Source organism: Cervus canadensis, chromosome 21, assembly GCF_019320065.1.
Source record: "Cervus canadensis isolate Bull #8, Minnesota chromosome 21, ASM1932006v1, whole genome shotgun sequence".
NCBI lineage: Eukaryota > Metazoa > Chordata > Mammalia > Artiodactyla > Cervidae > Cervus > Cervus canadensis.
In genome coordinates, this window is record NC_057406.1 from 131,126 (window position 1) to 268,865 (window position 137,740).

At 50.8% G+C, this 137,740-nt stretch overlaps 9 protein-coding genes across 18 annotated transcripts; 6 read left to right on the forward strand and 3 right to left on the reverse strand.

The window, feature by feature from the left end:
• Nucleotides 1-14,049: 14,049 nt before the first annotated feature.
• On the forward strand, nt 14,050-17,336 carry ARSA (arylsulfatase A). The gene is made up of 9 exons (XM_043441590.1): nt 14,050-14,192; nt 14,573-14,810; nt 15,002-15,242; nt 15,323-15,541; nt 15,616-15,785; nt 16,104-16,228; nt 16,321-16,448; nt 16,712-16,814; nt 16,904-17,336. The coding sequence occupies exons 2-9, from the start codon at nt 14,593-14,595 to the stop codon at nt 17,221-17,223; spliced, it is 1,524 nt and encodes a 507-aa protein (XP_043297525.1). The 5' UTR covers nt 14,050-14,192; nt 14,573-14,592; the 3' UTR covers nt 17,224-17,336.
• A 12,206-nt stretch (nt 17,337-29,542) lies between these two features.
• On the reverse strand, nt 29,543-39,552 carry MAPK8IP2 (mitogen-activated protein kinase 8 interacting protein 2). The gene is made up of 12 exons (XM_043440539.1): nt 39,259-39,552; nt 38,219-38,324; nt 36,626-36,907; nt 36,399-36,492; nt 35,099-36,313; nt 34,724-34,799; nt 34,424-34,596; nt 34,233-34,342; nt 33,381-33,485; nt 33,194-33,264; nt 30,579-30,677; nt 29,543-30,243 (listed from the first exon to the last, which is right to left on the reverse strand). Exons 1-12 carry the CDS (start codon nt 39,321-39,323, stop codon nt 30,171-30,173), a joined length of 2,469 nt encoding a protein of 822 aa, XP_043296474.1. The 5' UTR covers nt 39,324-39,552; the 3' UTR covers nt 29,543-30,170.
• A 15,891-nt stretch (nt 39,553-55,443) lies between these two features.
• CHKB (choline kinase beta) lies at nt 55,444-59,018 on the forward strand. Of its 5 annotated transcripts, none has more exons than XM_043440542.1 (11): nt 55,444-55,922; nt 56,101-56,209; nt 56,491-56,604; nt 56,796-56,929; nt 57,200-57,295; nt 57,496-57,554; nt 57,642-57,723; nt 57,852-57,960; nt 58,105-58,208; nt 58,482-58,576; nt 58,722-59,018. In XM_043440542.1, the coding sequence occupies exons 1-11, from the start codon at nt 55,699-55,701 to the stop codon at nt 58,895-58,897; spliced, it is 1,302 nt and encodes a 433-aa protein (XP_043296477.1). In that variant the 5' UTR covers nt 55,444-55,698; the 3' UTR covers nt 58,898-59,018. The 5 variants fall into 5 exon arrangements, with proteins under 5 accessions (XP_043296477.1, XP_043296478.1, XP_043296479.1 ...); XM_043440543.1 differs by having other exon boundaries at nt 58,482-58,563; XM_043440545.1 differs by having other exon boundaries at nt 55,790-55,929; nt 56,491-56,692.
• A 122-nt stretch (nt 59,019-59,140) lies between these two features.
• On the forward strand, nt 59,141-67,815 carry CPT1B (carnitine palmitoyltransferase 1B). Its single transcript, XM_043440540.1, has 19 exons — nt 59,141-59,659; nt 60,129-60,288; nt 60,626-60,765; nt 61,072-61,246; nt 61,459-61,560; nt 61,749-61,886; nt 61,984-62,061; nt 62,927-63,034; nt 63,109-63,193; nt 63,808-64,003; nt 64,290-64,475; nt 64,556-64,661; nt 64,751-64,867; nt 65,291-65,455; nt 65,532-65,666; nt 65,757-65,909; nt 66,421-66,534; nt 67,066-67,158; nt 67,288-67,815. Exons 2-19 carry the CDS (start codon nt 60,148-60,150, stop codon nt 67,369-67,371), a joined length of 2,316 nt encoding a protein of 771 aa, XP_043296475.1. The 5' UTR covers nt 59,141-59,659; nt 60,129-60,147; the 3' UTR covers nt 67,372-67,815.
• Nucleotides 67,816-72,651: 4,836 nt separating this feature from the next.
• SYCE3 (synaptonemal complex central element protein 3) lies at nt 72,652-101,900 on the forward strand. Of its 2 annotated transcripts, none has more exons than XM_043440547.1 (3): nt 72,652-72,766; nt 82,451-82,559; nt 101,664-101,900. In XM_043440547.1, exons 2-3 carry the CDS (start codon nt 82,451-82,453, stop codon nt 101,819-101,821), a joined length of 267 nt encoding a protein of 88 aa, XP_043296482.1. In that variant the 5' UTR covers nt 72,652-72,766; the 3' UTR covers nt 101,822-101,900. The 2 variants fall into 2 exon arrangements, with proteins under 2 accessions (XP_043296482.1, XP_043296483.1); XM_043440548.1 differs by having other exon boundaries at nt 72,703-72,729.
• Nucleotides 101,901-102,921: 1,021 nt separating this feature from the next.
• On the reverse strand, nt 102,922-104,900 carry KLHDC7B (kelch domain containing 7B). The gene has a single exon (XM_043439859.1). The coding sequence runs from the start codon at nt 104,710-104,712 to the stop codon at nt 102,922-102,924; it is 1,791 nt and encodes a 596-aa protein (XP_043295794.1). The 5' UTR covers nt 104,713-104,900.
• Nucleotides 104,901-119,757: 14,857 nt separating this feature from the next.
• On the forward strand, nt 119,758-121,758 carry ODF3B (outer dense fiber of sperm tails 3B). The gene is made up of 7 exons (XM_043440309.1): nt 119,758-119,869; nt 120,237-120,377; nt 120,467-120,670; nt 120,941-121,045; nt 121,131-121,252; nt 121,344-121,484; nt 121,627-121,758. Exons 1-7 carry the CDS (start codon nt 119,788-119,790, stop codon nt 121,741-121,743), a joined length of 912 nt encoding a protein of 303 aa, XP_043296244.1. The 5' UTR covers nt 119,758-119,787; the 3' UTR covers nt 121,744-121,758.
• Nucleotides 121,759-125,779: 4,021 nt separating this feature from the next.
• On the forward strand, nt 125,780-127,487 carry LOC122423355 (protein SCO2 homolog, mitochondrial). Of its 2 annotated transcripts, none has more exons than XM_043440310.1 (2): nt 125,780-125,918; nt 126,647-127,487. In XM_043440310.1, exon 2 carries the CDS (start codon nt 126,660-126,662, stop codon nt 127,458-127,460), a length of 801 nt encoding a protein of 266 aa, XP_043296245.1. In that variant the 5' UTR covers nt 125,780-125,918; nt 126,647-126,659; the 3' UTR covers nt 127,461-127,487. The 2 variants fall into 2 exon arrangements, with proteins under 2 accessions (XP_043296245.1, XP_043296246.1); XM_043440311.1 differs by having other exon boundaries at nt 125,781-125,918; nt 126,650-127,487.
• A 131-nt stretch (nt 127,488-127,618) lies between these two features.
• NCAPH2 (non-SMC condensin II complex subunit H2) lies at nt 127,619-137,731 on the reverse strand. Of its 4 annotated transcripts, none has more exons than XM_043440307.1 (20): nt 137,495-137,729; nt 134,477-134,578; nt 132,202-132,257; nt 132,029-132,113; nt 131,886-131,954; nt 131,712-131,788; nt 131,505-131,638; nt 131,196-131,279; nt 130,686-130,825; nt 129,742-129,813; nt 129,484-129,550; nt 129,232-129,339; nt 129,107-129,160; nt 128,893-128,963; nt 128,721-128,814; nt 128,564-128,635; nt 128,422-128,477; nt 128,209-128,340; nt 127,969-128,118; nt 127,619-127,902 (listed from the first exon to the last, which is right to left on the reverse strand). In XM_043440307.1, the coding sequence occupies exons 1-20, from the start codon at nt 137,600-137,602 to the stop codon at nt 127,762-127,764; spliced, it is 1,872 nt and encodes a 623-aa protein (XP_043296242.1). In that variant the 5' UTR covers nt 137,603-137,729; the 3' UTR covers nt 127,619-127,761. The 4 variants fall into 4 exon arrangements, with proteins under 4 accessions (XP_043296242.1, XP_043296243.1, XP_043296240.1 ...); XM_043440308.1 differs by having other exon boundaries at nt 128,564-128,632; nt 137,495-137,728; XM_043440305.1 differs by having other exon boundaries at nt 129,232-129,550; nt 137,495-137,731.
• Between the last annotated feature and the right edge of the window lie 9 nt (nt 137,732-137,740).

Sequence of the window (137,740 nt, forward strand, 5' to 3'; positions counted from 1 at the left end):
CACATTCACCAGAGTCCCCAAGTCGTGATGGGACTGAAGAAGGAGGCTGCATCTCCCCACAACCAGCCTCAGAGCAGCCCCAGGCCTCTGGGCTCTGCCTACAACCCTGCCCTTGACCTGAGTGGCCAGACACCCACCTGTCCACAGAGACGACCTCATGGGGACCCCTTCAGCCTCCCCAGGGGCCCACTGTACTTGGTACACCCAGCACCATGAATGCTGCGCTTTCAGGAGAAAACCTCACGTCTGAGAAGCAACCAACACCCTGGTCTCCAGGCTCAACTGGGCCTGCCCTGCCAGGGCCAGGTCTACGGAGCACCCAGCCCAAAGAATGGGCACATGAGGAACAAATTTCAAGCTGGCACCACTCCGCAACCCACCACCACTCTGGCAAACGGCAAAAATCCCAACCCCCAGAAGCACCTTTCCCACAGAATGTCCTCCTGGCCCTGCAGCCTGATGGGTTGATGGAGCAGGAAGCCCAGGGACAGGCTATTTTGTTGAGAATAAAAGACACCAGGCTCCTCAGCACCTCCTAGCCCAGCCCTGCCTCTCTGCCCTCCTGTCTTAGTCCTTGAAGGCAAGGAGTCCCCAGACCCCACGGCCCTTCCATCAGGGCTAAGATTCCAGAAAGACCCATGGTTCTCCTATCCCTACTTCCTCCCAACACAGGTTCGAAAGCCCAGGGCCTGTGGAAGCTCATGTGGGCAAAGCATCCGGAACGTGCCTGGCACAGGGTCAGACCTCTCCGGTGGAACACTGCCCACCACTCCGTGGCCCCCCAGGCCCCCCAGCCACTGCAGAGGCCGATTGTGCCCGCACCCTCAAGGTCCTAAGCACCCCCCGCCCCGCAGCCAGCAGAGCACCCCCACCTGCAGCATCCTGGCGGCCCTTCCTGGTGAGGCTGCATCCCCCTCCCGCACCACGCCCTCCTTTCACACTCCTGGGCCACTTCCTCACCCACATCCCAGCCTTTCCCTCCCTCTCGAAGTCAGCCTACAGAGGCCTGGCCCACAGCCCCCCTCTTACTGCAAACCCCGCAGGCCTGCTGTGTCTCCTGCCGAGCCTCACGCCCTGGTTTCCATGACGGGGTGGGGTGGGGGGGCAGGGGGCGTCCTGCTGTCTGACCCTCCCCCGGGGCCCCCGCTCTCCCGCCGGTACTATTCCTCTGCCCCGACTCTGCTCTTTCCTCCACAGCACCCTGGTGTCTGCCTGCCCTGAAATCACTTGTTGCTTATTGTCTAGGACCTGTCTTTCCCCCCAGGATGCAGGCTCCCCATGGGGAGGAAGCTTTCCTGATTTGGTTCAGTGCTATGTCCAAGGCCCCAGGCTTAAGTCCATGCTCAGTGGACATTTGCTGAAGTTTCATCTACAAACTGTTCACACCCAACTTTCTCTGTTCAGGGCAGACCCTCTCCAAACTCAGAGCAGCTTGTAGGGGCAGAATACCTGAGTATTCTGACTGTCTAGGCCTGGTGCAATTTTTCTGGGTAGGGTTTTGTTTTGTTTTGTTTGCTTCTAGTTATTTAACATCTATCAGTGTTTTTAGGTTCAATTTCATCCTAAGACTGATATGTTAAGTTTTATTTTTCTAGGAATACAAATCTTTTTCTAAAGAATCAACTTTTCATTCTGCTAATCTATTTTTATTTTGTTTTTTTCTGTTTAATTCTTTCTACTGCTTTGATTGTTGTTAGGATCCTTTTTCTAATTTCTTCAGCTGGGTACTGAATTCAATTTTTAGTCTTTCTTTTCTCTGACAATGAGTGTTTAAGGTTATACATTTTCAAGTTCCACTTTAGTTATGTCCGTTAAGTCGGGTCTTAGTTGTGGCATGTGGAATCTAGCTCCCTGAAGGGATTGAACCCAGGCCCCTACATTGGGAACTCGGGGTCTTGGCCAAAGGACCACCAGGGAAGTCCCCCATTAAGTCTTAATAATAGTATTTTTAATTTCACCTTGTTGATTTTCTGATATCCATTGTATTGTTTGCTTTAGGGATTACTGAAAAGTATGCTTACTTTAAGCTTTCAAATGTATACTAGGTTTCTTTCTTTGTATTTATTTATTTATTTTTGAGGAAGGACTCACCCTTAGCTACTGATTTCTTTATTATTTTGTTATGGTCAGAGAAGATGATCTGCATAATACTGATCTTTGAGTATATTTGAGTACAAATACAAATATAATTTATTTGTAAAAAATAAATATAAAAAATACAAATATAAATACATTTGAGTATATTTGAATAATATTGATTTAATAAAGACTTTCTGGTTGCCATGTATGTGGTTCAATAGGAATTATTGGATACAAGGAGATATGTATGTGTGTGTGTATATATATACACACACACACACATATATATATACACATATATATATATACACACATATATATATATCCAACAATGTACACACATGCATAAGATCATACCTCCATTGTATCAAGTTTGTTAATTGTGTTATTCAAATATTCTGTCTTTTCTAATGTTCCCTTTGCTTGATTTATAAGTTACTAAAAGAAGTGGGATAAAATTCCCCTTTAGCAGCCTCTCCATGAAATTTTGCCAATTTGGGATTTATATGTCTTTTCAGGCTTTATTTTTAATGCTAACAGATTTAGAATTATTATAGCTTTCTGATAAATTATTCCTTGTATCATTATATGGTACCTTATTTATTCTTAATGATGCTTTTTGCCTTAATTTTTTTCAATGTTTAGTCTAGGCATAGCACTATTTTGTGAGTATTGACCTCATATATCTTTTCCCCTCATTCTCCTTTTATTCTTTCTACATTTTATATTGTTAGGTGTGCTTCTGGTAAATAGTCTGTGTAGCCGTTTTTAGATTAGTCTTTGATGGTGTTTTGTTGCGAGTACTGAAGTGCTTTACCTGATTTTCGCCTCTCACTCTGGTTGTCAGTCAGTATTGTTTTGTTTTTTTGTCTAGCTGCTTTTTTCTCCCTTTGGGCTATTCCTCTGATTGATCATGTTATCTTTACTCCTCTTTCCCTCAACTCCCTTTGTTTTTGGAGTTAAACATTCTTTCTATCATTTTCATAAATAGACTTAAATTTGTAACATGTGAGATTAACACAGCCTAAAGTAAAACTGCCCCGCCCGCCCGCCGCCCTTCCCTGCACTAACGGGAGTTCAGCTTTAGCCTCAGGCCTGTGTCCACATTGTTCTCACCTCCAGTCTGTGTGGTTGCTCGTGGAGTCACATGTCAACCCACCCTTCACTCACTTTCCTTCTGACTTGAATTTTCTTCTCCCGAAAGTAGTGACAAAGTAGTGACTTTGAAATGTCTTATTTCACCCTTATTTTGAGTGATAATTTAGCCAGTGTAGAATGCTAAATTGACAAAATATTTTTTTCTCAATACTTTGAAGATTTTTCTCTCTGTGTGCTGTATTCTGGGTAATTTTTCCACTTCTGGCTTCCATCTCACTGATTCTGTTTGAGTTTAATCTACTATTAACCTCATCCGTAGGTTTTATTCCCCCCCCCACCCCCTGTAGAGGTTTTTTTTTCTTTTTTTTCTTTTTTTTTTACTTCTTTCTTTTTTTCATTTCTTTTTATTAGTTGGAGGCTAATTACTTTACAATATTGTAGTGGTTTTTGTCATACATTGACATGAATCAGCCATGGATTTACATGTATTCCCCATCCCAATCCCCCCTCCCACCTCCCTCTCCACCCAATTCCTCTGGGTCTTCCCAGTGCACCAGTCCCGAGCACTTGTCTCATGCATCCAGCCTGGGCTGGTGATCTGTTTCACCCTAGATAATATACATGTTTCAATGCTGTTCTCTAGAAACATCCCACCCTCGCCTTCTCCCACAGAGTCCAAAATTCTGTTCTGTACATCTGTGTCTCTTTTTCTGTTTTGCATATAGGGTTATCGTTACCATCTTTCTAAATTCCATATATATGCGTTAGTATACTGTATTGGTCTTTATCTTTCTGGCTTACTTCACTCTGTATAATGAGCTCCAGTTTCATCCATCTCATTAGAATGGATTCAAATGAATCCCTTTTTAATGGCTGAGTGATATTCCATGGTGTATATGTACCATAGCTTCCTTATCCATTCATCTGCTGATGGGCATCTAGGTTGCTTCCATGTCCTAGCTATTATAAATAGTGCTTCGATGAACATTGGAGTGCACGTGTCTCTTTCAGATCTGGTTTCCTCAGTGTGTATGCCCAGAAGTGGGATTGCTGGGTCAGATGGCAGTTCTATTTCCAGTTTTTTAAGAAATCTCCACACTGTTCTCCATAGTGGCTGTACTAGTTTGCATTCCCACCAACAGTGTAAGAGGGTTCCCTTTTCTCCACACCCTCTCCAGCATTTATTGCTTGTAGACTTTTGGATAGCAGCCATCCTGACTGGCGTGTAATGGTACCTCATTGAGGTTTTGATTTGCATTTCTCTGATAATGAGTGATGTTGAGCATCTTTTCCCGTGTTTGTTAGCCATCTGTATGTCTTCTTTGGAGAAATGTCTGTTTAGTTCTTTGGCCCATTTTTTGATTGGGTCATTTACTTTTCTGGAATTGAGCTGCAGGAGTTGCTTGTATATTTTTGAGATTAATCCTTTGTCTGTTTCTTCATTTGCTATTATTTTCTCCCAATCTGAGGGCTGTCTTTTCACCTTGCTTATAGTTTCCTTTGTTGTGCAAAAGCTTTTAAGTTTCATTAGGTCCCATTTGTTTATTTTTGCTTTTATTTCCAATATTCTGGGAGGTGGGTCATAGAGGATCCTGCTGTGATTTATGTCGGAGAGTGTTTTGCCTATGTTCTCCTCTAGGAGTCTTATAGTTTCTGGTCTTACATTTGGATCTTTAATCCATTTTGAGTTTATTTTTGTGTATGGTGTTAGAAAGTGTTCTAGTTTCATTCTTTTACAAGTGGTTGACCAGTTTTCCCAGCACCACTTGTTAAAGAGGTTGTCTTTCTTCCATTGTATATTCTTGCCTCCTTTGTCGAAGATAAGGTGTCCATAGGTTCGTGGATTTATCTCTGGGCTTTCTATTCTGTTCCATTGATCTATATTTCTGTCTTTGTGCCAGTACCATACTGCCTTGATGACTGTGGCTTTGTAGTAGAGTCTGAAGTCAGGCAGGTTGATTCCTCCAGTTCCATTCTTCTTTCTCAAGATTACTTTGGCTATTCGAGGTTTTTTGTATTTCCATACAAATTGTGAAATTATTTGTTCTAGTTCTGTGGAAAATACCATTGGTAGCTTGATAGGGATTAACACACAGAAATCCCTTGCATTCCTATACACTAACAATGAGAAAATAGAAAGAGAAATTAAGGAAACAATACCATTCACCATTGCAACAAAAAGAATAAAATACTTAGGAGTATATCTACCTAAAGAAACAAAAGACCTATACATAGAAAACTATAAAACACTGATGAAAGAAATCAAAGAGGACACAAACAGATGGGGAAATATACCGTGTTCATGGATTGGAAGAATCAATATTGTCAAAATGGCTACACTACCCAAAGCAATCTATAGATTTAATGCAATCCCATAGAGTTTTAAATTTCAGTGACCATAAATTTTATTTCTGCAAGCTGTATTTGGTACATTAGCAAATCTGCTTGTTCTTTCTTTATATTGACTCTTTCTTTTTATTTAATGCAATGTTTAGATTTCTTTTGTCTTTAATTATTTTTAAAACATTTACTTTAAAGTTCTAGTCAATAGTTCACATATGTGAACTTTTGGTGGTCTAATCCCATTTGTAGTATCTACCAACTCACTCACTGTAGGGGGACTGTAGGTTCTTTCTGTGACAGTTTTGTGACTTGGGGTTATGAACTCAGCTGGGCCTGGGAAACCTAGATATGTCCCTCAGAGGAGTATAACTAGCCCAGGAATTGTTTTATGTTAATTTCTTGGCTTGGTGGTCCTGGGGACTACAAAGAGTAATATAATTAAGACTCCAAACTTTGGGGGACCAACAGTGGTTACAACTTCATATGGAGACTTCTTCAGAGAGACCACCACAGAGCTTTATGAAAATTGCTTAAATAAAAGATAAATATATAGTAATAATTAAGAAAATAGATTACTCCCCAGATTTTTGAGCACTACATGTCATCCCAAGTGTATGAGGTGTATTAACTCATTCAGTCATCACTAAATCACTGAGCCAGCCCATTACTGTCCTCATGTAACAGACAAGGAAACAGAGCAAATTAGAGCAAACAAGCAACTCACCTTGTCCGAAGTTGCTTGTGGTGAGTCAGTGGAGAAACCAGCACTTGGAACACCATAGTGGGCATGTGACCCAAACAGGGCCAATGAGAATCCTGTTCTGGAGTGTAAGGCTCGTAACTGAGGGAAGAAACCCTTTCTCCAGGCTTGGGACACACAGGAGAAATGAAGCTTGATAGATACCAGTGACCAAGATCACAGTCTTGGGAAGAAAGCAACCCTGGGAGGAATATAGATACAGGAGACAAGGAAGGTTCTGAAGAGGCTTTGAATCTCCAAACTTAGTCCCTGAAATCTGCTTTTCTTTCTTTTGGCTTCAAGAGCCAAGGGTACCTGAAAGTCCACACAAAGGAGAGGGGAAAGGCCTCTCTAAAAGGGAATGTGACTGTAAGAGAGGTGGAAGGGCTGGCCTTAGGGCAGGGCCTGAGCTGGCATCCCAGCTCAGCCACCAGGATATCTGGTGGCCTGAGAAAACTTCCTGGCTTCACTCTGCCTCCCTGTGAGCTCTGGTATGTTAGGGACAATGGTAGGATTTTCTTCATTCCCTCCCTCATTCAGGCCACATGCCAGGCACCTGCTTTTGGGCTGACGAGGTGGCTCCGGCTCCCCCTGGGCCCTGGTGAAGGTTAGGAGAGCGCGTGGGTGTGACATGCTCACCATGTACCTGGTACCTAGTGAACACATTCTAATATAACCATAGAGCTAGTTCTACGGAGACCCCCAAGACCTTCTAGAACTAACACCAAAAAAAGAAGTCCTTTTCATCACGGGGGATGGGAATGCAAAAGTAGGAAGTCAAGAGATATCTGGATGGAGGAGGGCGTGGCAACCCACTCCCATATTCTTGCCTGGGAAATCCCATGGACAGAGGAGCCTGGCGGGCTTCAGTCCACGGGGTCACAAAGAGCTGGACATGACTGAATGACTACATAACAGCAATATATGCATACATATATATATGTGTACGTATGTATGTATTATAACTGAATCAATCTGCTGTATACCTAAAGCATTGTGAATTAACTATACTTGAATAAAAGATAATTTTTAAAAGAAAAAAAAAGAGATACCTGGAATAACAGGCAAGTTTGGCCTTTCAGTACAAAACAAAGCAGGGCAAAGGCTGACAGTTTTGCCAAGAGAATGCACTGGTCATAGCATGCTGGTCTGCCAACAAAAGAGAGGACTGTACACATGGACATCATCAGATGGTCAATACTGAAATCAGATTGTTTATATTTTTTGCAGCCAAAAATGGAGAAGCTCTATATGGTCAGCATAAACAAGACCTGGAGCTAACTGTGGCTCAAATCATGAACTCCTTATTGCAATTTCACATGCTATCAAGGAAATACTCAAAATCCTTCAAGGTTCAAACTTGAATCCTTCAAGTTCTTGATGTGAATCAAGAATTTCCAATGTACACACTGGATTTAGACAAGGCAGAGGAACCAGAAATCAAATTGCCAACATCCATTGGATCATACAAAAAGCAAGAGAGTTCCAGAAAAACATCTACTTCTGCTTCATTGACTGTGCTGAAGCCTTTGAGTGTGTAGATCGAGACACCCTGGAAAATTCTTGAAGAGCTGGGAACACCAGACCACCTCACCTGCCTCCTGAGAAACCTGTGTGCAGGTCAAGAAGCAACAGTTAGAACTGGACATGGAACAACATACTGGTTCCAAACTGGGAAAGGAGACCGTCAAGGCTGTATGTGGTCACCCTGCTTATTTAACTTCTATGCAGAGTACATCATTCGGAATACCCGGCTGGATGAGCCACAAGCTGGAATCAAGATTGCTGGGAGAAATATCAACAACCTCAGATATGCAAATGATACCACCCTAACGGCAGAAAGCAAAGAGGAACTAAAGAGCCTCTTGATGACGGTGAAAGAGAAGAGTGAAAAAGCTGGCTTGATATTCAACATTCAGAAAACTAAGATCATGGCATCCCTTTCCATCACTTCATGACAAATAGATGGGGAAAAAATGGAAACAATGACAGATTTTATTTTTGTTGGGCTCCAAAATCATGTCAGATGGTGACTGCAGCCATGAAGTTAAAGATGCTTGCTCCTTGGGTCAAAAGCTATGACAAACCTAGACAGAGTATTAAAAAGCAGTGAAAGTGAAAGTATTAATCACTCAGTCGTGTCCAACTCTTTGCAACACCATGAACTGGAGCCCGCCAGGCTTCTCTGTCCATGAAATTCTTCAAGCAAGAATACTCGAGTGGGTTACCATTCCCTTCTCCAGGGGATCTTCCCCACCCATGGATCAAACCTGGGTCTCCTGCATTGCAGTCAGATTCTTTACTGTCTGAACCACTGGGGGAAGCCTAAAAAAAAAACAAAAAGTAGAGACATCACTTTGCTGACAAAGGTCCATAGAGTCAGAGCTATGGTTTTTCCAGTGTACAGGTGTAAGAGTTGGACCATAAAGAAGGCTGAGAACCAAAGAATAGATGTTTTCGAACTGTGGTGCTGGAGAAGAGAGTCCCTTGGACAGCAAGGATATCAAACCAGTTAATCCTAAAGGAAATCAACCCTGAGTACTCATTGGAAGGACTGATGCTGAAGTTGAAGCTCCAATATTTCGGCCACCTAATGCGTAGAGCTGACTCACTGGAGAAGACCCTGATGCCGGGAAAGATTGAGGGCAGGAGGAGAAGGAGGAGTCAGAGGATGAGATGGTTGGATGGCATCACCGACTCAATGGACATGAGTTTGCGCAAACTCTGGGAGACAGCAAAGGACAGGGAAGCCTGGCGTGCTGCAGTCCATGGGGTCGCAAACAGTCGGACACGACTTAGCGACTGAACAACAAGGGCAGCATTTCCAAGTGTTTTACAACAGGCGTTTCAGATTGTGTTGTTGGAAATCTGTTTTTTGTATTCAGTCACAGCAGTCAGCACATAGAAATGCTTAATGATGGTTGGATGGATATTAATGAATGAATAAATGAAAAAAAGGACATCCTGCATTTGAAATGTTTATTACTCACAAACATACACACCAAAGTATGAGGGTGAGGCACTAGGAACATAGCAGTGGTCAAACAGTCCTCCTTGGCTAACCACGTCTTCTCACTCACCAAGAACCTTGGTGACAGGCTGTCTGCTCACCCCGAGTTCTGACATCATCCGTGTCTCTCCAAGGGATCCCTCACACTGTGACCTCCCAGTTCCTCAACCTCTCATCTCACTAACTGTAAAAGTCAGGGTTTAGGTATAGATTATGGACCCATGTATAACTGCTTTGAGCTGAAAGGGATTTGATACATGGAGTTAGTGCCTGCAGAGTCATCGGAAGTACTGAAAGAAGCATCCAGCCTGAGCTCCTAGAGATACACTCTCCCTCAGCAGTGCCACAGAACTAGTCCCCAGGGATTTACTTGTTCCCACATTCAGCAAACTGAGATGTCCGAAAGCTGATATCCCACCTGCTGACTCCAACACACCACGCTTCTGAGCCTGTATTTCCCAACCCCTTTTGCATCTAGGTAGGGCATGGCAGTGTCAGACTTTATCTTTTGGGGGCTCCAAAATCACTGCAGATGGTGATTGCAGCCATGAAATTAAAAGACGCTTACTCCTTGGAAGGAAAGTTATGATCAACCTAGATAGCATATTAAAAAGCAGAGACATTACTTTGCCAACAAAGGTCCGTCTAGTCGAGGCTATGGTTTTTCCAGTGGTCATGTATGGATGTGAGAGTTGGACTGTGAAGAAAGCTGAGCACCGAAGAATTGATGCTTTTGAACTGTGGTGTTGGAGAAGACTCTTGAGAGTCCCTTGGACTGCAAGGAGATCCAACCAGTCCATCCTAAAGGAGATAAGTTCTGGGTGTTCATTGGAAGGACTGATGCTGAAGCTGAAACTCCAGTACTTTGGCCACCTGATGCAAAGAGTTGACTCATTGGAAAAGACTCTGATGCTGGGAGGGATTGGGGGCAGGAGGAGAAGGCAACGACAGGGGATGAGATGGCTGGATGGCATCACCGACTTGATGGACATGAGTTTGAGTAAACTCTGGGAGTTGGTGATGGACAGGGAGGCCTGATGTGCTGTGATTCATGGGGTCGCAAAGAGCCAGACATGACTAAGCGACTGAACTGAACTGAACTGAGGGCCAAGTCAAGAGTTCTGGAATCGCGGCCACTCCTAGGCCTAATCAGTAAATACCTCCTTCTTATCCTGCCTGCTCTCTATTCAGTCTTCTGCATCCAGGATGACCTTAAATCCATGAGTCAAAAATGGCAGCACTTCCTTAGCTACCAGGGAAGCCCCTACTTCCTCTTCTATGGTTCCCTACATGCCTACATGGAGCAGAGGCTCACCCACCGCTATTTCCGCTTATATTGCAAACTGGATTTTCTGTGAGCAAGGAGTAAATATCTGTTGTGTTAAGTCACTGAGATTTGGGGGTTTATCTGTTAAGGTAGCTAGTGTTTCCTCAACTGTTCTAGGAGGGGAACCCTAGGAGCCTCGCTTTGGGCTTACTACCTTGAGTCCTTGTCTAGGTCAGCAGGTAGTGTTGCATTGGCCTGCTGCTCAATACATCTATTAGAATGATATGCTTAAGAACCAGGGAAATTAATACAAAATAAATTCACATAATCACTGTATCCACGGTGAGATGGACTGTAGCCCCATACACTTGTCTTGTGTGACCTCCAAAGCCTTCTCTGATCAGTGGACTATGGGGGCATGAAAATGTCTGGGAAGTGGTATGTCTGGTAACTCTCTCAGAGTTAGTGGCCAACAACCCCTGAGAACCCTGACTGTCCCTTCCCCTAGAGCATGGCCATCCTGGCTGAAGGCCATACCTCCCTCAAGGGAGGCCAGGAAGAAGAGTTAGTACAGCCTTGGGTGTTTCCGCCAGGTCTTTCCCTCTGGCAGCTCCAGGTCCGTGAGTGACTCATGTCCAGGAATTGGAAGAGGAGCTGCATTGTGAGTCAAGTCTGGGCCACGATCCCAAAGCCTAGGGTCTTTCCAGCACCACCCCCACTGCCACTAGTGCTACCTCTGTTGTTGTGCTGGAGGATGACTCTATGGCCAGGGATCCAAAAATCTCTGAGGCCATGCCATTCCGCCTGGCCCTGAGGCCTCTGCTGCCCTACAGTAGCCAGCTCCCCAGAGTCTTAAGTGTGTCGCTACTCCCCTCTCTACTCCAGAGTACAGCTCGCTGTCTCAAAGAGGGCATCCTCCAGACCCTCACCAAGGACAGTTGGGGGGCAACTGACCAGGTCAAGCACAATACACTTCTATCTCTCTCTGTCTTTGGGTGCCTTTTTCTCTATTAAACCAAAGAGGTTTCCAGCAGCTTAGCTTCATTCACTTGGGCTGTTGTGAACCCTGGTTTTAAAAGCCAGAGCACAGTCAGCACCATCCAAGCCCCTGGATCTGAATCCAGAACCTGTGCTCCCTGTTAGATCTGACTGATTTAGGATCTTTTGCCTCCGATATCCTGGGGTTAGGAATGATGGTTGTTGAGGCCAAAGAGGAGGGAGCAGACCCAAGGGGGGAAATGGAGGCCTGCACACAGGGCCCTTAGTGTCCTGGATCCCTGACATCAGCTGTTCCCAGGAACCACCACAGAATACCTTCAAATGGGCCACGTACTGCATGCAGTTCACCCACCCACCAGCCCCAGGCAGGCCCAGGAAATGGAGGCCCCTCCCTTGTTCGAGGTGTAGAAAGACCAGACCGGCACCGCTCACAAGGCCCCTCTCCTAACTGTGGGTGTTAGTTCCAAATTAGCAGTGTCCAGAGCCACTTCCCGCACCCTGGCAGGCTGCCTCCCACCGGGGCTCTGTCCCAAGTTGACCCTCCTGCCGGCTCCCACAGCAATGCCAAGAAAGGCTCACAATCGCGGAAAGACTCTGATGCCCGCAGAGCTCAGCTTTGAACAAACATAGATGGAGGCACACGCACCCTCTCCCCACCCAGAGGTCAGGGCTGCCTGCCGTGGGCACACACCTGAGCAACCTCCAGAGTCTGCAGGGGAAAGTGTCGGCCATTTGCATAACATTACAGCCTCAGGCCGGCTCTCCTGGAGAATAAGGGTAGTTCCCAGCTTGCAGCTGAAAGGGAAGAAAGGGCCTTTGGCTGATTCCTTTTAAACTCCAATTCACAGCGCCAACCAGCTGTGATAGTTCCAATTACAGGTTCAAAGATTTCTGGGCCATGGAAAAACTTTCTGTCCTGGCCACCCACCCCATACTGCTCCCACGCACAGGCACAGAAGCGGTACTGGAGTGTGACACCACGGGGCTGGTTCACAGGAGCCCCTTCCATTCCCGATGAGGCCGGCAGCAGCCTGGGGCCCAGCCCCGTCTCAGGGAGTCCCTGCCCTTCAAATTCTGCTCCTTCCTACTGCCTCTAGTCGTAGCTTTCATCTTTCACCAGGAAAATGCCAGATCCACAGCTGGGCTTCAGTGGGAGCTCTGTCTTGGCCGCACCCCAGTGACCAGAGGCCTTTCAAGGACTCTGTCCACGCTCCCACTGGCTCCAGGGGCAGGAAATATGAGAAGCCCTCCGCAACAGCAGCCCACATCCTGCTGGTCCTGAGGTCCGACCCCGTTGGGGAGCCTGAGGCCAGAGAGCTGCCCTGGGGAGGGTTCCAAGGAAGAGATGTCCTAGGGGAGCTGCTGTGGGGAGGCACTCTCAGGGAGGCACTGATCTTGGGGTGTTTAGTTGCACTGAGTAAGATACCCACCTAACCGCCTCCTGGGGCGCTCTCTTACTTTGAAACAGATAAACAATCTGGGGACCAAAACCGTGAAGTCATTCGTACAAGGCTGTCCAGTGATGGAGCCACCGCCGTCATCTCTTTGGATGAGCCCTTCCCATTGGTGTGACCCGGATGCAGAGAAGATACCACCCTCCAGATGCCCCACCACACCCCCCCAACACACACACAACACACACTACACCTCCACCCCACACACACCCCACACACACCCCCCCCACACACACCACACCGCACACACACACCACAAACACACCACAAACACACCACACACACACACCCCGCACACACACACACCCTGCGCACACACACACACCACAAACACACCACACACATACCCCGCACACACACACCACACCCCCACACACACACACCCCGCACACACACCCCGCGCACATACACACACCACAAACACACCACACACACACCCCGCACACACACACACCCCGCGCACACACACACACCACAAACACACCACACACACACCACAAACACACCACACACACACCCCGCACACACACATCACAAACAACACCACACACACCACAAACACACACACACACACCACAAACACACACCACACACACAAACACACGGCCCACCACACCCCCACCACACACACACGAATGGAGGGGGAAAAGTTGGAAAGAATTTTTGATCTGTCTTAAGAAAACACCAAACATAGCGTTGAAGGAAAAGCCAGCAGCCCGCGGACTCCACGGTTTCCGTTTCGATTTGCTCATTCGACACTCTCCAGGCTCAGGGCCTTTAAGGAACACTAACGCGCCGAGCCCCAGCACTAGGATCCGTCCTGCGCGCACCTCACGCGCGCGCCCGCCTCTAGCGCCAAAGGCCTCGGGGCGCAAACTCGGGCGCAGCCGCCACCTGCCGCCCAGCCGAGACCCCGCGTCGCTCCAGGTCGGAACAGGCCCCGCCCCCCCAGCGCCGTGCCCCTCCCCTTCCGCGCGGCCCGCCCTCTCAACCTCGTGCTCCGCCCCTTCCGCGCGGCCCGCCCCTCCCAGCGCCGTGCCCCGCCCCGGGGCGGGCCGCGCGGGAGTCACGGGTCAGGGGGCGGGGCGGGGCCGGGCCGGGCCGAGGCGGAAGCGCCCTAGGAGGGCCCGGCTGCCTGGTGTCCCGCACTTGCCTCCTCCTCGGTCCTGAACTGCTTTTGTTCCGCTTCTTGGGCCCCCGCGGGTCAGTGTGCTGAGATTTCTGCCCCCTGACCACGAGCCTAGGCGGGACCTTTAGCAGAAGAGGGTCAGATCTCCGCCTGAGAGTCTGAAGGTGTCCTGGCCCTTGAGGGTCTCCAGGGAGTTAGATCCCAGGCTACAGGCTCCTGGGGAGCCTGTTTTGTTGGGGTCGAGGGTCTCCGGGTGCCGAGTCAGCTGGAAAGGAGTTGTCTCCGTCGAGGGAGTATTTGGGTCTGGGGTTTCAGCGGAGGGTGGTGCCTGAGCCTGGTTTCTTCGGGGAGGTTAATGTTCGGGTCTGGGGGTGGGTAGTGCTCGGATCTGGGGTCTCGGGGTTAGAGCTTGCGGGAGCCAGTTTGCCTTCTCTCCCAAGGGTCTCTGTTACAGGCCTGTCTGTGCGGTGAGCCATGGAGGCTCTGTGGACCCTCACTCTGGCCTTGGCCGCAGGCCTGGCTGCTGCCAGCCCACCTAACATCCTGCTGATCTTTGCTGATGACCTAGGCTACGGGGACCTGGGTTCCTATGGGCACCCCAGTTCCACCACCCCCAATCTGGACCAGTTGGCCGCAGGGGGTCTTCGGTTCACCGACTTCTATGTGCCTGTGTCTCTGTGCACACCCTCCCGGTGAGGAAGGAAACCGGCAGCCCTCACCCCTGACCATTTGGTTCTTCCCAGATTCACTCTGGAGTGCAGAGGGAGGAGCAGGGTCTCTGTCTCTATGGAGAAATTCATATCTCTCTGTTTTTTCTCCTCTCTCCCCTTCTTGTATGCATCTCGGTTTTGCTCTGCCGCACGGACTCTGACTTGCCCTGTAGGGCTGCCCTCCTGACCGGCCGACTCCCAGTTCGGATGGGCTTGTACCCTGGAGTTCTGGAGCCCAGCTCCCGAGGGGGCCTGCCCCTGGAGGAGGTGACCTTGGCTGAGGTCCTGGCTGCCCAAGGCTACCTCACAGGGATAGCTGGCAAGTGGCACCTTGGGGTGGGGCCTGAGGGGGCCTTTCTGCCCCCCCACCACGGCTTCCATCGATTCCTGGGCATCCCGTACTCCCATGACCAGGTAGGAACCACCAGGATCCTTCCCCTTGACCCCAGAGCCCCACCCCACAGTCTAGACCACTAAAGGAGCTGCTCCCTCAGGGCCCTTGCCAGAACCTGACCTGTTTCCCGCCGGCCACCCCCTGCGATGGCACCTGTGACCAGGGCCTGGTCCCTGTCCCACTGTTGGCCAACCTGTCGGTGGAGGCACAGCCCCCTTGGCTGCCTGGACTCGAGGCCCGCTACGTGGCTTTTGCCCGTGACCTCATGACTGATGCCCAACGCCAAGGCCGCCCATTCTTCCTGTACTACGCCTCCCATGTGAGTGACTGTGGCCCCTCCGCCTGGGCTCCCCATGAACCCTACCTGGTGCTAACTCCAGTCTCCATCCCCAGCACACCCACTACCCCCAGTTCAGTGGGCAGAGCTTTCCAGGGCACTCAGGCCGAGGGCCATTTGGGGACTCCCTGATGGAGCTGGATGCGGCTGTGGGGGCCCTGATGACAGCTGTGGGGGACCTGGGGCTGCTCGGAGAGACGCTGGTCTTCTTCACTGCGGACAACGGGTACTCGGCAGAGGCAGAGGGGTGCTGGTCGACCCCCCACAGGGCCCTGGGTCTTCCCATGTTGACGCTGGCCAAGAACCTAGTGGGCTAAGGGGGTCTCGGGAGTTGTTGGCCATATATGGTGACACCCACGTGCATGTGGGAGGCTGGCGGCTGTGAGTACATGGAGGTGCTGGTCTTGGGAGGACAGGGAGTGGACAGGCACATGCTGGCCATTTCTGGGCAAAATGTGTGACTTATCAGTCTGGGGCTGGGGTCCCCGAGGCAAGCTGGAAACCCTGGGCTTCTCATTGCTGACATCCTCCCTGTGTGTCCCAGACCTGAGACGATGCGGATGTCCCACGGTGGCTGCTCTGGCCTCCTGCGATGCGGAAAGGGAACCACTTTCGAAGGGGGCGTCCGAGAGCCTGCCTTGGCCTTCTGGCCAGGTCACATCGCTCCCGGTCAGTTTTCAGGCCTTCTGCTCCTGGACTCTTGGTCTCATCTTCCCGGCCCTAATCACAAATGGAGTGACTGTACAGCCCTCTACTCCCAGGTGTGACCCATGAGCTGGCCAGCTCCCTGGACCTGCTGCCTACCCTGGCCGCCCTGGCGGGGGCCCCGCTACCCAATATCACCTTGGATGGCGTTGACCTCAGCCCTCTGCTGTTGGGCACCGGCAAGGTAGGGCCCGTGAGCACATAGCCACAGCTCCCTGACCCCCATCCTGACCTCCCTTCCCCCCACCCCCACCAACCACTCACCCTCCCCAGGAGTGAGTGTGGGCAGCCCCTGAAGTCCCTGGGGCCAGGTGAACCCTCTGTCGAACTGCATCCTAGTGATGCCGGCCAGGGGCTTCTGGGTGGGCAGGGAGCCAGTGCACGCCCAGGGCCCAGCACGGAGCAGACAGTGCTGGGCACGTGCAGACCCCCTGACTCTGCCCCCAGAGCCCCCGGCACACCCTCTTCTTCTACTCGGCCTACCCGGATGAGGTCCGAGGGGTCTATGCTGTGCGGAGCGGGAAGTACAAGGCACACTTCTTTACCCAGGGTAACCTCCTCTGCCCCGGCCCCGCCCACCCCTCCCAGCCCCCGAGCCCAGCCCCCCTGCCCGGTGCACAGGTGTGTGCCCCTCCCCAGGCTCTGTCCACAGCGACACCACCGCGGACCCTGCCTGCCACGCCTCTAGTCCTCTGACTGCCCATGAGCCCCCGCTGCTCTTTGACCTCTCTGAGGACCCTGGTGAGAACTACAACCTTCTGGGGGGTGTGGATGAGGTCGCCCCAGAGGCGCTGCAGGCACTGAAGCAACTTCAGCTGCTCAAGGCCCAGTTTGATGCTGCCATGACCTTTGGGCCCAGCCAGATGGCCCGGGGCGAGGACCCCGCCCTGCAGGTGTGCTGTCAGCCCAGCTGCACCCCCCGGCCGTCCTGCTGCCACTGCCCCGAGTTCCAGCCCTGAGGGCGCAGACGGAGGCCAGCTGGGGCACTGATGGTTCCTGGCTGTGCTGTGGGAGTGTGGAGGTGGTTTGTACCTGAGAACGCTAATAACACCAGCTGACACTTGTATGATAATTCATGTGATCCTTGTGATAGCCCTGAGCTGGGTGTTTCTCTCCCTGTCACAAATGAGGAACCTGAGGCATGGGGAGACTTGCCTGAAGTCACCCAGCCCGAGAGAAAGCCACCTTCCTCCCCCTGATGATTGCTTGTGTCAGTGTAGACAAGCGTGGTGGCAAGTGTGGGCACAGCATTCACGGGAGCAGCACTAGGGGCTTCGTGTGCCAGGAGAGGGTGGGGAGGGGGCGAGAGAGTGGCGGAGAGCAGACCCTGAGAACACAGCACCCACAAGAGCCAGGTTTTCCCTGGCAGAGAAGCACAGGAACCAGACCTGCCTGGCTCTTAGAAGGCTGTCTGAAGTTGGGTGAGGAGCTGCACATCCCACATGGTGGAGCGGTCAGCCGGCGTGGTGACGTGGGCTGGGGGTCCGCACTCGGAAGGCGCAGCGGCAGCTCCGGAGACTTGCCCTCGGCCCCCAGTGTCTCCTCCACAGCTCCGTGTTCCCACCTGCACACACGTTTCCAATCTCCCGGCCTCACCTCTGCCCTCACAGGAGCCATTCTCCACCAGGGTAATCTCTTAAGAGACGTGCTGGTTTGGCTCCATCTGCTTACAACTGCAGGCTTCCCATTGTGCTCAGAACCCAGACTCCTTGGGTGCCCGGCCATGTCTCACCCATGCCCTCATCCCTTAGCCCTGGCAGCTGGCCAAGATGCCCATCTTTGACACTGTCTGGCACCTTCTCTGAAGAAAGCGCCCCCTGACTGCCCACTGCACGCATCTGCACAGTGGTGTGTAGCCCACATGGGTCACCTGTGTGTGTACTGATGTCAGGCCCCCCCGCTCCCTCATGGTTGAGTGAGAAGAGGACCGTGCTCAGGACCCTGAAGTGGGTGTCCTGTCTTCATGGTAGACCAAACAGCCATCCCCTTTCTACTGAGGGATTCCACCCTCTTGTTGGTGGGCTGAGACCCCTTGACCTCTCAGGTGCAACCTCTCCTAGTCCCAGGAGAGTAGTAGCCAGTCTTAGCCACTCACAATCCAGTGATTGGCCCGAGAAGGGTGTGTAACCGAGGATCCTTGTCAGAGAAAGCTCAGGGCATCTGCTGGAGCCCAGGGTCTTGTTCAGCATCATCCTCGGAGATGGTGAGGACAATGCTGTGTCATCGCTGTCCCTGACCAGACACTGTGCAGCCGCTAATCAGCGTCCCCAGCTGTGTACCTCTGGAGCTCATGGTATGAGAAGACAAACCAGCCTCCTAAACCACAGTTACTGGCTTGTCTGTTGCTTGCAGCCAGTAGCAGTCTTTCTGGTTGGACATGTGAATGGGACGTGTGAACATGTATCTAGGTGCAGGGGCCCCTTCTGTGTTCTCCATGTGACCCATCACTTCTCGTCTCACCTGGGCACTGCACTAACCATGCCCAAATCCCACTGCATCCTGGAACTGCCCCTCTGAGGCTGGCATAGGGAGGACCCACGTGCACAAGTGCTCTGGACGTGCCCAACCCCTGCAGCCTGCAACCTCTCCTCCAGGGGGCCTGCAGTCACCTCAGGGTGCCTTGGTTTCAGGATGAGGACGGAGAGGAATGGAAGCAGGTGCACGATCTCTGTATCACATCCAAACTCCAGCAAGACTGAACGAATGCCAATGCTCAGGCACAACCTGCAGGCACCTTGTTGCCCAGCTGGGTTTTGAGCATCACTTCATTAGTTCCACAAACCTTTACTGGCATAGGGCTGGGGTATGGATCAATAGAAGGGACTCACCCCTGCTCCTGTGGGTTTTTTTTTTTTTTTTTTAATTAAACATATATTTATTTGGCTGCACTGGATCATAGTTGCAGCACACAGGATTTTCATTTTGGTATGTGGGATCTTTATGTCATTTGAATTTTTAGTTGTACCATGCAGATGTAGTTCCTGCACCAGGGATCGAACCCAGGACCCCTGCATTGGGAGTGTGAAGTCTTAGCCACTGGACCACCAGGGAAGTCCCCCTCCTGTGGTGCTTAATGTCTCACAAAGGAGATGAGCATCTATCCTGAGCACCCAGGCAGAGTGGAGTTCAGTGCAAAGAAACCTAGACTCCCCAGGTTTTGGTGTGTGGGAATTGACTGGATACAACAGGAGGGAACCATCAGATGCTACTGAAGTTCCCCTCCTTGACTAAGGGCTAGAAACGTGGTGTGTACACATGCATAAAGCACTGAGGCTACACACTTGAGATTTGTGTCCTTATGACACCACCCTTATGGCAGAAAGCGAAAAGGAACTAAAGAGCATCTTGATGAAAGTGAAAGAGGAGGATGAAAAAGCTGGCTTAAAAACATTAAAAAAAAAAAAAAAAAAAAAAGATCATAGCATCCAGTTCCATCACTTCATGGCAAAGAAATGGGGAAACGATGGAAACAGTGACAGACTTTTTATATTCTTGGGCTCCAAAATCACTTCAGATGGTGACTGCAGCCATGAAATTAAAAGACGCTTGCTCCTTGGAAGAGCAGCTATGACCAACCTAGACAGCATATTAAAAAGTAGAGACATTACTGAAAAAGGTCCATCTAGTCAAAGCTATGGTTTTTCCAGTAGTCATGCATGGATGTGAGAGTTGGACCACAAAGAAAGCTGAACGTCAAAGAATTGATGCTTTTGAACTGTGATGTTGGAGAAGACTCTTGAGAGTCCCTTGGATAGCAAGGAGATCAAACCAGCCAATCCTAAAGGAAATCAGTCCTGATTATTCATTGGAAGGACTGATGCTGAAGCTGAAGCTCCAATCCACCTGATGTGAAGAGCTGACTCATTTGAAAAGACCCCGATGCTGGGAAAGATTGAAGGCAGGAGGACAAGAGGATGACAGAGGATGAGAGGGTTGGATGGCATCACGGGCTCAATGGACGTGAGTTTGTGCAGGCTCCTGGAGTTGGTGATGGACAGGGAAGCCTGTCGTGCTGCAGTCTGTGGGGTTGCAAAGAGTCGGACACAACTGAGCGGCTGAACTGAACTGATAACGTTGCAGCTGAAGATGGAGAAACTCTATACAGTCAGCAAAAACCAGACCAGGAGCTAACTGTGGCTCAGATCATGAACTTCTTATTGCAAAATTCAGACTTAAATTGAAGAAAGTAGGGAAAACCACTAGACCATTCAGGTATGAAAGTGAAAATTGCTCAGTCTTGTCTGATTCTTTGCAATCCCATGGACTATACAGTCCATGGAATTCTCCAGGACAGACTACTGGAGTGGGTAACTGTTCCCTTCTCCAGGGAATCTTCCCAACCCAGGGATCAAACCCAGGTCTCCTGCATTGCAGGCAGATTCTTTACCAGCTGAGCCACCAGGGAAGCCCAAGAATATTGGAGTGGGTAGCCTATCCCTTCTCCAGCAGATCTTCCCAACCCAGGAATTGAACCGGGGTCTCCTGCATTGCAGGCGGATGATTCTTTACTAGTTGTGTAAATCAAATCCCTTATGATTATACAGTAGAAGTGACAAATACATCCAAGAGATTAGATCTGATACAGTGCCTGAAGAACTATGGATAGAGGTTATAATATTGTACAGGAGGTGTTGATCAAAACCATCCCCTAGAGGGGGAAAAATGCAAAAAGGCAAAATAGTTGTCTGAGGAGGCCTTAAAAATAGGTGAGAAAAGAAGAGAAGCGAAAGGCAAAGGGGAAAAGGAAAGATATACCCATTTGAATGCAGAGTTCCAAAGAACAGCAAGGAGAGATAAGAAAGCCTTCCTAAGTGAACAATGGAAAAAAGACTAGAGACCTCTTCAAGAAAATTAGAGCTACCAAGGGAACATTTCATGCAAAGATGGGCACAATAATGAACAGAAACAGTATGGACCTAACAGAAGCAGACGATATTAAGAAGTAGCAAGAATACACTAAAGAACTATACAAAACAGATCTTAGTGACCCAGATAACCACGATGGTGTGATCACTCACCTAGAGCCAGACATCTTAGAGTGCAGTCAAGTGGGCCTTATGAAGCATCACTACAAACAAAGCTAGTGGAGGTGATGGAATTCCCGTTGAGATATTTCAAATCCTAAAAGATGATGCTGTGAAAGTGCTGCATTCAATATGCCATTAAATTTGGAAAACTCAGCAGTGGCCACAGGACTAGAAAAGATCGGTTTTCATTCTAATTCCAATGAAGGACAATGCCAAAGAATGTTCAAACTACCCCACGATTGCATTCATCTCACATGCTAGCAAAGTAATGCTCAAAATTTGCCAGGCTAGGCTTCAACAGTACCTGAACTGAGAACTTCCAGATGTTCAAGCAAGATTTAGAAAAAGCAGAGGAACCAGAGATCAAATTGCCAACATCCGTTGGATCATAAAAAAAAGCATAGAAAAGAATTCCAGAAAAACATCTACTTCTGTTTCATTGAGTACACTAAAGCCTTTGACTGTGTGGATCACAACAAACTGTGTAAAATTCTTAAAGAGTTGGAAATACCAGACCACCTTACCTGCCTCCTGAGAAATCTGTATGCAGGTCAAGAAGCAACAGTTAGAACTGAACATGGAACAACAGACTGGTTCCAAATTGAGAAAGGAGTGCATCAAGGCTGTATATTATCACCCTACATATTTAACTTCTATGCAGAGTACATCATGTGAAATGCCGGGCTGGATGAAGCATAAGCTGGAGTCAAGAATTGGGGAGAAATATCAGTAACCTCAGATATGCAGATGACACCACCCTATGTCAGAAAGAGGAACTAAAGAGCCTCTTGATGAAAGTGAAAGAGGAGAGTGAAAAAGTTGGCTGAAGACTCAGCATTCAAAAAAAGAAGATCATGGCCTCTCGTCCCATCACTTCTTGGCAAATAGCTGGGGAAACAATGGAAACAGTGACAGACTTTATTTTGTTGGGCTCCAAAATCACTTCAGATGGTGACTGCAGCCATGAAATTAAGACAGTTGTTCCTTGGAAGAAAAGCTATGACAAACCTAGTCAGCATATTAAAAAGCAGAGACAGTACTTTGCTGGCAAAGGTTCATATAATCAAAGCTATGATTTCGCCAGTAGTCATGTATGGATGTGAGTGTCGGACCATAAAGAAGGTTGAGCATCAAAGAATTGATGCTTTTGAAGTGTGGTGTTGGAGAAGATTCTTGAGAGTCCCTTGGATAGCAAGGAGATCCAACCAGTCCATCCTAAAGGAAATCAGTCCTGAATATTCATTGGAAGGACTAATGCTGAAGCTGAAACTCCAGTTCTTTGGCCACCTGATGCGAAGAGCTGACCCATCAGAAAAGACCCTGATGCTGGGAAAGACTGAAGACAGGAGAAGGGGATGACAGAGGACGAGATGGTTGGATGGCATCACCAACTCAATGGACATGAGTTTGAGCAAACTTCAGGAGTCGGTGACGGACAGGGAGGCCTGGTGTGCTGCAGTCCATGGGGCTACAGAGTCGGACACGACTGAGCGACTGAACAAAACAAAAGATTTTATAGTTCAATGGAAACGAAAATGTAATCATGACTGTCAGTTATATCAATAAAAAAATTACCCATTATAAATGCCACAAAGGAAGAGTCCTTGATCCCATGGAAGCATAACTTTGGGCTGAGGTAGTAACTGAAGCAATCAGGGCTGCCTCCCTGTCTGCCGAGATCTGAGGCAGGGCACTCACGCGTGTGAGCGAGGCTCTCCTCTCCCCTCCCCTCCCCTCCCCTCCACGCTGGGTTTGCTGTGATGCTTTGAGAGCAGAAAACCTTGTTTCTCATCATTGTAGCTGTGTTAGTGCGATGCACCCTTTTCATACAGGCACCGGTATGCGGACATGCACCCACAAACAGGCATGCATACCCGACATAGACACACACTCACACATTATACATGCATTTAACGGACCCAGATGCTGTCCAAAATGTCCCCGCTCTGCTGCTGTTGATTTGAAAAGCAGCTCTGGGCTTCCTTGGTGGCTAAATGGTAAAGAATTCACCAGGCAATGCAGGAGACGTGGGTTCAATCCCTGGTCTGGGAAGATCCCGCATGCCACGGGGCAGCTGAGCCACGACTACTGAGACTGTGCCCTACTGCCTGCGCTCTGCAGCAGGAGAAGCCGCAGCAACAAGAAATCGCACACCACAGCAACAGAGGAGCCCCCACTTGCCACAACTAGAGAAAAAACCTTCGGAGCAACAAGGACTCAACACTGTCAAAAACTAAAAATAATTTTTTTTAAAAAAAAAAAAGCAACAGCCCTTTCCCTGTGAGCCTAAGACCATCCACGCCCCTTAAGCAGCTTCCTCAGGGAGCCCAGGCCCCTCTGCAAGGAGCTACTTGTGTTGGGATGAACAGAACAGGCTGTGGGTGCCACGGTGGGAAGGAAAGGAGGGGTCCCGACATCACCAAGTCTCCCCCCACCCCCTGACCTTGACCTTGACCGCAGGGAGACCACCCTCCCATGGCCTTCCCATTGCTCCTCTTTGCTCAGGTGCTTGCTTGTCCCCCAAGTGGCCAGAAGGGGAAGCAAAAGGGGGCATCTCCATGGAATAGAATGAATTCCACCTCTTCTCTGAATGTTTTGTCCCAGAAGTCATGCGTCCTGGTTAGGGTGGCCAGCCAGGGCCTGCAGCTCATTCTGAGGGGGGCCTGACGACCAGGTGGGTGTGCCTGCCCCCCGCCGGGGTCTGTACTCACTGTGCCTCCTGCATCCGACCCTGACCTTCGTCACACCTGCACACCGCCCGGGACGTCTGGAGAGTCCTGCCAACCCCCCGACCACTGGCCTGCCGAAGGGGCAGCAGTAGCAGAGGGAGGAGGCATGCATTTGTGCCCCCAGCCTCCTGGGCTCCTCTGCGTGGAGACCCCCCTCAGGTGGTCACAGCCCCGGGGGCCAAGGCACAAGCCTGCCCCGCCGCCCCCCACCTACCCCGCCAGGAGGACGAGTGGAGTCCCTCTGCTCAGAGGAACAGACCCAGGGAGGGGGAGCAGAGGGCAGAGGGGACACGGGGTTGGGTGACAGGGCCCTGGGGCGGGGGGGAGTCTGGCTGGGCCCAGGTTCCTCAGCAAGGGTGCAAGCTCCCCCTGTCTTGCAGACCCTACAAGACTGTGGCGTGAGCAGCCTCACCAACTGGATCTCCAGAGCCTGCCCTCCCCAGGGGGCACCCGGGTCTCTGGGGACCACAGCCCCCTCCAGCCTGGAGGGACCATCAGTCTAGCCCCCTGTCTCGCCCAGAAGTGGATCTCCAGGTGGTTGGGGCCCAGAGAGCAAGGGAAGGGGTCAGCTCACCACCAGCAGAGCCAGCCCGGGGCTGGGGGCCCAGGGGAGCACAGGGGCTCCTGCTTTTGGGGTTCGGGTTCTCTGCGGGCAGCGGAGTGCGAGTGTGGTGAGCTGCTTCTGCTGAGGGTGGGAGTCTACACAGGGTGGGAGCCAGGCCCCTTCCTGCCAGGCAGATGCCAGGAGCTGGCTGCTCTTGTCTGCTCTAAATTTGCACAAAGGAAATAAATAAAATCAAAGTTGTCTTGTCATCAACCCCAGTGATGGCTGAGGCAGCTTTTAGGGCTAAATTGCTCTGTTTTCCTCCCTGCAAAGCTGCACTTCACTCACGGGGAGAGGGCGTGGGACTCGGTGCCGCTGACTGTGGACTCTGGATGCTGCCACAGGGCAGGAGCCAAGGCGGGAGACAGGCCTGTGTGCCGGGTCCTGTGCTGATTCCGGAGCACAAGACCCAGGCCAGAGCAGGGACACATCGGAGGAGAGACCTATGCTGGGCACCAACTCCCGTCTCACACGCACCTGTGCTCACACCTGCACACCAGGTGAGGCCAGCTCAGGGCACTGTCTCAGGAATGGGGGGCCTGGTACCACTGCTCTGCTCAACACCAAGGCCGTGCTCCTTAGTGGCCTGTCTTTAGGGGTGCCATTCACCTCTCAGTCACCCTCAGCCTGGGGGGAAGGTGGACCTGGAGACCCCTCAGCAGGCTTTGCTCTCTGTGCTTCTTTTGACAATGTCAGGATGGCTACTCAGCTGTAAAGGATAAGAAGCCCAGGCAGGGGTCCTGAGCAGGTGGTCCCGAGGGGACTTGCTTCTTCATTCCGCTCTCAGCCCTCGCGTGAGACGCTCTGAAGGGCAAGGGGTGAGCCTTCCTGGGGTGGCCCTCAACCAGCTAGGGCCCGGAGCCAGCAGGTCAATGTTCTAGCTTCCCACCTTTGGGAGATGCATCAGGGAAGGGCACCCAGCCTTAAGGATGGACCTTATGCTGCTTTTGCTCCCTCTCTGCCTCACTCTTGCCCACTCCTCACTACAGCACACAGTGGGGCTTTTACCAAGCCAGCTGCCTGCCCTTCTGCCTTTGCATGTCCTCCTGCCTGGAACTGAGCACAGTGAGCACAGACACAGCAGCCTCAGGGAGCCATGAGGACCAAGACCACACACTAGGGACGCAGGACCAAGAGGTGCCCGATGCCCTCCACGTCAGCCTCCAGACCTCCTGTGGCACAAGAAATGCCCTGACTTATTAGTCTTCCTGGGGTTTTCTCTTAGAGCTCAATACTTTGCATCACACCTAACCCCCTGTTGAAATATTCCCATTAACATCCAAAAAGAATGTTGCTAGTGACATGAAGAATATAAAGTCCCAGTTGTGCATGTATTTTTTTCTTTACCTTATAGATTGTATTTTTAGATCTTATTATGTTTTTCTCCTTTTCTTAACACTTTGAATCATGAACTTCTTGGCCAGTATTTCATAACTAGACTCTGAGCTGAGACCACCGTTCTTTACTTTATAATGGTCCTGGCTACTCTGCCTTAATTTTTTTGCTTTAAATTATACCTTGATTGTCCCAATCTCCTTCTAGCCTCAAGCAAAAGAAAATAAAACTCACATATATGGAGGAAACTGGGGAAAGAAAAAAACCAAAATTTTAGCAATCGTTTTTAAGTTGGAAAGACATAAGGATTTTTTAATATTCCTTTTATTTTCTACAGTATCCACATGTTCTATAATAATCATGTACTACTCTTTATAATGGAAAAATACTGCTTAAAAAATAAAATAGAAAAATCCCACTCCATACGGTGTTGATAAACGGGACTAGCTCTGCTTGCTGAGTGCTGCTGTCAGGCACCTGGCCGAGCTCACCGAATCCTCCACGATGGGTACTTTCATTGTGGCCAAAATAGCTTTTTATATTAGAGTTTATCTTTTTTATTTTTAGTTTTTGCGTGAGTGTTTCTGTTTGCATTTGGGAGTCCCTAATAGCAACATATAATGCTTGAAACAACTAGGACATGTTCACTGCAGGGAGAAAAGAACAGAAGCCATCCGCCTCACCTCCGGTGGCGACTGCAACCTTCATGTCTCCTTTGTCTTTTTCAATGTAGTTTCTAGCATAGATTCTGCATATTTGTTTTTCCTTAACAACATAACGAATATTTTCCGTATTATCTGTAAGCAGACTTTTTTTCAAATCAGCCCAATATTCCAATTATTTATTTATAGCCTAAATCAGTTAACCCTGTTGGTCAATATTTAGATTATTTTTATGCTTTCAACTTTTTAAAAATTTACTTATTTCTGGCCGCACTAGGTCTTGGTTGCTGCGTGCAGGCTTTCTTAGTTGTGGGGAGCGGGGCTCCCCCTGGGGTGCACAGCCATCTCACGGTGGCCTCTCCTGTTGTGAGCACAGACCCTAGAGCCTGTGGCCTCAGGAGCTGTGGCACACGGGCTTAATTGCTCCACGGCACGTGGGATCTTCCTGGACCAGGGATCAATCCTGTGTCCCCTGCATCGGCAGGCGGATTCTTAACCACTGGACCACTGGGAAGTCCCTGCTTCCCACATTTTAAACAGGAACGTGTATAAAGCTTTTCATGTAGGACGTTATCCTTGGCTGGATTTCCAGAAGGCAGAGTCCTGGCAGGGGAGGCTTACTCACTCCCCGCTCGGGGCTCTGAAGGTCCCCCAGCATGTGTGCCAGGCGCTGCCCCAGGCTCTGGGAGGACAGGGAGCATTAGCCATGTCCTGCTCTCTGGCTTCCCAGGTGGCGCTAGTGGTAAAGAACCTGCCTGCCAATGTAGGAGACATAAAAGACGTGGGTTTGATCCCTGGGTCGGGAAGCTCCCCTGGAGAAGGGCACGGCAACCCACTCCAGTACTCTTGCCTGGAGAGTCCCATGGACTGAGGAGCCTGGCGGGCTGCAGTCCACGGGGTTGCAGAATCGGACACGGCTGAGGCGACTTGGCATGCACGCATGCTCTTAGACTCACGGTTGGCATCCTCTGCCAGGGGAGGGCAGGGCCCAGAGCCCAGGGCTCCCGCATCCGGGAGGGTAGGAGATCACCCAGCCACATGCAGAGGACAGCAGATGCCCACAGAAAGCTGTTTCCAAGGGCGGAAGTGGGGTGGAGGGAAGAGGGGCTGGAGGGGGGCAGCTACAGGGCAGGTGGAGGTTCAGCTGAGAGCCACCAGAATTATGGCCACAGAATTAGGAGGGCAAGCGGCTTGCTCAGGTTTCTGTTTAAAGACTCTGCTCTGGTTGCAGGCTCTGGCGGACCTGCAGTGGCAGGTGGGGGCTGGGAGCCTGCAGGGAGCTGCTTGATGCCCAGAGACCCAGGTGGTTTGATCCAGGCAGAGGTGGGAGGTGAGGGGGCAGAGTTAGGGGTGATGGGCGGGGGCGAAGCTGACAGCAGGGGAGTCTAGGCTGGTTCCAGCTCAGGAAACTGGAAAGAACAATAAAGCACAGAATCTATTGGGACGGCTACAGAGTTTGTTCTGGTTTTCCGAACCAGCTTATGAAACACCCGAACGAACCTTTCGGCCAACCCGAGGATGCGGGCACGTGGGGGGAAAGCTCATGTGAGTTCCGAGTGTCTGCGGCAGCCACCAGGCACGTGTTCCTGTGCACCTCCGAGCCCTACTCAGGGTCCCGGTGACAGAATGCCTCGAGGCCGCTGCCCAGGGGCCGGCAGAGGGCGCTCCCGGAGGACAGCTGGGCCGGTGCCCAGCTCAGGGAGGGCGCCGCTGAGAGGGAGCGCGGCGGAACCGGAGATGGTGAGCCCGCGGAGGGAACCAGGGCTGAGAAGCCCCGGAAGCTGGGGGGTGGGGGTGACGGAAGGTGACTGAGGGGTCAGGAAAGGAGGCCAGGAGCGGAGAGCCGGGCGGGCGTGGGAAGGGCCCCCACAGGAAGCTGCTCCCCGTGAAGGACACCCGAGCACGTCTGGCTGCTGTCCCAAAAGCCGGCAGGTAGAGAGCCTCAGAGACAGAGAGGTGCGGAGGTGAGCTGGAGGAGGACGGAGCCCAGTGGCAGGGGGTGGGGTTGCTGGGTAAACGGAGCCTCCCTGGTGTGGAGAGGGGCGGTGGCTCAAGTTCCCACCCGGCTGAGAGCGGAGGGAAGGGCACGCCTGAGCCCGGCGGCAGATGGCCGCTCAGGGCTCCGCCTCTTTCAGCTTCACTTGGTAAGAAGCTTGCTCACAGGTGCTCCGCTGGGTCTCCTGGTTCTGCGGGGTCAGGGGCCCTGGCCTGCGCGGCCGTTACCCAGATGCCGAGGGGTCACTCACTGACGCCTAACGCTGTGACTGTGTCCTCTGTGGGTTGGTTGCCCTTAATTGGAGTAGAGGCGCACGGTTTCTACAGACGGGTGTCTTTGACTTTCACATGTGACTCTATCTCCCTGGCCCTCCTCCTTGCATCCCCTGCACCTGTGGTCTTCCTTGTGCTGCTCTTGTCCTGGGGTTGGGGGGGGGGGCAGGCCCACCCTCGGGAAGGCACTGAACACCACGCTGACCTCAGCGCCTGAGAGCGGGTGCTCCCAGAGCCAGAAGCAATGGAAGCCCTTTCCCCAGGAGGCAGAGCATGAGACAAAGAGTCACCTCTTGCCTTCTGGCTCTGTGTGGAGAATTTTTAAAACACCAGTCTTAAGACATAAGCAGAGTGACACCTGCTCCGTGTCACACACGCATTCACAAGCATGCGGGCACACTCATGAGCCTGCACACACTCCCAGCCTGGCACTCCAGCGCAGGCGGAAAGCACACGCATCTCATGACCTTCTCTCGGGCCTCAGCTTCCTCACTGACCGAGTGAGTGGAGGTGGAGGGCAGCCGCCACGCGCCGCACCGGGAGCCCAGCGGGGCTTCAGACGGCAGTTCCTGCACCCTGGCACCTTGCCCCCCGCCCCCGTGGGCTGGTCCCCAGCCCCATATCTGCTTCCCTCACCCCAGAAATAGCCAGGGTCACACCAAGCAGAGAGTTTATTGAGGTGCTGGACTGCGGGGAGCGTTTGCAGCGGCAAAGCAGATGCTGGTGTGGCTGGGGCCCGGGCCAGGGCCCCCTCCTCCTAGCAGCGTCTGGGTCTCGGGGTGAGCATCAGGGGCGACTCCTAGTCCCCACCAAGGCCCTCCTGGGGAACCCCTCCCTGTGTCCCCCGAGCGCCAAGTGGGGTAGTGTGGGGGCCCTCTCTTTGTCCCCATGATGAGGACAGGACGATCCCTTGATATTCACTATAAAAATTAAAACTCCTTTATAAATCACGGGGGACGAGCAAGAAGGGTCACCTGGCAGCTTCCTCCCCACGCCCCTCCCAGTTCTGGCCCCACAGTGAAGAGCAGAGGGTGAGTTCGAAGCACAGAGGAGCAGAGACAGACGGGGGGGGGGGGGGTGCGGGCAGCCCCGGGCGGCAGGGGGACGCGAGGGGGTCAGAGGCGCAGGGCCCCCCCGGACAAAGACGCCCGATCCCACACGGCCCCACAGCCCCCCAGGCGTCAGGCCCCACGGGCCCCCAGTGCAGTCCTTGCCGAAGCTGAGGCGGCCTCCCAAGGCGGCCCCAGCCCTGGCTGCTCCCAGCGCAGGAGAGCGGGGCGGCTACTCCAGGTAGATGTCCTCTGTGGGGCAGGCGTACTCCAGGTGCTGCTGGTAGTACTCCAGGAAGGCGCGGCTTCGGGGGGAGAGTGTCCTCAGGCCTGCGGCCACGCTCCCCACACCTGGGCCCACCACACTGCCCCAGCTTCACCCCTCAGCCTCCTGGCCCAGACCTGGCTTCAATGCAGCCTTCCCGTACCCCCACGGGATGCTGCTTCCACACTCAGGACCACCCCCCACCCCCACGCCCCTCGACACCCTCCACTATCATCTGACCCTCCCCCATCCTGCCCCCATGCCCCCCAAACCTCATCCCCACCCTCCCCCAGCTGCGCACCCCAGGGCACCAGGTCAGCACGCCGCCCCAGTCCGGCCATCGTGTGCACTGGCCCACCCTCCAGACCCACTTACCCCACACTCTGGGCCACGGGCCTCATCGACTCCTGGGAGACAAAGACGTGGCAGGCAAAGCGGCTCAGCAGTGGGTGTTTGGTGATGAAGCCAAAATAGCTGCGGGGGGGCGGGCAGCGAGCACACAGGGACATCAGGGCATGGCGCCCCAGCCCCGGGGGTCAGAGCGCGGGGGGGCGGGCAGCACTGGGGAGTGTGGGGGTCACATGACTTCAAGAATCAGGCCCCTTTTGGGTCTCTGTCCAGCAGCTCAGGGCTGGGCACCCGTGAGGAGTTACTGATCTTTGTTAATCTGTCCACAAGGGCATCCAGCTGCATCTTCCTCCTCCAGAGCCAGTGCCCGGAGCCTGCCTCCAGGCCGCAGGGCAAGGCAGTCCCTTCTGGCTCTGCTGGGCGTCCCGGTGGCCTCTCCCCATTCTTCCCCTGACACTCGGAGCCTGCCTGGCTCCACCTCCAGTCCTGCACACCCACAGTATTTTTCAGGCTCCGATGTGGGCTTGACATGGGCCCTGATGTGCAAAAGCATTTTCCTGAAGGAGAAGCTTATACCCCAGCTCCGTGGCCCCAGCCCTGTTCCCTGTGTGGCTTTCCTGAACCTGCCCTTCTTCTTAGCAAGACATTAATAAAAATTATTGTCCAGAAGGAAGACCTGTCCGAGTCCTGCAGCAGGAGGGACCCTCACCCAGCTGCGGTCTGTCCAGTCCACCCCAGGGGGTCAGGGTTTGGGGGCTCCACCAGATGGGAATCCACAGGACGGCACCATCACCACAGCACGCACATGTTGACCACAAACACGTCACGGCCTTGTCTCAAGTGTCACGTTCCGATGACTGCATTCAGAGCAAGTGCCAGGCACCCTCCTAAGCAAGCTCTTTAATAACTGGCAAGCCTGCAGTGCCCTGGGCGCGCTCTCTGCCACCTGTGATCTCAATTACCACTCACTCCCACCTTGTCCAGACCCCGGGCACCCAGCAGAGGCTGACCCCACCCCTGCTTCCCCTGAGCTGCCTGGCACCGTCTCCCTGTGCCTCCTCCCTGAGGGGCCTGGGTTGGGTTCTGGAGCAGCAAATTTCGGGAAGCTCTGGGCCGGGACAGCAGCTGCTCGGTCCCCTCCCGGCCGCCGAACCTCACAGCTGCATGTGGCCAGAGTCTGGCCTGGAGGCCTGAGCCTGTGGCGCCCTGCCTCCCTCTGCTGTCCTTCTCTCATGAGTGCCACACTTGAGGCCACTGTCCACGTGGCTGCCGTGCACTCCAGTCCTCTTGGTACAGTCCACCCCGCAGCCTGGTCTGAGCCCTGGCCCCCTACCCAGATCTCCAGCCCATCAAACCATCTCCCTCTCAATGGAGAAGTGGCCAAACGAGGCTCTGCCCTGCTGAGGGTGGAAACTGTCGCCCAGCCCTCAGGCAGAGCACCCCCAGTCCCACCACAAGCGTGTAAACGGCGCACACCCGGCCTCCGCTGCGGCAACAGAGTGTGCTGCTCACGCTCGGCCTCCCTTGAGGACCTGTGGCCTCAAATACCACCGGCGCCTCCGTGCCCCTGCTGGGCTCCATGTGCCTTGAGGGTCAGCCCCCATCGCCTCATCTGGGGCACACAGCACTGTGCCACGCGGTGTGCCTCACTGGCACCGCGTGCAGAGTCCAGCTGGGCAGGATGGCCGGCCTCCACCCGCCAGTACACGCTGCTCGCTCATTCCCACCTCCTCCCTCTCTGCCTGGCCATCTCGTCTGCCTCATGTCCAAAGTTATCTGCCTGCTCCAAAACATCCCTGCCCCGAAGTCTGTCTTCCACACTACAGACCCCCAGTAACAACAGACACCGCAACCTCACCACGTCTGCAACTGAAGGCTGCACGGCCGGCCTGTCGGGCCCGTTCACGCCATGCCCCTTCTTCTCTTGGTGTGTGGGTTACCAACCGCTCAATGCCCAGATCACCCCTGATTCTCCCTCCAGATTGGCCTCTACATCCAATCAACTCAGTCCTGGCTGCCCCACCTCTCGGACACTGCCCGGACACGGCACCCAGAGGCCCCCGCGCCTCCTGGCTCTGGCCAGCAGCACTTGGGTCCTTCCACTTGCACAGTAGGCAGAGCCAGCTGGTCAGCCTGACAGCATCACCCACGGCCCCACTGCCAATGGGATTAACTACAAGCTCCTTGGCACAGTCAGAAGGGCACAGTCACTCTGTGTCCCTCCAGCCTCATCTGGCTCCCCTAAAGACCCCCTGGTGCCTCTCACCCACGGCCCTGGCTCAGCTGGCTCCATGCCAAGAAGACCCACCCTGTCACCCACTTGTCTTTCAAGGTTTATAGAGTGGTCTTCGATTGCCCCCCAAGTCCCAGGAGAATTCAGCCACGTCTCTGCTCACTGGAGCCCCAGAGAGATGTCCACCAGATCCCCACAGGTGCTTCAAGTACTTACTTGTCTGTGTGTGTGTCTCCCCACCCAGACCAGATGGGAGCCTGTCTGACCCATGTCTCCTGAGCCCAGAACAGAGTGGGTGCCATGTGGGGGCTCACCTCATGGAGCCACGTGGGTGGGGCTGCTGGACAGTGGGGCTGCGTGTGGGCGGCCCTCGGGTTTGCGGGGCCCACAGGGAGGGGCAGTCTCTTACCAGCTGTTGCGGGGGTGGCAGCCGCAGAACGAGATGTTCTTCATCTGGAAGAAGTGGCTGCAGTGCTGGAACTAGGAGAGACGGCAGAAGAGCGCCAAGCTGACAGAGGCGGCCCAGCCTGCCAGACACACCTCGTCCAATCCACCTGCTCCGCCCTTCCCAGCCTCCTCGGGGCCCACACCCCCACCTCAGGTCCTCCGCTGAGGCTCAGCTTGACACCCCGGAGAGAGATCTCAAGGTCACAAGAGGCAGGAGGACGCAGGTGGACGGTCAGTTTTCGGGCCGTGGCAATCTGCAGAGTCAAGAAGAAGGTCTCAGGGGCCTACAAGCATCAACTTCCCTCCTGGGGGAATATTCTCGATTAGGTCTGAAGAGCCCTGGCCCTGATTCGGGAAGATGTGAGCACGGTCTTGGCCGCTCCTTGGTCTCAGGATGGCCTGCCCCATCTTCTTCCCGGCCCTTTCCAAGACTACAGCCCCGGGCTCCTCACCACCCGTCCCGTGAGAGGACGGGGGCAGGGCTGCCCTGCCCCTGCTGTTCTCCAGCTCCATCTCAGGACCAGCAGACAGGCAGGCCCTCCTGAGTGTCCACCGAGGGAATAATGAGCAAGCAAATTGTATTCTTGGTGGCTCAGATGGTAAAGAATCCACCTGCAGTGCAGAAGACCTGGGTTCTATCCCTGGATCAGGTAGATCCCCTGGAGAAGGAAATGGCAACCCACTCCAGTATTCTTGCCTGGAGAATTACATGGGCAGAGGAGTCAGACGGGCTACAGTCCATGGGGTCACAAAGAGTCGGATACAATTGAGCAACTATCAAATGAGACCCCAAAGAGGGCTCTGAGAGAGCTGGTCTTGATTTCCAGACACAACTAGGATGGGCTGCGGGGGGAGGTCAGTGGGATGGTGCCGGGGAACAGCCACTGCGCTGCCCTCAGCCTGTCTGCCAGGCCCCTCCGTCAGCGCTGGGGGTCCCAGGCTCGAGGCCTCCGAGGGCTGAGCCAGCCTGCAGGGCTCCCCCCACCCCCAACCTGACTGACCTTCTGCATGGCTGCACACAGGATGCCATTGCCCTGGTGACAAGGCACCTCCACGGAGCCCAGGAACTGGACGTCAAAGCGCTCCACCCAGCAGGGACCCCGCTTGCTCCCTAAAGGGTCACAAGGGGCCTGGGTTAGGTGAGCAAGAGAGGGTCTGGGTGACAAAATGCCCCTTAGGGAAGGGGCCTCACCCAGCAGGTCCTTGGCAGGCCCGGGCACCGCGTGGGCATAGAAGGCGGGGAAGACCCCACGCTCGCCCGTGCGCATGTTGAAGCCACGGAACCAAAAGTCATCCTCCTCAGCTTCCACCAGCACCGGGTCGTCCACGTCCAGCTCCAGCTCATCGGGATGGCGGGGAATGAACCTGAGGTCGGGTCAGAGGTGGGAGGTCACTAGGGCAGGGGCAGGAGGGCAGGACTGTGTCCACCAGGGTCCCGGAGGGTCTGAGACTCGGGTGGAGGGTCAGCGCCAGCAAGGGGGGGCGGCTGTACCTGAAAACAGCCCTATGCGTTTGCTCTCTCTCCTCCCCATTGACCAGGCACGAAAAGAGGCCGAAAGACTCGGTGCCTGAGAGACGGAAACAGAGAGGAAGACTTGGGAGTTGCTGGAAGCCCGGCTGCAGCCCCCTCCCCGTGGCCCGCTGGTGTGTCTGGGGCTGGAGACAGAGCAGCCTCCCCTCACCACTCCCCGCCCCTGGGGGAGCCCGGGAAAGCCCCCACCCAGGTGCTGGGTAAGAGGGCAGTGCCCAGCACTGACCACCCGCAGACCCTCAGGCTGTCCTGGCCCTTGGGGATTGATCTACGTGCGGCAGGCGGAGTAGCCAGCCTGCTCCCCTGGAACCACCCCCTTCCCCCCTTCTCACTCACTGGAAGATCGAGAGGTGCTGTTGACAAACACGTTGAGAAACTTCTTGGAGAAGGTGAGGTCCGGGCTGTCTGGGGAGGCGTCCCCGGGGCCCTGATCACGGCCCAGCAGCACGGCTCCCGCCTCCTCCTCGCTGGCCTCGCCGCTGTCCTCCTCGCTGTCCTCACCCAGGCCGGCGCAGCGCCGCAGGCTCACCAGCTCCAACTGCGTGTGCTCGTCCACCACCAGCGTGTACTTGACCGCGTCGTACACCAGTGAGGCGTCCAGCGCCGCGGGGCCCGCTCCCCGGCCCCCGGGGGGCGCCGCCTTGGCCTCAGCTTCATCCTCTTCTTCTTCGTCCTCGTCCTCCTCCTCATCCGAGCAGGCGGCGGAGCAGGCGCGGCCCGGGCGGGCGGGGCGACCCGGGGCGGCCCACAGCGGGGTGATGGTGTCGCGCGTGGGGTTGCTGAGGAAAAGGCAGGGCCCGGGCTGCGCGGGGCCGGGCCGAGGGGCGGGGGGCGCGGGCGGCGGTGGCCCACACAGCGTCTCCATGTCCACCAGCTCCACGCCGCCCGGCGCCGGCACCGCTGCCCCCGGGGCCTCGCCGGGGGGCGAAGCAGGCTCCCCGGCAGGGCGCGGCGAGGGGGACAGGCACTGGCCGGGGCAGCGGATGGGCGAGGAACCCTCGGAGATCATGCGGCTCACGAGGTTGCTGAGCAGCCAGGGCGAGTCGGCGTCCTCGCTGAGGTCCGGCTCCGACTCGGACCCGGACTCGTACTCGCTGTTGGTGTCCTCAGGGCCCACCGGCAGGAAGGCGGGGCGGCGCGGGGGCTCGCGCTCCGGCTCGGGCTCCGGCTCGGGCTCCGAGGCCGGTGACGAGGCCTCCTCGATGGAATTGGTGAGGTGCGAGGAGCGGCCGCTGCTGCTGCTGCCGTCGTCGCTGCTCCGCTCCAGCTCGGTCTCCGAGATGGACGAGATCATGCGCCCCAGGCGCGCGCCCCCCACGTCCTCGTAGTCGGAGCCCGGGGACGACAGGTCCTGGCTGCCGCGCCGGCCCCCGTGGCCTCCGCTGGAGCCGCTGCCCAGGTCAGCCTCGATACCCGGATCCGAGGAGGGGGAGGCCCCACCGGGCACCAGGGGCCCTGCGGGTTGGTTTCCTTCGGAGTCGCAGCCTGGGCGCACGGGTGGCTGCGCCCCGCAGGGGCCCGTGTCGGTGGGCGGGAGGGGGGCGGGCGGCTCTGCAGGGCAGAGGCTCAGGTCAGCCCCCCCTGCCCTCCCCCGCCTCCTGTGCCGCTCCCCCACCCCCACCGCGGCCCTGCTCACCTCGGACAGGCTCCTGTGCTGCTGGGCCCAGCGCTGTTTCCTGCCTGCAGGCCGGAGGCCCAGGAGCAAACCCTCCATTGTTGTTCAGCGAGTCCTGGGGTGGGGGAGGGGCGGGGGGAGAGCGGAGCTGAGCGCCCCGTCCTCGGGAGCAGGAGGGGGCAGGTGGCTGTGGGCACCAGAGCCCCCCACGCCGGGAAACAGGGGGAGCTCTGGGCCTGGGAGCTCACCTGGGCTCCCAGCGTTGTCAGGTGGAGTGTGGTGGGCCGATGCTTGTGAGGTTCCTCTAGGGAAGGGGAAGGGATCAGGGGCTCCTGGGCGGGGGTCTCTGAGCCAGGGCCTCCTCCCTCCTTGCCCTCCCCCTCTCCTTCCTCCTCTTCCTCCTCGTCCTCATCCTCGTCCTCCTCTTCGTCCTCCTCTTCATTGTCATCAATCATCTCGAACTCCTGGAAGTCATCCTGGAAGGAGCAGATGGGGTGCGGCTGCTCCGAACGCCCCAGGGCAAGGCTGTCCTGCAGGAAGAAGGACAAGGCAGAGCTGGGCCGCAGCGGGACAGCGACCTGGGGTGCCAGGTGCCAGGAAAGGTGAAAGCAGGAAGCCACAAGTCAAGGGAGGAAACCTCCCTCCAGACCACTCTGCTTTCCACCAACAGAGCAGTTTTTGGTTTTTGCTTTATTTAAAATCAGCTTAAGATGAGGACCTTAGTAAATAAGAACCCAAACTCCTAAGTCTTGGTGACAGATTCTCAAAGTGGCTCCAACCCACCTGCCAGCCTTATCCCACCCTCAAACCCCATCACATTTAACACCACTACTTTTTCCTTCAAAGCATTTTAACACAACTCATAATTACGGGAGAGTTTGCATCTGTCTCCCCAGCAAGCTGCAAGCCCCACCAGGACAGGGCCATGTCCATATTGTACACTGGGGTACCCCGACTCCCACCAAGAACAGGACCTGGCCCACATAGAAGCTCAGTAAATATGAAATGAATGCGTGAAGCAAAGAGCACCAGAACCAGGCTTCACCAAACCTGCACCAGCCTCAGGACCTGCGGCCCACTACATCCCTCGCCAGCAATGCCTCTGCGCCAGCCCCTCTGGTACAGCGCCCTCATCTGCCAGCTCCTGCTAGTCTTCCCTAAGGGCATGGCCGTGTGTTTCCACTGGAAAATCTCCCTAATGGCCTCAGTCCTGGATGGGTACCCCTCATCGCACCATGTGTCCCCTCACTGGAATCCAGATGCTGAGACTCAGGCAGCCATTGTCTCTCACCTGTCTTCCTCCCCTACTAGGTTATAAACTCCCAAGGGCAAGAGCCACACCTGTCCTGCTGTCTTCCCAGGCACCTGGAAGCCTCTAGCACTTGCCACATGGGAGTTGTTCAGAAATGTTCTTGAATGAAAACAAAAACGTGAAGAGACAGGGAGGAGGAGATGGGGGGAGGGGAACTTCAGGGGAGGAGACAGGAGGCTAAGATAGGCTAGAGAGGTGGGGACAGGGCTGAGAAGGAGATGAGATGGCAGCTGGAAGGGGGTAGATCTGAGGCCAGAGGCCCCAGAGCAGAGGCACATCTTCCCTCCCCCAGTCCAGCCCATGGAGGAGGCCAGGCAGGGACTGCTGGGGAAGGTCCTCAGTGGGCCGCTCTTAGGCAAAGAGGTGTCAGGTATCAAAGGGCCCACAAGTCTAGAGGCTGAGAGAGCACCCCCCCCCCCCAGAGGATGCTGTCTCAAGGCTGAGCTAAGACCCGCCCAAGAGACTGCTGAGCAGAAGCTAAGCGAGGCTCTCCTGTGAGAGGGCTCTCTGCCTCCAGCCCTCTCCCCACCTTCTCGCAGTGGTCCGAGTCATAGCTGAGGCCCAGACCGCAGTCATCAGTGATCTCAGACAGATCTTCATCGTCAAATTCCTCCAGGCTTATGTCCTGTGGAGGCCTGGAGAGGAGAGCAAGGACAGGGCTCCTGAGAGAGCTGTCAGTCCTGGACTCCCTGCCTGAGAACTGGTCCTAAGGAGGGGCCAAGGGAGGCCCCCACCCCAGCTCCTGGGCCCCACGATCACAGAGCCCCCAACTCCCACACCCGCATCCTGCCATTATCCTGAAGCTTAAGCCCTGCTCTCCAGGGTATGTCCCCCACAATCGGAGCCACCACCGGCCCAGAGGAAGCACTCGCCCCCAGCCCTCCTCCCAGTCGTCTCCTCAGAGCCGGCAGCCTCTCCTCCCACTGCGCTCAGCTCCAGGCCCCTCTGGGTCACAGCTTCAGCCTCGGGGGAGTCAGGCTGAGCCGCGAAGGGGGAGGGGGGCTGAAGCTGCAGCAGCCGGAGGAGGGGGAGGGGTCGAGCCTGCTCCGGGGCGGAATTCAGCCCCTCGGTCCGCTCTTCCAGCCCGAGACCGGCCTACATCCCAAGGTCCAGCCCTCTCCCCACCCTAGTCCCTTCCCCCAGGCTCCCCCTGCAGACCAGGCCAGGCCTCCACCACAGAGGCCCAGCAAGGCCAAAAGGACACTGCCAGGCACAGAGTGTGCTCAGCACCCCGCCAGGCAGGCCGCCCCTCAGGCTCGGCCCACGACCTCCGCCTCCGGAGGAGGTGTTCAGGTTGGCTGCAGCACCGGATCCCGGGAGGAACCTGGGATGGGGGTGGGGGGCGGTCATTGGGGCTGGAGGAGGGTCGTAAGGGGAGGACAAAGTGGAGAGACCTGGAACCAGGGGTGGGGGATGGGGAGCAAGTGGGCCTCGGGACCAGAGAGGGTCTGGGGCTGTGGCCCCCAAAGGCGGCGGGGGTGGGGTGGCAGGGTCGGGCCGGCGGAGTCTGGGGACGGGGTCGCAAGGAGAGCGGTGGGCAGGGAAGGGCCCGGGCGCCCGAGTGCGTACCTGCAGCCTGGCGGCGACAGCGAGTGAAAGGTGGAAAGAGAAAACATCTCCGCCCGATCCGCCATCTTCTCCGGGGAAAGGCCTGCCGACCGCGGCGGGGGAGGGGTGCCCGGAGCGCCAGCCCCGCGCGCCCTCCGTCGCTCCCGCCCGCCCGTCCTCAGCCCGCCCCCGGTCACCTCGCGACACGCCCTGCGACACCCCGCCGCCAGCACACCTCGACGCCAGGACACCGCGGCAGCGCGAGCCGGGGGCGGGGGACCAGGAGCAGGGCGGGCCGGGGGAGGGGAGGAGGGCGGGCCGGGGGAGGGCGGAGGGGACGGCGGGGAAGCTGGTTGGAGGAGGCGAGATGGTTTGACTGAGGCTCGGGTTGGAGAGGCGCGTGTGTGGCTTGGTTCTTTGGGGTGGGGGCAGGTGGGAAGCAGATTGGTGGGGATGGGGCATCAATTCGCGTGGTGAGAGCTTCAGCGAGGAACTGGCGATGGGAACGTCGATTTGCAGACCCCTGGTTAGCTGGTGTGGGGGCCGGAGGAACGGGGCCTCGTGGAGGGGTGGGTGCGGCCCCGGGAGCTGCGCTGACTCCCAGGATATCAGAGCAGAAGCCTGGGGTTCCCAAGCCCGGATCCGAGTGGTTCAGACTGAGAGTGTGGGCTGTGCGCGAACGGGGCTGGAGGAGCTATCCACGTCTGGGTGCTGACCAGAGCTGGTCGGAGCTGTCCCACAAGGGGTGCTGATTGGCCCACGGAGATGTCTCCCTAAAACGTGCGGACTGGGGCTGCAGGAGCTGTTTCCCCGCCGAGTGCTGATCAGAGCTGGAGGAGCTGTTCCCCCAGAGGGTGCTGAGCAGTGCTGGACAAGGGCATCTGCCCAAGGGGCGCTGATCCACTCTGGACAGAGTTTATCACACAGAGGATGTTGACTGGGGCCCACACGGAATTTCAGTACACAGTACAGATTGCGCAGGCTGGATACAGGTATTGATGAGCATTAGGTGAAGTTATAACCCTGAGGCTCTCTTCATTCAATTAGGAAAACTTTCTTGAGCACCAACTAGGCAACTGGCACTCTTTAGGGTACCAGCAGGTTCTGGCTTTTGTGGAGCTGTGTGTGGAGAGAAATGGTTGACAATCAGCTCAAGGGTTGAGGATCAGATGGTGTTGCAATGGGGGAAGGACAGGTCAGAGTTGTGAATATGGTTATTAAAGACAGGTTGAAGGACCAGGTTAGGGAGACTTTACGGAGAAGATTTGGCTATAGAAAGAGGCTGGAGTTTCAACAACGTTGCGATGAATTCATTCTTCTTTTCCTTGATGGAAATTATGTGTTCTGACATTCTTTGTCTAAATTTTTTCTGGGGAAAATTATTTCTGAGGAAAGGACTAGCCACTTGAGTGACTGATGCCTGCAAACCACAGGGCAAAGGAGCTCATGCAAGGTGGGAAAGGTGACATTGTCCTTTGGGTGGCAATCATTCCAGCCCAGAGCGAAGAGACAGATGGTGCCCTCATTTGTGGCCCAACCACAATTTATATTTTACCTCAATTACAGTGTTTTTCTAAGAAAGGCATTTATAAGTTTTTCCCTCCCCAATGGCTGAGAGCTACAGGAGAGCAGAGACACTATTTTATCTCTCTTTGAACCTCTTAGCTTCAAGCACAGTGCCTGGCACACAGTAAGTGCTCAGCAAATATGTGAATGAATGAATGAGGGCTCTTGGACTCTACCACATCTGGGGTACTAAATCCTTGTCATCATGCTGTCTTTTCAACTTTAGGAGCACTAAGAACATTCCCCATTTCTGAAGTTCAAGGACTCTGGATGCAATAACTACTCTGCTTTCCCCAGGGAACTCCAGATCTCTTCTCAGAATTCTCAAAGAACTTTGACCTAAGCTTCCCAGATTCCCTTTTGATCTTGAGTCTTGTCATTGAACTGACGAACTTTGACATCCATATAAATGACCCATCTAACACCCTTGACTTCTGATCAAGTCTAATGGTGTATGATCTACTAATGGTAAACCTAGTACAAAACACAAAATTGACTGGACTTTTATGGAAAAATGGAATAGCAACACAGTCTCAGCAATCCTAATCACAGATGAATCCTAAAAAGTCAGAGAATACTTTCTGACAATTTTCTCATAGACTAGAAAATTAATAAAGTCAAACCTTCTGTCTTTTGCTCTACTCACATAGCATGGGTATCACAAACACAAAATAAAAACACCAGTAGTAAAACCGAAAAATGAAAAGCTTAAGAGCTGTACCTTGTTGGGAATACTCTCATAACCTATCACCTCACTTCTTGAATCTTGATTTCAAGCCCCTAATTCTCTGACCGTTGCCTATTTTTCTCACTTTCTTATGGTATTACCATGACACAATTCTTTGACCCCATAAAAACTTACTCCAGGGAATTCCCTGGCAGTCCAGGGGTGGGGCTCCATGCTTTTACTATCAAGGGCCAGGGTTCCATCCCTGATCAGGGAACTAAGATCTCACAAGCCATGCAACATGGCCAAAGGGCGGAGGGGTGGGGGGCTGTGTGGAGAAACTTATTCCAGGTACTATTGCTGTGTAGCAAACTACCATCAAATTTAGAGGACTGAAACAACCACTTTATTCTGCTTACAGTCTGGGGGTTGTAAACGCAGGCAGGACTCCAGTGGGAAGCTCTTGCCTGGCGTTTCTCAAGCAGTTTGGTTATAGCTGGGGGTAAACTGAGCTGGGTTTTGAAGATGGTTCACTCTCAAGATTACAGTTGATGCTGTTGACTGGGAGCTCAGCTGAGGCTATCAACCAGCACCCACACCTGGCCTCTCTGCATGGAAGTCTCAGGGTAGTTGAACTTCTGATACAGTGGTGAGCTTCTCCCAGAGTGACTGTCCTTGGAGGGCCAGAGACAGCTTGCATGACCTCTTCTGATTTAGCTTTGGAAGTCATATGGCTCCCCATTGGTCAAAGCAGTCACAGTCCCATCCAAATTCAAGAGAGCAGTCACAGACCTGGCTTCTCAATGGTAGGAATGTCAAAAAACTGGAGTGGGGGGGGGGGGCATGTTAGAAACCAGCACAGATCTCCAGTCCCTTGAGGCTCCTACTTTCTTCACTGCCAACTCAAGTTCTTTGCTTGAAATCAGCCCCCTTAATGGAACTGTCAACTTCTCCTCAGGATCATTCCATCAGCAAACAAGCATAATCTAGTGTTAAAAATAAATGATATATTCTCATCTCTATACATATAAAGGATCCAGTGCAATGGGGTTTTCAATACTGTTACACCTTAAAGGAAAGGACAGTAAAAGTGTCCTTTTGGTTTAAGAGAGCATCGTCACAAATAGTTATGCCTTTCAGCAAATAGATTTCTACCAATGAGGAAATTATGACAGTGAATCATAGCGAAATCGTACACAACTGAGCGACTGAACTGAAGTCTCCGAAATCTAAACGTCTAGTTTCAGCCAAGAAAGCAAGATGGGTCACCCGCAGCTCAACTGGGGCCATCTAAGAAAATTCAGCTAGGATTCTCACTCTCGCTATATCTGCTCAGACTGGCACAGTCTGACCCAGAATACAGCCTCAATGTGTGCCGCCAGTGTTTCTGCTAGTATGTGAAGGATGCTGAATTTAAAATTTAGTTAAAATTAAAATTCAAGTAAAATTTTTACTAAATTAAAAACTTTTGTTTTAGAACTTCCATTTGGAAGTTCTTTTCAAATTGCTTGATTATTCATTATAGTTTTTTAGTTTCTGCACATATTTCCAAATTTGCCTTTTATTACTTTAATTATACTGAACACAGGCATTTTATAAATCTGTTTGATAACTTCATTATCTGAAACATGCTGTCTGTGCTTACTGCTGGCTAGCTGCCATGATTTCTCATTATCTTTCTGTTTAATTACCTTTTTTTAAACTTAGAGGTATTTGCTAGCCTTGGCATTGTATTTATGGAAAACTCTGAGGCCTAGAAAGAGAGTATGTGCAGAAAGAACTTGTGTTTGCTTCTACCAGGCACCTATAGAATTACCAACCTGATTTCAGGTTGGTATTTAATGACCACTGAGGTTTCCTAGACTACCTCGACCATAAGAATTTGAGCTGCAACCCATGTGAGGGCCAGCTTCTTGTTCTAAATTTTCAGCACCTCTTTTTTCTCTGTCTCTCTCTCTTTCTCAAACACACATACACTTTGCCCCCAAATTTGAAACTGTCAATTTTCTTTTTTTTAAATATTTACTTATTTGAATAATACTAAATATTATTAGTTGAGGCTCATGGTATTTTTATATCTTCATTGCAGCATGTGAACTCTTAATTATAGCATGTGGAGATCTAGTTCCCTGATCAGGGATCGAATCAGGGCCCCCTGCTTTGAGAGCATGGAACCTTAGCCACTGGACCACCAGGGAAGTCCCTGAAACTGTCAATTTTCTTCTCAATCCTCGAAGGGCAGGATTCACCCTACTCAGGGGGTTTAACCTTTTGATGTCTAGCTTTGTAGAGGGTTGGCCTTATATTAGGCGTCTCCTCTTGAGCAGGCTCTGTGCTTTATCTCTGCTCTCTATATCCCAAAGGTTACATATTAATTTCCTATTATTGTTGTTGTTTAGTCACTAAGTTATGTCTGACTCTTTGCAACCCCAAGAACTGTAGCTTGCCAGGCTCCTCTATCCCTGGGATTTCCCAGGCAAGAATACTGGAATGGGTTTCCATTTCCTTCTTCAGGGGATATTCCTGACCCAGGAATCCAACCCACATCTCTATTGGCAGGCAGATTCTCTACTGCTGAGCCATCAGGGCTGCCATAAAAAATACCACAAACTTGGTGGCTTAAAACAACAGAAGTTTATTCTCTCACAATTCTGGAGGTCTAGAAGCTCAAAACCAGGCAGACTGGTCCCTTAACAGCCAGCAATCCATGCTCTTTCAAAAGATGCTAGGAAAGGGTTTTCTCTTGCCTCTTCCTGCCATCCGGTGGTTGCTGGGACTCCTTGGCTTGTGGAGGCATCACTTTAGTGTCTGCTTGCATTGTCACATGACCTTCTCTCCTATGTTTCTGTGTTTGTATCCAAATTTCCCTCTTCTTTTAAGGACACCAGTCATTGGATTAAGAAGTGAAAGTGTTAGTCACTCAGTGGTGTCTGACTCTTTGCAACCCCAAGAGCTGTAGCCCACCAGGCTCCTCAGTCCATGCAATTATCTAGGCAGAAATACTGGAGTGGATAGCCATTTCCTCCTCCAAGGGATCTTCCCAACCCAGGGATGGAACCCAAGTCTCTGGCATCTCCTGCATTGTCAGGCAAATTCGTTACCACTGAGCCACCTGGGAAGCCCAATCGAGTATGACCTTGTTGTTGAGTCACTAAGTCAAGTCTGCAGCACACCAGGCTTTCCTGTCCTTCACTATCTCCCCGAGTTTGCTAAAACTCATGTCTACTGAGTCAGTGATGCCATCCAACTACCTCATCCTCTGTCGCCCCCTTCTCCTCTTGCCCTCTATCTTTCCCAGCATCAGGGTCTTTTCCAGCGAGTCAGCCCTTCACATCAGGTGGCCAAATACTGGAGCTTCAGCCTCAGCATTAGTCCTTCCAATGACTATTCGGGGTTGATTTCTTTTAGGATTGACTGGTTTGTTCTCCTTGCTGTCCAAGGGACTCTCAGGAGTCTTCTCCAACACCACGGTTTGAAAGCATCAATTCTTCAGCACTCTGCCTCCTTTATGGTCCAACTCTCACATCCATATATGACTACTGAAAAAACTATAGTATACTGCTTTGACTAGACAGACCTTTGTTGGCAAAGTGATGTCTCTGCTTTTTAACATGCTGTTCACGTTTGTCTTAGCTTTTCTTCCTAGGAGCAAGTGTCTTTTAATTTCATGGCTGTAGTCACTATCAGCAGTGATTCTGGAGCCCAAGAAAATTAAATCTGACACTGTTTCCACTTTTTCCTCATCTATGTCCCATGAAGTGATGGGATCAGATGCCATGATAGTCATTTTTTGAATGTTGAGTTTTAAGCCAGATTTTTCACTCCCCTCTTTCACCTTCATCAGGAGGCTTTTTATTTTAGTTCCTCTTCACTTTCTGCCATTGAAATGGTATCATCTGCATATCTGAGGTTGTTGATATTTCTCCCAGCAATCTTGATTCCAGCTTGTGAGATGCTATCTTAACTAATTTCATCTGCAAAGACCCTATTTCTAAACAAAGTCACATTTTGAGGTTCTGAGTAGTTATGAATTTGGGGAGGGGGAAGGGGATGGACACTATTCAACAAGGCATAGGCTATAAACCCCCAATCCAAATGTTCTTGGTTCACCAAATGCCTCTGATCAGAAGCGACATGCAGCACTCCACTCATCCCTCTGGGTTTCTGGTCTTCTTTAGTCACTACTTTCTTACTTCATCAGTGTTCTTAGAAAACAGTTCTTAAGAAAAATAGTTTATACTAGATTTTTAACCATTTTCAGCAGGAAGTCCCATTTAGGAATCTAGCTCACCACACTACATCTCCACTCATTTTATGAAGCTACAATGTGGTAAGAATAGCTCAAGAAACTTAATGGATTATATGTCTATTTCATTAATAAGCATGTGCAAAAGTCCCAACAAAGTATCAGCTAGCAAAATGCAACAGTTTACTTTTGTACATGCATCTCGATCCCATGGATTTAACTCAGAAATTCAAGGATGGCTCAACATCTTACTTTCATTTTTAATGGTAATCCAACACATTCATGGATAAAGAAAGGAACATTGTGTGATTATGTCAACAGATGTGATTTTTATAACATTCAGCAATTAATTGTGATTTTAAAAATGGCTTCTAGTCATCACAGAATAACATTATTGGGCTTGCCCACTTGCCAAAGGGGTGAAATCCAGAAAAATGAACAAAATATTAAAAGCAACGATTTTTAGATATTGGCTAAAGGACAGAACAGGACTGTGATCACCGACACAAAGGAAACAAATTACATAAAGCCTACGATTGCCCTGCAGGCACTTACAGGTTGCAGTGCACAGAAGAGGCCCAATTTGCGGGGGGGGCGGGGGGGGGGGGCGGGGGGGGTGTCTTGATGAGTTTAGAGACAGAAGTCAGACTTTGGGGAGGCTGAGGTATTTGGAATTTTCAGATAAAAATAATAAAGAAAAGAGATCAATTCAGAGAAAAAAATTCCAAAAATCTAAAATAGGATCCCCTTAAGTTTTAGTAAATGCTCAATTGTGCTTACGTAGAATAAAATTCTATAAGGCTGTTTAAAGAAAACCTATTAGGAAACTATAAGGCAGAAATTCCAAAAGCTCGTGTGACACTAGCCCCTGAGCAGAGACCACTGTAGGCTAACAGTTCTAAAACAAACCTAAGAAGAATCAAGCTGATTCACAAGACACTTAACTGATTTCCAAAACCAACTTCAATACTGTTTAGAGGAAGATAATGAAATCCAAGCACTTTTGTCCTGCATCCAATTAAAAAAAAAAAAAAAAAATCCCAAACTTACAATGAAGCAGGAAAAATCTGGAGAGAAAAATATCAGTCAAAACAGACTTGGAAAGGACAGAAACGATGGAATTAACAGCCATGGAGTTTAGAACAGCTGTTATATAATATACTCAAGAATTTATAGGAAACATAAACACAATGAGCAAATAAAGGGAAGACAAAAAAAAAGAATCAAATGGAACTTTGGGAAATGAAAATTCAGTATATAAAATGAAACTATCCAAATTGAAGCAGAAAAAAGGAAAAAATTTTTTTAAATTAACCAAGCCTCATTGACCACTGGGAAAATGTCAGGCAGTCTAAGAACAGTATAATTGGAGACACAAAGTAGGTACACACACAAATGTATTCAAAGAAATAATGGCTGAAAATTTTCCAAAGGTTTTGAAAACTATAAACCCACAGGTCCAAAATACTCAACAAATCTCAAGTAGGATAAACACAAAATAAACTACTTGAAAACATATAATAATCTAGTTGCTAAAAATTAATAATATCAAGAAAGTATTAAAAAACAGACAGGAAAAAAAAAAGATGCATGCATATCAGGATATAAAGATAAGATTTTTTGCTAGTTTCTCATAAGAAACAATGTAAACCATAATAAATGGAATGACATCCTTAAATTGCTAAAAGGAAAACACTTGTCAACTTAGTATTCTACATGCAGTGAAAATATCCTCCAAAAAGTAACAGTGAAATTAAAAACAACTACAGACAAAATCTGAGATACTTTTTCACTCGCATATCCACAATACAAAGAATATTAAAATAAGTTCTGTAGAATGAACAAAACACAACAGAGGAGAACCTGGGTCTACACAGAGGAGTAAACAGGACTGAGGGTGACCCTTTTTTGTGTGCTGGAATTTCTTTACAGTATAATTGACTGTACACATTTTTTAAACTGGCAATGTAGAGTTTAAACATATGTGTAAGTAAAACACACAACAACAGCACAAGGAAAGGGAGGAAGAATTGGAAATACACTGTTGTGAGAGTCTTATCTTAGAAGAAATGGAGTAGCCCTAATGGTCAACAAGAGTCTGAAATGCAGTACTTGGGTGCAATCTCAAAAATGACAAAATGGTCTCTGTTTCCAAGGCAAACCATTCAACAACAGAGTAATCCAAGTCTATGCCCCAAAGGCAAAGGAGAAAGGGAAAAATATACCCAACTGAATGCAGAGTTCCAAAGAATAGCAAGGAGAGATAAGAAAGACTTTGCAAGTGAACAATGAAAAGAAATAAAGGAAAACAATAAAATGGGAAAGACTAGAGATCTCTTCAAGAAAATTGGAGAGGGCTTCCCTGGGAGCTCAGTGGTGAAGAATCCACCTACTAATGCAGGAATTTCCTGGTGGTTCAGAGGGTAAAGAGTCTGCCTGCAATGCAGGAGACCTGAGTTCGACCCCTGGGTCGGGAAAAGCCCCTGGAAAAGGAAATGGCAACCCACTCCAGTATTCTTGCCTGGAAAATCCCATGGATGGAGGAACCTGGTGGGCTACAGACCACAGGGTAGCAAAGAATCAGACACAGTGACTTCACTTTCACCAGTGCAGGAGACATGGGTTCGCTCCCTGATCTGGGAAGATCCACATGCTGCAGAGCAACTAAGCCCGTGTACCACAACTACTGAGCCTGTGCCCTAGAGTCTGGGAGCTGCTGTGGCAGTGAAACCGCAACTACTGAGGACCATGCAGCCTAAAGGGCGAGCTCCACAAGAGAAATCACACCAGTGAGGATCCTGCACACTGCAACTAGAGAGTAGCCCCCGCCACAACCAGAGAAAAGGCTGTGCGGCAACAAACACAGTACGGCCAAAATCAAAGAAATAAAACTGTTTAGAAACAAAATTGGAGATACCAAGGGAAGATTTGGTGCAAAGATGGGCACAATAAAGGAGAGAAACGGCAAGAACCTAACAGAAGCAGAAGAGATTAAGAAGAGGTGGCAAGAATACACAGAAGAACTACACGAAAAAGGTCTTAATTACCCGGACAACCATGATGGTATGGTCATTCACCTACAGCCTGGAATGTGAAGTCACATGGGCCTTAGGAAGCATTACTAGAAATAGTTAGTGGAGGTGATGGAATTCTAGCTGAGCTATTTCAAATCCTAAAAGATGATGCCGTGCAAGTGCTGCACTCACTATGCCAGAAAATTTGGAAAACTCAACAGCAGTCACAAGATTGAAGTGAAGTCACTCAGTTGTGTCCAACTCTTTGCGACCTATGGACTGTAGCCTATCAGGCTTCTCCGTTCATGGGACTTTCCAGGCAAGAATACTGGAGTGGGTTGCCATTTCTTTCTTCAGCGGATCTTCCCGACCCAGGGATCGAACCCAGGTCTCCCGCACTGTGGGCAGCCGCTTTACCCTCTGAGCCACCAGGGAAGCCACAAGATTGGAACAGGTCAATTTTCATTCTAAACCCAAAGAAAGGCAATGCCAAAGAATGTTCAAACTACCATACAATTGCACTCATTTCACATGCTAGCAACGTAATGCTCAAAATCTTTAAAGCTAGGTTTCAACAGTATGTGAACTGAGAACTTCCAGATGTACAAACTGGATTTACAAAAGATAGAGGAGGACTTCCTTGGTGGCTCAGTGGTAAAGAATCCACCAGCCAATGCAGGGGCCACAGGTTCAATCCCTGGTCTGAGAAGATTTCACAGGCTACAGACAACTAAGCCCATTCAGCACTACAACTGAGCCCACGCGCCGCAGCCACTGAAGCTCACGGGCCCCAGAGCCTGTGCTTTACAACAAGAGAAGCCACCACAATGAGAAGCCTGAACACTGCAACCAGAGAGTAGCCCTGCTCATCTCAACTAGAGAAAGCCAATGTGCACACAGCAACAAAGACCCAGCACAGCCAAAAGTAAATAAATAAAATTTTAAAAAAGAAAAGGCACAGGAACCACAGATCAAATTGCCAACATCCACTGGGTCATAGAAAAAGCAAAGGAATTCCCAAAAAAATCTACTTCTGCTTCATTAACTATGCTAAGGCCTTTGACTGTGTGGATCACAACAAACTGGAAAATTGTTACAGATAGGAATACTGGACAACCTTACCTGTCTCCTGAGAAACCTGTATTCAGGGCAAGAAGGAATAGTTATAACCTGACATGGAACAACTCATTGGTTCAAAACTGGGAAACAAATATATCAAGCCTGTATGTTTCAACTGCTTATTCAACTTCTATGCACAGTACATCATGTGAAATGCCAGTCTGGATGAATCACAAGCCAGAATCAAGATTGCCAGGAGAAATATAAAAAACCTCAGATATGCAAATGATCCCTGGAGGAGGGCACAGCAACCCACTCCAGTACTCATGCCTAGAGAATCCCATGGACAGAGGAGCCTGGGGGGCCACTGGGTTGCAAAGAATCAGAAACAATTGAAGTGACTGAGCACACACATGCAGATGATACCACTCTAATGGCAGAAAGCAAAGAGGAACTAAAGAGCCTCCTGATGAGGGTGAAAGAGGAGAGTGAAAAAAGCTGGCTTAAATCTCAGCATTCAAGGAACTAAGATCATGGCATCCAGTCCCATCACTTCATGGCAAATAGATGGGGAAACAACGGAAACAGTGACAGATTTTATTTTCTCGTGCTCCAAAATTACTTCAGATGGTGACTGCAGCCATGAAATTAAAAGACACTCGCTCCTTGGAAGAAAAGCTATGACAAACCTAGACAGCGTATTAACAAAGCAGAGACATCACTTTACCAACAGAGGTCTGTATAGCTAAAGCTATGGTTTTTTCAGGAGTCATGCATGGATGTAAGAGTTGGACCATAAAGAAGGCTGAGTGCGGAAGAATTGATGCTTTCGAACTGTGGTGCTAGAGAAGAGTCTTGAGAGTCCCTTGGACTGCAAGAACAAACCGGTCTATCCTAAAGGAAATCGATCCTGAATATTCATTGGAAGGACTGATACTGAAACTGAAGCTCCGATACTTTGGCCATTTGATGGGAAAAGTCTAAAAGACCCTCTTGCTGGGAAAGACTGAGGGCAGGAAGAGAAGGGGACAACAGAGGATGAGATGGTTGGATGGCATCACTGACTCAATGGACATGAGTTTGAGCAAACTCTGGGAGATAGTGAAGAAAAAGGGAAGTCTGACGTGCTATATATAGTTCATAGGGTTGCAAAGAGTTGGACATGACTTAATGACTGAGATTCTCATATGTGAGATTATTATTACTTGAGAGTAGACAATGATAATCTAAAAATGTATACTATAAAATCTAAAGAATACACATTAAAAATCACAGAGGGACTTGCCTGGTGGTCCAGTGATTAAGACTCCATGCTTCCAACGCAGGGGGCATGGGTTTGGTCCTCAGTCAGGAAACTAAGATCCTGCATGCTGTGCGGCATGGCAAAAAATAATCATAATAATTAACAGAGATATAGCCAGTTAGCTGAGTGAAGACAAAATGGAATTTTGAAACAGATTTGTTTAATAAGAAAGCAAAACTAAGATAAACAGGGCTTCCTTGGTGAACAGTCAAAAATAAATAAATAAAATTATGTTTTTATTTATTTTTTTTTAATTTTATTTATTTGTTTATTTACTTCCGACTGCACTGGGTCTTGCTCGCTATGCACGGGCTTTCTCAAGTTAGGCAATCGGGGGCCACTCTGCAGTCTCAGGGTGTGGTGACTTCTATGGCTGTGGAGCATGGGTTCTGGGGCACTTGGGCTCAGTAGCTGCGGCAAACAGGCTTAGTTGCTCCACAACAAGTGGGATCTTCCCGGACCAGGGATCGAACCTGTGTCCCCTGCCTTGGCAGGCAGATTCCTAACCACTGGGCCACCAAGGAAGTCCCAAAATTATGTTTTTAAAAAAGATCAAGGAACCTTTTTTTTTTTTTTAAAAAGGTAATAAATAAAGCAAAGGTTTAAAAAAAAGAAAGATAAATAAAACAAAGATGGGACAAATATAAAACAAATAGCAACATGGTAATTTTAAGACCAAGATGTCAATTTCATTAAATAGAAATCTTATAAACTCTTAAGTTACAATGCAGAGACTGTTAGACTGTATAAAAAATGAGACCCAACTACTGGCTGTCTCAAGAAATGAACTCTAATATAAAAACAAAAATAAGCTAAATGTAAAAGGCTGGAACAGAGGAGAAGAAACAAATTAGAAAGAACAGAAACCTTTTTGGAATTTTTTTTTTTTTTTGCTTAATTTCTCTTTATGTTAGCTCATTGTTAGCAAATAGAAATGTAATAGTATTTTTTTTTTTGTCATGCCACATGGCATGGAATCTTAGTTCCTGGACCAGGGATCAAACCTGGGCCCTTGGCAGTGAAAGCATGGAGTCCTAATCACTGGTCAACCAGGGTATTCCCTAAATGCAACAGACTTTTTTATGTTGATTTTGTGCCCCACAATTTTACCATATTTATTATTTATTTTTTCCCAGAAAATTTTAAAATATCCCATTTATTATCAGGAAGCTAAAGTTGAAACTCCTTATAACTTCACAGAAATCTTTTCACTGAAAAGATTTTTTTTTTATTGAGGTACATTGATCTATATATATAAATTCCAGGTGTACAACATAGTGATTCATCATTTTAAAGTTTATTCTCCATTTATAGTTATTATAAAATATTGGCTTTATTCCCTGTGCTGTACAATATATCCTTGTAGATTATTTACTTTATACATAGGTATAAAGAGGTAGATTGTACTTCTTAATCCCCTACCCATATCTTGTTCCTTCAGATCTGTCTATTATTTCTAATATTTTTGGTGGGGTCTTAAGGGTTTTCTATATGCAAAATCATGTCAACTGCAAATAGTGGTAGTTTTACTTTGTCCTTTCCAATCTGGATGCCTTTTATTTCTTTATCTTGGCTAACTGCTCTTGCTAGGTTTTCCAATGCTGCATTGAATAAGAGTAGTGAGAGTGTGCAATTTTGTCTTGCTTCTGATTTTAGAGGTAACTGTTTCAATTTTTCTCCACTGACTATGATGTTAGCCATGGGCTCATCCTGTTGCTGTTGTTTAGCTGCTAATTTGTATCCAACTCTTCCATGACCCCATGGACTGTAAGCCCTCCAGGCTCCTCTGTCCATGGAATTTTTCAGGCAAGAAAACTGGAGTGGGTTGCCGTTTTCTTCTCCAGGGATCTTCCCAACCCAGGGATCAAACCCATCACCATGTATGGCCCTTATTATGTTGAGGTACATTCCTTCTATGCTCACTTTATTTTTTTTAAATCATAAATGGGTGTCGAATCAAATCCTTTATCTTCATCTGTTGAGAAAATCATAAGGTTTTCATCCTTTGTCTTGTTAATGTGGTATATTATATAAATTGATTTGTGGATACCAAACCATCTTTGAATCCCTGGCAAAAGTCCCACTTGATCATGGTGTATGGTCCTTTTAATGTATTGTATTTGGTTTGCTAGTGTTTTGTTGAGGATTTTTCAATCTGTGTTCATCGGACATGGTGCCATGTGTGTGTTGTTATCTGGTTTTGTAACCTGGGTGATGCTGGCCTTAAAAATGAGTTATGAAGCATTCCCGCCTCTTCAGTTTTCTAGAATAGTTTCAGATGAATAGGTATTAAACATGCTTTGGTCTCCATGCATACCAACTCCTGACTGCCCCATTAAGTAGCAGCAACCCTATCTACTCTTAATAATCAGGATCTATTATCCCCTCCTTCTTTGCCTGCTGGTTCGCCAGCATGAGGAGATCAAAGTGACCTGGTGGAATTTGCAGATCCTGGTTCGGGGAGGTGTCCTTCCCTGGAAGCAGAGGAAGTTCCCTTTGGAAGTGTTCCCTACCTGGGAACCAAGGGGTCTAACCCAGCAGAGCTTAATGTTACAGAGACAGAAGTTGCTAACTCTGCAACTGAGTCACTGAGAATGACGGTGAGAGATAGGTAGTTCAAACCCCTGGGCTCTTGGACCTGCGTCGTTGCTCCCGGATGCACATGTTTTATCTACTGCAGCATTCAGTGTATGTACCCCAAATCCTCAAGATACTGCCCTAGAGCTGGGACTTTACATAAGTCTTTAAGAAGTCATTCCTTCTTTCCATTAGACTGGCTGCTTACAGGTAATACAGAATGTTACAGAAGTGGTGGACCCCAGGGCAGTTCATGCTTTTGAACTGTGTTGCTGCAATCCATGGGGTCGCAAACAGTCAAGACACAACTGAGTGACTGAACAACAACAAATGGCAACTCATACACTGTTGTACATTTTTCACTGTAAAATGAGCTTCTATTTCTTTTTAAGGGAAAACTTTTTTCAAGTGGAACTTTCGTGGTTGTTCTTCAGTCACTTAGTCCTGTCTGACTGTGATCCCATGGACTCCAGCAGGCCAGGCTTCCCTGTCCTTCACTATCTCCTGGAGTTTGCTCAAACTCATGTTCATCCAGTCAATGACGCCATCCAACCACCTCATTCTCTGCCACCCGCTTCTCCTCTGGCCCTCAACCTTTCCCAGCATCAGAGTCTTTTCCAGTGAGTCAGCTCTTTGCATCAGGTGGCCAAAGTATTGGAACTTCAGCTTCAGCATCAGTCCTTCCAAAGAATACTCAGAGTTGATTTGTTTAGAACCAACTGGTTTGATCTCCTTGCTATCCAAGGGACTCTCAAGAGTCTTCTCCCACACCATAGTTCAAATGCATCAATTCTTCAGCACTTAAAAGGCACTCAGCCTTCTTTATGGTCCAACTCTCACATCCATACATGTTGTTCTTGTTGTTCAGTCCCTTAATCCTGTCCAACTCTTTGTGATCCCATGGACTGCAGCATGCCAGGCTTCTCTGTTCTGCACCATCTCCTGGGGCTTGCTCAGACTCATGAAGGGAACGACAGAGGATGAGATGGTTGGATGGCATCACTGACTCGATGGACATGAGTTTGAGCAGGCTCTGAGAGTTGGTGATGGACAGGGAAGCCTGGCATGCTGCAGTCCATGGGGTTGCAAACAACGGGACACGACTGGGCGACTGAACTCAACCAGAGATAGGACCTTGGCTTTGCTACTGCGCTGGCCTTACCAAAAGCCCGCACTACCTGGTCTAAAATAAGGCTTTTCCTACCTCATTTCTTTGTCACGATACATGCTGCGTGTTTCCTTCATATTTCCTTTCACAATGTGTAACTGTCTTGGATGTTTATTATCTGTCTCCTCCCACTGCAACTAGTATAGATGCTCCGGAGGGCAGGCATGTATCCATCCTGTATAGTTTGCTGTATCATACAGATTCAATCATATATATGATATACATATACATATTAATCATATATACATATCATATATATATCAGCAATCATATAGATTGCTACAGTTCCTGGGGTCGCAAAGAGTCAGACACCACAGAACGACCGAACTGAACTTCCTTGCCCGACTGCCCCGGGGGCCAAATGTATCCACGAAGGGCCGCCGCCGCCCACGCTGCACTGTGCGCTCCCGGACCCTGGCGAAGGCCCACCTTGCCTCACCGGAACGTAGCTGGATAGCCGCCCGGAAGACTCCGAGCCGCTCCTAGGACGCGCCACCGGCCCACGCGATTCGCCCACGTGACCCGACCGTTCACAACGCTTCTGATTGGCCCGCGCCATTTCCTGCTTCCGGGTTGCGGTCCAAACAACGGCCTATCTCTCGGGCGGCCAGGCCAAGAGAGAGACGCCATTGGCCGTCGCCCTGAGCAGGGGCGGGGCATAGCCGTCGGAACGCGCGCCCGGACCAAGGTCTCCTGGGGAGCCGAGCGGCGCCGCCGAGAGCCGAGTGGAACCTGGGGAACCCGAGTGCGACCCGAGCCGCGCAGGCTGGCCGGAAGCGGAGCCGAGCGCGGCCGGAAGGAGCCGAGCGCGCCCGAAGGGCCTGAGCGGCGACGGGGCGTTGGTCCGGCCGCGCAGGAGCCATGGCGGCCGAGGGGACCGATGTGGTCGGAGGCGGGCCTCTCGGAGGCTGCCTGACCAAGGACAGCTTGCTGCAGGCTAAGTGCCCCGACGCGGCCCCAAGCCGGCGGCGCAGCTCGGCGCGCTCACGAGACGCCGAGCGCCGCGCCCACCAGTGGTGCCGAGAGTACTTGGGCGGGGCCTGGCGCCAGGCGCGGCCGGAGGAGCTGAGGGTTGACCCCGTGAGGTGGGAGGTCAGGGGTCAGCCCCTCCTGTGCGCGGGCCGGGTCGGGCTCGGGCCCTGGGGACTCTCGGCGTTCCTGGGCCGGGGGCGGGCCGAGGGCGCGGGGCGTGGGGCGCGGGGGCTAGACGCCGGGCCGGTGGAGCGGACGGCGGGATGAGCGCGCCCTGTTGTGGGTCTGCAGCGGAGGCCTCAGCAACCTGCTGTTCCGCTGTTCGCTGCCGGACCACCTGCCCAGCGTTGGCGAGGAGCCCCGGGAGGTGCTACTGCGGCTATATGGGGCCATCCTGCAGGTGAGGGGCGAGTGAGGGCCGCCGTGGCTTTGAGACCCTACGCCCAAGTCTGGCATTGGTGTGGTCCCCACTGCGCAGTGGAGGACACTAAAGTTCAGGGGCTAAGTATTTTGTCCGTTATGAAACCAATGCCTGCGCTCTGGAACGCCCGCCCCCGCCCCCCGCCCCGGGCGGTGAGTCCCAGCTGTGGTGGGAGTAGCAAGGCGACCCTGTGTGTGTTAGCACCCCTTTGCCTCTGGCTCCTTGTGACTGTGGTCCCTTTACTGTCCATCTTCCTTCAGGGCGTGGACTCCTTGGTTCTTGAGAGTGTGATGTTCGCCATACTTGCAGAGCGGTCGCTGGGGCCCCAGCTCTATGGAGTCTTTCCAGAGGGCCGGCTGGAACAGTACATCCCAGTACGAGCCCGGCCCTGACCTACCCGAAGCACCTCCTTCCCCCCCCCCACCCCCTTCCCAGTGTCTGCCTTCACATCCCTCACCCCAGGTAGGGAGTTTTCCCCAAGCCCTGACTCCCCCCACCTCCGTTCCCCCACCCTTCCCCCACCTGCCCCAGCCCCTTCACCACCCTGATAGGTTCCTGGGTGCAGAGCAGGCCACTGAAGACACATGAGCTTCGAGATCCACTGTTGTCTGCAGCCATTGCCACGAAGATGGCCAAGTTCCACGGCATGGAGATGCCTTTCACTAAGGAGCCCCACTGGCTATTTGGGACCATGGATCGGTGAGTCAGGAGCCTCCTCAGGGCTCCTGCACATGACTGAACCCCCAAGCTACCAGTCATTCCTTTGGGCTGCGACTGAATGTATCTGATGATCTGTCCTCCCCTCCAGCAGAGTGACGCCAGTGTCCCACTCTCTAGCGTGGCCTCTTACAGAACAGCCTTCCAAAGATTGCCAGACAAGCCATCCAGTGACAGAACGGGCAGGACAGCCTGGCTGAGGGGAGAAGGGAGGGATAGCACACTGAGTGTATCCTGTTATTTGGGCTTCAGGTACTTAAAGCAGATCCAGGACCTGCCCCCCACCGGCCTTCCCCAAATGAACCTGCTGGAGATGTACAGCTTGAAGGATGAGATGGGCAACCTCAGGTGGGGGCAGACGGGACAGGGTAGGGGCAGGGGTCGGGGAGGAGGCTGGACAGAAGAGCACAGGAGGTGTGGGGTGTGAGTACCTAGTGGGGTCCTCCCCGGGATTTGCTGAGGGCTGGAGTCCAGGCCTAGCCCACAAGAGTGCTTCTGACCCTCCTTTGTCACTCTGGCTCAGGACCCATGCCCCTGTTCCCCTACAGGAAGCTGCTAGACACTACCCCATCACCAGTGGTCTTTTGCCACAATGATATCCAAGAAGGTAAGAGAAGGCATCTGAGTCTCCCAGCCTCAGGTGAGGGGGGCCAGAGGACCCTGGAGTGACCAGAACCTCACCACTTTCCTCCAGGGAACATCTTACTGCTCTCAGAGCCTAAAAGCACTGACAGCCTCATGCTGGTGGACTTCGAGTACAGCAGTTACAACTACAGGTGAGGGTGAGCACGTGGCCTCCCGTGGGCCTGTTCCCACAGTGCCCTAGAAAGGCAGACCAGGTTTTTATCTCTGCATCCTAGCTGCCCAGGGTATTTGGGGCTGAGTGTCCACCTTATTCCCTCAGGGGCTTTGACATTGGGAACCATTTTTGTGAGTGGGTTTACGATTATACTCACGAGGAGTGGCCTTTCTACAAAGCACAGCCTGCAAACTACCCCACTCAGGGACAGCAGGTATGTGGGCCAGAAGCTGGGGGAGCAGGACCTGGCCTGTACAGGAGGAGGAGGGTTAAGTCTGGAAGGAATGGCGAGGAAGGGTGTTAACTGGGAAATTCTCGCCAGGCTCCCCATTTCCTGACTCTTGTCTTTTGATCTCAGCTCCATTTTATTCGCCACTACCTGGCAGAGGTAAAGAAAGATGAGACCGTCTCCCAAGAGGAGCAGAGGAAAATGGAAGCAGATTTGCTGGTGGAAGCTAATCGGTGAGGGGAGACAAGTGGCAGGGTAGAGCAGGATGCAGAGGAAAGGGAGACAGTGGCAGGTAGACACCGGGTTGCAGGTGAGGTGTCAGTGTAGATTGGGGCCAGGAAGTGAGGATGAGGTCTGAGGCTGATGGAGGACAGTTTGAGATGGGGAAGAGTCAGGACAGGGTGGGTTAGGGTGACAGGAGAAGTCAGAGCCTTGGGGCTCGGCCATCCTGGTGGCGGGGTTCAGGCAGTGCCGGGTGTGCTCTGAACGCTTCTCCTGCCCCTTAGGTATGCCCTGGCATCTCATTTCTTTTGGGGTCTCTGGTCCATTCTTCAGGCATCCATGTCCACTATAGAATTTGGTTACTTGGTAAGTAACCCAGGTACGTGCGATAGATGCAGGGAGGGAGCACATCAGGGCCTCGGGCCCTCTCGGACATCAGTGCATAGTCAGGTGGCCACGGGCAGACTGAGGGGCTGGGGGGTGCTGGGCCCAAGCATTCTCACAGTCCGGGGTTCTTTCCCTAGGAGTATGCGCAGTCTCGGTTCCAGTTCTACTTCCAGCAGAAGGGCCAGCTGACCAGCTTCCACCCCTCGTCCTGACTCCACTTCCGACTCCTTGCATTTCTCCTGGAGCCTCCAGGGCAGGACCTTGGAGGGAGGGGCACAGGGGAGGCCCTGGGGACTGGGCTGAGCCCCACTGAGACTGGGGTTAAGGAGGCTCACCTCCCCCAGACCCCAGGTTCGAGCAGGTTCCCACCGCAGGCAAGTGGGCAGAAGCCCTGGCATATGTACCATAAGACAATAAACTAGCTGCATCCCTCACACACTGTCCTAGTCGTACTTGGGTGCTGCGGAAAGTACTCACCAGGAATTACACACAGATTGACAAAGGACCACTTCGGAGAGCCTCACTTTCCCCTCCTGAGAAGTACAGCTGTTGGGTGATCTGGGCTTGACGGTGGTCAGGGCCTGTTCTGCCAGTGGGAGCCCTCTGCACCCCCCATCCCTGACTACAGCTTAGAAGTGATAAATACCTGGGGGACTTGGGTCGGGTACTAGGGAGTAATGAGTGCAAAGAGGGCCCTGGGGCGGGGTTGCCCCACCCTGAGCACTGGCCATCAGGGAACAGGAGGCACAGCTGACACCCGGTGACCTTTTCCCTACATTCAGCTATTTTTAGTTCAAATGCCGCCCTCCTCACGTGAGCCCCGTTGGGCACCCCCAGGCTCCCAGACCTTTCAGCCATCTTCAGCTTGCAGAAACCCACTCCCTGTCTCCACTCCTGATTTTTGTTGTGAAGCGGGGTAGATTCTCATTGCCGCCCCAAATTTGTTCTCAACCCAAATTTGGGAGTGGGTGTCAGGTTCCCGGCGAGGGCGGGACTTAGGTGGCTTGCCCTGAAGGACGTGCGGACACGGGCCAGAGCAACTGGCCCCACAATCGAACAGGAGCAAACCCCGGCTGTGAGTGGAATTGGGGGCTAGCTCCAGCCGCCGACCGGGCCCAGGGCTCTGAGCTGGCGTGGGGGTGGCGGCGGGGGGTGGGGAGAAGGGGTCGGTGGAGGCTGGTGCCAGGGTCCCACGTGGCAGGGCTAGGGGTACGCACACCCCGCCTCACTCCAAACCAGACCTACTCCGCTTCCGAGGCCACTCGCCCACACCCCCGAGGCCGCCCTTCGCTGTCCTCGGGGTTTCTCAACTTTTCAAAGCCCTGACCCCCTTGCCGACCACCGCACCATTGTGCGAAAGTTCTGAGGCGGTTGGCGAGGCTGAAGGGCCTGATCTGGGACCAGGGGTTGGGGGAAACCATGACACTGCGGGGGGGCTGGCCCAGGGAGGGTGGTGGGGGCGGGCCAGGAGCGCGGACAATAGCGGGGGCGGAGCTTCGGCTCCGCGGCTGAGCCTGCCCACGCCCCCTCCTGCCGCCTCCCAGGTGCCAAGCAACCCTCAGGATGGCGGAAGCGCACCAGGCTGTGGCCTTCCAGTTCACTGTGACACCAGAGGGGGTCGACTTCCGGCTCAGTCGGGAGGTGCTGAAACACATCTACCTGTCCGGGATCAGGTCCTGGAAGAAACGCCTGATCCGCATCAAGGTGGGCACAGGTGGTCCTGGTGTCTACCTCCCAGCAGGTGCAGAATCCAGCCTTCCAGGGAAGCAGAGGCCTGGTGTCAGCTACTGCCCATTGTCAAGGTCCTCCTCCCCTACCTGGGCTGGCAGCTCTGCTGAGTGACAGGCTCCAGCCCTGCAGAACCCAGAGGGGTGCTCAAGGTGGGGAGGGGAGAGGGGAGCAGGAGGTGGTCGTGGGACACAGTAATCAGGTGCTGCAGGTGTGGGAACTTGGAGGAGGAGTAAAAGCGGGCAACGACCTCATAGGCTTCCACTCACCCCAGTCCTTCCTGCTCTGTGAGCACGCCTGTTTCTGTCCACAGAATGGCATCATCAGGGGCGTGTACCCTGGTAGCCCCACCAGCTGGCTGGTCGTGGTTATGGCAACAGTGGGTTCCTCCTACTACAACCTGGACATCTCCATGGGACTGGTCTATTATATCCAGAGATGGCTTCCTGAGGGGTAAGAAGTAAGGCCATGAGAGAGGGCTGGGTGGGCTCTGAGGCCAAGACTCCTGGGCAGGTACAGGTCAGTAGCCACTGGAGGTCACAGGGCAGCCTTCCCTGGAGACAGCCGCCATCTCAGTCCCTGCCTCTGTGAGTTCGTGTGTGATGCTCTCAGGTGCTCAGATGTGAGTATATCCAGGGAGTTTTTCTCCTTTGGTGCCTACCCCTAGATGGCTTTATATACATCAGGTCTGCAGAATCAGAATTTCCCTGAGGCTGGCCTCAAGTGGACCCCCTGCAGGCCTCTCCCCTTCTCTGACAGACGTCCCTCCCGGACCCCATACACCCGGACACTTTTCAGCATGGCCATCTTCTCCACGGGGGTCTGGATGATGGGCATCTTCTTCTTCCGCCAAACCCTGAAACTGCTTCTTTCCTACCACGGTTGGATGTTTGAGATGCACGGCCAGACCAGCCACTTGACCAGAGTCTGGGCTGTGAGTGGAAGCCGGTGGAGGGATCCAGGCATCTGGTTTGAGACCGCAGGGCCTCACTTTGGGCTCTGAGCTGGGGGGGACAACCAGACAGGCACTGGTGCCTGGCGGGGTTTGTCCCGGTTTTGAGGGTCTGGGGCAGCCCCTCCAATGTTTGCTAGTTTCCATTCTTTCCTCCAGGCTCCCCCTCAACATTCTCCACTCTGTATCCTCAGGTCTGTGTCCGCCTTCTGTCCAGCCGACGGCCCATGCTCTACAGCTTCCAGACATCTCTGCCCAAGCTGCCAGTTCCCAGTGTGCCAGCCACAGTTCATCGGGTGAGGGCCTGGATCAGGCATCCCAGTGTGCAGGGCAAGCTGTACTCAAAGAACTCATTCAAACGTGAGACTGCCCCCTACAAAGAGTCAGCCTGAGAGGGAGCAGTCAGGCTGGGCTTGGAAGAAGGTCAGGACACAGGCGGCTCCTGCTTCCTGGCCCTCACACTGATGGTGACTTGCCTGGACAGTACCTAGAATCCGTGGAACACTTGTTGGATGATGAGCAATATTATCGAATGGAGACGCTGGCCAAGGAGTTCGAGGAGAAGACTGCCCCCAGGCTGCAGAAGTACCTGGTACTCAAGTCCTGGTGGGCAACCAACTATGTGAGTTCTACCTCTTGGGCTTACCCTCACCCTCCTTGTGTCCTGGCTGTCCACACCCCACCCTCCGCCCTGACTCTAACCTCCCATCCACCCCCAGGTGAGCGACTGGTGGGAAGAGTACGTCTACCTTCGGGGCAGGAACCCCCTCATGGTCAACAGCAACTACTACGTCATGGTAAGAGTTGGAGCCACACGGGCTGGTCTGTGCTCAGCTCTGTCCTCACTCTGATCTCTGGGCAGAACCTGGAGGACGGCTCAGAGCCCTGGTGGTAGTTTCCGTGAGCAAGTGGAGGTTCTGGAGTGAGGCCTGAAGCAGAGGGAAGATGGGGGTGCGTGTCCTAGAACAGTCGTCAGGAGGCTGCTTCAGGTGATGGAAATACTAGGGATCCGGAGAACCGAGTCGACCCCGCGGCCTGATGCTGTTGCCCCCAGGGCTCCTCAGGCTCACTGCCCTGCCCAGCTCAGGCTCTGTCACTCCCTTCCTTGTTCTCTCACTGGCTTTCCAGCCTTGACTTCCCAGCTGTCCTGACACCTTACCAGGGAACTTCCCTAAGTGCGTCTTAAGTAGATCCAGAGTTGCTTCTGTTAGGGCTCAGGTCCCTACCCCAGGGGACCAGCCCTTTTCCTGCTCCCAGGCCAAGTGTGCACAGCCCAGCCACAGGCCTGCTTGCCTCTCTCCTTTCCTACTTCCAAAGCACACTGCAAGTAGGGTGCTGCCATTCCCCTCCTCCACAAAGCTATCTTTCTAGAAACCTATGTGCAACTTGTCTAGGCCAGAGGTTTTAGGCTGTTCTGTGGTGGCGGAACCTCTTCCTCAAAGAAAAATAAACAAAATGTCAACAGATACAAGGGGTTTGGAAAAGCAGCTTAGGTCGAAGCCAGGGCAGGGGGTGATAAGACCAGTCATGCGTTTCACCTCTGGTACTTGGCCTCAGAGAGTACATAGGATGCACTGGGGGAGGGGACGAGACACCCCAGACAGAGGGGCCGCTGTGCACATCCGTCACAGGCTCCCTACAGGCTCTGCTGTCTCCCTATAGGACCTAGTGCTTGTCAAGAACACAGACGTGCAGGCTGCCCGCCTGGGAAATGTTGTCCACGCCATGATCACGTACCGCCGTAAACTGGACCGTGAAGAGATCAAGCCTGTGAGTTGTGCTGGGGGTGAGGGTGTGACCAGGAGAGTGGCCTGCATCTGAGCCGTGCTTGGCCTCCCCTCCAGGTGATGGCGCTGGGCCTCGTGCCCATGTGCTCCTGGCAGATGGAGCGGATGTTCAACACCACTCGCATCCCGGGGAAGGACACAGGTATGGGGCCGCAGCCGGGCACCCATGCTGGGGTGCGGGTGGGGGCCCCTCCCTGCCAGCCACGGGCCCACCATGCCAGTGCCCTGCTGCCTGCTGCTCCCTAAGCTTCTGAGCGTCTTAGGGTCGTGAAACTGTGAAAGATAGTCAGTTTGTGGCCAATAGTAGACACCTACTGTTTGTAGGCATGATGCTACTACTGGGACCCTGAGAGACCAGGACGGAGCCCCTCCATGCAGGGGCTCCCGGTGCAGGGGAAGTCTCCTGCACAAAGAGCAACAGGAAGCCTAATGGAGCTCCTGCCTTGAGGAGCCTGTAGAGGAGGAGGGACACCCTCTTCCCTTGCCCAGGGGCACCGGAGCATCACCTGCATTTCTGGCTCTGGGGCAGCCTGTGATTTCCTAGAGCTTCAGATTTCCTCTTCTGTGAAATGCCTCATGGGACTGTGGTAGGCATTAAGTGAGAGACATGGAAGCTCTGGCTCGATGCCCAAAGGTTGGGGGAAGGCAGGCCAGGAGGAGGTCCTCGTGGCACCTGGTGTGAGGCTGGGGGCTTCTGGGGAGGTGTGTGGGGCGGGGGGCCCTGCTTCTGTCTGAGCACCCTGGCCTCTGCCACAGACGTGCTGCAGCACCTCCCGGACAGCAGGCACGTGGCCGTCTACCACAAGGGCCGCTTTTTCAAGGTGTGGCTCTACGAGGGCTCCCGCCTGCTCAAGCCTCGGGACCTGGAGATGCAGTTCCAGAGGATCCTGGACGACCCCTCCCCACCCCAGCCCGGGGAGGAGAGGCTGGCAGCCCTCACTGCAGGGGGAAGGTATAGGGGCCCAAGTTGGGGCGCCAAGAGGAGACAAGTTCGGTCCCGCATGCCACCCTGGCACTCGGGCTGGAGGCCTGACCGGGGGCGGGACATGGGCCCGGTGTCCTCTGGGTTAACTAGGACCTGCGGTCGTCAGGAACACTGATGGTAGCAACGGGGAGTTGCTGCTGTGACCTCTAACTCCTGGTGGCTGGATGGGGGTGTGCAGAGGGTGGGGACACAGGTCCTGGGAAGGGCTCTCATCCTGTAGGGGGCCCCACTCACTCTGCCCTTGTGCCCTCAGAGTGGAGTGGGCTCAGGCACGCCAGGCCTTCTTCGGCTCTGGCAAGAACAAGGCTGCCCTGGACGCCATCGAGCGCGCTGCTTTCTTCGTGGCTCTAGATGAGGAGTCTCACCACTATGACCCAGAGGACGAGGCCAGCCTCAGCCTTTACGGCAAGGCCCTACTGCATGGCAACTGCTACAACAGGTACCATGCCCCGGCTCCCCCGCGCGCGTGCCCCCGGGCTCCCCCCGCCTCCCCCTACTGCCCTTCTCCTCCCGCTGCAGGTGGTTCGACAAGTCCTTCACGCTCATCTCTTTCAAGAACGGCCAGCTTGGACTCAACACAGAGCACGCGTGGGCAGATGCCCCTATCATAGGGCACCTCTGGGAGGTAACAGGCCCTGGGAGGGGCCCTGCAGGGCAGGCTCGGGGCGGGGCGGCAGGGCAAGGATGGCCTCTCAGCCTGACCTTCCCCTCCAGTTTGTCCTGGGCACCGACTCCTTCCATCTGGGCTACGCAGAGACAGGGCACTGTCTGGGCAAGCCCAACCCTGTGCTGCCCCCCCCTCAGCGACTCGAGTGGGACATTCCAGAGCAGGTGTGCGGACCGAGAAGGGGCAGGGGTGGGTGTGTGAGAGTGACAAGGGCCTGAGATGCCCTGCAGGCCTCCCCTTTGTCCCAGCCCCACTCTCAGGGGAAAGGTCCGAGTGTCTCTCATGGTCCAGACAGACTCCAGGGAGAACAGAGATCCCAGGACTGTCTGGGGGTTGGAGAAAGACATGAGGTGTGAGCTCATGTCTGGGAAGCACCTGTCAGTGACCCCCTCCCCAACAGAGCCCAGCTGGGCCTCTGCGCTGATGCCCCCGGCCTGTCTGTGGCATCTCCTCCTGAGGACGTCGGGCACACTGAGGCCTGCCCAGCCTTGCCTTCCTCCGTTACTAACCCTCGGGCCTTCTGGACATGACCCTGGAGTCCTGCTGGAGAGCTCTGCCCCCAGCTGACCCCCTCCGTGTCTTGGCAGTGCCAGGCGGTCATCGAGAGTTCCTACCAGGTGGCCAAGGCGCTGGCGGACGACGTGGAGCTGTACTGCTTCCAGTTCCTGCCCTTTGGCAAAGGCCTCATCAAGAAGTGCCGGACCAGCCCTGACGCCTTCGTGCAGATCGCCTTGCAGCTGGCGCACTTCCGGGTAGGAGCCCCGGGCTGCCGAGCAGGCGGGGTGGCACCCAGGTCCACCCCAAGGCTCAGCCTTCTATGTTCCCCAGGACAGGGGCAAGTTCTGCCTGACCTATGAAGCCTCAATGACGAGAATGTTCCGGGAGGGCCGGACGGAGACTGTGCGTTCCTGCACCCGGGAGTCCACAGCCTTTGTTCAGGCCATGATGCAGGGGCACCACCTGGTAAGCTGTGGCCTTGTGCTGAGCTGACCGCATGGCCTCCTGCTGGTTCAAGGTCAGACCTACTCTTCATGATCCTACTTCTGCCCCCAGAACAAAGACCTCCAACATCTATTCCGGAAGGCTGCTGAGAAGCACCAGAATATGTACCGCCTGGCCATGACAGGGGCTGGGATTGACAGGCACCTCTTCTGCCTTTATGTGGTCTCCAAGTACTTGGGAGTTGAATCCCCTTTCCTGGCTGAGGTCAGTGTGGACGGGTGTGTCTGTGTCCTTAGGCCCGCTCTCAGTGGCTCTTCCTGCTCCATGCCCCACCCAAGCATGTGGACTGGCCCCGAGCAGCAGCCTTCCCCTTGTAGAGTGGGTGTTGGCATGAGGGGGGATGGACAGACAAACATGACATGTCAGGGGTGGCAGCAGCCATGAGGGAAGTGCAGAGGCTCAAGGGGACTGGGGTGTCTGGGTGGAGGGAGCCTTCAGTGCCCAGCCAGCCACTGAGGCCACGGGGTGGGATATGGAACAACAGCTCAGGGTGCGGTAGAGGCGGGGGTGGAACAGGCAGGTCCCGTGATGGAGGGTTTTGTGCAGATGCTGTGATGGTGAGAACAGACCAGGGAACCAGGGCCACAGTCAGGAAGGTCCTGCGTCCGTGCCTTCCGCGTCCTCAGCCGGGACAGTGCCAGGCTTGAACAGGTGCTCAGCCACCACCTGTCTGCAGGTGTGCAGAGCATCTGACTGCAGGGCCTCCCTGTCACAGGTGCTCTCAGAACCCTGGCGCCTCTCCACTAGCCAGATCGCTCAATTCCAGATCCGCATGTTCGACCCAAACAAGTACCCCAAACACCTGGGTGCTGGCGGTGGCTTTGGCCCTGTAAGTGCTCTTGAAGGTGGGCAGGTGGGTGGGACCAGGGGACGGGGGTGTCATTGGAGAGTGCAGGGACTCAAGGAGGTCGGACCAGAGGCAAGAGCACAGGCCTGGACCTGCCTGGCATGGGAACAGAATGGGTACCTGTCGACCTGTTGGGAGGAGAGTGGATGGGACCTCACCCCTGTCAACACCCCCTGCTGGAGTGACCCTGCCTGGAGCTGATGTGCCCTCTGAAGGGGGCTTACAGAGAGTCCAGCTCTCCCACTGAGACTCACACAGGCTAGTTGGTCAGGGAGCTGGAGACGCCCTGGAGAGAGGTGGTGCTCTTGAGCCTCCTGAGGGAACGCAAGGTTGTGGATGGGGGTCTGGTGGGGTCTGCAACCCTGGGGCACAGAACTCCTCTGTTTTCCCATGGTTTCCTGGGGGTGGGCGCCTTCCTGTGAATCTTGTGGGCAGAGCAAGGATAACATCAGCTTGGCTTTCAGATCTTCAAGGTCAGCTCACCTCTCCTTCTTTACCCTCGCGCTGCCTCAGGTGGCAGATGATGGCTATGGCGTTTCCTACATGATCGCAGGTGAGGACACCATCTTCTTCCACGTCTCCAGCAAGTTCTCCAGCTCAGAGACGGTGAGTCTGCCCTGCTGCTACTCCGCCTGAGGAGGGTCAGCCCAGGGCATGTCAGGAAGGACCCTTGCTTCTGGGGCCAGGGGGTGGGGGGCTCGCCTGGAGGTTGGTCTGAACTCTTGACTTCCACAGAATGCCCAGCGCTTTGGGAACCAGATCCGCCAAGCTCTGCTAGACATCGCCAATCTTTTCCAAGTTCCCAAGGCTGATGGCTAAGGGCTGGAGAGATGCCAGCTGCCCTTCTATCCCCACAGAGTGGAGAAGGGGGCCTGTGGTCGGCCTGCAGGCACAGGGGTGGCAGCGCATAGGTGCCCAGGCTCCAAGAAGATCTCTGGAAACAAGTGCGCCCCCAGTTGACATTGCTCCCTGAGGGCTCAGGTGGCAGAGGTAGGGCTGGAGGGAATCTTGATTTTTTTTTTTTCTTGCTAGATGCTAATAAAGATAAGGCTGTATGGTTCTGTTTTAGCCCTTAAGTACCTGTGGGTTTTTTGGGGGATGGGGGACTAGGAGGCCCTTCCCTTGCTCCAGCTCAGGCCAGGGAGGTGGCCAGGGAAGGGCTAGGGCTGGAGACTGTGAGAGGCTTCTGATCTGCTTTAAATATGGGTCTCTGCTGTCCACACCCACATATGCACCTGGAATAAAATCTTGCTTCAGAACCTCCACCCGTTCCCTGGTGCCACTGTCTGCTGGAGCTAGGGCCCACCTGCCTCCTCTGCACCGACATGCCCTCTGCACCTCCCTGGGCGGGAGCACAGCTCTGTGGAGGCCTCGGCATAGGAAGGAGCTGAAGTCCCAGGCCTGAGTCTGGGTGCCAGGTGGTCATGTCTGTGAGAGGACACATGGGGTAACCCAGAGCAACAGGCATTCCTTCCTTCAGGTCACCTTTTTATTAAAATAATGTTACAAGTAAACAAAAAAATTAATATGAAAGTATAAGCAGGTACTCAGTTACCATTGCCACAAGCCTGAACGAATCTAGATCTCATTGCTCTGCTAGATGCTGAGAACCAAATGTGAATTAGATGCATTCCTCGGCCTTCTCTTATTAGCCATTGTTTACTGAGCGCCCACCACCTACTTGGCTCTGTGCTAGAGAGTCCGTAGTGAACAAGGCACCGCCTGCCCACGAGGATGCCACCACTTGGTGAGGCAGGTGTGGATCGGGGGGCGGAGCAGCTGGCAGGGACACCAGGAGGCTTTTGAGTAATGCGCTTAGCAAGTGCTCACTGAGTGCTCAGTGTGCTGAGCACTGGGATACAGCGGTGAGCAAAACTGGCACAACAATCCCTCCCTGTGGGGCTTCAGAGTCTAGTGAGGGAGAAAGGCAATAACCAAGAAGAATGAGCAAATTACATAGTAAGTCAGATGGTAATCAGTGCTAAGGAGAAAAATAAGTGAGGGGAAGGAACAAGGAAGGGGTGGGTGGCAATTTCAGACAGAGTGGCAGAGGCAGGCCTTCCCAAGTGGGGCCATTTGACTCAAACCAGCAGGAGAGGAGGGTGCAATCCATGTATATACCTGAGGGCAGGGTATTCCAGGCCAAGAGGGCGGCAAGAGTCAATGCTTCATGGTGGGAGGAGCCTGCTGGGGTAGAGGAACTGTCCCCAAGGTCTGTGGCTGGCATTAGGTCAGGGGAGGGGCAGAAGGGGACAAGTGGAGAGGGGCAGCAGGGGCCTCGTAGGCCAGGCTCTGGCTTCTCTTCTTGATGTGGGAAGCTGCTGGGGTTTGAGCAGAGGATGATATAATCTGTTGTAAATTTTAATGGGATCATTCTGGCTAACCAGAATAATATTAGAACAAAGTAGGGCACAATACTTTGGCCACCCGACGAGAAGAACTGACTCATGGGAAAAGACCCTGATGCTGGGAAAGACTGAAGGCAGGAGGAGAAGGGGACGACAGAGTGTGAGATGGTTGGATGGCATCAGCACTCAATGGACATGAGTTTGAGCAAGCTTCTGGAGTTGGTGATGGACAGGGAAGCCTGGCGTGCTACAGTCCATGGGGGTCACAAAGAGTTGGAAACAACTGAGCGACTGACCTGAACTGAGGGCACAATAAGGATAGAAGCAAGAAGATCTAGCAGAGAGTACTGCTCCTGGTGATGGTGGAGTTGGAAGAAACTATGGGACTTAAACTAAGGGATGGAGAATCAAGAAACTAGGGGGCTGTCAAGAGTAGTTCACATTTTATTTGGGTGACTGGGTGATTAAAATTTTTAAATGTTTGAATTTGACATGCTTGTAAGAAACATTTGTGAAAATGCCTCAAAATCTTGAAAATATAAATTGAAAGAAAGGAGGTTTAGGCGCCTGATAATAGCTTTGAAGCTTGTTAGAACCCTGAGAGCATGAGATGATTCCCAGGACAGAGGGTCCTAAGCTCTTTTTTTTTTTTTTCCACTTTTTATTTTGTATTGGGGTATAACCAGTTACCAAACAATGTTGTGATAGTTTCAGGTGAACAGCCATGCATATACACATAACCTCTTTGAGTCTTGTGAGAAGCTTATAAAAATACAGCTATGCTCACAAAATGGTACACTCTGTATCAGAGCTTTCTTGGGCTTCCAAAAGTACCTTCACAGACCTTTGCCTCTCAGATGCCTGCATGATCTACCCTGGGAAACTCTCTGGGATTTGGTTGGCCTCTGGGACACATCAGCTTCCCCAGCCGTGGGAGAACAATGAGCCGACAAGCTGGCTTTTAATTAAGGTTAAATTCAGTCAAAGTTCTTTTATCTGATTTGTTCCTGCTTGAAATAAGAGAAGAAACCACAGTGCTAAACCAGGGTATAAACTTCCAATGACTACCCACCAAATGCAAATCTGTATTAGTAACCCACAGATGTGCGAATCTGCACTAGTTAAGGCTAGCAGCCATAACAGACAAAGCCTGAAATCCCAATGGCTTAACCCAATAGAAGTTTAATTTGTATTCAGTTGGCTGATAAGAAGACTCTGCTCCATACCATGATTCAAAAACGGGCTGTTAGAGGGCCTGCTTTCCTCAGGTAGCTCCCTATTGGCCTTGGAAATCAATATCCCTCAGGTCCACAGAGGAGAGAGAAAGAGGGTTCACTCAAAGGAGGCTCTTATGGACTTGGCCTGGTAGTGATACAGAGCATTTCTACCCACATCCCACTGGCCAGGACTCATACTGCAAGGGAGGCTGGGAAACGTAGTCTAGCTGTGTGCCCAGGCTATAAAGGAAACATTTGGTGAACAGTTAACCAGTTTCAGATGCACAAGTGCATGGGCAGATAGATGTCTCTGGACTCCCTGGGAGTCCATCCTTCTTGGCATGGTCTTTACAGGGTGTTTCAAATGCCCACCTCCACCTTCCAGGCCCTCGCATTGGAGATCAACTGATTTCTAGTCTCTTACACTCCCCCAAAATCACTGCAGATGGTGATTGCAGCAATGAAATTAAAAGACGCTTACTCCTTGGAAGGAAAGTTATGACCAACCTAGACGGCATATTAAAAAGCAGAGACATTACTTTGTCAACAAAGGTCCGCCTAGTCAAGGCTATGGTTTTTCCAGTGGTCATGTATGGATGTGAGAGTTGGACTATAAAGAAAGCTGAGCACCGAAGAATTGAGGCTTTTGAACTGTGGTGTTGGAGAAGACTTTTGAGAGTCCCTTGGACTGCAAGGAGATCCAACCAGTCCATCCTGAAGGGGATCAGTCCTGGGTGTTCATTGGAAGGACTGATGTTGAAGCTGAAACTCCAATACTTTGGCCACCTGATTCAAAGAGTTGAGTCATTTGAAAAGACCCTGATGCTGGGAAGGATTGAGGGCAGGAGGAGAAGGGGACGACAGAGGATGAGATGGTTGGGTGGCATCACCAACTCAATGGACATGGGCTTAGGTGGACTCCGGGAGTTGGTGATGGACAGGGAGGCCTGGCGTGCTGCGGTTCATGGGGTAGCAAAGAGTGGGACATGACTGAGCGACTGAACTGAACTGAACGTTCCCCCACAAGAACCCTGAACTGCAAATTCACTCTTCATTTCTAAAGGAGGCAGACACATCCACACCTTTGCCTTTACTGAACCTCCTGTCTGGAATCCTGTCCCCTTTCTCAGCCTAGTGAACTCCTTTCCTGAAGCTGTCTTCATTATCCCTCAGAGTTATTCCTGATTCATGTTTTTCCGGGATGCTATAACAGAAATCAGCTCTGGAAAGTCTTGAGGAAATGGTGGAGTGATTGGAAGTGTGCAAGTGGCTCACAGGTCGGAAGGAACAGTCAGAGAACCAGGTTAAGAAGGGGCAGGAACCTGGCAGCTTGGAAAGGGGATGTGGCCCAGACAGAGGACTCAAGAAAGAGACGTGTCGTTACTCTGTGCCCAGAACTGTCTGGCTCAACTATAGATGTGTTTCCTACTCTGCTAAGGATCAGAATCCCAGAATCCTCCGAGAGCGACCTGAGGGTCGCACGTTTGTCAGGGATCTCAAACAGAGTTCAAGGTATTCAAAACCGAAGTTAACAACCTCTTAAACTGCCTTCTCTGCCACTCTTCCCCATCTGAGCTAGTGGTATCACTCTGCAGCTCCTCATCCATTCCTTCTTTCTCCCTCATTTCCCACATTACCAAGCCTTGTCAAGTCAATCTTCTAAATGGCTTCTGACTCTGTACTTCCCTCCACCATGACCACGCCCTCCCCTGTGCCTACCTCCATCATCATTCACCCAAACAGCAACAGCTGCTCCATTTCTACCCTCCCTCCAGCAGCCAGAGAGCCTCTTCATCTTGTCCTCTTATGCTTACCGCCCTCCTAAGGTGACCATCAAACTCCATCTCCCTGAACTGACCTATAGGGGCCAGAGTGATCTCTTTAGCCTCCTTTTGACCAGAGCTTTAGGTACAGCCCCTCTGGAGTGAGTGGCACTCTCACTTGGCCTTGCTTAGTGATCTGTGCTTTACTGCCTGGAGGCCAGGGTACCTGGCAGACCGTGGCTGGAACCGGTACCCACACCTCCCAGATGGGGCCTTAGCTGGGCTCTTGCCTCATCTCCTTGAGCCTCAGCACCCTCTTCTGTGAGGCAGTTGTAACAATGTTGGCAGCACATGGTAGCTGTGAGAAAAAATATCTGGGCATTTCCTACTCACTCAACAGTGGTTACTAGCACTTGCTGTGCCCTCCTGTATACTAAGGACACATGGTCAAGCGGCCTGCCCAGGGTCCTTGGGTTTATTACGATCAGGAGCAAGGGGGAAAACACTCCCATCAGAACAGGGGTGTCCCCCTCTCAACTGAGCTTTGCCCTGACTCAACTCCAGCCACCCCTCAATCCACGCACGCCGCCCATTTGAGATGAACCCACTTGTGCAACCAGCCAGGGCAGCCCCGCCCCTTCTGCCCTCAGCGACCAGGCAATGAGACCTCAAGGCCGGGACTTGGGACCAGCCTCAGGCGCGCGTAGGCATGTGCTCATAGCCCCGCCCCTTCCGCTCCAGGAGACAGCCAATGAGAGCCAGAGGTCAGCTCCGGGGGCAGGTCTGGTAACGGAAAGGGGAGGGGCATCACTCTGAGGAGAGGCCTCATGCCTCAGGCGGCAGAGGCAGGTAGCTGAGCAGGACCCGAGCGCAGGCAAAGCGGGAGGTGAGAAGGGCCGGCCCACCTGGGGGTCCCGTACTCTCCCTTGGTGCCCCAACCCCCAAGCCACGGCATCCCACGCGGTGCTCACCGTCTGACGCCAGACCAAAGGTGTGGCAACTACCAGTTCCTCACCCTGGGTCACCTCATCCTGAGTCTCCTCACCCGTCTCCTCACTCCTCACCTGGGTCTCTTCACCCCGTCTCCTCGCCCCTCACAACTGACCCCTCTCCGGAGTCTCCTCACCTAGCCCCGCCCCTCACCCGCACCCACCGCAGATCCTCACACTGCACGTCCTTAACTCCATACACGTGAGCCGCTCACCCTTTACCTCACACCTCTCAGAAAGGAATGCATGGACCTTAATCCCATGGTCTTCTTCTTCCACTTCAGCTCTTTTCCTGGATCTACTTTCCAGACCTTTCCCTCCTCTGAGATCCAAGGTTACTCTTCCCACAGGCTCCATCCTTCTAGCTGCCTCATGCTCTATCCCACAGTCTACCTGCCCCTCAACTCCATGTCCCTTGAAGCCTCTGCTTTGTATCCACCTCCATCTTACACACTGCTTACTTGTGCCTCCACCCCCCACACGTTTCAACTCCCAGGCCAGTTACACTTCATCCTGAGGATACTATGCAGCCATGTGACCTCAGTCATACTACCACTGCTTCTCTGCTGCATGTCTGTGTGCCTCTAGTGAGGCACAGAGTTCTGCCAAACCTATATCGTTCTCCTCAAACCAAGATAGTCTATTCTTGGGGTGAGGGGGAAACGTTTTTATTGCCATCCATAGGCAAGCTAGAGACTTCAACTTTGAACATGGACTACCTGGACACTTACCTACCATACTGCACCATTATCTCTTTACTTTCCCTTACCTTCATAGGGTTAGGTGACCCTTTTCCTGTCTGAGACCAGTCCCTGCACAATCAGTGACCCTTTCTCCTTAGTCTTCAGCCTAGTGGAGACTACTCTCTGGTTTTGGTGTGTGGCCTTCTCATTGCATTGGCTTCTCTTGTTGTAGAGCATAGGCTCTAGGGCTCTCAGGCTTCAGTAGTTGTGGCACTTGGGATCTAGAGCACATGGGCTTCAGTAGTTGTGGTGTGAGGGCTCAGTAGTTGAGGCTCTCAGACTCTAGAGTGCAGGCTCAGTAGCTGCGGCACATAGGCTTACTTGCCCCTTGGCATGTGGAATCATCCATGACCATGAATCGAACCCATGTCCCCTACATTGGCAGGCAAGCTCTTAACCACTGGGCCACTAGGGAAATCCATTGTCTGTCTCTCTTGACTAGAATGAAAACTCCACAAGGGCAAGTTATTATCTGTTTTGTTTGGTGAAATATTCCTAAGCACCTAAAACAACATCTGATATTCAATAAATATGACTATTTTTGACTACATGAATTAATTGGCCCTTTCTTCCTCTCTTCTGTTGGTTTCAAGTACACACTTCCCAGTTCCCTACATTTCTGACTGCTTATCAGAGCCTTTTATGGTCTTGTTTCCTTCTTAAGTGCTGATATTTTGTTGGTGTTTTATTTGGCTGCACTGGGTCATAGTTGCAGCATGTGGGATCTAGTTTCCTGACCAGGGATTGAACCCAGGCCCCCTGCGTTGGGAGTGTGTAATCTTAGCCACTGGACCACCAGGAAAGTCCCAGTGCTCATGTTTTTAAGGGCTTCTTCCTAGTCCATTTTCTCTTTTCCCTTTATATATTCACTGTGAATGATTTCATCTCTTCCTATGATTTAACCACCGTCAATTCTTTTATTTTCAGCTTAACCTCTTCCTAGGATTCTAATCTTATTTTTCAGGTGTTTGTTGAATAGCTTTGCTTGGATCCCTGATAAGCATCACACACTCAAGCTGCCCCAAATTGAACTCAGTAGCTTCCCCAACCCATCCCTTCACCTCCATTCTTTCTCCTCCTCTGCTCCAGTCATCCTGATAGTCATTCTCAAAACTCCCCACTGTATTGTCTGAGGCAACTGGGAGAAAATGTAGTGCTATGGAGCTCTATCTCCCAGACAAGGCTAAGTTTCAATCTAACATTTCAAATAGTAGAATGATAAAACCATGAAGGCAAGAGAAAGCATGATGTGTTCAGCTTTCTCAATGACATGGCTATGATGGCCTTTTTATAGGAGAAGGCTTTGGTTAGAAACTGAGCAAGAACATTTGGCTGAATGACTATTGCAATTCATAGAATGTTGCTTTACAAGTTTCTTTTTACCAAACTGACTTCCTAGATGACAAGATGGTGTATTTATTTTTTTAATCCTTATTTTTCGTGGTACTGCTTGACATATGGTAGGTACCCAGATTTGCAAAATTATGTATTTAATATGACTGAAGCCTAGGATATATATGAGGATATGGCTCAATACTGATAAGTGTGAGCTTTGGTGACTTCAAAGGCATTATTTAAACAGAAAAGACTATTTGAATGTTTGTTGTTGTCGTTCAGTTGCTAAGTCGTGTCCAACTCTCTGCAACCTCATGGACTATAGCACACCACGTTCTTTTATCCTCCACTGTCTCCTGGAATTTGCTCAAATTCATGTCCATTGAGTCAGTGATGCTGTCTAACCATCTCATTGTCTGTCGCCCCCCTCCTCCTTCTGGCTTCAATCTTTCCCAACATCAGGGTCTTTCTAATGAGTCGGCTCTTTGTATCAAGTGGCCAAAGTATTGGAGCTTCAGCTTCAACAGTCCTTCCAATGAATAGTCAGGGTTGATTTCCTTCAGAGTTGACTAGTTTGATCTCCTTGCAGTCCAAGGGACTCTCAAGAGTCTTCTCCAACACCACAGTTCAAAAGCATCAATTTTTCAGTGCTCAGCCTTCTTTGTGATCCAACTCTCATGTCTATACATGACTGCTGGGAAAACCATACTTTTGACTGTATGGACTTTTGTCAGTAAAGTGAATGTTTACTTTGATTTTTAAAATTAATATTTATTTTTTAAAGTTACTAATCTAAAATTCTAGTCTTATAAGTAAACAATCTAATAAATTAAAATTAGATTAAAATTAAATTAGATTGTTTATTCTAAATAAGACTATCTTATTCTAAATTTTTAATCTTATTCTAGCTCTAGTATATTTTTTATAATAATTTAATGTTTTTGTTCCAGTTGCAAACTTAAATTATAAACTTAATGTATTCTATTTCTTTAAATACCTCAATTGTCTTAATAATAAACTTTCCTGCCTTCTTATATATTCTTATAAAAATCGTAAATAAAATCTTAAATATGATAAATCTCAAGTTCTCTTAAATGTCCTAGAACTCCTATAAACTTACTAAGATTTTGACTTAAAATTACAGCCATAGTCAGTTTCACAATTTAAACTCCAATGACAAAGCTGACCAAATTCTCATAAACATTCAAATGCATATAATATCAAAGAGTCATAGTACAGATATCCCTTGCTTTGCAAAGTTCACTGTATACCACTTCGCTTTTATGAAAAACCTACAGCAGTACCAGTTTTACTAACAAAGAGAAATCTGAAGAGGATTTTCTCTTTTTATGGGGGAAAAAAAAAAGGTGAAAAATAGAAGTAGCATCCAGGATTTTGTTTTGCAACAAGTCCTATAGAGGCAGTATGCACCCCAAACGGTGAGAGTGGCAACGCCAAGCTCATTCTCCAGGAGCTACACTCAGCTTCTCAGCACCAAGGTGTCACAGCTTTGAGCTCTGTGAGCATCTATGCTTTATCTTGATTTATTTTGTGTATTTGTTAGCAATATGTGTCTTGAGGTAATTGCTTCTTTGCCTTATGCCATTTTGGTTTATGAAAGGTTTTGCACAAACACTGTACTTTTGGACAAGGAGGGAAACCTGTAGTTTTATGCTTTTAATATTTCTTATTTTAATTTCCTTCCTTGCTTCCCAGAATTATAATTATTCATCCATATGATTTTTAGGGTTTCATTATCTTATACTTTTATTTATTTTTAAATTGAAGTATTGATTTACAATATCATGTTAGTTTCAGGTATACAGCATAGTGATTCAATTTTATGTACATATATTTATATCTATTTTTAGATTGCTTTCTTTATAGGTTATTACAAAATGTTGAATATAGTTCCCATTGTCTTGTACGTTTTAGGAGTTGTCTTTTCAGCTTGTTGAGATTTCATTATGATCAGAGGACACTGCTGGGGTTCAGTAACTCGCTAACAGTCTGCACTTGGCTTCCAGATCATTACTCTCCTGTTTCTCCTACCTCTGTGGCCCCTCTTCCGCAGCCTTTTAGGCTGGTTCCTTTGCATCTCCCCAGTCTTGATTGAGCCACTACTCCATCCGTGTTTTCTCCCTTGATCTCACCCATTCTTATGTCTTTAAATATCATCTGTATGCTTATGACTCCCACATTTCTATCTCTCCCTTGAATTCGTTTATTCAGCTGCCTACTCGTATTCCCACTTGGATGCCTCATGAGCATCTTAATATGTTCAAAACTGGATTATTTCTTTCCAATGCAAACTAGCTTCTTCCGGTCTTCCCCTATCTCAGTTAATGGTACCACCATTTCTGGTTGCCCAATCAAATGCCTTAGGATTGTCCCTAACTCCACTTTGACTCATCAGCAAATCTTGTCTGCCCTCCCCTGGTCCTCCTTCACGCTACTTCCTACAGTCCTATGCTGATCTGAGCTGTTATTATCTCAGTTCAATTCAGTTCAGTAGCTAAGTCATGTCCAACTCATTGTGACCCCATGGACTACAGCATGCCAGGCTTCCTTGTCCATCACCAACTCCCAGAGCCTGCTCAAACTCATGTCCACTGAGTCGATGATGCCATCCAACCATCTCATCCTGTGTCATCCCCTTCTCCTCCTGCCTTCAGTATTTCCCAGAATCAGGGTCTTTTCCAATGAGTCAGTTCTTCGCATCAGGTGGCCAAAGTATTGGAGTTTCAGTTTCAGCATCAGCCCTTCCAATGAATATTTAGGACTGATTTCCTTTAGGAGTGATTGGTTTGATCTCCTTGCAGTTCAAGGGACTCTCAGGAGTTTTCTCCAGCACCAGCGCCATAGTTTGAAAGCATCAGTTCTTCGGCACTTAGCCTTCTTTATGGTTCAACTCTCACATCCATACATGGCTACTAGAAAAACCATAGCTTTGACTAGACAGACCTTTGTTGGCCAAGTGATGTCTCTGCTTTTTAATATGCTGTCTTGTTGGTCATAGCTTTTCTTCCAAGGAGCAAGCATCTTTTAATTTCATGGCTGCAGTCACCATCTGCAGTGATTTTGGAACCCAAGAAAATAAAGTCTCTCACTGTTTCCATTATTTCCCCATGAAGTGATGGGACCAGATGCCATGATCTTAGTTTTCTGAATGTTGAGTTTTAAGCCAACTTTTTCACTCTCCTCTTTCACTTTCATCAAAAGGCTCTTTAGTTCTTCTTTGCTTTATGCCATACGGGTGGTGTCATCTGAGTATCTGAGCTTATTGATATTTCTCCCAACAATCTTGATTCTAGCTTGTGCTTCCTCCAGCCTGCATTTCACATGATGTACTCTGCATATGAGTTAAATAAGCAGGGTGACAATATACAGCCTTGACATACTCCTTTTCCTATTTGGAACCAGTCCTGTTGCTTCCTGACCTGCATACAGGTTTCTCAAGAGGCAGGTCAGGTGGTCTGGTATTCCCATCTCTTTCTGAATATTCCACAGTTTATTGTGATCCACAGTCAGAGGCTTTGGCATAGTCAATAAAGCAGAAATAGATGTTTTTCTGGAACTCTCTTGCTTTTTTTATGATCCAGCGGATGTTGGCAACTTGATCTTTGGTTCCTCGGCCTTTTCTAAAACCAGCTTGAACATCTGCAAGTTCACGGTTCACATACTGCTGAAGCCTGGCTTGGAGAATTTTGAGCCTTCCTTTACTAGTGTGTGAGATGAGTACAATTGGGCAGTAGTTTGAGCATTCTTTGGCATTGACTTTCTTTGGTATTGGAATGAAAACTGACCTTTTCCAGTCCTATGGCCAGTGCTGGGTTTTCCATATTTGCTGGCATATTGAGTGCAGCACTTTCACAGCGTCATCTTTCAGAATTTGAAAGAGCTCAACTGGAATTCCATCACCTCCACTAGCTTTGTTTGTAGTAATGCTTCCTAAGGCCCACTTGACTTCTCATTCCAGGATGTCTGGCTCTGGGTGAATGAGCACACCATCATGGTTATCTGGGTCATGAGGATCTTTTTTGTGCAGTTCTTCTGTGTATCCTTGCCACCTCTTCTTAATATCTTCTGCTTCTGTTCGGTCCATACCATTTCTGTCCTTTATTGAGCCCATCTTTGCATGAAACGTTCCCTTGGTATCTCTAATTTTCTTGAAAAGGTCTCTAGTCTTTCCCATTCTATTGTTTTCCTCCATTTCTTTGCATGGATCACTGAGGAAGGCTTTCTTATCTCTCCTTGCTATTCTTTGGAACTCTGTATTCAAATGGGAATATCTTTCCTTTTCTCCTTTGCCTGTAACTTCTCTTTTCTCATTTTCTCAGCTACTTGTAAGGCCTCCTCAGACAACCATCTCTCACCTCCATTATTCCAATGACCTCCTCCTAACTGGTCTCCCTGCCTCCACCCATGTGCATATAAACTGTTCTCAGTCTAGAGATTTATTAACATGTAAATCAGATTATCAACCTCCAGACCCCCATCTCACTCAAAGAAAAAGCCAAAGTCTTGGCCTATAAGGCCCACCTCAATTTTGCCTCACCATTTTTTTTTATGTTTTCTACTGCTATTCACTTCACTCTGTCTATTCCAACTATACCACCCTAGCTGCTCTTCCTCCCACTCATCCAGCAGGCTCCTAGCTCAGGGCCTCTGTTTTTACTAGTTGTTCTGCCTGGGATGCCCTTTCCCAACATATCTGTGTGACTCATCGTCCTCTCACTTCCTCCAGGAACCACTTGAGGAAAGCCTTCCCCCCACACTTACCTAAAGAACAGTCACGTCTCTATGCATATTCTCTCCCACCTTCCATTTCTGGTTGACTTTTTTTCTTTAGTACTTATCCCTCCTTTATTTCACTTATTAATCTTGTTTATTGTTTCTTCTCCTCACTAGAATATAAATTCCATGAGACCAAGGATTTTAAAGTTTTGCTCAGCGCTTTATCTTCAGAATCTAAAATAATGTTCTATAGATAACTGTTGAATGTATGGATAAAATAATATTAGTGAAACTTTATAACTTAATGATTTGAGCAAGCAGTCCACACAACTTAGATATGAATTATGTCATTACCTGTTTCTTTACTTTCATGTAGGTTTTTGTAACCACCCACATGATAGAATTATTTCATTCTGTTTTGTACTTAATTAGCTGTTTTGTAAGAAAACTGTGGAAATTTTTTAACTTTCCAGAGTTTTGTGTTAGCTTCATAGATAGTTTTTCATTACATCTCTTGTAAATACACAACTCTTATAAATTTTAAATAATATCTCATTAAATATTGGATCTCTTAAGGCTTTCAGTTATTTGGTCACATCTTGGAACCAGATGAGAATAGTGGCAGTGAGGAGTTAGATTATGAAGGATCTTATATCTATAGTAAAGAGAGAAATAGGAGCTATTGAAGGATTTCAAGCAATGTGACAAGTTAGTTTTGCATGTTAAGAAAGGTCACTCTGGGGGTGAATTGGAAAATAGATTGGACATGAGGAAGCTGCAAGCAGGGAGACCAGTTACAGTTCTAGGACAATAGTCCAAATGAAAGATGAAGAGAGCCTGTACCATTAGGTCCAAGCTTTATATTTTCAGCTCTAACCTATCTCCTGAACTCCAGGCTGTTGTATTCAACTGCCTATTTGTACCTCCAATTGGAGGCCTGGCTTCCCTCATAGCTTAGTCGGTAAAGAATCTGCCTGCAATGCAAGAGACCCGGGTTTGATTCCTGGGTTGGGAAGATCCCCTGGAGAAGGATATGCCAATCTACTCCAGTATTCTTGCCTGGAAAATCCCATGGACAGAGGAGCCTGGCGGGCTATAGTCCATGGGCTCGCAAGAGTTGGACACGACTTAGCAACTAAACCACCAATAGGCATCCCATAGTAGTAACATGTTCGAAATAGAGCACCTGGAAATTCCCTGATGGGCCAACAGTTAAGACTCTGTACCCCCTCTACAAGGGGCATGGGTTCATTTCCTGATTGAGGCACTAAGATCCCACACGCAGCACTGTGCAGCAGCTCCCCCTCAAAAAAATAGAGCACCTGGTTTACCTTCTAATCTGCTCCTCTCCTGGTCTTCCCCATTTCCATTAACAACACCACCATCTATCAAGCTGTTCTCTTCAAAATTAGGGATCATTTTAATTTCTCTCTTCCCATCACTTGCCCCTGCAAACCTTGACATAAGTCCTCTACCCAATTCTGTTGGCTCATCTTCCACAACATAACCAGAACACTTCACTTCTCAATATTGATAGTATCACTGAAGTCCAAGTGCTGTCATCTCTAGACCACTTTAGTGCTCTCTTGACTAATAGATCTTCCCACTCTTTCCTCCTCTCAATCTCCTGCAGCAGTCCGTTTGCCAGACAGCAGCTGAAGTCTGCTGTTACCTTAAAACATCATCACATGATCCCCAGCTTCCTCAATCTCCAGTGGCTTTTCCTCACTCTCAAAATAAAAGCAAAATTCTTGACTACTTAGTTGATTTCATGTCCTATCACTCTTCTCCACAGCCCCATTCTTTATTCCTTAAAACACACCAGGGCGGCTCTCACCTTTTCTTGAGCCATTCCCTCTGTCTAGAACTCTTCCCCTCGATCTTCAGAAGACAACTCCTTTTTATCTTTCAAGTGGCAGCTCAAATGTCACTACATTAGAAAGGACTTCTCTGACTTTACAGGCCAAAGCGTCACTCCTCTGAAAAAGTCTTCTTTATTACACCATCCTTTTTATTTTCTTTGTAGCAGTGACCACAAACTCAAGGTAGCTTTATGAATCTGTTAACTTGGCTATTTTCAGTCTCTCCCCCTAGAATGGAAACTCCATGACGGCATCCAGTCTGTTTGAATCCTCAGATACACTACAGTGTCCCCATAACCATAGCAGATGTCTGGCACTTAGTAGATACCCAGTAAAGCTGTAATCAATGGTGTATAATGAAGTGGACCTCTATTAAAGCAGCAGCCTTGGAGACCAGAAGGAAGGCACTGATAGAAGAGACTTCAAAGAGCTGGATCAGGCTATGATCTCCACAAGAGCAGGGTTCAGTTCCGTGGTGGCTTTCAAGCACAATCCTTTCTGACCCATAGATGATTTAATGTTTATTCCATGAAAAAATGAAATTGGTGAGTTTTAGTGACCCCTTAGGTCAGGAAGGGGCTTCGCTTGTGGCTCAGACAGTAAAGAATCCACCTGCAAAGGAGGAGACCAGGGTTCAATCCCTGGGTCTGGAAGATCCCCTGGAGAAGGGAATGGATACCCACTCCGGAATTCTTGCCTGGAGAATTCTATGGACAGAGGAGCCTGGTAGGCTACAGTCCATGGGGTTGGAAAGAGTCAGATACAACTAACTCTTTAGGTCAGGAAGATAAGAGGAGTTAAAGACAACATAAATTTTCTGGCTTGGGTACCCAGCTGTGAGTAGTGGAGCTAGAATTGAAGCATGGATCTGTCTCACTGCATCTTCTTTCTGTGCACTTCCTAGATGGCTGATTCTGACCCTGGGGAAAGAAACTATGACAACATGCTGAAAATGCTGTCAGACCTGAATAAAGACTTGGAAAAGCTGTTGGAAGAGATGGAAAAAATCTCAGGTAGGATGTTTTCCCAGGCAGGGTACCGTCCTCCTTTCCAAGAGCTCAAATCCTCCTTATACTTCCAAGCTCAAATCAAGTACCTCCTCAATCAAGTCTTCCCTAACTACTTTTCAACTTATTCACCATGTGACTACTTGATTTTATACTAACCACTGAATATTGCCTTGAATTGTTTTCTGATTATTTTTGTGTGTTTGCATCTTGTTTCAGCAAATGGACTATTATCTTCTTGAGGGCAGAAATAGTAACTTTTGTAACTGGGCACACAGTACCATGAAGAACTAGTAAAGTGTTAGTCTCTCAGTCGTGTCTGACTCTCTGTGACACCATGGACTGTAGCCCGCCAGGCTCCTCTGTCCATGGGGTTTCTTGGGCAAGAGTACTGGAGTGGATTGCCATTTCCTTCTCCAGAAACAGCAATAGAATTGAACTAATTTCTCCATTTTTGGAAAAGAATGTTAGTCTGTTATTTTATTTAACATGTTTCCACTAAGCAGTAATTAGCAGTTGTAGTGATACAATTATAATTTCTTTAATTTTTTCTTTACCAGTTCGGAATATAAATAATTCTTAAAATTGTGTGATCCTGTTTTACTTAGAGAAAGTCACAATGTGAAACAAATTTTAGAATGCCCAAATACTCTACTTAAATGAAAACAAACTATTTTTAAAGACATTATTAGTTTTTAAGTAATCTCCATTTATTACAAGTCTTCAGAACATTTCTACTTAAAAATGTTCTCAATTTTGTGCCCACATACTTGAAAGTTTTATATATACCTTTTTAAAAAGTTCTAGAATTCATTTTCCACTATAAATTGTTTGAGTCCTTCAATCTAATTAAATATTCTCTTATTTAACACCATTTACTGAGCACATATATGTACTTTTCTAAAACTACGAAGTTGAATAAAGATGCTCCTTCTTGAGAAGTAAATAGGGACCAGAAACAGACATGAAGATAACTAATTATATTTAAACATATAAGTTTAAAGCACATTTTAACTTTATGGTAAAATAAAGCTATAATCTGGCAAATGCTAATCATGATGTACACCAAGTACTGGGGAAGGAGCAGAGAAGGAGAGGCAGGCTTCTTGGGAAGGCAAGTGAGGCTTTGAACAAAGCAGAGCATTAGAGATGGAGTAGGGATTGAACAGATGAGGTCAGTCCTGTGAGCAGAGAAGAGGAGCTGTCCAGGAAAAGAAATAGCCAAGACTGTGTGCCTGTGAGGGAAAGATTGGCATAGTCAAGAAGTCAGAGTAGCGCATGAGATTCACAACATAGAAGGCCAAAAAAGAAGAGGCTGAAAGGTGGACAGAAATGTCTCTAATGCAATGCCAAGTTAAAGAGGCTTACCTTTCTTATGTAAGTGATAGGGAGCCATTTGGAATTTCGAGGAAGTCAGTTGCCTTTTAGAAAGATAGCTCTGGTAACAGTGTGAGAGATGGTTCAGAAAGGAAAGACTGGAGCAGGAAGGCCAATTAGGCAGGTTTTCCAGAACTAAAGGCTGAAAAGGAGCTGGCCTTAACACAAGCTTGACACTGAAAACAAGAAGAAAATAGCTGATTTCTGTGATAGAATGTCTTATTGATTTGTAAGAGCTTTTTCTGTATTAAGACTCTTAGGTACTTGTTCAAAATTGTAGGAAACATTTTTTCCAGTTTGTCATTTTCCTTTAATTTTGTATATGAAGCTTCAGTGAGCAGAAGTCTTACATAGTAAAAATGTATTGATATTTTCCTTTCTGATTTATTCCCATTGCTTCAATGCTTAGAAAATCCTTCCCTAGTTCAAGATCAATGAAACAGTCACATATTTTCCTCTACTTCATGGTTTTAGTGGGTTTTTTTTTAAACATTTAATTCTAAATATCTGGTATGCCAAAGGAACCAAGCTTGTACTGCATTTTTATTTAGATTCACTGGAATCTCTCTTTTAGGCAAATATTCCAACAATAATTAAGGTGATAGGTAAGTAAGTTATTCAGTTCAGTTCAGTTCAGTCGCTCAGTCATGTCCGACTTTTTGTGACCCCATGGACTGCAGCACACCAGGCTTCCCTGTCCATCACCAACTCCTGAAGCTTGCTCAAACTCATGTCCATCGAGTTGGTGATGCCATCCAACCATCTCATCCTCTGTCATCCCCTTCTCCTCCTGCCTTCAGTCTTTCTCAGCATCAGGGTCTTTTCCAGTGAGTCGGTTCTTTGCATCTGGTGGCCAAAGTATTGGAGTTTCAGTTTCTGTATCAGTCCTTCCAATGAATAGTCAGGACTGATTTCCTTTAGGATGGACTGGTTGGATCTCCTTGCAGTCCAAGGGACTCTCAAGAGTCTTCTCCAACACCACAGTTCAAAAGCATCAATTTTTCAATGCTCAGCTTTCTTTGTGGTCCAACTCTCACATCTATATGTGACTACTGGAAAAACCATAGCTTTGACTAGATGGGCCTTTGTTAGCAAAATAAAATAATGTCTCTGCTTTTTAATATGCTGTCTATGTTGGTCATAGCTTTTCTTCCAAGGAGCAAGCATCTTTTAATTTCATGGCTGCAGTCACCATCTGCAGCAATTCTGAAGCCCACTGTTTCCATTGTTTCCCCATCTATTTGCCATGAAGTGATGGGACCGGCCGCCATGATCTTTGTTTTTTGAGTGTTGAGTTTTAAGCCAGTTTTTTCACTCTCCTCTTTCACCTTCATCAAAAGGCTCTTTAGTTCCTCTTTCTGCCATAAGGGTGGTGTCATCTGCATATCTGAGGTTATTGATATTTCTCCCTGCAGTCTTGACTCCAGCTTGTGCTTCATCCAGCCCAGCATTTCGCATGATGTACTCTGCATAGAAGTTAAATAAGCAGAGTGACCATATACAGCCTTGACGTACTCCTTTCCCAATTTGGAGCCAGTCTGTTGTTCCGTATTCAGTTCTAACTTTGCTTCTTGACCTGGATACAGATTTCTCAGGAGGCAGGTAAGGTGGTCTGGTATTCCCAGCTCTTTAAGAATTTTATACAGTTTGTTCTTATCCACACAAAGGCTTTGGCTTAAGTTATTAAGTGATAATAATTAAGTTGATATTACTAAGGTAATCATGTTGTATTAAAAAACAAATGCTCTCTCACCTTAGAGATGAGGTTGACAGGTATTTATATTGAAACAAGTCACAGAAAAAACTTAGCTTTGATGATTTTTAAAATTTGTCTTTGAAATTTTCTAAGTAAAAACTGAAATTGTTTGATACATTCAGCTATTGAATTCAAGCAGCTGCACATCTTGGAAGGCTTTTGTACTTTCTTTCTCACAGAAATGAAACAAATATAGCCTGCATCTACTTGGCATGAATGAGGTTTCTATTGTGCATGATTCCACATCCCCTCCCTTTGGTGCTTTTCCACATCAACATTCCTTGAACTGGTATAAGGTCCATTATTTTCCCTTTAGGTTATTCTTTCCTTCATTTTAGTTGCACATATTTTCCTCTTTTTATAATCCTATTTTTATATAAATATTCTGCACATCTGTCTAATTTGGGGGGCAATCAAATCTTATAAAAACTTTCTGTAACAATTTATCAGCTGATAAAGGTATGTTTTTATCAACATATAAGCAACCACAGATTAAATAGTATTAAAATGTTTTATAAAGTTTACCTTTTGTAGTTTCTTTTTTTTTTCCATTTATTTTTATTAGTTGGAGGCTAATTACTTTACAGTATTGTAGTGGTTTTTGCCATACATTGACATGAATCAGCCATGGATTTACATGTATTCCCCATCCCGATCCCCCCTCCCACCTCCCTCTCCACCCGATCCCTGTGGGTCTTCCCAGTGCACCAGCCCCGAGCACTTGTCTCATGCATCCAACCTGGGCTGGTGATCTGTTTCACCCTTGATAATATACATGTTTCGATGCTGTTCCCTCTAAATATCCCACCCTCGCCTTCTCCCACAGAGTCCAAAATTCTGTTCTGTACATCTGTGTCTCTTTTTCTGTTTTGCATATAGGGTTATCGTTACCATCTTTCTAAATTCCATATATATGCGTTAGTATACTGTATTGATCTTTATCTTTCTGGCTTACTTCACTCTGTATAATGGGCTCCAGTTTCATCCTTTTATAGTTTCTTAAAGTCAATAATTTATCCTTGGGCCCATGGATTCAAATCTAATAGTTGAGAACACTAAAATATTTTTCTACCTGAAGCGTAAGCAACAGAGCTATTTTGTCATAGTGTCCCTAGGACAGGTTAAGACAAATATTGTTGAAAGAAGTAACATGATTTTAGACCAGGATGTATCTCACAACCTTACCCTTTAGGTTAAATTTAAAATGAAGCCCAACACGTAAGTCTTTAGCCTCTGTTGCCCCTGGGAAGGCTCTTGCCCAATTTTTCCAGTGACCACACAGGCCGAGTAAAACCACCAGAGAAGCAATCCTCAATTACCGAAAGCACAAACGAGCAAATAAATGTAAATGTGCACATTTGCATAAATACATATGCTATATGCATATTCTAAACAATGTTAAAAAGCCAAATCCTCTTGACTTCAAGGCTTAAAGTTTCTCTTTTTGTTCTCTTTAAGTCAAATCATGACCTAGGATAAATTTCCCAGTACAAATTTAGCTGTACGCCTTATGAGAGTGAGCCCTGAGAATGTATAAAATTTCTCAGGTAGGAGGAGAGATTCTAACTTGGTTTCTCACCTTTGCCCTAAATCTATCCCATCCTGTCCTATTAGTTGAGAAGTGATTTCTTTATTACTCATGAAGTTTTTTACATACAGTAGGGCAGAGATAGCTAACCTGTTTTATAATATGTTAGGTTTTTGGTTTATCACACTAGTTTCATTATTATTAATCAGTAAGTTCCCCCTTCATTATTCTTTCTTTTTTTTCCCTTTTCTCACTTGTTTGTTCTCCAGATAAATAATTGATTCATTTAATATTTTATTTGGAATTGTGTTAAACCTATACACTAATATGGAAAGAATGATATCTTTTTAAAAAATACTTCTTTGGCTGAGTCAGGCTGTAGTTGCGGCATGCAGGGTCTGTCATTGTGACACATAGGCTCTTCCCTGTGGCCTGAGGGCTCTCTAGTTGGGTGGCCCATGGGCTCCAGAGCACACAGGCTCCAGTAGTTGCGGCTCAAGGGTTCAGTTGCCTTGCAGCATGTGGAATCTTAATTCCCTGACCAGAGATTGAACCTGTATCTCCTGCATTGGAAGAAGGATCCTTAACCACCGGATGACCAGGAAAGTCCTGAATAAGACGTTTTAACATTAAGCATTCTCAGGTAGGCTTCCCTTGTGACTCAACTGGTAAAGAATCTGCCCGCAATGCGGGAGACCTGGGTTCAGTCCCTGGGTTGGGAAGATCCCCTGGAGAAGGGAAAGTCTACCCACTCCAGTATTCTGGCCTGGAGAATTCCGTGGACTGTATAGTCCATGGGGTCGCAAAGAGTCAGACATGACTGAGCGACCTTTCACTTCACTTCACTTCACTTCATTCTCAGGTAGAAATGTGGTATTTCTCCCTAATTATTCAAATATTCTTTAACATGTCTCGAAGGATTTTGCAATATTTTTCTCCAGATTTCTTGCCTTCAAGTTTTATTTTTCTAGTTTTATTGAGATATAATTGATGTGTAATATTGTATACATTTAGGTTGTATAATGTACGAGGTACCAGGGGATATGTTTATTTGTTCAAACAACAAAAACACATCTGTAGCAGCACTTGCGATTGGTGTCAACTCCTGACTGAGTTTACACAAATCCACTGTCATTCTCTCTAAGATTTGTCTTCTGTCCAGGCCAGATAGGCAAGTGGAATGAAACTGTGGTGGGAACTACCTCCTGTGTCTTTCAAGTTGTTAATTGCAGTAATAATCTCTGCAGTCCCTTCAGGAGTGCAGTGTGGCTTTTAGTTTACTACTTTCACAGGTAGAGGCAGTTCTAGTCATCTCCACTTGGTCTTTTCTGCCAAATAACCCTCACTCTGTGGATTAGGGAATAAATGTGGGGATTCTCCCAGTTGTTGAGTATGTATATTTCAATTATGCATCCTGGAACTGGGGAAATTACCACAATATGGGTTCAGAAACCCACTAAGCCCACTGTGAGCTAGAACTCCATTGATAACGGGACCTCCATAAGCCCCTCTGCTGACTGGTGAATCACTATGCTGGTAGCAATGTTTTCGGTCCCCAGGAATTTGTGTCAGTTCAGAGCCAGTATCTAGTAATCCCCAGAAGATCTGGTTACTTCCCCTTCCCCAGAGTGCAGTCTTTAGCCATACTATTGTGGCGTCCCTGTTCCAGAAGCTGATGATCACGTAAAGAAGAAAAATAACTGAGCAAGTAGTTACAACGGATTTTGATAAGTGTTAAAATGAAAGGCAAAGGAGAAAAGGAAAGAAATATCCATTTGAATGCAGAGTTCCAAAGAATAGCTAGGAGAGATAAGAAAGCCTTCCTCAGTGATCCATGCAAAGAAATGGAGGAAAACAATAGAATGGGAAAGACTAGAGCCCTCTTCAAGAAAATTAGAGATACCAAGGGAACATTTCATGCAAAGATGGGCTCAATAAAGGACAGAAATGGTATGGACCGAACAGAAGCAGAAGATATTAAGAAGAGGTGGCAAGGATACACAGAAGAACTATACAAAAAAGATCCTCATGACCCAGATAACCATGATGGTGTGCTCACTCCTGGAGCCGGACATCCTGGAATGAGAAGTCAAGTGGGCCTTAGGAACCATCGCTACGAACAAAGCTAGTGGAGGTGATGGAATTCCAGTTGAGCTATTTCAAATCCTAAATGATGATGCTGTGAAAGTGCTGCACTCAATATGCCAGCAAATTTGGAAAACTCAGCAGTGACCACAGGACTGGAAAAGGTCAGTACTTATTCCAATCCCAAAGAAGGACAATGCCAAAGAATGTTCAAACTATTGCACAATTACACTCATCTCACATGCTAGCAAAGTAAGGCTCAAAATTCTCCAAGCCAGGCTTCAACAGTACATGAACTGTGAACTTCCGGATGTTCAAGCAGTATTTAGAAAAGGCAGAGAAACCAGAGATCAAATTTCTAACATCTGCTGGATCATAGAAAAAGCAAGAGAATTCCAGAGAAACATCTACTTCTGCTTTGTTAATTACACTAAAGCCTTTGACTGTGTAGATCACAACAAACTGTGGAAAATTCTTCAAGAGATGACCAGACCACCTTACCTGCCTCCTGAGAAATCTGTGTGCAGGCCAAGAAGCAACAGTTAGAGCCAGACGTGGAACAAAAGACTGGTTCCAAATTGGGAAAGGAGTACGTCAAGTCTGTATCTTGTCACCCTGCTTCGCAGAGTATATCATGCAAAATGCCGGGCTGGATGAAGTGCAAGCTGAAGTCAGGACTGTAGGGAGAAATATCAATAAGCTCAGATAAGCAGATGACACAACCCTTATGGCAGAACGCAAAGAGGAACTAAAGAGCCTCTTGATGAAAGTGAAAGAAGAGAGCGAAAAAGCTGGCTTAAGACTCAGCATTCTAAAAAAGAAGATCATGGCATCTGGCCCCATCACTTCATGGCAAATAGATGGGGAAACAATGGAAACATTGAGAGACTTTATTTTCATTTTTTTTTCTTTTCCCAAACATTTTATTTTATTTTAGTTATTTATTTTAGTTGGAGGCTAATTACTTTACAATATTGTAGTGGTTTTTGCCAAACATTGACATGAATCAGCTACAGGCCCACATGTGTTCCCCATCCAGAACTCCCCTCCCACCTCCCTCCCCGTCCCATCCCCCAGGGTCATCCCAGTGCACCAGCCCTGAGCACCCTGTCTCATGCTTCAAACCTGGACCAGCAATCTGCTTCATATATGATAATATACACATTTCAATGCTACCTTCTCAAATCATCCCACCCTCACCTTCTCCCACAGAGTTTAAAGACTGTTCTTTACATCTGTGTCTCTTTTGCTATCTCACATATAGGGTCATCATTACCGTCTTTCTAAATTCCATATATATGTGTTAGTATACTGTATTGGTGTTTTTCTTTCTGACTTACTTCACTCTGTGTAATAGGCTCCAGTTTCACCCACCTCATTAGAACTGATTCAAATGCATTCTTTTTAATGGCTGAGTAATATTCCATTGTGTATATGTACCACAGCTTTCTTATCCATTCATCTGCCGATGGACATCTAGGTAGCTTCCATGTCCTGGCTATTATAAACAGTGCTGCCATGAACACTGGGGTACACGTGGACAGACTTTATTTTCTTGGGCTCCGAAATCACTACAGATGGTGACTGCAGCCATGAAATTAAAAGACTCTTGCTCCTTGGAAGAATACCTATGACCAACATAGACAGCATATTAAAAAGCAGAGACATTACTTTGCCAACAAAGGCCTGTCTAGTCAAAGCTGTGGTTTGTCCAGTAGTCATGTATGGATGTGAGAGTTGGACCACAAAGAAAGCTGAACATCAAAGAACTGATGCTTTTGAACTGTGGTGTTGGAGAAGACTCTTGAGAGTCCCTTGGACTGCAAGGAGATCCAACCAGTCCATCCTAAAGGAAATCAGTCCTGACTATTCATTGGAAGGACTGATACAGAAACTGAAACTCCAACACTTTGGCCACCTGATGCGAAGAACTGACCCATTGGAAAAGACCCTGATGCCGGGAAAGAGTGAAGGCAGGAGGAGAAGGGGATGACAGAGGATGAGATGGTTGGATAGCATCACCAACTCGATGGACATGAGTTTGAGCAAGCTTCAGGAGTTGGTGATGGACAGGGAAGCCTGGCGTGCTGCAGTCCATGGGGTCGCAAAGAGTCAGACACCACTGAGCAACTGAACTGAACTGAAGGCTGAATAATCTACATGGTGCTCTAGGTAGCCAAAGGTGGAACCTAATTTGATATAAAAAGCCAAGAAAGGCCTCCTAGAGTAAATTCTTCTCAACTAAGACTAAACTATGAGCGTGAGTTAGCTGAATGGAAGAGCAAAGGAGAAAACTGAAGAGTTTCTGAATACAGAAATAAGAGCAGGTTTAAAAGGAGATGGGGAAGAGTGAGTTCAGTTATGGATAATGCTGAGTTGGGAGTGCCAGATTTATATAGAGGTGGCGATGTTCTATGCACTGTCAAAATATAATCACAGAGTCAGTGTAAATGGTATAATGTGAGATGGTTGGATGGTATCACTGACATGAGTTTGAGCAAGAGTTTGAGAACATGAACAAGAACAGGAGTTTGAGCAAACTCTGGGAGATAGTGAAGGACAGGGAAGCCTGGCGTGCTACAGTTCACAGGGCCACAAAGAGTCAGACGACTTAGCGACTGAACACAATCACCAATATAAATTGGTATGGCCATTATGAAAAACAGCTTGGAGGTTTCTCAAAATATTAAAAATAGAACTACCATATAATCAACAGCTCCTCTTCTGGATATATATCCAGGAAATGAAGGAAATGAAATCAGTATCTCAAAGAGATATCTTCATTTCCATGTTCATTGCAGCTTTATTCACAAATAGCTGAAGTATGGACACTACCTAGGTGTCTGTTGACAGGTGGCGGTATAAAGAAAATGTGACACATTTACATACACACCAGTGGAATGTTCTTCAACCTTAAAAAGAAGGAAATCCTGTCATTTGTGACAACATGGATGATGAATCTGGAGGACATCTTACTAAGTGGAATAAATAAAAGTGTATAGGAAGATCCCCTGGAGGAGGAAATGGCAACCCACCCAAGTGTTCTTGCCTGGAGAATCCCATGGTTAGAGGAGCCTAGTGGGCTGCAGTCCACAGGGTTGAAAAGAGCCAGACATGTCTGTACATGCACACACACACACTCAGTGGTGTATAATACATACATAATTTTGTGCCACCAGCAGCTCCATCTAGTTCTGAAACAGAACAGAACCCTATAGCCCCCGGTATGTCCTCAGCCTGCTTTTTGTCTATGGAAAAACTTTAGCCAAAGAATAAGTATAATCAGAGAGGAACATGCAGAAACAAAGGAAAAGAGCCAAAGGAGACCAAATAATAATAATGTGCTCACTGAGCACGGTCAAAGACTCTTACTTCCTCCTCATAGACTTCCTTGGCGGCTCAGACAGTAAAGAATCTGCCTACAGTTCAGGAGACCTGGGTTTGATCCCTTCCCCTTCCAGGGGAAGATCCCCGGGAGAAGGGAACAGTTACCCACTCCAGTATTCTGGCCTGGAGAATTCCATGGACAGAGGAACCTGCCAAGCTACAGTCCATGGGGTCGGAAAGAGTTGGACATGACTGAGCGACTTTCACTTTCATGAGCTATAGATAATGTTCTGAGCCATATCCTGTGAGCTGCCTTACAGTTACTGAAACCCCCTCCAGGTGGAAGAAGTTAACTACACGATGACCAGACTGTAGCCACAACATAAGCTGCCTCAATTCCAATAATTGACCTCAAAAAATGGAGACAAACGGACCCTGAAACTGAAGATTAACTATGCCTAAAACAACCAAGATGATGCTGGTCAGATTACCGATGCCCAATTTCAAGATGACTGTTGGAGCTGACTGTAATTTTTTTGTGCAGGTAGCTCTCTGTGTCAATAAAAGCTCTTGCCCACTGACTGTCAGTCAGGAGGCGTTGGCCTTTGGACAGATGTCTGCCCTCCCCCCTCCCTGGATGCTGACATCCAGAATAATACAAACTTCCCTTCCCACCAACTTGGCCTCTTTACTGGCTTTTGGGCAGCTAGCAGCCAGACTGCAGTTTCAGTAACAGTTCCACAACATTTTCATCACCCAAAAAAGATACTTTTTACCTGTTAAGCAATCACTCCCATACCTCTCTGTTCACAACCCCTGGCAACACCAATCTGTTTCCAGTCTTTGTGGATTTACCTATTCTGGATATTTCATTTAAAAGAATCATATAATATGTAGCATTTTGTTTCTGGCTTCTTTTACCTAACATAGTTATTTTCAAGGTTTACCCATATCGTAGCATATATGAGTACTGTATTCCTTTATATGGCTAAATAATATTTCATGTAATCATCCACTGATGTATATTGAAGTTGTGTCCTAACTATTTAACTGTTGGGCTTTCTAGGTGGTGCTAGTGCCAATGCAGGAGAAATGAGAGACATGGGTTCAATCCCTGGGTCGGGGAGATTCCCTGGAGGAGGGTGTGGCAGCCCACTCCAGTGTTCTTGCCTGAAGAATCCCATGGACAGAGGAGCCTGGTGGGCTACAGTCCATGGGGTCACAGAGAGTCGGACACAACTGAAGCAACTTAGCACAACACGCGTTTAACTATTGTGAATAGTGCCACTATAAACATTTCTATACAGTATTTGTTTGAGTGCCCATTCTCTATTGTTTGAGATACTATCTAGGAGTGGAATTGCTAGGTATGGTAATTCTATGTTTAGCTTTCTGAAGAATCTCAAACTGTTTTACACAATGGTGCCTCATTTTACACTCCCACCAGCAATGTACAAGTTTCTAATTTCTCCACATCCTCAGCAACACTTGTTATTTTCCAGGTTTTTTTGTTGTTGCTGCTGGATTTCTTTTATTGATTTGAAGTAGTTTCTTGTATAGTCTAGACATTAACTCATTATCAATTTTCAGTTCAGCTCAGTTCAGTCGCTCAGTCATGTCTGACTCTTTGCGACCCCATGAATCACAGCACACCAGGCCTCCCTGTCCATCACCAACTCCTGGAGTTTACTCAAACTCATGTCCATCGGGTCAGTGATGCCATCCAGCCATCTCATCCTCTGTCGTCCCCTTCTCCTCCTGCCCCCAATCTCTCCCAGCATCAGGGTCTTTTTAGGATTGTACAATTCTTCTATCATTTGTGTGAAAAATTTGTCCGTGTTGTCCTTAGTTGAAAAAAATATTTTGATTAAAAACAAGTTCACCAGGACTTTCCAGGTGATCCAGTGGTTAGGAATCCGCCTTCCAGTGCAGGGATGCAGGTTTGATCCCTAGTCAGAGCAACTAAGCCCATGAGTCACAAACAGAGCACCCACGTGCCCCAACTGCTGAGGCCTGCAGGCTCTGGAGCCCGTGTGCCACAGTGAAAGCACCTGTGACCCAACAAAGATCCCGAGTGCCACAGCTGCAATGCAGTGCAGCCAAATAAAGAAATGTATTTAAACTATTAAAAAACTAATTCACCAATATTTTACCTGATGATCTGTAATTTTTAAGAAGTCCCTAGGTCACAGATAATCTGCTAAATTTTTATCTGTAAATGTTATTTTATTTTTCATATTTGTCTTTAATTCATAGGGCATATACTTCTCTTTTTCACTGATTTTTGGTATTATTTTCATCATATACTAAATTCCATATACACTGAGGTCTATCTCTGAATTTAATTTCTTCCATTGGTCTATTGTCTGTACCACACTATTTTTTAAAAAATTATGCTTTAGGGAATTCCCTGGAGGTCCACTGGTTAAGACTCTGCATGTTCACTGCCGAGCATGTGGGTTCAATCCCTTGTCAGGGAACTAAGATCCCACAAGCTGCACAGCACAGCTAAATTAATTGATTGATTAAGTTGAATAGGGCTTTATAGGATGTCTTGATATCTAATAGGGCATATTTCCTCCTTTTAACTGCTGTCTTTTTAAAAGTGACTTGACTATTGGACCTTATTCTTTCATATACACTTTTATAATTTACAAATACTGATAGTTTTATTTCTTATCTTACACCTTTTATTTCTTTTAAATTCTTAAACTCCATTTACCAGCATCTTCAATACCAGCAATATTATTAGAGGCAGCCTTGTTTGATTACCAAAGGAATTTATCCACAGTTTCCCCATTAAGTATAACATTTGCTGTAAGTTTTTGATATATTACCTTTACTAGGTCAAAATGTCTCCTTCTGTTCCTAATTTGTTAGAGTTTTTATTTTCTAAAATCACAGGTAATAGGTATTAAATTTTGCTAACTGCTTTTTTGTATTAACTGAGATATTACTATGATTTCCTCCTTTTATCCAGTTCAGTTCAGTTGCTAAGTCATGTCTGACTCTTTGTGACCCCATGAACCGCAGCACGCCAGGCCTCCCTGTCCATCACCAACTCCCAGAGTTTACCCAAACTCATGTCCATTGAGTTGGTGATGCCATCCAACCACCTCATCCTCTGTTGTCCCCATCTCCGCCTGCCCTCAGTCTTTCCCAGCATCAAGATCTTTTCAAATGAATCAGCTCTTCACACCAAGTGGCCAAAGTATTGGAGTTTCAGCTTCAACATCAGTCCTTCCAATGAACACCCAGGACTGATCTCCTTTAGGATGGACTGGTTGGGTCTCCTTGCAGTCCAAGGGACTCTCAAGAGTCTTCTCCAACACCACAGTTCAAAAGCATCCGTTCTTCTGCGCTCAGCTTTCTTTATAGTCCAACGCTCACATCCATACATGACTACTGGAAAAACCATAGCCCTAACTAGACGGACCTTTGCTGGCAAAGTAATGTCTCTGCTTTTTAATATGCTGTCTAGGTTGATCATAACTTTCCTTCCAAGGAGTAAGCGTCTTTTAATTTCATGGCTGCAATCTTTTATTACTTTTTATTACTGTGTTTATTGCTTTTTATTACTGTGTTTAATTAAGCTGATTGATTTTCTGATAATCAACTATCCTTGAATTTCTTTAAAAAATTCTACTTGATCATAACATGTTATTTTAACATATTGTTAAATTTTGTTAAATTATATTTAGGATTTTCTGTTTAGTTTCATGTGAGACAGACCTATAATTTTTTTAATATAATCTTTTGTTTTAAAATAAACCAGCTTAGGGAAAATTATGTTTTTATTTTTGCTTATCTCTATTATCAGGTTTTCCAGTGTAACTGAAATGCATTTATCAAATGCTTTTCTTAAAAAGTCATACAGTCAGCCTACCAGTCTTCCCTCTTTTTCTAATTTCTGAAATTACTTATATCAGATAAGAATTAACTGTTCTTCAAAGTTCAGTAGAATCCATCTGAAAAGCCATCTGGGACCTGAGGTTTGAGAAGGTAGGCCTTCACTATTCACATTTTGAAACGCTGACCCTTTTATTTGCCTGTGACGTGAGTTAGCCTGTGGGCTCTCTTCCTCCCTTTACTGCCTAGCTTGACGGGCCTTAGCGTTCCTGTTTTCTGCTCTTACCTCTTGGGCTGTCAGAATAAATCTGCTTATTGCCTCCCTCATTAGTCCTCCCCTCTCCTACACAGATTTTGGAATACTTTATCTTCATCCTTTACTGAACCCTGTTTCTAGGTGCACATCTTGACCATTTAAAAAAAATTTCTGTGTGAGGACCTGAGCCTTCATACCAGGTTGTCGTCAGAGTACATGGGTGAACCCTGACTAGCCTCTCAAAATGTCTGTCCCTCCAGAGATAGGACTAGACTACATATCTCTTCAAGAAAATTAGAGGTACCAAGGGAACACTTCATGCAAATATGGGCATAATAAAGGACAGAGATGGTATGGACCTAACAGAAGCAGAAGATATTAAGAAGAGGTGGCAAGAATACACAAGAACTATATAAAAAAGATCCTCATGACCCAGATAACCACAATGGTGTGGTCACTCACCTAGAGCCAGCCATCCTGGAATGAGAAGTCAAGTGGGGCTTAGGAAGCATCACTAAAAACAAAGCTAGTGGAGGTAATGAAATTCCAGTTGAGCTATTTCAAATTCTAAAAGATGATGCTATTAAAGTGCTGCACTCATATGCCAGCAAATTTGGAAAACTCAGCAGTGACCACAGAACTGGAAAAGGTCAGTTTTCATTCCAATCCCAAAGAAAGGCAATGCTAAAGAATGTTCAAACTACCACACAACTGCGCTCATGTCATACGCTAGCGAAGTAATGTTCAAAATTCTCCATGCTGGGCTTCAACAGTACATGAACTGAGAACCTCCAGCTGTTCAAGCTGGATTTAGAAAAAGGCAGAGGAACCAGAGATCAAATTGCCAACAATGTTGGATCATACAAAAAGCAAGAGAATTCCAAAAAAATGTCTATTTCTGCTGTATTGACTATGCCAAAGCCTTTGACTGTGTGGATCACAACAAACTGTGGAACATTCTTCCAGAGATGGGAATACCAGATCATCTTACCTGCCTCCTGAGAAACCTGTATGCAGGTCAAGAAGCAACAGTTAGAACCGGACATGGAACAACAGACTGGTTCCAAATTGGGAAAGGAGTACGACAAGGCTGCATATTGTCACCCTTCTTATTTAACTTCTATGCAGAGTACATCATGCTGGGGTGGATGAAGCACAAGCTGGAATCAAGAATGCTGGGAGAAATATCAATAACCTCAGATATGCAGATAACACCACCCTTATGGCAGAAAACAAAGAGGAACTAAAGAGCCTCTTGATGAAAGTGAAAGAGGAGGAGAGTGAAAAAGCTGGCTTAAAACTCAGCATTCAAATAACTAAAATCATAGCATCCAGTCCCATCACTTCATGGCAAATAGATGAGGAAACAGTGGAAACAGTGACAGACTTTCTTTTCTTGGGCTCCAAAGTCACTGCAGATGGTGACTGCAGCCATGCTGCTTTCTCCCTGGAAGAAAATCTATGACCAACCTAGACAGCACGTTAAAAAGCAGAGACATTACTTTGCCAACAAAGGTCCATCTAGTCAAGGCTATGGTTTTTCCAGTAGTCATGTATGGATGTGAGAGTTGGACCACAAAGAAAGCTGAGCATCAAAGAATTGATGCTTTTGAACTGTGGTGTTGGAGAAGACTCTTGAGAGTCCCTTGGACTGCAAGGAGATCAAACCAGTCAATCCTGAAAAAAAAAAAAAAAAATCAGTCCCAAATATTCATTGGAAGGACTGATGCTGAGGCTGAAGCTTCAATACTTTGACCACCTGATGCGAAGAACAGACTCATTGAAAAAGACCCTGATTCTGGGAAAAGATTGAAGGCAGGAGGAGAAGGGGACAACAGAGGATGAGATGGTTGGATGGCATCACTGACTCGATGGACATGCGTTTGAGCAGGCTCTGGGAGTTGGTGATGGACAGGGAAGCCTGGTGTGCTGCAGTCCATGCTGTTGCAAAGAGTCATACACGACTGACCGACTGAACTGAACGGAACCAGAGATAGGACCTTGGCTTTGCTATTCTGCTGGCCTTACCAAAAGCCCTCTGAAAGGGCCTGCCCTCACTACCTAGTCTAAAATAAGGCTTTTCCTATCTCATTTCTCTGTCACAATACATGCTGTTTGTTTCCTTCATAATTCCTTTCACAATGTGTAATTGTCTTGTATTTTTATCATCTGTCTCCTCCCACTGCAACTAGTATGGATGCTCATGAGGGCAGGGATGTGTCCAGCCTGTGGAGACTGCTGTATCATCAGGGCTGCCTTAGTAAAATGCCCACACAGAGCAGGCGCTCAGTAAAGACTGAATGAATGAAAAACTCAGGAGACACATATTTCTGAAGGATTTCTGGATAATTGTGAGTCTTTCCTATTCTATACTATTTTTCCCTCTGATCAAATTACAGAGAGCTATGCACTTGATACAGTGTTTCAGTGTCTCACTGAATTGCCTTTTCTGAAGTGTGCTTTGGTACTGTGCCACCAGCTTTCTTTTACCAGTGATTACAATTGTAGACACAGGAGAATATCTTTGTATTTTTTTAATATTTTATTTATTTATTTGGCTATGCTGGGTTTTAGTTTCAGCATTCAGGATCTTTCTTTAGTTTTGGCATGACATGTGGGATCTAGTCCCTTGATCAAGGATCAAACCTGGGCTGCCTACATTGGGAGCATGGAGTCTTAGCCTCTGGACCACTGGGAAAGTCCCTCTTTGTATTTAAAGTAGGGATGTTGTCAAGGACATTTTCAACTATATTACATACCTCTCATGAAATACACCTATAGGAAAATTCTTTCCTAGGATAAAAGTGTTGTAAACAATGGGTTTGTTTTTATTTTATGCTCACTGAATCTTTTTAAAAAATAATTTTCAGCATTCTATTTTTAAAAACTTTTATTTATTTATTTTTGGCTGTACTGGATCTTCATTGCTTTGCTTTCGCTTTCTCTAGTTGTGGCAAGCAGGGGCTATTCTTGTTGCAGCGCACAAACTTTTCACTGTGGTGGCTTCTCTTGTTGCAGAGTAAAGGCTGGGTGTGCAGGCTTCAGCACTGCAGCACATGGGCTCAGCAATTGCAGAGTGCAGGGTCAGTGGTTGTGGCGCACAAACTGAGTTGTCCCAAGACATGTGGAATCTTCCCAGAGCAGGGCTCGAACCCTGCATTGGCAGGCGGATTCTTATCCACTGCACTACCTAAGAAGTCCCATCACTAAATCTTCTAACTGAGCATGTTTCCTTCTCTGCTTTGGCCTCAGGAAACTCAGGGCTATAATTTCAGCTGCTGTGTAGGTCTATATGAGATTCTTTTCTGTGAGCTATTTTTTTTATTTCATTTTGTTTTACCCACCCTAGTTCTCTGTCCTGAATACCTTAGTTATTTACTTTATAGTAGGAGTTTCTCCTTTCTTGAGCACTTAATATGTGTGCAGCGGTTTACATACATCATCCATTTAATCTTCACAGCAAGCCGTGAGATCCGGACGTTGTCCGGACTTGACATGTGAGGAGACGAGGTTAGTAATTTAAATCTCTGACTCCAGGTCACATGGCCAGTGAGTAGAGAACCTTGGCCTCAGGTCCATGCTCCACCTGCCGTCCAGGTGGCTGACATGATGGTCTGCGAGCTTCCTGCACAGAATTACCCAGGATGCTTGTTAAGATGCACGTTCCTGGGCACCATTCCCAGCCCACTACATGAGAACGTCTTTGAGCGTGGAGAGGGCCCAACTGTCTACATTTAACAGGTGTCCCAAGTGACTCTTGCTGCCAGAAGTCGGAGGGTGTCTGTGCTGCCAGATAGTCTGTCAAGGTGCACTGCATGCATCTTCTCCAACACTGTTTCCCTAACCACCCAGATGCCACTTTCTGTAAAACTTCAAGTCTGTCACACTGCTGACCTCTGTTGTGTGTAGACATACATGTGCATTTGTCATTAATCATCTGCCTATCCTTTTTTTTTTTCTTTTGGCAGCACCATACAGCTTGCAGGATCATAGTTCCCTGACCAGGGGTTGAACTTATACCCTATCCTAACCACTGAACTGCCAGGGAATTCCCTGCCTGTCTCTCCTTTGGTTAATTTCCTGAAGGATATAGTTTCCCAAAGTATCCAGCATTTTTTAGCCCAGCCAGGAGAAGTTCTAAGGGAATGTGTTTGCTGCACACAGAGATGACCCTCTTATTCATAGATCTAAAAGGGAGAACCACACGAGTGGAGGGCTGTGCTCAGAGGGAACGGGTGAGGTGGGGTTTCTGCACACACCACTGGATTCGTACAGACAACACAGGTTCACCTGTAGGCCAGGGGCACTGCCCTCAAATTGCTCTCAGAGGGAAAGAAAGTTGGTCAGTCCAGTGGTGAGCACCAGAGGACACCTACTATGAACAAGCAAACCTTCCCGGAAGGAGGAGCCCCTGGGCCGGCCTTAATGAAAGCAGAGGGGTGCTCTGGTGGAGGTGGGCAGGCATCCCAGGCCTGTCAGCATGAGAAAACCTGAGGTTCAGGCCTCGCAGGAATGGGAGTGGTCAGCCCTTCCTGAGCATGTGAGCTTGGGTGGAGGAGCACTTCTTGGGAGTCACCCTGCAACCACTAGCTGTAAACTGCAGATGGGTAAGGACCTGTATTTAATCTTTCCTAACATTTCATGTCATACTGGCATCCAGCCTTTCAGTGTTGTGGGCTGGTGTATTCTGAAGTTAAGACTTGGTGAGATTAGGGAAGGTTCATTCCTGCTCTGTGTAGACAGGAGATTTAATAGGGGTTGTTATGAGCCCTCTAACACATGGCCGGCCCGCCTTCTCTCCTTAGAGTAACTGGGTGGCGCAGCGCGGCCTGTCCCAGGGTGCCGGGCGTGAGCAGAGGCACCCACGCTCGCCGGGGGCCCAGCGCTGCAGCCGCCCCTGTGGCCTGACCAGGGCCTCTCTGGTTGTTGCAGTGCAGGCCACGTGGATGGCATACGACATGGTGGTGATGCGCACCAACCCCACGCTGGCGGAGTCCATGCGGCGGCTGGAGGACGCCTTCCTCAACTGCAAGGAGGAGATGGAGAAGAACTGGCAGGAGCTGCTCAATGAGACCAAACACACGCAGTAGGCCCCGGGGCAGAGCAGCAGTGACCCCAACTCATGGCCTGGGCACAGAACTTGTTTCTCATTAAACTTATTCTCAAGCACCTCAGGAACCTTTCTATCTCACCCAGCTGCATTCAAGCCCTGTGAACAGCACCCGAGACGGGTGAGACGCAGATGCTCTGATGAAGCAGAAGTGCTCGGTGCCAAGGGTGCTGAAGTGAGGGTGAGCCAGAAAAGGAGCCAGACAGGTGGGACGTGGCCAGTATTCGGGCAGGTTTATTTACCTTCCACAGTGAGTTCCAAAGAGGACGGGGAGAACGTCAGTTATTCGGTTGTGTGTCTGGGGCACTGTGCTGGGCACTTGGGTGTGCCCTTACATTCTCACAACCCCATTTCAGACAAGAAAAGCCATGGTAGATGTCTCATCCAATCCACACAGCTAATGAGGGGCTGGTGGAAAGTGGGGCAGGCTCCTGCAGGGGCCGAACCAGAGGGAGAGACAGCACCAAGCTGCAGAGGGGTAGAGCTTAGCGGTCCTGGCCGGCCTGGGCGAGGGTCTGGGCAGGGGTTACAGCCAGCAGGACACTCACAGACAGGGGTTCTCAGCCCTTGAGGTCAATTAGACAAAAGGGCTTCAGAGCTGTTCCAAGATAGAACCAGCCAGACTCCGGAGGCCTTGGGCCAGGCAGAAAGTCCCAGAGACAAGGGTGCTTTCCTGGGGACTCCTCTGGTCTCCCTTCTCACCCCCTTGAGTGCTCCTTGCCTGGCCTGGAGCCCCCAGGTCAGGTCAGGCAGTGGGTGTTACTGTGAGAGGGGCTCTGCCTGGAGGATGGATGGGTGAGCGGGCTGAGGCCCTGGGCAGCCAGGGAAGGATTAAATAGGAAGCAGCTTGGGTCCCGTGGGAGGTAAGATGCCAGCAACCAGGTCCCAGGTGCTGGGGGCCAGGCCTCCGAGGTGGAGAAGGCACAGAGGAAGGGGGGCTGGAAGGGGGAGTCAGGAGGCTTACTAGAACAGAGAAGGAAAGTCATCCCAGGAACAGCAGAACGTTCTGCATCGCAGCCTCATCCCAGGGCACCTCCCGCCTGTCAAACCTGCCCCAGGGCCTCCCTGGAGAGCAGCCAGTCAGAGGGCAGTCTGCAGTGGGCCCACCGCAGGCAGAGTCAGGGTGAATGGGCAGAGGACCCCTTTGGTCCCCAGGGGGAAAGGTTGGAGCTCCTTGGCCTGGAACTGGGCGGTCCCCTCGGAGACGGTGAAGGTGGCTGTGACCTGGTGGTTGAGGCAGTAGATCGTGTTGCCCAGCACAGCGCAGCGCAGCGGGGCGGGGTCAGGCAGGGGCAAGGAGGCGGCCCGGCTCCAGGAGCCCGTCACGGTGTTGTAGCGCATCACCGCGGCCCCCACGCCCCGCAGAAGGTCAAAGCGGTACAGGAAGCCCCCCAGAGCCACCATGTCACTGGACCGCCGATGGCTGGCACTGTAGGGGCACTCGTCCCACGCATCCTTCACGGGGCTGTACCTGAGCAGGCGGTAGAAGAGATGGCCCCCAGTGACGTAGATGTCCCCCTGGCAGGCCACAGCTTCGTGAGCCACGGGGAAGGTGCCCGCAGGGAGGGGTGCGCGGGAGGTCCAGGCGTCAGCACGAGGATCGTAGCTCTCCATGCTGTGCAGACACTCGCCCCCGATGGCGTAGAGCAGCCCGTCCAGCGCCACTAGTTTGAGCTGCGCGCGCGCCTGCTGCATGGGCCGCACCTGGCTCCAGATGTTGGTCAGAGGGTTGTAGCAGAACACCTCGTTGGAGCAGACAGCCTCGGCGCCAGACCCACGAATGCCCCCCGCCAGGAACAGGTAGTTGTGCAGAGTGCAGAGGCCGCAGCCGCGCAGCGGGGCCTCCTGGGGCACCTCGGTCAGGGGCCTCCAGGCGTTCTCTCCGGGGTGGAACACATGCAGGTATGCGGGGGGAGGCGGGGCCGCGGGCCCCACGGCGAGAGCCTCTGCCGCAGGGGAGTCCCGTGTGAGCCCAGAGCGGCTTGCCCCGTAGAGGCCGGGCAGCACCAGGGCCCCCAGCACCGCAGGGCCGCGTCCAGTGCGCAGGCTCACAATGCGCTCCCGGTCAGCCCCACTCAGCTGCCGGTACAGGCTCGGGTCTCTCAGCACGTGAAGCAGATTGTCGCTCATCCAGGCATAGGTCTCCTGGGCCAAGCCAGGGTCCTCATGCTGCTGGGCAAAGGCCAGTGCCTCCAGGCAACTGCCCAGGTCCAGCCATCTCGGCAGAGCCACCACGGAGGCCCTGGACTTTCCGGGCCCCTCAGCCACCCGCCAGCCTCCCGGCCTCTGCAGAAACACCGTGAGTTTCCGGGCCTCCTCCTGCTTCTCCGCGAGGCCCTGCCCGCGGCCTGAAGGGCCGGACGCCGCCCCCGTCGCCTGTCCTCGATGCTGCCCTGGGGCTGCCCCGCCGGCCTCCTGCTTGGGGCTCTGGGACATTTCACACAAGCTGCGTTTCCGGGGCCGCGGGACTGGCTGGGGTTCCCGCCCTGTAGCCAGGGAGGGTGAAGAGCCAGGCTGGGTCTGCTCAGGGGGTGAGGGGGCCGTGGGCTCTGTGGCTCCCTGCAGCAGCGGGTCTGGATGTTTCTCCTCAGTTCTCTCCCCTCTCGGGCCTGAGGGAGGGCTTGCCGCTGCAGCCCCCTCGGTCTCAGCGCGACTCTGCTGTGGCCGGGCTCCAGCTTCCTCCAGGCCCCCTGGACCCATCCTTGTGGCCAGCCCCTCTGCACCATGCCTGTCCTCCTCTGGGGGAGCAGCCGACTTTCTGTTCTCAGAGGGTGAGGATGCGCCCGGATGGCTGGGGCCCTCCAGAGTGGCCCTTGGGGCTCTCCCTTGAGGCCTCTCTGGCCTGGGGAAGGGGTGACTCCTGAGAACCATCGAAATAAGGTTTCCCCAGCTGGTTGAGAGCTGCCCCTGCTGATGGTCCTTGCAGAGAACCACACTGGGCTCCTGAGATGCAAGCCTTGATGCACTAGCAGGCGCGGGGGCTGCGGCTGCGGCGGGGGCAGCAGATGGTGCTGCAGGAGGGGCACCTGTCAGGGGGGCAGGGGTCGGCACTGGGGAGGAGGACCCCGCAGCAGGACTCTGGCTCACCCCAAGGGGCAAGGAGTCTGAAGGAGAGGAAATCGGAGGAACTGGGGCTCCAGGTAGGAGACCGGGGCGGGCGTGTGCTTCGGGTGGGGACCCCGGGGGTGGGGGGGGTTTAGGGGTGCGTGGCGGGGTCGTGGCCGAGGGGCTCAGGGAGGAGATGCAGCTACAAACGTCCGCAGAACCACAGGGCGCCTGGCCTCGCAGGGACCCTCTCCCTTCTCTAATGCCGTGGCCCCCTTGCTCCTTTGTCCCTCCAGGCCCTGAACTGGAGAAAGCGTGATCTCCAGAGCCATTAGCCCCAGCCTGTCCCACAGTGCAGGCCTCTGTGGTCCCCTTCACTAGGGACAAGGCGGGGTGTCCCCCCTGTGGCCCCTCTGGTGATAGGCTCACAGGGCCCGGGGCCTGGCTGAAGCTCCCGGTGACCAGGACCTCCCTCCTCACCCAGGGCCAGCCTTCCATGGAGGCTGGGGACCCCTGAGACTCCCTGGGGGCCAGGGTCGCAGCCTCCTCGTTCTCACTGGCTGTGGCTCCAGAGTCCAGAGCTAGGCCTCGGGCAGCTTGGGGGCTGCTTTTCCCAAGCCCCCTCTCTGAGACACCCATCAAGGGCCTAGTCTGCAGGCTGCACAATGGGGGCAGCTCCTGGGGGAACAGGAGCCCCTCGGAGCCTGCGGGCAGGCTGCTGGCTGCACCCACAGCATCCCACACGCTCACCACAGAGCCCAGAGACAGGGCGTCCAGCTTTGGCCGGCGGCAGCCACTCTGTCCTGAGTCCACCTGCCCCCACCGGCTGCCCGGGCTCTGCCCCCTCGAGGCAGGTGACCCCGGCCCTTGTTGCCAGGGGCGGCTGTCCCGTCCCACCCTGTGGACGCGGGCCTTGCCTCGGACACCCCCTGCCTCTCCCTGCACCTCCACTTCTCTGCCAGGACCCCGGGGGGTGAAGTGTATCAGGAGGGGTGCAGATGACCCTTCAGCTTTGCCCCCACTGGGGAGAGCAGAGCCCAACCTGCGAGCCTCCTGCCCTTTACGTCGGAGGGTTTCCAGAGCGGCGTTACCACGCTGCCGTCCCACAGCCCCTCCACCGGCCCCCTCCCCCGCCTGCGTCTTAAGGGAAGTGGAGGCTGCGGCAACCAGATCTCCGCCGCCCAGGGGCTCCTGATCCTGGGCGCCCGCTGCAGCTGGACTCCCCTGGCCACGTCCTGGAGGGCCTGGCTTCCCCCGCCCTGAGCCGTGACCCTCAACAGCGCCACTGACCTTGTGCTTCAGGGGCAGGGCTGGCCCAGCTGCTCCCACCTGCGAAGGCCAGGGGGCTGTGGATGCCGGTCCCGCCGCCTCCTGGTCCTGCGCGGAGCCAAACCAGTGCAGAGCCAGCGCCGTGGTGGCCACCACGGCCAGGGCCAGCAGGGTCAGCGCGGCGCCCTCCCAGTCTTCGTCCGCATCCCCGTCCCAACCCCAGGCGAGGCCGCCAGCCTCTGAGGTGCTCTGGGTCATGGTCTGGGCCACCGACCCAGCGAGAGGTGCCGGGCAGCAGGCTGGGAGCTACGTGCTGCGCAACACTGGGGCTCCAGGCCCGTGTGGCCCGGGGGGCCGCGCAGATGGGCCCACGACGTGCCCCGCCCAGAGGGCTGCCTGGCTAAGGAGACTGTGCCCACGGGCGCACTGCGGACCCAGGAGGGTGGGCCTCCATTTAAGCGCATGGGCCGAGTGGGGGTCAGCACAACCCCCAGCAGCTCCAGGAGCTGGTGCCTCCCGGATCCTGCCCCGCCCCCACCCCTCCCTCTTTCTGGGGCTCCAGGGGCAGATGGCAGTGCCCGTCAGCACTGCCCTGGCAGCCCAGCCACGCGTTCTGCCCAACAGACCCTCACCCCGGGTCCCTCCGCTGAGCTCGGGCCAGTCTCGGGGGCTCTGCCAGGGAAGAGTTACCCACAGGGAGATGTTATCTGTAGCTGCAGCAACATGATGAGGCCCTGATGAAGTTACCAGAAACCGGAGAAGACTGTTCCACTCTGGAGGGGTGGGTGGGGCGTCTCCCTGAGGAGAGGGATGGGGTGGGGGTCCTGACTCCCAAGCTTGGTCCGCAGGCAGATGGGAAGCGGGGTGGGATGCAGGCGTGAAGCCACGCCCGGCTCCTGGGGACAGGTGTGCTTGGGAGAGTGGCTCTCAGTTCCCTCCATCCAGCTGCCTCTGGACCGTCTCCACCCTGAGTTCAGAGATGGGACCGTTGTTTTGGAAAATCCAAAAGTTGTGTTTTCCTCTTTGTTGGCCTGACTCATTGCAACCTCCCAGAGCCTCCTGGGCTCTCTGGGCTGTCTTGACTGCCAGAGGCCCCTCTCTGCCAGCCATGGAGCCTCCAGGACCCCTCTCCGGCACCAGCGCCCCATCAGCCTGGTCTTTCCAGCCTCCTCTCACCCCGCCCCTCCCTCCTCTCCAGGACTTAGGCCCCCTGCAGCACATGGCTGCTCAGGGGACAAGCCTTGTCTCCTCCGTCTGTTCCTCTCTTCGGCCAAGGAGTAAATCTCAGGACAGCCGCAGGGTGGGGCTAGACATGGAAAGAGCCTGGAGCTCCTGGGACAAAGGCAGGCGCCTCATGACAAGGACTTGTTCCTTTGCTGGGAGCAGAGGACTCTCCCTGACTCAGGCGGCAAGAGGGCCAAGGCCTGTCCCTGGCACACTGCCCGGGCCCTGCTGGGCCTCAGGTGTCTCACCCCCACTCCCCACCCCGCCCTCTCCACCCTCCTCCCCGCCCTGGGCATATTAAGTGACAGTCAGAGGGAGGAAGGGGCCCTACCTTAAGATGGACCTCAGGCGGGGGGACGGTCTTCTGGGTGCCACCCTTATTCTCTGTCCTGGCCCCAGGCTCTGTGTCTGGGTTAAGTTTGGGGTCCAATAACCTTGCAAGGATGGAGATGATGCCACCGTCTGCACCTCAGTGCAGGCCATGCAGTATCCACCACACCTCTCCACCCAGCACCGGAAGACCGTGCCATCCTCTGAGCGCCAGGCTGCGGTCAGAGCAGACCTGTCCACCAGGGATGCCTTAGGACACCAGCTTCACGAGGTGCTGAGCCCTGGGACAGGTCCCAGAGGCACAGCCCGAGGAAGGGTCCAGTCCCCTCCCCTGGGGAAAGGAAACACCTGAGTTTTCAAAACCCAGATCAAGGCAAGCCCTGCCCTGCAAGGAGAAACTCCCTGTGGGAAAGGGACTGGAGACATGCCACCTTCCAAACGGTGGAAGTATTGCCTTCTTATCTTTCCAGAGAGAGTAAAAATGTGGCACTGCTGGAAAGGTGACAGAACTTCAGAAGCACACGGGGTCACCCACAGGAATTGTGACGCGTGAGTAACTGTTCTGGTTGTGCCATCATGGCTTAAATAGCACAGATTCCCATCGAGGTAAAAATAAAGATCGAGGAAATGGACCCCGGGCAAGTCTGGCCTGTAGTGGCCTCCTTAGAGCTCTGTTCCTCATCGCCTCTGGGGCAGGACCCCTGACCTAGTCCCTCCAAGGAATAGAGGGACTTGGACCTATGGACCCAGAGATCCTGTTTCCTCAGAAATGACACAAAACAGGGATGGAGGCAGTCATCTGCCTGCCAACACCCATGACCAATGGACACTGAGGGCCTGGGAAGTGGGGAAATCCATCCACATGGGAGCTGATCCATGGCAGTGCCCAGGAAGACCACCCACTGCTGGTCACTGAGCCCTGACTGTGCTGGGTGGTGCCCTGCACAGAATCACACGGTGCCCTTCTGAAATGCGTGCTAGAGGAAAGCCTAGTGAGATAAAGACACAACTCCACTGGAGAGCCAACTACAAATGGACGGCTAATGTAAATAAGATAGTCGAGAGCAGCAAACTCCACTGAATGTAGGATTTTTCTATTGTTGGAATTTTTTAAAGTCAAGAAAGATTGTTTAATCAGAAATTATATAAAACAAAGAATTTTATATGCATGCATGCGTGCTAAGTCGTTTCTGATGCTTTGTGACCCGATAGACCATTGCCTGCCAGGCTCCTCTGTCCAGGGGATTCTCTAGGCAAGAATACTGAAGTGGGCTGCCATTCCCTTCTCCAGGGGATCTTCCCAACCCAGGGATAGAACCTGTGTCTCTTATCTGCCCTAATTGGCAGGCAGGTTCTTTAACACTAGTGCCACCTGGAAACCCATAATATCATATATGTTTATGTTAAGAGTATATAGAATAGCACTTAAGGCTTCGAAAATATAAATCTCAGATTTAAGAGTCATACCCAACAGGGTATACCTCTTAAGGAATCCATCTGAGTGGGAGAAATGTTTATGCAAAAAAAAAAAAAAAAGATAACACAATGTTATTTGTAATGGAAAAATTAAACACATAAGCATTCAACAGTATGAGAGTGATGAAGAGAACATGTTTCCACACAGATTTTTTTTTCCAAGTCTGAAAAAAAAATGCCATTAGTATTTGATAGGGATTGCACTGAATCTGTAGATTGCCTTGGGTAGTGTTGTCATTTTACCAATATTAATTCTTCTAATCAAGAACACATATCTTTCCATCTGTTTCTGTCAACTTTAATTTCTTTCATCAATATCTTCTAGTTTTCACAGTACAGGTCTTTTGCCTCCTTGAAAATGAAAGTGAAGTCGCTCAGTCGTGTCCGACTCTTTGCGACCCCATGGACTGTACCTGCCAGGCTCCTCCATCCGTGGGATTTCCCAGGCAAGAATATTGCAGTGGGTTGCCATTTCCTTCTCCAGGGGATCTTCCCAACCCAGGGATCAAACCCAGGTCTCCTGCACTGCAGGCAGACTCTTTACCATCTGAGCCACCAGGGGGCTACTCCCAGGTATTTTATTCTCTTTGATGCAGTGATAAATGGGATTGTTTCCCTAATTTCTCTTTCTGAGAGTTTGTTGTTAGTGTATAGAAGTGCAACACTGGTCAGAATGGCCACCGTCAAAAAGTCCATAAGTAAGGCTTCCCTGACAGTCCAGTGGTTAAGAACCTGCCTACCAAGGCAAGGTACATGGGTTCAGTCCCTGACCCAGGAAGATCCCATGTGATGCAGAGCAACTAAGCCCGTTCGCCACAACTACTGAGCCCTGCTCCGCAGCAACAGAAGCCACGACAGAGAGAAGCCCGAGCACCGTGACAAAGAGCAGTCTCACAACGAGAGAAAGCCACTGCAGACCCAGAGCTGCCAAATATAAGTAAATAAGTCTTAAAAAAAAGTCCACAAGCGATAAATACTGGGGAGGGTGAGAAGAGAGAACCCTCCTACGCTGTTGATGGGAGTGTAAATTCATGCAGCCACTATGGAGAAAAGTATGGAGCTTCCTTAAAAAACCAAAAATAGAGCTATCATATGATCCTGCAGTCCCACCCCTGGACATATATCTGAAGAAAACTCTAAATCAAAAATATACATGCAGCCTGATGTGCACAGGGCTCCTGTCATGGCTCAGATGGTAAAGAATCCGCTTGCAGTGTGGGAGGCTTGGGTTTGATCCCTGGGTCAGGAAGATCCCCTGGAGAAAGGAATGGCAACCCACTCCAGTATTCTTGCCTGGAGAATCCCATGGAAAGAGGAGCCTGGTGGTCTACAGTTCATGGGGTCGCAAAGAGTCAGACGTGACTAAGCAACTATCACTTCACTTCACTTCACTTCTGATGTTCATGGCAGGCTTCCCAGGTGGCTCAGTGGTAAAGAATCCACCTGCCGATGTAAAAGATGCAGATTCTTCCCGTGGGTCAGGAAGATCTCCTGGAGAAGGAAGTGGCAACCCACTCCAGTACGCTTGCCTGGGAAGTCCCTGGGACAGAGGAGCCTGATGGGCTACAGTTCTTCGGGTCACAAAAGAGTCGGACATGACTTAGTGACTAAACAGCAAAACTGTTCATGGCAGCACTATTTACAGCAGCCAAGACATGGAAGCAGCCTAAATGTCCATTGACAGAGGGATGGATCAAAAAGATGTGGTACATATATACAATGGAATACTGCTGAGTCATAAAATGAATAAAATAATGTGATCTGCAGTAACGTGGATGAACCTAAGGCGTTCCCTTGTGGTCTGGTGGTTAGGAATTGGCGCTTTCATGCTGTGGCCCTTGTCAAGGAACTGGAATCCTGAGAGCTGTGCAACATAGCCAAAAAAAAAAAAAAAAGGGTGGACCTAGAGATGACAATACTAAGTGAAGTGAACCACACAGGGAAAGGCAAATGTCATATGACTTTGCTCATATATGGAATCTTTATTTAAAAATGTTGCAAATGAATTTACATATGAAACAGAAATAGATTCATTGATAGAGAAACTTCTGGTTACCAAAGGGGAAGGGGGGGATTAGGAGTTAGGGGTAATATATACACACTACTATACATAAAATAGATAAGCAGCTGTACCTATCAACTAACCAAGTTTCATCTCTTTTTATGACTGAGTGATATCCCATGGTGTGCAAGGGCAGCTCAAAGGGAGGGCTATATGTATGCATATGTCTGATTCACAATGTTACACAACAAAAAGCTAACACAACACAGTAGAGCAATTATATTCCAATCCAGACTTAACTAGATAAAAAGGACCTACTGTACAGCACTGCAAGGAAATCAAACCAGTCGATCCTAAAGGAGATCAACCCGGAATACTCATTGGAAGGACTGATGCTAAAGCTGAAGCTCCAATACTTTGGCCACCTGATCCGAAGAGACGACTCACTAGAAAAGACCCTGATGTTGGGAAAGATTAAAGTCAGGAGAAGGGGACGACAGAGGACAAGATGGTTGGATGGCATCACCAACTCAATGGACATGAGTTTAAGCAAGCTCCAGGAGCTGGTGGTGGACAGGGAAGCCTGGCATGCTGCAGTCTACAGGGCTGCAAAGAGTAAGACAAGACTGAACAACTGAACAACTGTATAGCATGTAAAACTATGCTCAGTATTTTGTAATAACCACTAAGGGGAAAGAATCTGAAAAACATGTATACACACATCGGTATAACGAAATAACCTTGTGCACACCTGAAACTAACACAGTACTGTAAATCAGTATACTTCAGCTCTTTTTCTCAGGGCTGGTTCTGAACTCACCTCCTGTACAATGTCAAGAACCTCCATCCATAATTCTTCAGGCACTCTGTCTATCAGATGTAATCTCTTAAATCCATTTGTAACTTCCACTGTGTGATTGTTGGGGATTTGATCCAGGTCATACCTAAATGGTCTAGTGGTTTTCCCTACTTTCTTCAATTTCAGTCTGAATTTGGCAATAAGGAGCTCATGATCTGAGCCACGGTCAGCTGCTGGTCATGATTTTGCTGACTGTATAGAGTTTCTCCATCTTCTGCTGCAAAGACTATAATCATCTGATTTCGGTGTTGACCATTTGGTGATGTCCATGTGTAGAGTCTTCTTTTGTGTTGTTGGAAGAGGGTGTTTGCTGTGACCAGTGCGTTCTCTTGGCAAAACTCTGTTAGCCTTTGCCCTGCTTCATTTTGTACACCAAGGCCAAAATTGCCTGTTACTCCAGGTGTCTCTTGACTTCCTACTTTTGCATTCCAGTCCCCTATAATGAAAAGAACATCTTTTTTTGGTGTTAGTTCTAGGTCTTGTAGGTCTTCATAGAACCATTCTAGTAGGGTAAACCACTAGAACATTCAGGTATGATCTAAATCAAATCCCTTACAATTATACAGTAGCAGTGACAAATAGGTTCAAGGGACTAAATCTGTAGACAGAGTGCCTGAAGAACTACAGACAGAGGTTTGCAACATTGTACAGGAGGCAGTGATCAAGACCATCTCCAAGAAGAAGAAATGCAAGAAGGCAAAATGGTTGTCTGACGAGGCCTTACAAATAGCTGAGAAAAGAAGAGAAGCTAAAGGCAAAGGCAAGCTAAAGGCAAAAGGAGAAAAGGAAAGATACATCCATTTGAATGCACAGTTACAAAGAATAGCAAGGAGAGATAAGAAAGCCTTCCTAAGTGATCAATGCAAAGAAATAGAGGAAAACAATTGAATGGGAAAGACTAGAGATCTCTTCAAGAAAATTAAAGATACCAAGAGAACATTTCATGCAAAGATGGGCAAAAATAAAGGACAGAAATGGTATGGACCTAACAGGAGCAGAAGATATTAAAAGGTGGCAAGAATACACAGAAGAACTATACAAAAAAAGATCTTCATGGCCCAGATAACAATGATGGTATGATAACTCACCTAGAGCCTAGACATCTTGAGTGCAAAGTGGGCCTTAGGAAGCATCACTACAAACAAAGCTAGTGGAGGTGATTCCAACTGAGCTATTTCAAATCCTGAAAGATGATGCTGTGAAAGTGCTGCACTCAGTTCAGTACAGGTCAGTCACTCAGTCGTGTCCGGCTCTTTGCGATCCCATGAACCGCAGCACGCCAGGCCTCCCTCTCCATCACCAACTCCCGGAGTTTACTCAAACTCATGTCCATCGAGTCGGTGATGCCATCCAGCCATCTCATCCCCTGTCATCCCCTTCTCCTCCTGCCCCCAATCCCTCCCAGCATCAGGGTCTTTTCCAATGAGTCAACTCTTCGCATCAGGTGGCCAAAGTATTGGAGTTTCAGCTTCAGCATCAGTCCCTCCAATGAACACCCAGGACTGATCTCCTTTAGGATGGACTGGTTGGATCTCCTTGCAGTCCAAGGGACTCTCAAGAGTCTCCTCCAACACCACAGTTCAAAAGCCTCAATTCTTCGGCACTCAGCTTTCTTTATAATCCAACTCTCACATCCATACATGACCACTGGAAAAACCATAGCCTTGACTAGGCGGACCTTTGTTGGCAAAATAATGTCTCTGCTTTTTGATATGCTGTCTAGGTTGGTTATAACCATCCTTCCAAGGAGCAAGCCTCTTTTAATTTCATTGCTGCAATCACCATCTGCAGTGATTCTGGAGCCCAGAAGAATAAAGTCAGCCACTAGTTTCCACTCTTTTCCCCATCTATCTGCCATGAAGTGATGGGACCAAATGCCATGACCTTCGTTTTTTGAATGTTTTGAGTTTTAAGCCAATTTTTTCACTCTCCTCTTTCACTTTCATCAAGAGGCTCTTCAATTCTTCTTCACTTTCTGCCATAAGGGTGGTGTTATCTGCATATCTGAGGTTATTGATATTTCTCTCAGCAATCTTGATTTCAGCTTATGCTTCCTCCAGCCCAGCATTTCACATGATGTACTCAGCATAGAACTTAAGTAAGCAGGGTGACAATATATAGCCTTGTTGTACTCCTTTCCCAATTTGGAACCAGTCCATTGTTCCATGTCCAGTTCTAACTGTTGCTTCATGACCTGCATACAGATTTCTCAGGAGGCAGGTGAGGTGGTCTGGTATTCCCATCTCTTTCAGAATGTTCCACAGTTTGTTGTGATCCACACAGTCAAAGGCTTTGGCGTAGTCAATAAAGCAGAAATAGATGTTTTTCTGGAACTCTCCTGCTTTTTCTAAGATACAACGAATGTTGGCAATTTGATCTCTGGTTCCTCTGCCCTTTCTAAATCCAGCTCGAACATCTGGAAGTTCTCAGTTCACGTACTGTTGAAGCCTGGCTTGGAGAATTTTGAGCATTACTTTGCTGGCATGTGAGATGAGTGCAATTGTGCAGTAGTTTGAACATTCTTTGGCATTGCCTTTTCCTTTGGGATTGGAATGAAAACTGACCTTTTCCAGTCCTGTGGCCACTGCTGGGTTTTCCATATTTGCTGGCATATTGAGTGCAGCACTTTCACAGCATCATCTTTCAGGATTTGAAAGAGCTCAACTTGAATTCCATCACCTCCACTAGCTTTGTTTGTAGTAATGCTTCCTAAGGCCCACTTGACTTCTCATTCCAGGATGTCTGGCTCTAGGTGAGTGATCACACCATCGTGATTATCTGGGTCATGAAGATCTTTTTCGTGCAGTTCTTCTGTGTATTCTTGCCACCTCTTCTTAATATCTTCTGCTTCTGTTAGGTCCCTACCATTTCTGTCCTTTATTGAGCCCATCTCAATGAGGTGAGGACACAATTTAAGGACACAATTTAAACAGTGACAGACTTTATTTTGGGGGGCTCCAATATCACTGCAGATGGTGATTGCAGCCATGAAATTAAGACTCTTGCTCCTTGGAAGAATACCTATGACAAACCTAGACAGCATATTCAAAGTCAGAGATGTTACTTTGCTGAAAAAGGTCCATCTAGTCAAAGCTATGGTTTTTCCAGTAGTCAAGTATGGATGTGACAGTTGGACCATAAAGAAAGCTGAGCATCGAAGAATTGATGCTTTTGAACTGTGGTGTTGGAGAAGACTCTTGAGAGTTCCTTGGGCTGCAAGGAGATCCAACCAGTCCATCCTAAAGGAAATCAGTCCTCAATATTCATTAGAAGGACTGATGCAGAAGTTGAAGCTCCACTACTTTGGCCACCTAATGTGAAGACTGACTCATTAGAAAAGACCCTGATTCTGGGAAAGACTGAAGGCAGGAGGAGAAGGGGACATCAGAGGATGAAATGGTTGGATGTCATCACTGACTTGACAGACATGAGTTTGAGCAGGCTCTGGGGGTTGGTGATGGACAGGGAAGCCTGATGTGCTGCAGTCCCTGGGGTCAAAATGAGTCAGACATGACTGAGCAACTGAACTGAACTAATTGACTTCAATTAAAACACATACACACACAACAATGAAGTGTCACTTCACATTCACTGCCACTAAATCGCTTCAGTCCTGTCCAAGTCTTTGTGACCTATAGACTGTAATCCACCAGGCTCCCCTGTCCATGGGATTCTCCAGGCCAGAGTACTGGAGTGGGTTGCCATGCCCTCCTCCAGGAGATCTTCCCGACCCAGGGGTGGTACCTGAGTCTCCTATGTCTCCTGCACTGGCAGGTGGGTTCTTTCCCACTAGAGCCACCTGGGAAGCGATAAGCAGTACTATATCATATAAAACGGTGACAAATAAGAACCCACTATATCATATAAAACAGGCAACAAATAAGAACCCACTATACATATAAAACAGGTGACAAATAAGAACCCACTATATCATATAAAACAGGTGACAAATAACCCACTATACATATAAACAGGTGACAAATAAGAACCCACTATACATATAAACAGGTGACAAATAAGAACCCACTATATCATATAAAACAGGTGACAAATAAGAACCCACTATATAGCACAGGGAACTCTGCTCCGCACTCTGCAGTGGCCCATATGGGAAAGGGTCTTAGAAAGAATGGATGCGTGCATTTGTATAGCAGGTTCACTCTGCTGTATGCCTGAAACTAACACATTGTAAATTATACCCCAGTGAAATTTAAACAAATAAAAAAGACAACATACTGAATGGGAGAAAATATCTGCAAATAACATCACCAAGTGAGTGAAAGTCGCTCAGTCGCGTCAGACTCTTTGTGACCCCCTGGCCTCTACAGTCCATGGAGTTCTCCAGGCCGGAATAGCGGAGGGGTAGCCTTTCCCTTCTCCAGGTTTCTTCCCAACCCAGGGATTGAACCCAGGTCTCCTGTATTGCAGGCAGATTCTTTACCACCTGAGCCATAAGGGAAGTCCATATAACCAATAAGGAATTCATATCCAAAATATATAAACAGCTTGTACAATATCAAAAAAATTTTTAAATGGGCAGGAAAATATTGAATATCTATGCCGTACACCTGAAGCTACTATAATACTGTAAATCAACTATACTTCAATTTTTTTAAAAAAGAAAAGAAAAAATAAGGAAAAACATGCAAAAGACCTGAAGAAACATTTTTCAAAAAAGATACACAGATGGCCAGCAGAAACCTGAAAAGACACTCAACATCATACATCATTGGGGAAATGCAAATCAGATCCACAATATTACCTCACACCTGTCAGAATGATTTATCAAAAAGACAAGAAATAATAAAAGAGTTGGCAAGAATGTGGAGAAAAAGGAGCGCTTGTGCACTGTTGGAGGAATGTAAGCTGGTGTGGCCAGGATGGGAAACAGTACCATTTCCTCAAGAAATTAAAAATAGAACATATGATGCAGAAATTACACTTGGGAGTATCTTTCTGAAGGAAACAAAATAATTTATTTTAAAAATTTTAAACTGAAGTATTATAGAAAAATTCAGTGTGTCTCTGTGCAGGCTACACTTGTGTCCTCTCATTTTTTTATTTGAGAGTTTAACGGTTTTTGTCAGCAGTCCCATTTCATCAGCCTCAAGAAACTGGCCTTCCTCAGCTTCTCAAGAATATTAAACAGAAACCCTGCAGCTTTTAAAAACAGAAACCTCACAGCTCCTCTTAGTTTTCTATCTCACTGATTTTGGATTTTTGTTTAGGTTAACAGTTTATTAAATACACTATATTTGTATTTTATTCTGTAACTTTTTAAATCATTAATCATTCACACATGGACTTAGTAAAAATGTACTTTATAGAAAACCATCTGCAAAACTAAAATAAAAATTAAAAAGCACATTTTGCCCATGTTACATAAACTGCTCAAAATGTTAGAAATTACTTTATTTAAGGTGATCATGAAACATAAGATGGCTTGATTTCATTAAATATGACAGCAGACCATGACTTCAGGAGTATTAATGTTAAAATGTGGATGCAAAAATGTCTATTAACTAAATTGTTTCATAGTGTTTGAGAAACAGGACAAAAGAAAGTGCTATTATTCCTTTACAGACAGGCACTTCTGTAAATCCATTTTCTATACACTTTCTCTCCCACTCATAGAATTAGTTGTGCAAACTGATGAGACAAAAAATAATCCCTTAAAATTTTTTTTAAAAACCTAGATCCTATTTACAAAACATGCAAAGGGAGAATTTTAAGTAGGTGTTATGGCAGAACTGGTTAAAGGTATAAATACAGTCAAGAGACAGAATATACCTTTACTTCTGCAAATACAAGTCGTTCTCCCCTCCTTTCTGAGAGAAATACATCTTCAAGGTGTGGGCTGTAAATCAACATACAATGCAAAGACAAAAACAAAGACGTTTACAAATTCTCCATATTTCCAGCTCTTGAGACAGTATTTTTTGAGAGTTGAGGTCACCTTGAGTAGCAAAACCAGAGCCAGCTCTTAAGCAGCCAGAATACTACAGTAATTGGATACATGACCATTTCTCTTTTAGCAGGCCTTTGTTCTCCTCTTCCGGAAGTTGTAGATCTATTTAGTTTATGCCATCTTACTGAAGCTGTATCTACAAGAGTTATATCATCCAAAGTTCCTCTAGTTGTTCTATCTATATTTGAAATGCCACACCTGACCTTGTCAAGATGTGGATCACAAGTGGCAGCAGCAGACCCACCACGCAACACAGTATGGAGTCAGTTCTGACCAGCTGTCAATTTCGGCCAACAGCATTTTCTTTTGTGGGCTTCCTGGGTGGTGCTAGTGGTAAAGAACCTGCCTGCCAATGCAGGAGATGTTTAAGAGATGTGGGTTCGATCCCTGGGTCAGAAAGATCTCTTGGAGAAGGGCATGGCAACCCACTCCAGTCTTGCCTGGAGAATCCCATGGACAGAGGAGCCTGGTGGGCTACAGTTCATAGGTTCACAAAGAGTCAGACACCACTGAAGTCACTTATCACGCACACATCACATTTTCTCTCATAAAGCGATCTCTTTTTAGCTTACCAACTGCACAGATTTCTGAGGGTTTGGAGGAGGTCTTTCTAAATTCAGAAAATATAGCTGTCTTTCACTTGGCGTAAGCACAGGAGGTGGTGTTTTTAGTGCCAGAGGCTTAAAGGGAGATGACTGTATAAGGTGATGGTTTGTTGGTCTTGACTGGAATGTCTTTCTGCCTCAGCAGTTCTCTCTGGAACCTGCATAATCACAGCAGCATTTGAAACTCCTTGGAATCCTTGTTCTAGGTCAGCTCTTGGTGGTGCTCACTTTCACTTTTCCCTCATTGACCAACACCTTCAACTAACTTCTGCCACCTCTGCGGAGGGAGAAGGGCAAACGCCCACTCACTGAATGTGCATCAGCCACTGCCTGCATTTTGGCATTAACTGCTCCTGTGCTACATACTAAATCCTCAATGTGCTTCAATATGCACGTGCTGGGCTTCGAGCCACTTTCATCCCCCTGGGCCTGCTGGAGGGTCCCCGGCAAGGGCCACAGCCCTCTGGCTCCCTCGGCACTCCTGGCTGCTAGCTTTCAAAGAGAATTTGTTAATTTCTAAATATTTAACCTTTTTTTTTTTTTAATATTTAACCATTTTTCTTAAGACATTTATACTGTTTGCTTAGAATTGTTTTGAATTGTGATCAAATCATGTGTCCTATCATATCTATTTATTCACCTTGTATGGGCTTTTTTTTTAAATTGAAGTATAGTTGATTTACAATGTGCCAATCTCTGCTTTATAGCAAAGTGACTCAATTACACACATATATTCTTTTTTTTTTTTTCTTTACATTCCATTATGGTTTAACACAGGATATTGAATATGGCTCCGTGGGCTATCTAGAAGGACCTTGTGCTTATCCATCCTATATATAATAGTTTATATCTACTAATTGTATTGGGCTTTTTTGTGGCCCAGTACATGATTGCTTTTGCATTCCACGTGTTTAAATACAGGCAAAGTTCTCGCTACACATAGCAATTAAATTAAGCTTGATTTCTTCATTCACGCACTTGTTTCTTGTCTGCAGACTTATTTCCGGGATGGGAGGACTGAAGCCTGGGGAAGGGTTGTGGACCGAGCTCTGGTCCCTGGCCCAGCCTGCAGGACGCCTGCGCTGCCATGGACTCCAAGGAGGAGAGGCTGGGGGCGGGGCCAGGTGGGGCGGTCAGTCCGGTTGCCAGGAGGCGCGACCCGGACACAATGGGGTCTGGGAGTTGCGCCCTGCAGCGGTGGGGATCCAGACACCCCACCTTGCCTTCCCAGCCAGGAGACACAGGAACAGGTCAGTGCATCCACTTTGGACCCCCCTCGGGTAGCAGGTCCCCCCCTCCCCCCATTATCCTCCCCCAATGTTCCTAAAATATCTCAGTTCTCCGGAACCCCTGGGAATTCCACTCTCGCAGTGCAGCGTCCAAAGTTGGTGCGCACACATACACCCCTGCTAAACTCATTTTGGGGCTGGGGGATGGGAGATGGCCTCGAAGCTGTCCTTGCCCCGCGCCACTCTGGAGTCAGGAAAGCTGCCGTTTGTTTCTCCGCACCTGGGATAAGCGCTCCCCCGTCCCGGAGTCGGGCCCATCTGGAGGGAACCGGGAGTGCGTCCTCGGAGCCCGGGCGGAGGGGCCGGGGCCGCCACCTTTTGTCCGCAGGTGTTGACGGCCGCAAGCGCTCCCACCGCGCCATGGGCTCGGACGTCTGGGTCGGCCCGTGGCGGCCGCACCGGCCCCGCGGCCCCATCGGAGCCCTCTACAGCGGTCCGGGGCCCAAGTACAAGCTACCACCCAGCACCGGTACCAGCGGCGGGCCGGGGGCGGGGAGCCGGCGGGGGCTGCCCGGCAGGGGAGCGGCCGGCCCCTGGTGATGCTGGGGCGCCCGGCAGGCTACATCCTGCACGACCCTTCGCGGCCCCGCGCCCCGGCCTTCACCTTCGGCGCGCGCCTCCCGACACAGCAGACATCGTGCGGCCCCGGGCCTGGCCACCTGGTGCCCGCTCGCATGACAGTGCGCGGTCTCGACAGCGCCCCCGCGTACTCCATCTTCGGCCGCCCGCGGCACGCACCGCCCTTCCTCACTCCCGGACCCGGTCAGGAACCTGGGGCCCTGGCCTCCCGAAAGCCTAGCTGCCTCCCCTCGGGAGCCGACCCCCCCCCCAACCGAGTCCCCCTTGGGCACACTAACATTCCAAATTCAGCCCCGCCCCCCGCCCGCTCCCGCCCCGGACCTCAAAACAGCTCCAAGCCTCACTGGGCTTTGACAAATCGTGGCTCGGATTCCCCCTAATCCCTGGACTCCGGCGCGGGTCCCGACTAGGTCCCCAACCCAGTTCTGGCCCACGCCCCGGTCCTTCCCGCAGGCAGGTACTTCCCGGAGCGAGCCGGGAATGCAGCGTACCCCAGCGCGCCTCGGCACACCATCGCTCCCCGAAACTGGGGCCTCCGCCTGGAGTCGCAAACCCCAGGTGAGCCCAAGAAGGCCCACCCTGCACGGGCAGCGGCGAGGACAACGGCTAGTCCGCAAAGACCCACCCTCGCTGGCCCCCGCAGGCCCCGGGACCTACACTATGCCCTCACTCCTGGGCCCGCGCGTAGTCGGCAAAGTGTCGGCGCCGACTTACTCCATCTACGGCCGCAGCGCGGTGGGCAGCTTCTGCGAGGACCTCAGCAAGGTGGGGGGCGATGCCCGCACGGCGCGGCGAAGGGTCGGCGGTCGGCAGGCCTGGAAGCTGGACACAGCTCTCCTGCCCCCACCCCACGCAGACCCCGGGGCCCTGCGCCTACCACGTGGTGAACCCTGGGGTCTACAAGCCCCGGGCCCCCCAGTTCTCGATGCTGGCGCGGACTTCGCTCTCCCAAGGCAACACCCAGAATCCCGGCCCTGCAGCCTACAACGTGGACCAGGTGGTCTGCAGTTCAGGGTCAAGGGTCGGAGGCGGGGTAAAGGGGCCCGGGTCGGGATAGAGAGTCAGAGTGGCGAGCTTGGGGGCCGGGAGCCCAAGGCCTGCTGACAGCACTAGGCCAGCGACGTCTCCTGGGTCCGCAGCACCGGAAGCCTCGCGGCTGGACCTTCGGGATCCGGCACTCGGACTACCTGGCCCCGATGATGACCAACGCGGACGATGACCCGCTGGGCGGGCGCTGCCCCGCAGATGTTTCTTAAAGCCTCTGGAACCAACAGCTTGTCGGCCTCTCTGCGCTCGCGGCGGCTGGCGGGCGGGCGGGCGGAGTCCAGGCTCTCGCAGGCCCTCGCGATTGGTCAGGACAGAAGTGCGCCAGTCCTCCCGCCCCCCCCCCCCGAGGCGGCGATTGGCCCAGAGCCCCGCTTGTCGGGGGCCCCGCCCCTCCGCGGCTCAGGCGCAGTGAGCAGTCTCAAGGCTCTTACCCGCTGCAAGACCAGGCAGAACCGACTGGGCTCCGAAAAGAACGGGCGAGGGCCACGGAACAGGACAGGTTCTGCCCAGGGTCAGGTAGTGAGGCTGAGGCCAGGGGTTCAGCTGAAAAGGGAACGGAAAATAAACTGTCCCGGTTCCTACTGCTGGGGTCCCAAGCCTGGGAGATGGAGGGAGAGGCGTACCCAACTCGGACACGGCACACGAGACTGAGGCAGACACAGGAGAGAAAGGGGACCCGGGTCAGGACACGTGCACTTGGCGTCAGCGACACGGACGCAGGGCGGCGACAGGTACCAGGTGTGTGTCGCAGCCCAGAGTAGTAGCAGCCCCAGTGACCCCAGGCCCCCTGACCCCATCTGCCCCTCCCGCGCCTGCTGACCAGTCCCGAGGAGGGAGCCAGAGTCCAAGCAGCTGCCGGGGCTGATCCACCTGAAGCAAGAAGACATAAAGGGCTTCTCATGTGCTGTCCTGGACTGGGCACGCAGGGCGCACAAATCCGTGTGTGGGGAGGGGTGGCCACTCCTTGACACAGAGGTCACGCCCAGAAATTTCCTGCCCCCAGGGACGCTGCAGCGCCCCACCACTGTCACTGACACCGAGGATAACCCATTGCTGTAGGAACACCCCTCTGTGCTGCTCACACCACCTTACTACCCATGCCTAGGGGCCATGCTCTTGGCCATCTGATAGAGATTGTGGTGCTGACCCCGGCTCTGGCCAAGTCTGGGCAGCAGCTGGCATGACCAGAAGCCTGGTGCCAACAGCCTGGGGACAACTGCGGCAGAGTCCTGGCACTTGCCCTGGCTGGCTGTGGCTGCAAGGCTGACAGAAACTTCCCTCTCCAGGCCAGAGCCTCTGCCCTCAAAGAGGCGACCCACCACCAGCAGCTCCTGACCTAAGCCTGGCCCAGACAGAGCCCTCAAAGGCAGGACCCAGGCGTCTCACTCCCCAGGACAGAGACTGACTCTTCCTTCACGTCAGCCCCCAATAACACGACCAAGTTATTCGGCTTCTTCTTCAGTTCCCCAGACAGGACTCCCAAGAGAAGAGTTGGGTACTCCTCTCCCTCCACCCCCTAGACTTGTGACCCTAGCAATAGGCACGAGGACAGTTTATTTTCCGTTCCCTTTTCAGCTGGACACCCACTACACTGCTCAGTTCAGCTTCAGTTCAGTCACTCAGTCGTGTCCAACTCTGTAACCCCATGGACTGCAGCATGACAGGCTTCCCCGTCCATCACCAAGTCCCAAAGCCTACTCAAACTCATGTCTATCGAGTTGGTGATGCCATCCAACCATTTCATCCTCTGTTGTCCCCTTCTCCTCTCACCTTCAATCTTTCCCGGCATCAGGGTCTTTTCCAACGAGTCAGTTCTTCGCATCAGGTGGCCAAAGTATTGGAGCTTCAGCTTCATCAGTCCTTCCAATGAATATTCAGGACTGATTTCCTTTAGGATTGACTGCTCTGATCCCCTAGCTGTCTAAGGGACTCTCAAAAGTCGTCTCCAACACCACAGCTCAAAAACATCAATTCTTCAGTGCTCAGCTTTCTTTATAGTCTAACTCTCACATCTATACATAATTACTGGAAAAACCAGTAAATGCTTAACTCCAGCTGAGGCCTAACCAGGGATGGTGAGGAGAAATATGGGGGTGCGGAGGTGACTTTGCAGGTGTACTCAGCATCCTTGCCCAGCCTGTATACGTTAGCAACAGATGTGATAATGGGGTACATGAGGGTACCTTGGATAAACTAGAGTCTATTCATGAATTCATTGTTACCCAGAAACCAGAGCAGGTACAGGCAGGATACTAATTGGTCATTGATCTCGGTTATTGATGGAAAACACAGGCCAGAATCTCTGATGGATCACTAGGGAGGATACTGATCAGTTATTCATGGGTCATTGGACTTTGGTCAAGACCATCAATGGAAATTTGATAGAAGTCACTAATAGGGACTTGGTCTAAATAACCGATGGGCCTCTGATCCGTCATTACTGGGCTATAGAATGTTGATCCATATATTTGATGGGCCACTAGTGAGAACTTATCAAAATCAGTCCTGTCATTGGTCATGACTTTGGACATCTGTCAAGGTTGCTGATGAGTCCTTGGTCAGGGTCAGTGATGGGGTCACTGATCAGAGGCAACTGAGAGTCACCGGGAGTCCTATTGCAGGGGAGGTTGGCCAGATACAAGGGTTGCAGGAATGAGTGGGCTGCTGGTACTGCTGGTCAGGAAGCTGGTTCCTGCAGATGGATTCCTGGAGGAAGCAAGAGATGTGACAGCCACCATCAACAGCCTGCCATTCATCACTGATGACCTAACCAGGGTTTGCCTCCTGCGTATTAAAGACTCCTGAGCTATGAACACACAACCACAGGTGATCTGACCCAAAGCCAGCATCAGTGTCCCACATCACAGGATGCCTGACCACCCACTCAAGAGAGTGACTTGACTGATGCACCTGTCATCCCATCTTATAGGGCACTTGACCTTCCATGTTCAGGGTCCCTGATCCCTCATGACTGATCCGAGCGTCAGCCTCCCCCACATCTCCCAGGAAGCTCCAGGATCTCCATCACCTGCAGACCCCTTAACCGCCCACACATAGCCCCCATCCTCAGTAAGAAGGCAGTGGACAGCCCGTCTGCAAAGATGGCAGGCAGGAAGTACAGAGAAGCCGCAGTCCCTAGCCAGGCACAGGCCCTGGAGCCTATGTAGCCTCTCCATAGAGGTCCCCGTGTGGCTGTGGCCTCTCTGTTGGCACGGATCTATTTATGTAGCCCCAACCCTCTTCTCTAACTCGGTAGCCTGACCCTCAGTATCTCAGCAGCCCAGTCTGACCCTGCCGCGGCCAAGATCCAGCCTCCCCGCTCCATTCCCACGCGGCAACCTTTATTCGAGCAAGACCGACCTGTTCCCGGGTCTGGGGAAACTCTCAGGGCCCTCCCGCCGAACCAGCTCTTCCTGACCCCCACCGCTGAGGTCAGTCACGGCCGCTCCAGGTGTCTCCCGCTCCCTCCCAAGGCTTCTGTAACTCCCTCTCCAGGGGAACCGGCAACCGAGGGCACATCAGGGGCTGCAATTTGAAGACACGCGAGCGCGGGGCGGGTCCACGCCGAACCGAGTCTCGGCAGGTTGGCGCGGGGCCGCCGCTCTGACCGCTACGGACAGCCCGCCGTAGGCAGCAGCCTGGAGTGAGGAAACGGGGCTGCTCCTGGACGGCCTGGGGGTCACCGCGCTCCGGGAGGGGAAGAAGAGAGGTGCCCCCGTCCCGGCTCAGCCCTACACCCGGAGACCCCATCCCTCCCAGGCCCAGCTGCTCACGGCCCTCTGCCCCCGCGCCCGCTGGACGCAGCAACGAAGCCCGAGAGGCTTGCAGCCTTGCGCGCCGAGGTATGCCAGCCTAGCGAGCGGGGGCGGAGACCACACCCGGCGACAGGAAACCACATTCGGCGACTGGGGGCGTCGCCGAGCAAACGCGGCGACGGCGGAAGGGCAGGACCGCGGAGGAAGCCCCGCCTCCTATACGTACCTTCCGGCGGACCTCCGCCTTTGGCGCAGGCGCACACGGCCGTCTGCGCGAGCGCGGCATCGTTGACGCATGCGCGCTGACGTCGAGCTGGGCGGGTGGCCCGCGGTGCCGCCCAGGTAGCATCTCGAGACTTGCCGCCCCGACCCTGGGGCGCTGGGGGAGCACCTGCGAGGCGCATTCCGGGAGGCTTCTGTGAAAGGGGCTTCCGGAGGAGAAGGGCTGGGAACGTCTGGGTTTGCAGGCTCACCTTGTGCACAACATGGTGCACGTTTTGTCAGGGAGGAAGGTGGTGTGAACAGGCTAAGGGACGTGTCCAAGGTCGTGCAGCCTAGGAACCGTCGGACGGGCAGAGGCCGGACGTTTAGGAGTCTTCGAGAGGGTCCCCCCAGGAGCGCCTGAACAGGTGAGGGGGGGGCGGTTCTAATACCTCCACCTGGCAAACCTCCAGAGGTCTCTGAGAAAGGCACGGAGGTCACCGAAGCCGCGGCAGGACGAGTCCAGAGCTGCCGTCGAGTACCTGGCTGTGAAGAGGGGGCTCGAAGCAAGTAGAAACCTTTTTTTCCGGGCCGACTGCCGGCTGGAAGTGTACGTGCGAGAGGCTGGCGGGGGCTGGGGGCCAGGCGGAGCGCTGCAGGCTGCGGCGTGCGTGGCGCAAGGTTTCCGCGGGGCCAGGGGCTAGAGCACTGTGGCGGGAGTGGCCTCAGGAGAAGGGCCAGAGGAGGCGATCTTAGGAGGGTGAAGCCAGAAATTCACCCACCTCCTCTCAAGAAATGGATGTTTATTGCACACAGATAAATATGCCCAGGAATCCGGCTGAGGCGTGTGCATGGAATGCTTTCAGATGGAATGCTTTCAGATGCAGGCGACTACTGAGCTGTTAAGAGCTGCTAGGGCCGGGGGAATGGGATAGACTGAGGCTCTCAGGCTAAAGAACAAGAGGGACAAGCAGTGAAAGCTTGACGATGCCTAAACTGGAGTTTGAGGTTTCAGAGGTAAGGCAGTTGAGCCCAGGTGAGTGGTAGGTGAGCAGCTGCTGACAGAGCCTGTGTAGGGCTGGTCCTTCAGGTGGAGTCAGGGATCTCTTGAATGATGGGGGCACTTCTGACTCCTGACACTCTTGCTCCTTCCCAGAAGCATCGGGTCCATGCTGCTGCTGGCTCGGGCACGCAAAGCTTGGCACAGGCTCTTTCAGCTCAAGCCTCTGGCCCTCCCCGGGACCCCAGGAGGCAAGGCCCAGCATGTGAGATACCAGCTCTTCTCAACGCCAAGCCCTGCAGAGACAGGCAGGCAGGGCCAACCCCAGGGTCCTGGCCTGCGAACCAGGTTGCTCGTCACAGCCTTGATTGGGGCTGGACTGGGTGGGGCCTGGCTGGCCGTGAGGGCCGAGAAGGAGCGGTGGCAGCAGCACCAGCGGACAGAGGCCCTGCGGCAGGCTGCTGTGGGCCAGGGCGACTTCAGCCTACTGGACCACCGGGGCCAAGTGCGCTGCAAAGCTGACTTCCGGGGCCAGTGGGTGCTGCTGTACTTCGGCTTCACTCACTGCCCTGACATCTGCCCCGACGAGCTGGAGAAGCTGGTGCGGGTGGTGCGGCAGCTGGAGGCGGAGCCCGGCCTGCCCCCTGTGCAGCCCCTCTTCATCACCGTGGACCCCAAGCGGGACACCGTGGCTGCCATGGCCCGCTATGTGCAGGACTTCCACCCAAGGCTGCTGGGCCTGACTGGCTCCGAGGAGCAGATCGCCCAGGTGAGCCGTAGCTACCGCGTGTACTACAGTGCCGGCCCCCAGGACGAAGACCAGGACTACATCGTGGACCACTCCGTCGCCATCTACCTGCTCAGCCCCGACGGCCTCTTCACGGACTACTACAGCAGGGCCAGGTCGGCCGAGCAGATCTCAGACAGCGTGCGGCGCCACATGGCTGCCTTCCGCAGCGTCCTGTGCTAAGCCGGGTCATTAAAAGGCTGTGATGGAGCCGTGTGTGCGGGAGATCTGTACCAGCAGCCCCCTGAGGCCATGGCGGGAAGGGGGCTGGGGGCCTGGTTGCTTCCTGGGGTGCAGGGGACAGAGAGCCCTCTCCCCTACACACAACGGTTCTGTAAAGGTTTTTGTTTTTTAAGGGACTGGTGGGATGGCAACACTTTATTAGGCTGGGCCAGCCAGGAAGGCAAGCAAACTGAGCAGACGCACACCCGGTATCCGTGGGGGACGGGCTCCAGGGCCCCACCCTGGCCGCAGTGCTCCCCACTCAGGGCTGCACTGTGGAGGGGGCAGCGTAGGTCTGGAAGCGCTTGTGGGCCCTCTGGTGTGTGAGCAGCCTCAGGGACATGGTGTCCACAGCTGCCTCCAGCCCCGGCTGCTGGGTGATCTCCACTGTGTAGTCATTGGCCTGTAGGGCACAAAGTGTCAGCAGAGGCCCGGGACCACTTCCCTCCCAGACTCCCAGGCTACTCACCAGCTGCAGGGAGGCCAGCATGGAGCGACACACTTCGAAGGCAGGCTGGCCTGCCACCAGCTTTGCGAAGGGGCACCACTGGTTGAGCTGGCTGAACCGGGAGACCACCTGGTCCCCGTAGGTGTGGATGTCAAAGGGCACGTGCTCCTCCTGCAGGGGGAGGGGCCGGTCCCGGGCTGGTTCAAGGCAGGCCACAGGGGCCGCCATCCTCCGCCAGGGGCCCCACCCGGCCCACCTCACCTGCTCCTGGAGCAGGGTCTGGATGGCATCCTCCCAGCCCCTGATGTGCTGCTTCAGCTCTGTCTCCTGGACGAGCTCCTGCCTCGAGGTGGTGATGAAGACGTCCTGCCTCGAGGTGGTGACGAAGAGCTCCTGGGGGAGGACCAGGGGCCACCAGCTGGGTGCAGGGCCTGCCCCCACCCCGCCCAGCCCCCCACTCTGCCCCGGGCCTACCACATTCTTCTGGACCAGCTCCTCATAGCGCAGGGATGCTGGCATGGCTTCCGCTTCTGCAAAAGTGCGGCCGTGAGCCTCACTCTCTCCTTCCTCCCATCTTCGGGGGCCCCTCAGGCCTGCAGCCCACTCCCAGACCTACCCATGTCTGCATCTTCCCCGGGCTCTGCCCCCTCAGGTTCTGCGTACTCCTCGGGCTCTAGGAAGTCATCTGCTGAGAAGGGAGCACCCAGGCAAAAGGCCAGTTAGGCTGCGGCGGGCACTGAACCCTACCCCAGCCTGCCCCCGGAGACCCCCACCTGCGGCTCCCAGGTCTTCCACCGAGTCCTCCAGGCGGTCCTCCTCCACGGGACACAGCCCCTGCTCGGGCCTTGGCAGCCATCGCTCAGCCGCCTGTGCAGATAGAGCCCCTCAGAGGCCCTGCTGTCTCCCACCAGGCCCCACAGGGTCCCCAGAGTGGCCGGTACTTGCCTCCCTCCTCTGCATCTTCCGGAGCGTCTCCAGCTGCTCCTTCACATGCTTCCAGTACAGAACCTCCATGTCTGCGCACACAAGCCTCATGAGGGGGCTCCCTCATCCTGCCCCGGCCCACCCGAGTCCACTCGGCCTCTGGCCTCCCCAGGCTGAGGAGGGCGGTGCAGTGTGGGGTTAGCCTCCCTCAAAGAGCCCCAGGCCCCAGGCTCACCTGCGAAGGAAGGGCCCTTTCGCCGGGACCTCCTGCTGTCAGCGTGGTCGGCATCTGCAAGAAGACAGGGTCAGCAGGAGCCAAGCTGAGGCCCACAGCCACGCCCGGCCCCGGGCCCCACGCACAGGCAGCCAGGTACCACTGGTGGAAGTCCTGCAGCTTGACAGCACCCTTCCTCTTACGCTTCTGTCCTGGCGCCTCCTCCACGCGGGGGGGCACAGAGTAGGGCCTACCTGGGGGCAGACAGGCAGTCCCGGAGCACAACCACAGCCCAGGGCCGTCTACGTGCCCACAGGCCCTGGAGCCCCAACCTCCACTCCAGCCAGGTGAGCCCAGCCCCCACCCCTGGTGCCCAGGGGCCATACCCTCTGCGTTACCTTTCCTGAAGGGCTTAGAATCCGGGGAGTCGAAGGGGTCCAGGCCCTGCCAGGGGTCTGGGGTGTCCTGAGCACAGAGCACAAGCAGACACAGGAGAGTGGAGGACGCGCACCCTCCCCCAGTGCGGACACACGGGGAGGGGGGTGCCCTGGAGCTGCAGCAGGGAGGCCCAGCGCTGGGGGAAGGAAGAGTGCTCAAGAGACACACTGCCGAGGGCGCAAACCCCATGCCGGGCTCCGGGCCTGCCCACCCCTCACCTTCAGCCGGGATGCGGGCTCCGGGGCCTCCTTCCGCTCCCGGAGTGTACACCTCCTGGGTTGGGCAGCACTCTGCAAAGGAACACCAGGGATTTCCCTCTCCTCCTCCACCCAGGATTCCAGGCCCCCCAGCAGCTCTGCTCTGGGGCCAGACACGGGGAACCCTGCAGAAACCCCCTGGGGACAGAAAGTTAAACGACCAAAAAGTGAAAAGCTAATCAAAACTTTAGGAGAAGATAGAAACTAATACACTAGTGGCCACGAAATACTTCTTCAAAGAGAAAAACAGACGATAAAGAATCTGCCTGCAATGCGGGAGACCTGAGTTCCATCCCTAGGTTGGGAAGATCCCCTGGAGGAGGGCATGGCAACCCACTCCAGTATCCTTGCCTGGAGAATCCCATGGATGGAGGAGCCTGGTGGGCTACAGTCCATGGGGTCACAGAGAGTCAGACATGACTGAGCAATTAAGCACAGCAAAAACAGCCAACCAAACCTGACAGATGTTAATATTTTTCCCTCTATGTCAAGGCTTTTCCTTACAAATAAAAGGATTTCTTAGCTCTACACCGGAGTACAGAGCTGGACCTTAGGGGTAACGGAGGCAGGCCTGTCCACTCTTGCCAGCCTGGCCTCAAGAGTCAGCTCTAGAGACCAGCACCATTCTGGGTGGTACCCTGGGCAGCACAGCCTCTGACCCCTGGACACCAGTCCACCCCCGAGAAGCAGCAGCGGCTCTGTCCAGACAGGGAGCCGTGAAAGCTGCTGCCGGAAAGGGCAGCGTGTGGGGCCAGGGCCGGCTGGGGGACACACCCGCCGCCCTGGTGCACAAGGACCAGAGAGCAGGCAGCCCGGGCGTCGCCTGCCCCACACGGGCGCGCTGTCCCCGCCGGGGCTTGCCTGGCCAAGGGCGGGGGCTCGGCAGGCCTCCCTGGGGGTCCCACCTGCTCGGGGCTCCTGGGCTCCAGGGGCTCCATCGGGACCTCAGGTGCGGAGGCTTCAGGGGGCTCCGCCACCCCTTCTGCATCCTCTTCGTCTTCTCCCATGCCCCCACCTCTGGGCGCCAGGCCTTCTGGAGAGGAGCCTGGCAGGGACACGAGACCAGTCAGCCCCAGGAGCCTGAAGGCCTCGGGATGAGGGGCCGTACCTGACTCAGCTTCCCTTGTGGGAAGCAGACAGGGCACAATACACGCGCGTTATACTGCTGTTTTGTTTGGTTCCTCTTATTTTTTAGTAATTTTCCTCTTTAAATGCTGCCACCTCTGTCTGCTCAGAGAGCAGGGTGGTCCAGGGGCAGCCACTGAACCAAGACAGCACAGCTGGCCAAGGTGGGCCCTGGGCACAGAGGCCTGCCCCCTGAGCCTCAGGCTGGAGCGGTGGACAGGCTGGGGTGCTGAGCGCAGAGCCCCCTCCCCAGCCTCCCCTGCAGGCCCACCTGGGTGCTCGCTTCTCACCTGGCTCCCGGGAGATGCTGAGCGCCGGGCCGGGACTCCCGCACACAGAGACTTCCATTGGCTGCTCCTCAGCCCTTCCAGGCTCTGGAAGAGACGAGGGATCAAACACGGTCAGCCCTGCTCCCCCTATAAGGTCCCTCCCAGGTCCCACATGGCCAGAACCAGGCAGGGAGAACACAGCCCAGGCACAGGACTTGGACCTTCTGCAGCTGAGCCAGCTGCAGGCAGAGGCCCCGTCCTACAAGCAGGTCCAGACGGTGGGCGCAGGTGCCCGAGCGGAGCCCGCCTCGCCCCCGACCGAGTTCTCACCCTTTGGGTTCCGCGGCTGCAGGGCCTCCATGAGGGACACACCCACCGGCTCCAACAGGAACGTGCCTCTGGGGTGCGGTGTGCACGTGTTCACCCTGAAATCCTTCCGGCTGGCCAGGACCTCCCCCTGACAGCTGGCAAAACACGGGTGCTGCAGAGACCCTTCCCCAGCACACCTCCCTCCACCCAGCAGGCGCAGGCCCGCACCTGTACAGGGGGTTACTGTTCTTCTCCGTCTCATCCGGGGCGACCAGGGCGTTGGGCAGGAGAGGGATGAGGGTCCCCTGCACAGAGGCCAAGAACGGGTGAACCGTGGGAACCCACGGGCCACGACATCACCCTCCACAGCCCCATCAGCTAAACGCAGGAGGGGGCACTCACACTGAGGACCTGGTCACCCCTGAGATCCACATTAGCACAGGAGTCAGAGAGGTCATCCAACGCCAGGAACTGTGGGGAGACAGAGGGCTCAGGGGTGGCCTGGCTAGCACAGTGGGCACCGCCAGGCACCCAGGAAGCCTCACCTTCTGCTCCGCCTCCTTGGGGGCCCTGGAGCTGGCATCCCTAACGGTCCCGTCTTCCGGCTTGGAGGACAGCTGCTTGGCCTGCCTGAGAGAACCAGCGCACGGGCACCGCAGGTGAGGGGCTGCCCAGGCTGCACATACAGCGGACACACGGGCACCCCTTGCGTACTCACTTCTTGCCAGAGATGAAGTCGAGAGCCTGGTAGACCAGGGAGTACAGGTATTCCACCTGGCAACCAGAGCCGGCAGTGAGGAAGAGAAAGGAGGGGCTCCCAGAACCTTCCGCACTATTCGTCCAAGTACCAAGATGCCAGGGCATTCTCTCCAAATTCCTGCCCATTTGGCTGCCAAAATCACAGCTGCAATCCAACCGCCAAGCCTCCCCAGCGTTACCGAACAGCCGGAGCCCCTCCTGCGCCCTCACTCCACATCGCCGCAGCTGTGGCCACCTCAACCCTGCAGCCCGGACCCACAGCCACGTCTGACTTCACAGGGCTCAACAACCAGCCCCCACCTGCGGGAGCGCCTCGGGTCTCTGCCAGCCCATTGACAGTCCAGCCATAGCCTGTGGGACCCCACTGCTTGGGGTGAGTGTTGGGATTTTCCAGATTCTGACCACAAAGCAGCCATCAGTAGGCTGCATACACGCACCGCCTAGGCCACTCCCTCTGGGTGACAGCACCCAAGAGGACAGTGTGCCGGAGGGCACGGATCCCACTCACCAGAAACAGACCACAGGAGCTTTCCTAAGTGTCTGTCACACAGGACTGTGCTTCATTCTCTGTCTCTGTCCTACTCAGGATCAATGCCGGTGCTATTCTCACAGTAAACGAGATACACTGAGATTCAGAGAATCAGAGTAATAACCCCACCAGCGATGGGTCAAGGACCCACACCAGGGATGCAGAAATCCAGAAGCCACGAGCTGCATGTGACGCTATCAGTTTAAATCTAATTAAAAGTTAACAAAAGGCCAGACTCCTCAGTCACGCATGCCACATTTCAAGGGCCCAGGAGTTGCACGTATTAGATCATAGAACATTTCCATCAGCTCAGAAAGACTGGTGAGACAGTGCTGACTACAGCCTATCCTCCCCTCACACCTTCTAGACTTCAGGTTAACATTTCATTACACCTGCTAAAAGCACACATCTGCCCATCTATGTATGTGACCATAGGTGCACCTTATGTTTGTGCTTCCAAAGTTAATTGCCGATATTCCTTCTGAGGACAAATGCAGGACAAAGAATCCGATTTCATGGGATCATCTAAGACAAAAACCATGAATTCTCAAACCGTCTTCATAACTGACGGAGCCCGAGGTGCGGCCTTGTGTCAGTTAACCTGCAAGGTGGTGGCCCCCTCCTCTGTCCGGAGGGGTTCCCGGTACGGAGCTCCTCAACACATTCCTGAACTCTTCCTTCTGTGCACCTTTTGTTCCCTACCCCCCCCCAAACCGCCAATTGAGTGGATCAGTGCTGTGGTCCCCTTTTCCCTGCTCCTCCACTAGAGGATGGACGGGGTAGCACTGCTGGAGGAAAATCTCCAACATGCGCACGGGTGCCCTGGCAAATAGCGGGGTGCGTTTAACCTCCACTGTACTACCAGTGCTTTCAAACTGGTCTTTACTTTGCATTTCCCTCAGCAGCGCTGATCTTTAGCCACACCTCACTCTCCGAGTTTCTTATACAATAGCTGGTTCTCAGTAGCTGACTCACATGCTCCATGTGAAAGCTGGGGCCTTAGGTGTGGACGCTGCAAACCCCTGGGACCCCCTTCTCGGCAGTGCCCTGAGAGTTGTCTTTTCTCTGCTTCACGGCAAGCCTGTCAGCCATGCTCCCGACCGCTCCTGACCTACTTCTCCTGCTGCTGTTTCATCCATATTCCTCTCCCAGCTCCCCTTTCCCCACCCCCACCCATGGTTTTCAATACCGTCTGTCACTGAGGATAGTTCAAAAATCCAGATACCTACCTCCCTCCCCCAATCCACCACCACCCGGAGATGCTAATTTAGTCAGTTTGGGTGAGGCCCAGGCACTGGTAATTGTTTGGACTGTAGCGTGGGTTGAGAGTCACTGATTTAGTTACTGACAATCATTTTTTTTGGGGGGGTGCGGGGCATGTGGCATGGCATGCAGGATCTTAGTTCCCCACTCAGGGAGCAAACCCAGGCCCCTGGAGGCACGGGGTCCTAACCGCTGGACCACTAGGGCATTCCCAACCCTACAATTTAAAACCCATTCTGTTCTTCCATGTTAAAAGGGGCAAGGGAAAAATAATAATAATAAAAAAAATAAAAATAAAAGGGGCAAGGACTTGGAGGAGGAGGTGGTAGGTGCTGCTGAGGCAACTCTGAGACAGGGCTGAGCCTGCCACCTGCCCCAGCGAGACAGCAGACCTTGGTCCCACAAGACACTGCAGTACAAGACCACAGTCAGGCGGGCCCACCTTCTTACTGTAGACACAAGCGGAGCCCTGGATCAACAGCGCTGCCTCAATGAAGTTCATTGTGGTTTTGCCTTTGTCAAAAGAAATGCAGATCTGGTCCAGCTGAAAGACACAATGAGGGACAGTGGGAAGTCTACGCACCCTCCTCACCCTCCTCCTGGCAGCCCACCCAACCCACCCCACCCCCCACCCAGGGCCAGTGGCCCAAGGTGCCTGTTACCACAAGCAGCCCTTCTGAACAGCTCTGGCTCTGCCTGGGGCTTGCCAGCTGTCCATTTTTCTGGAGGGGAAAGACAGGTGTTTGTGATTTCCCCTACTTCCTATAACCTCTAAGACCTAGTGTTTTGGAAGACGCAGGCCCCTAGGGTGCATCACCCACAGACGGCCAGAACTACACACCAGCTCCTCTACAGAGGAGCTTGCACTGTGCCCACCCTAGTCGGGGCCAGCTCAGCCAGACTCCAGCAGGAAGACCCCACCCCAGGAGAAGGATGGGGGACCCTCAAGGGTGGGGAAGAGAGAGGCAAAATGCTGGGGTCTCAATCCTTCGAGCAGAAAACTCAGGAAATGCTTCCAAGTACATCATCCTCTTTCCTCTGCAACTCCTGACCCGCAGCCTCTCCTAAGCCCCAGTTCCCGCCACCCCTTAAATCTGTGTCCACCAACTACATGCCAACAATCCCCAAACCCATCTAAACCAGCTCTCTCTAAGGTAAGAATGATCTGGCAGCTGTGTGGAAAATGAAAGGAGAAAGACAAAACTAGAGGCAGAGAAATGAGGAACGTCAGGGGACAGAAAAGGTTTGGAGGAGCAGACATACGAAGCAGGAGAGCAGCAGACCAAACAAGGAGGTTCACTAGGCACCCCAAGCACCCCGCTCAACACAGCTCCGGCTAGCACAGCTCTCAGGAGACTGCGTGTTCAAGCAGAGGTCAGTTGTCAGATCAAGTGTCCATTTAACATTTATTCTGCACCAACTGTGTGCCAGGCATTCTATTAAGCAAAAGGGAGAGAGAATGAAGATAGTCCCTGCCCATGCAGGATTTACACTCTAGTGTGGAAAGACCATAAACAAGTTAGAGACCAGCTGAAGATGAACATTCTAAAATACAGAAGGTACTATAACAGAGAGAACTATTTTAGACATGGCAGTCAGCTGATATTTAAACTGAGGGGTACAGGACGAGAAAGAATCAGTCATAAAAATAACTGGGCAAAAAAAACCTCGCTATTGAGTACAGAAAACATAAATGTGTGTGTGTCTGTCTGTGTGTGAAGTGCAGCCAGGAATGAGCTTGGGTGTTGCAGACTGATTGGTTCAAAGAACAGGTGGAAAAGAGCCTAAGACAAGGCTAAAACAGCGAGCAGAGCCAGATTTAGAGAAGAAAGCGTGACTTCTGTCCTGGGAGCCTACGGGAAGCCACTGAGGGTTATTAGGCAGGGCAGTGCTGCAGCCTGATTTTAATTTTTAAGTGTCGCACTTGCTGCTGGGTGGAGCATGAATTGGATGGAGCCAAAAATAAGAGTAGGGAGTCCAAGAATGAAAGTTTTAACATGAATGGGAGCCAGACTGTGGCCTGGATCAGAGAAAATGGAAAATAGATGAACTGAAGTGAAGTTCTGGAGACATTAACTGATAGAAACCATGGGCAAACTGGTGTGCAGTGGCAGATTTCCCTAGCGCTGAGGTTTCACTTTAAGAAACATTGGTGCCATATACCAAGATCAGAAAGGCTGAGCTTTGAGCAGGAAAATAAAGAGCTCTCCTTTAAATTGATGATCAACTCCAAAGAAATGGTGTTTTTAAACTGTGGTGTTGGAGAAGACTGTTGAGAGTCCCTTGGACTGCAAGGAGATCAAACCAGTCAACCCTAAAGACAATCCTTCCTGAATACTCATTGGAAGGACTGATGCTGAAGCTGAAGCTCCAATACTTTGGCTATCTGATTCATACAGCCGATTCATTAGAAAAGACCGACCCCTCCCCAGGAGGAGAAGGGGATGACAGAGGATGAGATGGTTGGATGGCAGCACCGACTCAATGGACATGAATTTGAGCAAGTTCTGGGAGATGGTAAAGGATAGGGGTGCCTGGCATGCTGCAGTCCATGGAGTCACAAAGAGTCAGAAACAAATAAGCGACTGAACAACAACAACAACTCCTTTAACTCTACTAAACCTGCGATGCTTGTGTGACATCTATCTAAGTGAGAATTTCAAGATTAAGAAGCTGGATACACAAACCAGACTCAGAGAAAAGGCCTGGAATATAAATACAAACCGAGAGAGGGGAGAGTAAATAAATAAACCCAGCAATTGTCCTCATACAAGTGGTACTTAAAATCATGGAAATAAATGAAGTGGTTTAGGGGAAATGTGTAAAAGGATGGCTCAGGCCACGCCCTGAGGAGTTCAACACTGAGACTAGACAGGAGACAAAACCTGTTTCAAAAAAGAGGATGCCGTCAACTCATCAAATGCTGCTGAGTTGAATAAGATGACTCTTCTGGTGACCCTTGGATGTGGTAGGAAGGAGGTCGTTATTGATCAACACAAGAGCAGGCCAAGCGGGTTGAGCAGTGAAAGTGAAGTACAGAAATGGAGCAGACAGCTCTTTAAGGAGGTCTAGACATGCTATCAGATATGGGGAAGGGGTTAAATGCTGATGGTGGAGCACTGGCTTGAAAGTCTAACATAAGATCTCCCTCCTGCATCGTGACCCAGACCTCTCACACAGCCACACATGCACACAAATTCTATTCTACTCTATTACAGAAAAATGCTGGTCGCTACTCACTAGATCGATTTCAAGGCTCATTAACAGAAAGCGATCTCTAATGACAGCTCCAGGCTAACCAAGTAAGGGATGATTTCGAGGGCCAAGAGATGGAACTGGGGAAAAGGGAACGAGCCTGCGGATGAGTGCAGTCAGAGCGCCAGACGGAGGCGGCACACGCCCCAGAGGCGGCAGAGCCCCGCAGCCCCCGCCCTGCGCCACTCCCCCGGGCCGCCCTCACCTCCTCAAGATATTCGCCCAGCTGGGCCGCCACGTCCACCTCCCAGTTCCTGGTGAGGTCGCGGATGGGCAGCAGGAGGTGGGCGAAGCGCGCCTCCACGTCCTCCATGTTCGGGAGGAGCCGGATCGGCCCGGGGACCGCAGCGCCGGCTTCCAGAGGGGCCGGTGCGCTCAGCCCGCCACTACTTCTGGCGCCATTTTGCTGTTCCCGCCCAGGAAGATACGTAGCGCGCAGCGACGCGCGCAC

Coding starts and splice junctions, on each gene's coding strand:
- ARSA (XM_043441590.1), top strand. CDS start 14,593: ATGGAGGCTCTGTGGACCCTCACTCTGGCCTTGGCCGCAGGCCTGGCT. Junction 14,811..15,001: donor TCTCTGTGCACACCCTCCCG/GTGAGGAAGGAA, acceptor CTTGCCCTGTAG/GGCTGCCCTCCTGACCGGCC. Junction 16,229..16,320: donor GCCAGGTCACATCGCTCCCG/GTCAGTTTTCAG, acceptor CTCTACTCCCAG/GTGTGACCCATGAGCTGGCC.
- MAPK8IP2 (XM_043440539.1), bottom strand. CDS start 39,323: ATGGCGGATCGGGCGGAGATGTTTTCTCTTTCCACCTTTCACTCGCTG. Junction 36,908..38,218: donor ACTCGGACCACTGCGAGAAG/GTGGGGAGAGGG, acceptor TTCTTCCTGCAG/GACAGCCTTGCCCTGGGGCG. Junction 36,493..36,625: donor TGACAACGCTGGGAGCCCAG/GTGAGCTCCCAG, acceptor CCCCCACCCCAG/GACTCGCTGAACAACAATGG.
- CHKB (XM_043440542.1), top strand. CDS start 55,699: ATGGCGGCCGAGGGGACCGATGTGGTCGGAGGCGGGCCTCTCGGAGGC. Junction 55,923..56,100: donor CTGAGGGTTGACCCCGTGAG/GTGGGAGGTCAG, acceptor GTGGGTCTGCAG/CGGAGGCCTCAGCAACCTGC. Junction 57,555..57,641: donor CCACAATGATATCCAAGAAG/GTAAGAGAAGGC, acceptor ACTTTCCTCCAG/GGAACATCTTACTGCTCTCA.
- CPT1B (XM_043440540.1), top strand. CDS start 60,148: ATGGCGGAAGCGCACCAGGCTGTGGCCTTCCAGTTCACTGTGACACCA. Junction 61,247..61,458: donor ACTTGACCAGAGTCTGGGCT/GTGAGTGGAAGC, acceptor CTGTATCCTCAG/GTCTGTGTCCGCCTTCTGTC. Junction 65,910..66,420: donor AATCCCCTTTCCTGGCTGAG/GTCAGTGTGGAC, acceptor TCCCTGTCACAG/GTGCTCTCAGAACCCTGGCG.
- SYCE3 (XM_043440547.1), top strand. CDS start 82,451: ATGGCTGATTCTGACCCTGGGGAAAGAAACTATGACAACATGCTGAAA. Junction 82,560..101,663: donor AGAGATGGAAAAAATCTCAG/GTAGGATGTTTT, acceptor TGGTTGTTGCAG/TGCAGGCCACGTGGATGGCA.
- KLHDC7B (XM_043439859.1), bottom strand. CDS start 104,712: ATGGTTCTCAGGAGTCACCCCTTCCCCAGGCCAGAGAGGCCTCAAGGG.
- ODF3B (XM_043440309.1), top strand. CDS start 119,788: ATGGGGTCTGGGAGTTGCGCCCTGCAGCGGTGGGGATCCAGACACCCC. Junction 119,870..120,236: donor GCCAGGAGACACAGGAACAG/GTCAGTGCATCC, acceptor TTTTGTCCGCAG/GTGTTGACGGCCGCAAGCGC. Junction 121,485..121,626: donor CAGCCTACAACGTGGACCAG/GTGGTCTGCAGT, acceptor CTGGGTCCGCAG/CACCGGAAGCCTCGCGGCTG.
- LOC122423355 (XM_043440310.1), top strand. CDS start 126,660: ATGCTGCTGCTGGCTCGGGCACGCAAAGCTTGGCACAGGCTCTTTCAG.
- NCAPH2 (XM_043440305.1), bottom strand. CDS start 137,602: ATGGAGGACGTGGAGGCGCGCTTCGCCCACCTCCTGCTGCCCATCCGC. Junction 130,826..131,195: donor CAGCATCTCCCGGGAGCCAG/GTGAGAAGCGAG, acceptor TGTCCCTGCCAG/GCTCCTCTCCAGAAGGCCTG. Junction 129,161..129,231: donor CCAGTGGTACCTGGCTGCCT/GTGCGTGGGGCC, acceptor GTCTTCTTGCAG/ATGCCGACCACGCTGACAGC.